Source organism: Stegostoma tigrinum, unplaced genomic scaffold (genome assembly GCF_030684315.1).
Source record: "Stegostoma tigrinum isolate sSteTig4 unplaced genomic scaffold, sSteTig4.hap1 scaffold_99, whole genome shotgun sequence".
Taxonomy (NCBI): Eukaryota; Metazoa; Chordata; class Chondrichthyes; order Orectolobiformes; family Stegostomatidae; genus Stegostoma; species Stegostoma tigrinum.
The window spans coordinates 909,523-1,053,701 of record NW_026728822.1 but is presented as its reverse complement, the minus strand read 5'-3'; the positions used below and the strand labels follow the sequence as shown (position 1 = coordinate 1,053,701).

Below are 144,179 nucleotides of genomic sequence, written 5' to 3'. Positions count from 1 at the left end.
TCTTCATTCAGAAGCAGGCAGCCATTCCCATTGTTTTAAGATCTTCATGTAGAAATATAGGACGGTATCTTGGATAAAGGCCATGCCCTTGATACACACTCCAAAACACTCTCATCCTCACGACTGCTCACCACCAACCAACCACATAAAAATATCCCGTGTGTACTGAGAGTAATGAGGCAACTCGGACCATCAGGGAGTAGCCATCAGGATGGTAGACCAATGCTTCCACTGTCTGAAAGTTTCAGAGAGAACCCTCTGGCACACACAGTATCACTAGGTCCCATAATCTCCCTCCATTCATGCAACATATAGCCTTTTGTTCTTCCTGAAAGTCTCACAGGTTCACAATTACCAACATCATATTTCATCTGCCAAATTGTCCATTGCTTATCCACTTACATTCTCTCTACCTCATCCTGATAGCTTAATTTCCTGCTAATCTTAGCATCACTGACAAATATAGTTAGAGTACATTTTGTTGTGCTTATCTAAACCATTGATACAGGACAATGCCCAAATATAATAGTTCACTTCCCGGCTGGCCCTCTCACCACCCCTGCCACTCGGATCAGGAGGCCACCGACTCACGAGGTAAGTTTTTAAATGCAGAATATTGCCTTCCTGGCTGCCCCCTGTCTCGTGCTCTCACCACTCCCTCCAAAATCGTAAATCTGGATTGTAAATTGTTGATGACCTTACACTGGTCCCTGAGGAATTCCATTAGATACAGCTTTCCAATATAAAAGTGAGTAGTTATTTCTGCTCTGTATTTAATTTTAGAACCCAGGGCTCCCTGTTCCTGTGGAGCAGCCGAGAAAGATTTCATGGCCTCCTGTGTTGTGTAGCCGTCTGTTGAGGTGTTTCTGAGCTCTGCAATACACCATTAGGGACATTTGTTGTCAGATAATGACGCTGAGGTCGTATTGTCATTGATACTGATTCTTGAGCAACTAAAAGATGAGAACAGAACATAGACTAACACTTGAGTAGAATGCTGCACTGTCAAACATTGCAGCTGCAGCAATAAATCTAGTCTGCCCCCTCAATCGGGTTCTCAATTTTCCCCAGACATGTGTTGAACAGGAAGGGAAATTTCTTGCTAGCCTGGTTGACTTTTGTCCCTTTAACAGTCCCACCAGTACAGATAATGTTAACGATTAATGATATTTTTGGCAGTGGGAGCTGTGTGGAAGAATTGCTGCAGTCCCTACACAATAAAATAAACAATTGTCATTGAGGGGTGACCTAATAGAGGTTTGTAACATTATGGTAAATCTGAGTAAAGAGTCAAGGTCTTTTCCCTAGGGTGGGGGGAATCCAAAACCAGGGGGCAAAGGGTAACATGAGAGGGGAAAGATTTAAATGCGACCTGCAGGGCAACTGGATGATGTGTGGATGGAATGAGCCGCCAGAGGAAGTGGTGGAAGGTGGTACAATTACAACATTTGAAAGGCATCAAGTTGGACATATGAATAGGAACGTTTGAGAGAGGTATGTACCAAATTGCTGGCAAAGGGGCTAGATTTATTCAGGATATCTGGACAGCATGGATGAGTTGGATCAAAGGGGCTCATTCCATTCTGTATATCTCTATGACTCTATGACTGAATATTTCTAGAAATAACAATGATTGCCTGCCTGCCACTAAATTTTATCTTGAACTTTCCCAATTCATTACAGCTAACCTGGCAATCTAGACTCATGGATTCCATGATGTTTGACAGCAACATTTAAAAATTCAATGTTAATGTCATGTAATATGCAGTATATTGTTGTCACTATTCCTCAAAAGCTCCTTCAGACCAAAGTTATTAATTAGCGTTTCTGACTGCACAACACTAAAGTCAAAATTACTTGGTCTCTGGTTTGTTTCACAACAATCTCTTCAACCTACCTCATATACACATGTGGATTTTATTTTTTCATATCGTTAGCAGTCACTTACTTCACGGAGTTTACATGCAACTTGAGATAATCCATTATTGCTTCAGATTCCACAATACTTGTGTATCTAATCTTCAAAGCATAAGTTGTACAAAATTTGTCCTTCAGTTTTGGTTCAGTTATAAAACATGTTAATGTTTGCTTCTTCTTGCTGTTTGTAAGCTCCACCCAAACTGATTCAGTGGAATCTGAGGGGGTGGCCTGTGGTGTTATTAGTGATGGACTTGGACAAGACATTCAGTGGGGGCCACCTTGATGCTGAGATGATCTGATGAAACATCCAGAAATATAGGACGAGTATCTGTAACCATTCCATTACTGCCAGTATAAGTGCCACTGTATTCTTTCTGCTCCTTCACACCCATTCTAGATCTGTTATAGCAACTAACTCCGAACAAGTTTCACACTCTATCACCAAGCGAGCCTCAAACTCTTACCACTCCCACTACTGAATGCAAAGCCTTTATTGCCTCACACTCTCTGTCACCTCAGCAACATCCCTGCAAAAAATAAAACGCATGGAGTCAACACTGTGGACTGACTCACTCTGGACACCTCATCATTTCACCCAGCCTACACTATCTCTTACACAAGTGCCATTCTTTCACCCTCACTCACAACTGTCCCCTCCCTCATTCGAGGAGAAACAGCCTGTAATAAGACAGTAAAAGCTAAGCCATATGGTACAGTGCCCGAAATCCATTCTCTTACCCCTCCCACCACCCACTCGCATTGTTGAGTGGACCCTGGCACAGGCTGGAGATGACCAGAACGATCCGTGTGGAGATTCTGAAAGATCGAAGCTCCACCAACTGAGATGTTTTGTTCAATTAACGGCAATTCTCACATTAAACCCACTGTCATTTCTGACATCAGTTGTCTCATCTCCAGTATAGATATCTCATTTCACAGAGATGCAGATACAAAAATACACAGAAACATTGGTAAACACCCCAATATACTAACACACACAATACATATACGGAGATAAACATAGACACACACACACACACACACACACACACACACACACACACACACACACACACACACAGATACAATCAAGCGCAAATAGATGTAAACACACACAGAACCACACAGGCTGATTCATAGACGGATAACCATAGGTGCAAGTACACAGACACATAAACACATGCGCAAAGAGATACATGCACAGGTACAGACAGAGGTACAGAGACACCAGTATCTTTAAGACAGAAATAGATGGTTTTTCAGTAATAAGGGGATCAAGGGTTACAAGGGAAGGCAGGAGAATAATGCTGAGAAATATGTAAGACCTTATTGAACAGCATATCAGATCCGATTGGCCAAATGGCCTCATTCTGCTCCTTTTTATGTTTCCATGGTGTTCCGCTATCTGATATTCTCTTTCCAAGAGAGCAGTGAAGGCTGAGTTTGATGCATATTTGATTGGAAAGAGTCAGTGGTAATGTGAGTCAGGTTTTGAGAGCCAAATGGTTTCTGGTTAGTCTAATTATTGTGTCCTTGTGTCTCAAAAGAGTTGGTGGTTTGATGTTAGGTGAACACATCTTTAACGTAACAGACCCCCATTGAAATAACGATGTCTCTTCCTCTTTATTGTTGTGCTATCTGTGGTACCCTCATCCACAGGAAGCAGGGAAGCCTCGGTTATTGGAGATATTCATGGCTGAACTCGGCTGATAATTGCTGGACTGGACAGTCAATGCTTATTGGGAAAAAAATAGGAAAGGGACCGTCAGACACATTCAGATGGCCAGACACAATCTGATCAGCCATGAGCAAACAACTGCTGCCCCTAACTGATGCCTTGTTCTCTCAAATCACCCCTCACGGCTGTTACAGAGTACAGGACCACTCCATTCAGCCAGCCAGGATCGTTACATACGATCCGTGTACTCCATAGAGATCAGAAGCTGGTGGGAATCGTTAACTGATTTAGAACGAAGGTATTGTGGTTGTTGCTGGGATTGCAGATAACGTAGCACTCACTGCAGGGTCACACACCAGCTGTACATTAATGTGGTGAGACTTTATTCAAAGTCTTGACACCTCTCTCTCTCTCTCCCTCTCTCTCTCTCCCTCTCTCTCTATCTCTCTCTATATATATACTTGGAGAGTGGGGGTGGGATTGGAGAAACATCCTCAGAGGCAATTAAACTATCCAAAATCATGCATCTTGAGAAAATAAAAAAAGTGAGTCATGGAATTTATCACTTTATTGGTGTCTGTTTAGAACATATAGATAGACCACAACCCTCAAGTTTCAATCTAATTATCTTTCATTTTCTCACAGTGCTACAGATTAATCTTCACTCACTCCTCATGGTACCATCATACCAGTGATTAGCCTGGTGAAGCTCCATTCTCTCTGTGGCAAGGATATAATTCCTTATAAAAGAGAGAAAATCTGTCCAAAATTCCGAAAATGCTGCCTCAGTAACACTCACAGGATTTTCATAATAGTTTGTTATCCTTACTTATCCATCTACAAAACAGACAACAACGGGAGGACACAGTACGACCTAACATACCGGCCACACTGCCCTACATCAAGAGCATATCAGAATTGACAACAAGACTCTGAAGAGCACAAGGAACCATGGTATCCCACAAACGCAAAGCCACTCTCCGACAAGGGTTAAAGACCCTATTCCCACAACATTCAGAACAAACATGGTTTACAAAATACCAGGCAATGAATGCATCAGACAGACAGGAAGGAAACCAGCCATCAGACTATATGAACATCAGTCAGCAGCAAAACGGCACGATGAACTCTCCTTAATGTCTGTATATTCCGACAATGAAGGCTATCAATTTAATTTTGGCAAGGTAACCATAGGAGCTCAAGCCAAAAGTAGACGTGCATGATTGGTCCCAGACCCAAAACACCTGAACAAAAGCAAGTCTGCTTGGCAAGCAAGCCAACAACCTCATCCACAATCCAAGCTACAGATCTTTGCAAAAACCTATCTGTTTATTTCCTGTGGCGGGTAAGGCCATTCCTTCTCTATGCATTGTAGCTGATATAGAATGTAAAAGCTCCTTGCGTACGTATGTCAGCATTAATAAAGCCAGCACCAGAGGTGCCTGTGGAGATGACCATCACTCTCAGGGAGAGACTCACTGAGAGAGAACGCACTTGAAATAGGGAATTGCCACATGCCTGAATGGAAATGAGTTGTAGGAATATGGTAAACAGGCACCGGAAGGGAGTTATTTTTACTTTTGTTCTACTTTCATGTGATGTATGCAGCCCTGGTCATGCCAGCATGTTATACCTGTCCTGAACTGAGTGGCTGGTTCAGCTGTTCCACATAACAAGAAAGAATAAAACAGTTTGCTGTGGGTGTGCAGTCACATGGAAGTCACATACCCAGGGAAGGGTGATGCATTACATTCTCCAAAGGTCATTTGCTTGGGTTTTTTTTTAAACAACAAAGATCATGGTTTCACTTAAATGTCGCCAACTTCCTTTATGAAATACCAACAGGCTTTTATTCTGTGGCTCTAGATTATGAGTCAATGACTTGAGCACAAGGCACTGTCTTCCCGTCTGATAGATTCTGTGCCAAGAACAAGTTACACATCTCAGGCGTCATTATTTTGCAACAGAAACATAGTTAGAAGGGACTTGAAGTTGTATCCGGATTTAATAAAGGCACAAATGATGGCTTTTTACAAAGTTGCACTGAGGCTGAGGAAGACACTGCGAAAACATGATGGCGGTAATGGGGAAGATCGGTGAGTGGCGAGGATATGAAGACGCAAATCTGTGCAGGGAACAAAAAAGGGTCATGGAATTTGAGAACAATCCAGTCCCTCCTCACATATTGGTGAGTAACCTTTAAATAGTAACCAGCTGGCTATAATTTGTAAAGAGTGGAACTTTTGATTGGAACGGAAAATGTTGAATTCCACCTTTCCAAAATTTATACACCATGAGCCGCAAGTCAGTTCAAACTGGTTTAAGAGACAAAGCGACTTACCGGGAACACCAACTATAGCAAGGATTGGATAGTAACCAGCTTGAATAACCATCAGTCCATCATAAATCCGCAAAGCTAATGATATCCAAGGCTGAGAAAGCCAGTAAAGACCATCGGATAAACTCCTGTCCATTGTTGGAATATTCCAGCCTATTGTTCTCAGGCTCCAGTCTCCACTCTGCCTCTCCCTGGAGCTGCTGATTCCTGTGGGTGCTGCAGGCGATGTTCCTGTGCATGCAGTGGGATAACACATTGAAAGGAGTCCCTTATTCATAGAACAGGCAAACCCTCCAGTGACACGTTTAGGATCCACAGAGACTGACAATAATCGCAAACACTGAACAAACAGCTTCAATTAACCCTTTTCTTGACTTATTCAAATTCAAAATAACATTTAACTTTTAGACATTTTACATGGGCCGTGTGAGCATAACTGAGAGGAGGAATGTTAGAGATAGTCAACCAATTGTGCTTCATCATTCAACCTGCTTTGGATATGGGATTAATGCCAAAGGATTGTTGGAACATAAACATGCTTATCTGTTCATAAATGGTTACATCCATCCTGTAAAGACTGATCAGTCATGACACTATCAGTAAAACTTTTATTGTCCATAATGTAGGGCCGAATGGCCTACTCCGGCACCTATTGTCTATTGTCTGTTAGGATACTGATTGTGGATGATCAGCCATGATCATAATGAATGGTGGTGCTGGCTCGAAGGGCCGAATGGCCTACTCCTGCACCTATTGAATATTGTCTAATCTGAGGGGAAAATGTGCATAAAATAACAGACAAATGGTGTGGATATGTTAACAGAGAACTGTACCTGACAAACACAATTCAGGTTGTTGTTCCAGAATCAGAGAGTGAAGATGAGAGTTGTGCCATTGATGTTATCGATGTCAAGGGACTGCATGTGAATTCTAATAAATGATACTTACTCAAAGTGTGATTTTTTTTCTATTTATTTGTGGGATGTGAGCCTTGCTGGCTGGCCAGCATTTCTTACCCATACCTAGTTCCCCTTGAGAAGGTGGTGGGGAGCTGCCTTCTTGAATCGTTGCATTCTTCCTGCTGTGGGTTGTCCAAAATGATTGCGAATTTGGAGAATATACAGAATACAGAGAATCGGAGGACACAGCTGTTGAGATTCGAAGAAAGGACAATGATATTTGTTCCATCCCGGTCTATCTCCCCTCATTCTGGCTTCTGATTTATTTAACTTCCACCTCTTCTAGCACCCCTTTCATTCTCATTCTGTCTGTTGCTTTCCTTTCTCTTCTCACTCAGTTTATCGCCCTTCACTTTCTTTCTCTCTGTTTATCTCTCTTTCAGTCCACCTTCACACACACTCTCTGTCTCCAAATTGTGCAGTTAAACAGCTCATGGACTGCAATGGGCTGAATGGCCTCTAACTGTGCTGTAATAATTCTGAGGTTCACTGACCTACAATAAAAACTTTAGATGGCTGGAGAGAAAAGTTGGTCGAATGGTGGACACGGTGTACAATCAGCCGTTATCTCTTCCTGTTCTTCTCTTCTGCAGCTGCCTCAAAATGTCTGTTCAAATAGATTAAATGTAATTTAAGTCGGGTGGAGGATATTCACCGGAGAACATTTCAGTCAGGACTTAATGAAGAATGGGATTACAGTATAATATAAATAATAAAACAAGAACAGAGCAGCACAAGAAATGAGAACAGAATAGAACTTATCATTGCAAGTTATTACAAGTTCAACACCTTGATGTGACAAATTGCCTGATTTGAACACAAACAGAAAAAAAAAGTGTTTCTTGTTCTGAACACTATGCAAGTAAAGATTCAATTTCTTCAGTTTAGACTTTCCTATAATTAGACAGGTTTCAAATATTGCATAATTTATTCTTGCTGAAGGCTGTGATAAATGTCACCGATGGTGTTGAATACAATGGCACTGGCACCACAGGATTGATCCTTTGAAAAAAAAGACTGGAAATGACAATCTTCGTACAGACAATGTGCTGCTGGCAAATGGGACTCACTGATGGCAGCGTGCATTCAACACATTATTGGACTGCTGGCCGACACTGAATTCCCACTATCTGTATCATAGGGCTTAGCATTGACCAGAATGTGAGATCGAATTGAAATGAATATCCAAGTGTACAAGAGCAGGTCAGAAGCTGACAATTCGACAGTGAAAAATAGATGGAATGCTCATTAAGACATGAGAGAAAGCGATATATTTCGGACAACCAGCCCATCGAATCACCTCCAACATTCAATCATTGCTGATATGTTTGTAATCCCGATTATCCTGCTTGCTCCCTTAACACGTGTTCTGCTTTTAATAAAGAACCGAATTATCTCTGCCTTAAATAATGTGGCCTGCACAACCTTCTGGGGCAAATGTTCCATACATTGACCAACGTCTAGCTGAGGAATTTCCTCCCAATCTCAGCTCTAAAGTGTCATCCCTTCAATCTGAGGGTGTGTCCTGGGACCATGGTCTATCTGACTAGTGGAAATATGTTCTACATGTTCACTGTATCCCAACCTCTTGGTATTCTACCAGTTTCAATCAGACCCCTCCCCTTATCTATCTAAATTCCACTGGGTACAAACACAGAGTCCTCAACTGTTCCTCATATGACATGCTGTAACTCCCAGGACCATTTTGGACCTCATCCAATATCAGCACATCCTTCCATAGATACAGTGCCCAAAACAGCTCACAATATTCCAGATGCAGATGACCAGAGCCTTTATAAAGTCTCAGCAGTCCGTCTCTGCTCTTGCATTCTAGCCTTGTTGAAATGAATGCAAACATTGCATTTACTTTTCCCACCACAAACTGAACCTGCAGATGAAACATATGAGAGGACGAGGACTCCAAAATACCTTTGATTTCACAAAATCTTTCAGAATGTAGTGTATGCATATAATTCTGCGTACCAAAATGCATAAATCTCACATATTCCCACGTGGTGTTCCATCTGCCATTTGTGTGCCCACTGTCCGAGCCTGTCTAAGTCTTTCTGCAGCCTCCCCACTTCCTCAACATCACCTGTCCGCCCAACTATCATTGTATCATCTGCAAACGTATCAGAAATGCCGTCAGGTCTTTCTTTCAAGTTGTTCATGTATATGGCAGCTCATAACTCCCTAAGGACTGTCCACCATCCACAAGGTACAACACTCAGGGTGCTTGGTGCCATTCAGGTTCAAGCAGTGGCTTGCTTGGAATCACATCTGCAAAATATTCACTTTCTGCATCAGCGGCACTCAGTAGGAGCACATGCTGCCCCCATTTTGTTGTGAATTTACCCCATTAAGGTGATGCAGAAATTGATGGACCGTGGCCCTGGTCTATTGATGTCTCTCTGTCTCAACACAAACTGTGTATTGCTCACACCAACCAGTATTGCCATGTGTTGATGATGACTGAGAGATGTCTCTTATGAATGACTATGTGACTGTCACTAATTGGGGGCTGATGCCTGCCCCAACAGCCCTGGATGTGCCTGTGTCCACTGTCACACTGCAGATGTCAGATCTGTCTTCTGAGAGTCAACCCAAGGAAAGCACGGGGTTCTTACTATGTCCCCAGCCGAGCACTCAGATCCTGTGCAGACTAACAGATGCAAGGTATTCACCAACATCTTCAATGTCTCCCTCCTACAAGACAAAGTCTCCACCTGCTTCAAAAAGACCACCACATGTCCCCTCTCTATTAGGGAGCGAGGGAGACTGGAGAAACTGACTCCTCACCATTACCTCATTGCCCAAACTCACAGAAACTAAAACCTGGGGGTAGTCAGAAAGTATTTGCCCTTTAATTCCAGTTGAAACCCTTCATATTCTCTAGGTTTGAAATCAGGGGACAGTGGCGACAATTGGGAAGATTTTGGAAGTCAGTCAGTAATGGGATCTCATTTGTCTCTGTTTATTTTTCTTTCAAATCATCTTAACTTTGATTCAATCGATTTCTATCTCTCTCCTTCACTCTTCATGGGGGCTTTCTGAGAGACGGAAGCTTGGACACAGGGAGAGGAAGACACCCAGTGTCTGAGAGTAGGGAGCTCATAACTCTTCTGTCCTACCTTCGAACAGAAACAATGCTGCAGATATGAGGCAATATGAGACACGTTCATATGCTCTCTTCTCTGGTTTTGATATCAGGGGCAATGCTGGTTGGGTTGAGAAGGTGTATGGGAGGTGGGGGTGAGATGGGAAGTGCAGGAGATATTGTTTGGTTTTGCAAGTAATTCTGTTTATTTGTTCACTGTGAGGGTTAAGTAAATAAATTATTACTTGCTACATATAAAGTTGATATCAGGCATTTGATTTCATTTAATCTCTGTTTTTAAAACATCATACATGGGAGGTGAGATTTTCTGTGTGACTCATGTTGAGTCATTAGAGGGGAATCTCTACTCTCTCTGTAGTGGTCTGGAGGTTCTGTTTTGGTTTAAATATCAAAGGGATGCCTTTCTTCCCTCTCTAACAGATTGGGGGCTCAAGTCTGGAATATGGCCAGTTCATGCACAGGATTTGAATTGATATGGATGCATTTGGACAGAATTAAAGAGAGTGGGAGATTTGTGTGCAAGATCATGAAATAGAACTTAGGTGAGAAAAATCTGTTTAATTTTGGTTACTTGTTGGGGGTAAAATTAAATGTGAGGGAAATGTCTCTGAACATTTCTAAAGAGAATCTGGGGTTTGGAGATGCTTCCCAAATTTGCCCAAAAAGTTTAGAAAGACAGAGGAAGTATATATAATTTCGAATTAGCATGCAGGCAAAAATTGGCTTCAAGGGAATCGGGTCAGAGGAAGGCTGAAATTGTAATGGAGTTGTCAAGCAGTTAGGTAATCAGAGAAACAGGCAAGTTCAGATGAATGAGAAGAAAATGCAAATAAGACAACTGGAGTTAGAGAATGAGAGGGAAGAGAGAGGGTTTGAATTATGGTTGAAGGCAGAAGAGAAAGAAAAGGAAAGAAGAGCCATGTTGGGATATAAAGAAAGGCAAAGGCAGCTCGAGTTGGATAAGATGAAGTTGGAACTTAAAACAAAATAATTTCAAATGGCAGAAGGAGAAGTACAAGCTAGAAGTGAGGATGAGCAAACTCATCAAACCAACAGCCGAATAAGGATATATACAAATATATCCAAACATTGTAGAAATTCGATGAAAAGAATACAGAAGCTTTTTTTTGACCATTTCCTTTCAGAAACTGGCCAGGAACTCTGTGGGTAATGTTACTTTCGACCACATTGGTAGGCAGGGTGAGTGAGGTGTTTGCAGCTCTGTCAGATGTGGTGTCAAGAGCTTATGGAGATGTCAAACAGGTTATTGTGAGTGCCTACAAATTGGGACCAGAAGCACATTGACAACAGTTGAGAAATACAAGGAAGGAACCAGGTCAGTTCTATGTCAAAACTGAAAGAATTAAACAGGATAACTTTGATTGATGGATGAGAGTATTAAAGACAGAAAAGGCTTATGAGGTTCATCAAGAGATTATTCTGTTGGAGAAGTTTAAAAACTCATTTCCAGAAGTGATAAGAACTCATGTTGAGGAACTGAAAGTTCAATCACCGAGAAGAGCTGCTGAGGTGGTGGATGAATACATATTCATGCATGAATCGAAATCTAGCATCTGTCAGCAATTTCATTCCATGAGGGATGTGAATCGAGGAAAAAAACAGGCGATTCTTCAATGAAAAAAAAATGTGGATCACACAGTGACCGGTTTACCATTGGTGAAAAAATAAACCCATGCGGGTGTAAAGGAGGCAGGAGCTACCAGGTGTTTACACTGTAATGGAGAGGGAGACATAAACATACAGTGCCAGTGTCTTTAAAAAGGCACCGACAAAAGATGTTTTCACTGTCATATGGTGGGACACACATAGCCACAGTGCTGGTAGTTGAAGAAAGGCACTGGTGAAAAAGGATGCGGTAAATGATGCTAAGCCAGTGCGATTAGTGGAGACAGCGAAGGAATTCCCAAAAGATTCCCAACAAGGTGCAGGAGAGTGCACAGCCGAGCCACAGACTGGATAGGAAGACGGTGCCTGACCTCTATAAAGGTTTCACCTCTGTGGATAAGGTTTACTCAGGAAGAAAAGGGGGAGGGGGTAAAGAAGTAAAAACATTGAGAGATATGGCAGTTTATCAGTCTCTAACAGTAAGAGATGAAAGTATTTGCACTCCTTCTGAAATGTTACCTGTGACAGTGGTAATCTGTGGAATAGATGGAGAGAGATGTCTCGTTCCACTGTCTAAGATCAGGTTGGAAAGTCCTATCAAGACTGGGGAAGTGGCAGTGGGAGCCATTGAAAGAGCATCAATTCCAGGAATACAGTTGGTTATTGGAAACGGCCGAGCAGGATCAAAGGCAGGAGGCATACCCTTGTAGTGGAGAAGCCAAAGGTATACCGGGGCCAGCGGAGGTATAAGAAAAATAGCCTGGAATTTTTCTGGAATGTATGGTAACAAGATCCCACAGCCATAAGTTACAGCAAGAAGGGAAAAAAAAGTAAAAACAAAAAAGAAAGTCAAAGTTCCAGGTAGCTGCCGTGTTTGATGAAATGGTAAAGGAAACATCTGAACAGGGAGCGGATCAGGCAGAGGTGCTTAGTTCTGATGATTCCTGGAGTTACATCAAAAAAGATGAAACAATAAAATATTTATATCATGAGACTTACTCGGAAAAGGAATTAAAACATATTCCAAATGGTTATTATCTTAAAGTTAGAATCTGAAGGCAAAAATGGAGTCCACAACAGGTTCGTGCAGAAGAGAAATTGCCGGAAATGCACCAAATATTGTTGCTGGTAGCATACAGACAGGAAGTAATGTGGCTAGCACATGATTTACTGACAGGAAGTCATTTGGGAGTGAGGGAGAGTGAGGTTAAAATACAAAAGCAATTCTGTTGTCTGATTTAAATAAAGATGTGGTTGAAATTTGTCATTCCTGTCATACATGCCAAATGGTAGGAAAGCCACAGGCAGGAATAAAATCAGCGCCTTTGGAATGGACACTGAGGAAAAGGTATTAGTCACTGACACTCAGAACGAGGCACATCAAAATACAAATTATCTGCTTCTGATGTGCCACAACTTAATCTAAATGGTAAGGAACTCCTTAGGAAATGGGATAGGACAGTGAGCTATCTGCCTGAAGAACAGGGAACTGAATCGAAAGACTCATTGCAGCAATATGAGAACATATACAGGAATAGAATGGGGAAGAGTAACTCTATCCTGCATGAAGATGCTGTGGGTAATGCTGTTTGGAAAAAAAAACTCCTACAGGCTTAGTCTTCTCGAAGCCACACAGATGCAGAAAGAATTGGAAGTGATGCTGCAAAAAGACTTCACTGAGCCAAGACAAAGCGAATGGAGTTCACTGATCCTTTTGGTTGCCATACTACATGGTACTCAACACTTCTGCATGGATTATTGGAAGGTAAATGCCAGAACCAAATTGGATTCATACCCAATTCTAAGGCTGGAGGACTGTGTGGGAAAAAAGGTGGAGAAGCCACTTACCTCACCAAGTTGGAATTACTTTGTGGTTACTGGCAATTACTTTTGTCAGAGACAACAAGAGAAGTGTGTGTGTTTGTAACCTCAATTAAATGTGATACCTTTTGTTGTGATGAATGCGCCAGGCACATTCCAAAGACTTATGAACAGCATTGTGGTAGGTTTGCCTGATTTTTCTGTTGAGAGAGGTGACTTTTTGATCTTTAGCCATTCATTGAAATATCACATGAGACTTTTGGCAAAGCTTTTTGAAAGACTTTGGGTGGAAAAACTGGTTATAAATTCAGCAAGAGATAATGGGAACTGCAGATGCTGGAGAATTCCAAGATAATAAAATGTGAGGCTGGATGAACACAGCAGGCCAAGCAGCATCTCAGGAGCACAAAAGCTGACGTTTCGGGCCTAGACCCTTCATCAGAGAGGGGGATGGGGAGAGGGAACTGGAATAAATAGGGAGAAAGGGGGAGGCGGACCGAAGATGGAGAGTAAAGAAGATAGGTGGAGAGAGTGTAGGTGGGGAGGTAGGGAGGGGATAGGTCACTCCAGGGAAGATGGACAGGTCAAGGAGGTGGGATGAGGTTAGTAGGTAGCTGGGGGTGCGGCTTGGGGTGGGAGGAAGGGATGGGTGAGAGGAAGAACCAGTCAGGGAGGCAGAGACAGGTTGGACTGGTTTTGGGATGCAGTGGGTGGGGGGGAAGAGCTGGGCTGGTTGTGTGGTGCAGTGGGGGGAGGGGACGAACTGGGCTGGTTTAGGGATGCAGTAGGGGAAGGGGAGATTTTGAAACTGGTGAAGTCCACATTGATACCACATGGCTGCAGGGTTCCCAGGCGGAATATGAGTTGCTGTTCCTGCAATCTTCGGGTGGCATCATTGTGGCAGTGCAGGAGGCCCATGATGGACATGTCATCTAGAGAATGGGAGGGGGAGTGGAAATGGTTTGCGACTGGGAGGTGCAGTTGTTTGTTGCGAACTGAGCGGAGGTGTTCTGCAAAGCGGTCCCCAAGCCTCCGCTTGGTTTCCCCAATGTAGAGGAAGCCGCACCGGGTACAGTGGATGCAGTATACCACATTGGCAGATGTGCAGGTGAACCTCTGCTTAATGTAGAATGTCATCTTGGGGCCTGGGATGGGTGTGAGGGAGGAGGTGAGGGGGCAAGTGCAGCATTTCCTGCGGTTGCAGGGGAAGGTGCCGGGTGTGGTGGGGTTGGAGGGCAGTGTGGAGCGAACAAGGGAGTCACGGAGAGAGTGGTCTCTCCGGACAGCAGACAGGGGAGGGGATGGAAAAATGTCTTGGGTGGTGGGGTCGGATTGTAAATGGCGGAAGTGTCGGAGGATAATGCGTTGTATCCGGAGGTTGGTAGGGTGGTGTGTGAGAACGAGGGGGATCCTCTTTGGGCGGTTGTGGCGGGGGCGGGGTGTGAGGGATGTGTTGGGGGAAATACGGGAGACGTGGTCAAGGTCGTTCTTGATCACTGTCGGGGGAAAGTTGCGGTCCTTAAAGAACTTGGACATCTGGGATGTGCGGGAGTGGAATGTCTTATCGTGGGAGCAGATGCGGCGGAGGCGGATGACGTTCTCACACACTACCCTACCAACCTCCGGATACAACGCATGTTGGGCTGAAGGATTTGTTCCCATACTGTACATCTTTATGGTTCATTCATCCAATTGATCAAGATCTCTTTGTAATCTTGGATAACCTTCCCTGTCTCCAGTTCAAATGACCTCAGTGTCATTCATAAACTTGTTAACCATGCCTCTATAATTTTCATCAAATCATTTTGTTTTAGATGAAAAAACAAAGGTAAATCCAGCACCGATCCCTGTGGATCACCGCTAATCACAGGCTTCCAGTCGGAAGGACAATCCTCCATGAGCACCCTGTCTCCTGCCATAAAACAAAAATACACAGAAACACACACACACACACACACACACACACACACACACACACACGCACGCACGTACGCACGCACGCGCGCACACACACACACACACACACACACACACACACACACACACACACACACACACACACACACACACACACACACACGTGTTGAAGACAGAGATTGATATGTTTTGATTAATAAGCAGATCAAGGGTTATGGTGAGAAGGCAAGAGAATTGTTTTGAGAAACGTGTCAAGCATAATCGAACAGCAGAGCAGCCTTGATGGGACAAATGGCTAATTCTGCTCCAATTTCTTATACTGTCTGGTCTGAAGGTTTTGGGAATGTTTTCCAAGAGAGCGGTGATAGCTGAGATTGATAAACACTTTGCTGAACATAATCAATCGGAATACAGAATAGGTTTGAGGCGATGAATGGCCTACATCTGCTCCTATTTGTTGTGCTCTTTAATGAGGAGGTAATTTGCTGTGAGGTTAACACAGTTTAAGGGGTCTCCCAATTAAGTTTGAGATAAGAATATATCTTTCTCTTTAATATTGTGCTGTCTGTGGTGTTCTCATCCCCAGGGAACAGTGAAGACTTGGTTATTAAAGATATTTAATGCTGACCTCAACTGAACAGATCAGCCATGATCTTTCTAAATTAAGCAGAAGGCTCGAGGGTCCGAATGGCTCACTGCACTCCTATCCTGTGTGTTGTTCTCTCACTTCACCCTTCCAGGCTGTTACAGAGGAAAAGGAAGTCCCCATTCAAACAGTCATGATTGTTACAATGAGATAGGAGATCATTTTTCTCCCGCCCGAGTTACACAGAAGTTGAATGAAGTAATCAGACAGACAGTTGTAGAGACCTACCTACCCCTCGACTCCAACTTTTGTCACACACCTATGTGCAACCATATCAAAAGTGTTCTGTAAATTTAAATACACCCCCCCCACCGTTCTCATGTGTGGATGCTTCAACTGTTATATACATATGACTCAGTCGTACATGCACTGGTCAAAGGATCACAACACACAGGAATTGCCAAAACAAATAGCAAAGTACATCTACTTCTGTCGATAATATTGTTTTCTCTATTTTTACATCTCATCATCCACGTTCTCTCTCACTTTTTCCCTCGCTCATTACAGATATTGAGTTAATAAATACTCCATTCTTTCTCCATATATTAGCTGTTAAACCTCCATCTTTCAGTTTAAATATATTGCTCACGTTTGGATGTGACACAATTATAATTGAGAACTAAAACTACAAAGACATGAGGGAGGAACTAACCAAAGTTAACAGGAATACAATCTTAGCAGGGAAGACTGTGAAGCAGCAATGGAAGATATTTCTGGGGATAATTTGGACGCAGATCCGAAATTTGTGGATACTTTAATTAACACAGGCTTACCAAACATGATTTCCTTTTTCTGAATCTAAGTTGATTCTGGCAAGTCATCTTATGATTCCCCAAGTGTCTAGTTTTCACAGCCCTCATAAAAGATTCCGATATTTTCCTAATAACTGGCATCAAGTCGTCCAAATTTTAGTTTTTTTTGTTTCCCTCCCATTCCGGATTTTATCTGGGTTACAATAGCTATTTTCCATTCTGCAGGAAACAGAAAATCCACAATCTTAAGAATTTTGAATGGTGGCCAATAATTCTTTCTTGTAGTTACAAGTTTTAAACGACATTTGGATAAGTACATGAACAGGATACAAGTGGAGAGATATGGGCCAAACCCAGGCAGGTGGGACTAGGATAGTTTGCGATTATGTTTGACATGGACTGGTTGGACTGAAGAGCTGTATGACCATGTAGCTCTTTCACTAGCTCTATTGCCACCTCCATGTATACTCTGGAACATAGCAGAGAAACGTACCAAGCTTCAGTTCAATTAGCTTTAAGTAATTCCTCTTTATTTATTTAAATCTCCCACAGTTACTCATTTTCACATTCACTCTGCCCTGTGGAATTTCTAGAAGATTTTCTGTATCTTCTTCTGTGGACACAGAGTAATGTATCCCACTCAGCAGTGGGTCAGTGGGGGTGAGGTGAAGAGAGATGCCTCTGTCACCAAGTGAATACATTGGAGCACTGCACTTAGGAGATGATGGACATGGCACCCACTCCTACTCGGAGAGTTCTAGAATCTAAACAGTCCAATGTAACTGTCATTTGATGATCATTGACAGGTTATGCTGAAACCAGTGACACAAAGCTGTGACCACCTCATTTTAGAATCAAACTGGCTTCACACTTTCCAACTGGCATAGGCCCAGGTAGAGACAAAAATAAGTACACAATCAAAATATTAGTAACTGCAAGTGTGGCCAGAAGAGAACTGCAACTGGAAAGGAGCAGATTATAGTTTATTCAGAAACAGCGCTGAGGCAGAAGTGAAAGCTGGGAATATTATGGGTGATAAAGGGAATATTATGATATAAATCAGCTCAGGACAAAATGGGCCAATTTGTTTGTTTTCCCTCCCACTCCAGCTTTTATTTGGGTCATAACAGTTATTTTCCACTGTGTAGGAAAGTAATGAACACTTATGAACACTTCCTCCTCAGATCTTTGTTAATTGAAGGTGAAACAAAGCCACGGAATAAGAATTGAGTTTGTTATTGAAAGTGAATACGAAAGTTTCTATTTTTGCCAAATACAGAACTTAGAAATTGAGATTCTGTTCACAAAGTTTTACAGAATAAATGAATGGACAGAGATAGAAAGGCTTACCAGGAACACCAACAATAGCGAGGATGGGATAGTAACCAGCCTGAATAACCATCAGTACAGCTTGTATCCATGATGTTAATGGTAACCAATTGATAGAAGGCCAGGAAAGGCCCAAGGATAAACTCCTGTCCATTGTTGGAACATTCTAATCTATTCCTCTCTGATTCTTGTACATTGTTGTAAAGTTCTCACATTCTGATCCATGGTTGGAACATCCCAATCTGCTCTTCACAGATTCTGATCTCTCCCTCTCTCTGGAGCTGCTGATCCCAATTGTGTTGAGGATGACACAGCCACGGATACTATGGGATAACGCATTGGAAGAAACCCCTTATTAACAGAAGAGGGAAATCCTCCAGCGACACAGTTGGGATCCATGGTGACTGTCATTAATTTGAGTCACAGAACAAACTGCTCCAGTTAACCCCTTTCACTCTGACACTTTTAATGTAACAACACTACCTGGTCTGGGTGGGAAGCTGACATTGCCTGCTATTGGTCTTAGTGCCCATCTCCAATTACTCTCACAGTGAGAGAAGAAAAGGAGAAAGGTGATGCTGTCTCTGTACAGGCTCGGTGATTCTGCTGTGTCATCCACATGCGATGCCATATGTAACCGTTTACCTCAGAGCCAATCGAGAGGTTGTTACTGCACTGAGCTCTCCTCCACCACAACAACTGCCAAACTAAACACTGTCTCTGGCCACAACTGCCTGGAGAATTACAGGGTTTTGCTGAACTTTCCTCTCTCTGCTCTGAGAAGGCAACATTTTATCTTTCACAAAATACTTTCAATAATTTGCTTCTAAAGTTGCAAAAGTCTTTTTTTTGCAGGTTATACAGCTTTTGTTTCCTGATTTTTTGGCCTTAGCCCCAAAGTAAACATTACATTTCCAATTGCTTTGCTTACTGGGAGTAAAGGGTCAGAGACAATATCTATGTGAGTGATTAAGGAACCCTAAGGAAGAGGAGACAGTGTGTATGCAGACTGGGCAGGACTAACGTGATATCGCCCAGTAGGCAATTTCCTCTTCATAGACGGAATAAAATAAAATGCAGAGAAAGAAACAGAACAAATTTGGCTGAAGGAATGGGGACTGACAGTGCAAACAAAACACAATAGTTTGAAATGGAATGGAGGAGAAATGATTTTATATTCACTGTTTAATCAGTGTGCGTGTGCAGATAGATAACATGCATAGATAAATGTTCACATTTGTGCAAGACATTCAGAGTTATTAATGGAGACGTGGTTAATACAATATGATGCAGATGAGATAACAAGGCGTGGAGCTGGATGAACACAGCAGGCCAAACAGCATCAGAGGAGCAGGGAAACTGATGTTTTGGGCTGAGACATTTCATCAGAAATGGAGGAGGGGAAGGTGTCTCTGAAATAAATAGGGAGAGGGGGGAGTTTGAACAAAGATGGATAGAGGAGAAGATAGGTGGAGAGGAGACAGACGAGGCGGGGATGGGTCTAGTAAAGATGAGTGTGGGTAGAGGGGTAGGGAGGGGATAGGTCAGCCCAGGTAGGACGGACAGGTCAAGGGGGCGGGATGAGGTTAGCAGGGAGGGAATGGGGGTGCGGCTTGAGGTGGGAGGAGGGGATAGGAGAGAGGAAGAACAGGTTAGGGAGGCGGGGATGAGCTGGGCTGGTTTTGTGATGCACTTGGGGGGAGGGGAGATTTTGAAGCTTGTGATGTCCACGTTGATATCATTGGGCTGCAGCGTTCCCAAGCGGAATATGAATTGCTGTTCCTGCAACCTTTGGGTGGCATCGTTGTGGCACTGTGGGAGGACCAGGATGGACATGTCATCTGTGGAATGCGAGGGGGGTGTTGAAATGGTTCACGACTGGGAGGTGCAGTTGTTTATTGCGAACCAAGTGTAGGTGTTCTACAAAGCGGTCCCCAAGCCTCCACTTGATTTCCCTGATGTCAAGGAGGCCACAACAGCTACAGGGGATGCAGTATACCACATTAGCAGATGTACAGATGAACATCTGCTTGATGCGAAAAGTCTTCTTGGGCCCTGGTGCGGGGGTGAGGGAGAAGGTTTGGGAGCAGTTGTAGCACTTCCTGCGGTTACAGGGAAAAGTGTTGGGTGTGGTTGGGCTGGAGGGGGGTATGGAGCGGGAAAGGGAGTCACAGAGAGAGTGGTCCCTACGAAAGCATACAAAGGTGGGGAGGGAAAATTGTCTTTGGTGGTGGGGTCGGATGGCAGATGACAGAAGTGTCAGAAGATGATGCATTAGATCCAGAGATTGGCGGGGTGGTATGTGAGGATGAGGGGGATTCTTTTTTGTTGCTATTGTTGGGACGGGGTGTGAGGGATGAGTTGCAGGAAATGCGGGAGGCGTGGTTGAGGGTGTTCCCGACCACTGCAGGGGGATGTTGCGGTTCTTGAAAAACGAGGGGCATCTGAGATGTGCAGGAGTGGAATGCATCATCCTGGGAGCAGATGAGGCAGAGGCGAAGGAATTGGGAAAAGGGGATGGCATTTTTGCAGAAGGTGGGTGAGAGGAGGTGTATTCTAACTAGCTGTCGGAGTCAGCGGGCTTGAGATGGATATTGGTTTCTAGGTGGTTGCTGGAGATGGAGACAGAGAGGTGCAGGAGGGTGAGCGAGGTGTTAGAAATGGTCCAGGTTAACTTAAGGTTGGGGTGGAAGGTGTTGGTGAAGTGGATGAGCTGTTCGAGCTCCTCTTAGGAGCATGAGGCAGCTCTGATACAGGCATCAATGTAACAGAGAAAGACGTGGGGTTGAGGGCCAGTGTAGGTACGTAAAAGGCATTGTTCCACATAACCTACAAAGAGACAGGCATAGCTTGGACCCGTGCGGGTACCCATGGTCACCCACTTTGTCTGTCGGAAGTGAGAGGAATTGAAAGAGAAGTTGTTTAGGGTGAGGACGAATTTGGCGAGGCGGATGAGGGTGTTGGTGGAGGGGGACTGGTCAGGCCTGTGGGACAGGATGAAGCGGAGGGCCTTTAGGCCATCTGCATGGGGAATGCAGGAGTATGGGGACTGGATATCCATGGTGAAAATGAGGTGTTGGGGGCTGGGGAATTGGAAGTTCTGGAGGAGGTGGAGGGTGTGTGTGGTATCATGGATGTTGGTGGGGAGTTCCTGGACCAAAGGAGAGAAAATGGAGTCCAGGTAGGTGGAGATACGTTTGGTGGGGCAGGGGCAATTGGAGACAATATGTCCACCAGGGCAGTCAGGTTTGTGGATGTGGGAAGGAGATAGAAGCAGGCAGCTCGGGGTTGGTGAACAATGAGGTTGGAGGCTGTGTGTGGGAGGTTGTGCATGGTTTTGGAGATGATGTTTTGGTGCTCTGGGGTGGGATCATGATCCAGGGAGCGGTAGGAGGAGGTGTCAGGGAGTCGGTGTCTGGCCTCTGTGATGTTGAGGTCAGTGAGCCATACTAAAACCGCACCTCCTTTGTCCGCGGGTTTGATGGTGAGGTTGGGGTTGAAGCGGAGGGAGCGGAGGGCTGCCTGTTCTGCAGGGAAGAGGTTGGAGTGGGTGAGAGGGGTGGAGAGGTTGAGGCAATTGATATCTTGATGGCAACTGGAGATGAAGAGGTCAAGGGAGGGGAGGAAACCTTGTAGTGGTGCCCAGGATAGGGGCTTGATGTGGAGGTGGGAGAAGGGGTCAGTAGAGGAAGGGTTAGGTTCACAGTTAAAGAAGAAAGTGTGGAGGTGGAGGCGGCGGAATATCCCCTCAATGCCCAAACGTAACCGGTATTCATTGATGTGTGGGTGGAGGGGGACATAGTTGAGCCCTGTACTGAGGATTGAACGTTCATCCTCCGTACGGGGAAGGTCTGCAGGGATGGTGAAGACTCAACAGGGCTTTGGGTTGTTGTCTCCTCTGGAGCTGCTGTCTGTCGCGGTTGTGGGCGGAGCGACGTTGGCTTCGGCTGTGGGCAAATTTGCGTCGGTGGTGGTGGGCGGAGTTGCATCGGCGTCAGCTGTGGGCGGAGTTGCCTCCACGCCACCGCCCTCACTGCCATCCCAGGCCCCGAGAGGACTTTCCACATCAAGCAGACGTTCAGCTGCACATCTGCCAATGTGGGATACTACATCCGCTGGAACCATTGTGGCTTCCTCTACATTGGGGAAACCAAGCGGAGGCTTGGGGACTGCTTTGCAGAACACCTATGCTCAGTTTGCAATAAACAACTGCACCTCCCAGTTGCAAATCATTTCAACACCCCCCCCTCCCATTCCGCAGACGACATGTCCATCCTGGGCCTCCTGCAGTGCCAGAACAATGCTACCCAAAGGCTGCAGGAACAGCATCTCATATTTCGCTTGTGAACACTGCAGCCCAATAATATCAATGTAGATTTCACAAGCTTCAAAATCGATCCCCCCCCACCACATCGCAAAACCAGCCCAGCTCATACCCGCATCTCTAAGCTGCTCCTCTCTCACCTATACCGTCCTCCCACCTCTAGCCACACCCCCATTTCCTACCTCCTAATCTCATCCCGCCTCCTTGACCTGTCCGTTGTCCCTGGACTAAACTATCTCCTCCCTGCCTCCCCACCTACACTGGCTTCTTTCCCACCTCTTTGACCTGTCTGTCTCCTCTCCACCTATCTTCTCCTCGATCCATCTTCAATCCACCTCTCCCTCTCTCCCCATCTATTTCAGAACTCCCTTCCCCTCCCCCATTTCTGATGAAGAGTCAAAGCCCGAAACATCAGCCTTCCTGCTCCTCTGATGCTGCTTGGCCTGCTGTGTTCATCCAGCTCTACACCTTGTTATCTCAGATTCTCCAGCATCTGCAGTTCCTGTTGTCTGTGATGCAGACGATGTGACTTTGTCTTGTTTGTGTCTTGTTAACATTGCACTCAATAGAGAGAACCCATCTCCCCCATTCACACCTTTATTTATTCCCATTGTACATCTGCTTCTCTTTCACCGGAATTAAAAGCCCATTTGTATATTGCACTGCTCCCCCACACCCTCTGTTTTCTATCACCCCTCCTCCACCTCTGTCAAGTTATAAAAAGTTTGTTTTCAAACCCTTTTCAGTCTGAAGAAGGGTCTCGCTGGACTTGAAACTTTAACTCTGTTTCTCCATCTCCACAGATGCTCTAGGCCTGCTGAATTTCTCCAGAAATGAATGAGAACTCACTGAATTTTCAACAAAACAAAGAACCGTGCATGCTGGAAATCTGAAACAAGCAAAATTGCTGGAGAAACTGGGAGCCTTGAAAAGACATCACTGGATCCAACAGCTTAACTTTGCTTTCACTCTGCAGATGCTGACAGACCTGCTGAGTTTCTTCAGCAATTTGTGTTTTTGAATAAATTCCAAAACATACGTCAAAGTTTCTCAAAAACCCTGCCCAACATGGATCACCGTATACTGAGAAGTGAATGACAGCACAAGGTGAACAAATTAATTGGTTCTGAAACTACATAACTCTTGCATCACTGACATTGCAGAGCTCTTAATCATGGTCAGGGACAGAAACATTCACTTTAAAAAAAAACCTTCCTATGGTTTGGTAACAAGCCCCCCAGCCTAACAAGCCCACACCGACCCTCAGGGCATCCCATCCAGACCCACCCCCCTATTACCTACCTAATTTACACATGGCTCAACACAATGGGCAATTTATCAAGGCCGATTCAACTCGTCTGCACATCTTAGGACTGTGGGTGGAAACCGGGCCACCTGGAGGAAACCCACACACAGACACTGGGAGAATATGCAAACTCCACACAGACAGACACCTGCAGGTGGAATTCAGCCTGCATCCTGGGCGCTGTGAAGCAGCAGTGCGAACCACTGAGCCACCATGCCACCCAAAGATGCCTCTACTGGTGGGTAAACGTTCAGATGAATATGTTAAAGGGTTTTGAGGAATGTGACAAATTGGTGGTGTGTTATCATGAAGAGAAGAATTAGAATATTAAAATGCAAGTGTTACCACACCAGAAAACAAAATAGGTCACTGTGTACAATGGGGACTCGGTCTGAACTGGGGAACATTACATTGCACTTATTGCAGCTCAAAACTGGGCATCCATGTGGTGATAGAAACCACAGCAGCAGCAGCAGCAGCAGAATTGTATTCCACCAGAATCTGTGACTCTTTGTCCCAGATAATCCTTCAGTCTATGATTCCCATGAAGCTGGTCAATAGCTCAGTGACGAGTGCAGGCAAACACGCCGGGGTCAGAAGCATGTGTACCTGAAACTGATGGCAACTGTTATAGATACTGCATTCAACTGCTTGCATTACAGACAGCAGAACTGACATATTACACACAGGGTGGAATGATTGCAAGATCAACAGACCAACTATCCTGCTGGAGCCAGTCATGAATGGTGATGGGGGCAGCAGGAACTGCCGATGCTGAAAGCTGAGATAACAAGCTGTGGAGTTGGATGAACACAGCAGGCCAGGCAGCATCGGAGGAGCAGGAAAGCTGACATTTTGGGTCTGGATCCTTCTTCAGAAAGGAGGGGAAGAGAGCTCTGAAATAAATAAAGAGAGGGGGAGGTGGCGACAGAATGGAATCAGTGGAGGAGATAGGTGGAGAGAGGATGGGCAGGTCAAGGAGGTGGGGATGAAGCCAGTAAAGGTGAGGGTAGGTAGGGAGGTGTGACGGGGGTTGGTCAGTGAGGAGGAGGGGGCGGGTAGGTGGGAGGGAACGTGGACAGGTCGGGGAGGCAGGGATGAGGCTAGTAGAGGTGAGGTGAGTGTAGATAGGAAGTGGGGGTCAGGGTTGGTCAATGAGGGGGAAGCGTAGGTGCTTCACAAAGCAGTCTCCAAGCATCCTTTCGGTTTTCCCGATGTAGAGGAGGCCACACCGGGAACAGCGGATACAATAGACCACATTAGCGGATGTACAGGTGAATATCTGTTTAATGTGGAAGGTTTTCTTGGGTCTGGGATGGAGGTGATGGGGGAGGTGTAAGGGCAGGTGAAGCACTTCCTGTGGCTGCAGGGAAAGTACCAGGCCTGGTGGGGCAAGTGGGGAGTGTGGAGCAGACAAGGGAATCGTGGAGAGCGCGGCCCCTCCGGAAGGCAGTAAAGGACAGGGAGGGAAATACATCCTTGGCAGTGTGGTCAGATTGTAGATGGTGGAAGTGGTGGAGAATGATGCATCGGATCTGGAATTTGATGGGGTGATACATGAGGACAAGGGGAATTCTGTCTTTGTGTTTATTGCAGGGAGGGGGTGTGAGGGCTGAGGTGTGGGAAACACAAGAGATGTGGTTGAGGTCATTTTCAACCACTGTGGGGGTGAAATTGCACTCCTTGAGAAACAAAGGCATCCGGGATGCCTGGGAGTGGAACGCCTCATCTTGGGAGCAGATGTGGTGGAAGTGAAGGAATTGGGAATAGGGGATAGCATTCTTGCAGGAAGGCAGGTGAAAAACAGAATATTATAGGGAGCTGTGGGAGTCAGTGGGCTGAAAATAGATATCATTTTCCAGGCACTTACCAGATGGAGACAGAGAGGCCCAGGAAGGAGAGAGAGGTATCAGAGATGGTTCAGGCGAGCTTAATGTTGGGTGAGAGGTGTTAGTAAAGTGGATGAACATTTCAATCTCCTTGTGGGAGCACGAGGCAGCGCTAATATAGGCATCGATGTAATGGAGGGATTGGTGGGGATGGGGCCAGTGTAGCTGTGGAAGAGGGACTGTTCCATGTATCCCACAAAGTCGCAGGCATAGCTTGGGTCCATACGGGTACCTATGGCCACCCCTTTCGCCTGTAGGAATTGTGAGGAGTTGAAGGAGAATTTGTTTAGGGTAAGGACGAGTTTGGTTAGGTAGATAAGGGTATCGGTGGTGGGGGACTGGTTGGGCCAGTGGGAGAGGATGAAGCGGAGGGCTTTTAGCCCATCTGCATGGTCAGTTACACAGCTCCCTGGAGGAGAGGGTTCCAGAAATATCCCCATCCTAAATAATGGAACAGCCCTGCACATCAGTGCAACTTCAAGGATGTAGTATCCCCACTTTCCTCAGCCAGAAGTATGGAGTTGATGATTCACCTCACCGGCACCATGACGCCCACAAAATCACAGAAGCCAGTCTTCAAACAATTAGATTCGCGGCACATGATACCAAGAGAAAAGATAATGATAAAGTAAAGATACGATAAAGATAACTGGCCCTGATGCCATTCCTACAATGGGACTGAAGGCTTGTGCTGCACAACAAGCCGTGCCCCTGGGGAAGCTGTTTCATTCCAGCCCCAACTCTGACACCTACCTGGCAATGTGGACAATTACTCAGCTGTGCCCAGTCCCCTAAGAGGAGAATAGTTACAATCTGACCAACTGCCACACCCTCAGTCTCATCAGGGTGGTCGAATTGTTGGAAGTTGTTTTTGACAGAGCTGCCAAGCAGCACAGAAATAACCTGCTCAGTGTGGTTTTTGATGGGTCCCCATGTGGAGATGGTGCTGTTGTGGAAATATCATTGGGTTTCTAATCCAGACCAGGCTAATGCTCTGGCAGCTGGGGGATGTTAAGAATAATTAATAAAACATCGAAGTCTCAAATCTGGTGTCAGTAAAAGTGACCTTGAAGCCAATATCGATTGGAAACATCAATGTGCTTCACCAACACACTTTCAGGATGCAAATCTACCGCGCTGTCCTAATCTGGCCGAAAAGCCTCTCCAGACACACAGACATGTGATGAACACTTCAATGTTCTCTGGAACAGCCAAGCAAGGGACTCAATTGTATCAAACTGCTCTGATGCCTTCAAGGATAAAATCGGATGGAACACCCAGCCGTGGTATCGGAAAAGGGACAAAGAAACACTGTTGTGTTGAACATACACAGGCCTCCTTCCTGATATCTGAGAGCTTGTGGGAACATTTAAAGAGCTTTCCCACGGGCGGTACAGAAATATCAGGAAAGGAGAAGGCCATTCAACCCATTTAGTGTCCCCCAATCTAGTTCATGGCTGAACATACACAGGCCTCCTTCCTGATATCTGAGAGCTTGTGAGAACATTTAAAGAGCTTTCCCACGGGCGGTACAGAAATATCAGGAAAGGACAAGGCCATTCAACCCATTTAGTGTCCCCCAATCTAGTTCATGGCTGAACATACACAGGCCTCCTTCCTGATATCTGAGAGCTTGTGGGAACATTGAAAGAGCTTTCCCACGGGCGGCACAGAAATATCAGGAAAGGAGAAGGCCATTCAACCCATTTAGTGTTCCCCAATCTAGTTCATGGCTGAACATACACAGGCCTCCTTCCTGATATCTGAGAGCTTGTGAGAACATTCAAAGAGCTTTCCCACGGGCGGTACAGAAATATCAGGAAAGGAGAAGGCCATTCAACCCATTTAGTGTTCCCTAATCTAGTTCATGGCTGAACATACACAGGCCTCCTTCCTGATCTCTGAGAGCTTGTGAGAACATTTAAAGAGCTTTCCCACGGGCGGCACAGAAATATCAGGAAAGGAGAAGGCCATTCAACCCATTTAGTGACCCCCAATCTAGTTCATGGCTGAACATACACAGGCCTCCTTCCTGATATCTGAGAGCTTGTGGGAACATTTAAAGAGCTTTCCCATGGGCGGTACAGAAATATCAGGAAAGGAGAAGGCCATTCAACCCATTTAGTGTCCCCCAATCTAGTTCATGGCTGAACATACACAGGCCTCCTTCCTGATATCTGAGAGCTTGTGGGAACATTGAAAGAGCTTTCCCACGGGCGGTACAGAAATATCAGGAAAGGAGAAGGCCATTCAACCCATTTAGTGTCCCCCAATCCACTTCATGGCTGAACATCTCTTCAATGCACTTCTCTCACATAGTGCACATAGCCCTTACAGTGATTAATCATTGGGGAAACAATATTAATTAGGAACTGTAGTAATTCCTTCGGTCGATTGATTTTCCTCCACCACTCAACATAATGACGCTGATACTCTTTCTCATACTTCTGTTCTCTGCCATTTAGTGTCTAGAAATCCATATTTATATTCAGTGCCTGGCTTCTACAGCCTTGTGTGGCAGAGTGTTCCCAAAGTTCACCAGTCTCTTTATGTAGACATTAATGCTTATCTTGTTGTACAGTGGCCTGCCTGTACCTAATACTGTGGCCCCTTATGTTAGACGTCCTAGCCAAGGGCATTATTCTCCCTGCTTCCAAACTGTCTCACTCTGAGAGAACTTAATGCATTACACTGAGATCTTCAGTCATTTCCCTAAACCTCATGGAATTTCGGCTGATTTGACTCGAACTCAGCTCAAACAATGAGCCTGTCATCCCATTGATCATAGAACATAGAACATAGAACAGTACAGCACAGAACAGGCCCTTCAGCCCACAATGTTGTGCCGACCATTGATCCTCATGTATGCACCCTCAAATTTCTGTGACCATATACATGTCCAGCAGTCTCTTAAATGACCCCAATGACCTTGCTTCCACAACTGCTGCTGGCAACGCATTCCATGCTCTCACAACTCTCTGCGTAAAGAACATGCCTCTAACATCCCCTCTATACTTTCCACCAACCAGCTTAAAACTATGACCCCTCGTGCTACCCATTTCTGCCCTGGGAAATAGTCTCTGGCTATCAACTCTATCTATGCCTCTCATTTTCTTGTATACCTCAATTAGGTCCCCTCTCCTCCTCCTTTTCTCCAATGAAAAGAGACCGAGCTCAGTCAACCTCTCCTCATAAGATAAGCCCTCCAGTCCAGGCAGCATCCTGGTAAACCTCCTCTGAACCCTCTCCAAAGCATCCACATCTTTCCTATAATAGGGTGCCCAGAACTGGACGCAGTATTCCAAGTGCGGTCTAACCAAAGTTTTATAGAGCTGCAACAAGATCTCACGACTCTTAAACTCAATCCCCCTGTTAATGAAAGCCAAAACACCATCAGTCTGGTCATCCTTCGCTGTGCTCCCTCAATATAAGGCTTATCCTTAATGAGGCAAGGAGACCAAAACTGCATACAATACTGCACAATGTTCAAGATATGGCTCATCAAGGACCTGGTCTCTAGTAATATAAATAGCCTTCTCACACCATCCCCTGACTCCTGCCATTAAGACAATTTTGAATGTGACTTGCCAAATTACCATTGATACCATTGCGTTTTACTTTCTTTATCAGTTTCCCATGTGGGGCTTTGTCAAAAGGCCTTGCTGAAAAACCATATAAGTGATCATCTTGAAAGAAATCAATGAAATTTGTTAGGCATGACTTCCCGCTAATAAAGTCGTCCTGACTATCCCTGATCAAACCTTGTCTCTCTAAATGCAGAACATTTTTTTTTTGCTTTCCTATTTTCTCCCACTGTTTCCCTAACACTGATCTGATACTCACTGGTCTATTATTGCCCAGTCTATCTCTGCACACCTTCCTGTAAAGAGGTACTACACTAACTGTTCTCCAATCCTCTGATGCCTCCCTGCGGCGATTCTTATAAATCTGGATCGGGGTTTCCCTCTCCTGTCTCCGACAGCTTCCTCTGTTGCAAATCAGCCAGGTTCGGGGATTTGTACAATTTTGTACCTGCCAAAACCATCAATCACTGCTTGCATCATATATCCATCTGCTAAAGGGCTTCACAGTTCATCTTCTTGAATTCTGTCCCCGAATCCTCCTTCTCCCAATTAAAACAGGCATGAAATACTCATCTATCATGGTTCTCCAGCTTCACACACACATTGTCCCTTTGTTTCTGGTGGGCCCTATTTGTTCCCTGATTATTCCATTCCACTTGATGTACATGTGGAATATTTTCGGATTCTCCCTCATCTCACCTGCTTGCTGTTCTCCATGTCCCTGTGTTAGTCAGTCCCGTCTGTGTGAATTTTCTCAGTTTCACTGTGATCACTCTCACTCTTTTAAACTTGGAGAACACAGAATGAGTTTTCTGATCAGACAATTTTGCCATCTGTGGGAGTAATCTCGAGAATACCCACTGCATTTCCTCATTGTTCAGTATATTCTTTCTCAGCAAACTGGACACAATACTTCAAGTACCGTCTCACCGACATTCTATGGAACTGCTGCAAGACATCATTATTGCTGTATTCCAATACCCTGCAAATGAAGGGAAACCTAACTTTCACTTTTCAGTTTGCATATGTTCCTCCCTACACCCTTTGCTTCAATTTCCTAACTCACTGTGCGATCTCTTGGAAAATCCTTCTGAATATCCATATGTACCACATCCACTAGTTCTCCATTACCTATGCCTATCAGAGAAATATCTTCAAACAGTTTGAAATGGAAAGCTCATCAATTGTAATTTTCATTTCATAACTGTCTAATATTGCTGCCTGCGACTTCTTAGTGCTTGCATTAAATTTACAGCTGGAATTTTTGGCTTCCCATTCAAATTAGGTTTAAATGTATTTTTAAAGAACTGATCATATTGATTTTGAAAATTTCCTATTTCCAGTTTCCCCTCTCTTACAAACTGCAAGAGTTCCCCTCCTGTGATTACATCAATTCCGGCTTTGGAACATTGACAGGCAAAAAACAGTTTGAACTGCATTGCAACTTCGAAATGCAGGCATTAAACTAGCTCTGACATACGACCGTAGGTCAATTTCCAAGGATTAACTAGTTGCATTGTACACAAAGTCACTGAGAAACTTTACATTTTCACAAGTTCGTGATTAATCCCAAAGTGCACAATCCCTTCAAGTTTAAGATGATTTGTTTTATTGTTGTGCCTTTAGCTACTTACATTGTCGATCAGAAAGTGAAACCATGGTGGTAGTGTCCTTAATTCTGAGCCTGGAGTGCTGCGTTCAAACTCCACCTGCTCCAGAACTGTGTTATGATTTCCCTGAACATTTTAGTTAGGTTTATCAAGAAGTAAGTGGATATCAATATGGTGTCGGAAAAGGACTGAGGTTTGATTCCGGCCTCAGGTGACTGTGTGAAGTTTGCACATTCTTCTCCTGTCTGTGTGGGTTTCCTCTGGGTGCTCCAGTTTCCTCCAAAGATATGCAAGTTAGGTGGTGTGGACATGGGCAATGCAGGTGGTTCAGGGATCTTCAGAATGTCGGTGTACAGTCGATGGGCCGAATAGCCTACTTCCATACTGTATTGAGTTACCTGGTTCACTTGAAGCTTTCTCTGACCAGCCAACACTACAGACCATTAACTGTTTCATTCTGCCAAATTTTCATTGCAAGACTTTACCCGTACAATATTTTAATAGTCTGATGTCAATTTTTATGAGGTGGTGCCATTCCCAAAGGGATTGAAACAGGCTGGGGTTGTTGAACTGGAAAGTTGGAGAGTTGTGGCTTTCCTAGTGGCTGTAAGTGTGATTCCATTTGTATCAGCATCAAATAGGCAGAACACTGATCTTCTTAGGACTGGCTCTGGTATATGGCATCGAAAGGTTGCATAAAACCAACACAGATTTACTTACATCTGTCACAAAGAGCCACAGTGTAGTATATCCACACAGCCATTTGAAGTTGGATTACTTTTATATTAATGCTTCTAAGTGAAGTTGAGAAGGGAATCTGAATGGGATTTGGACAGTTTATGTGACTTGGTAAGGACACGGCAATTGGAATGTAATGTGAAATTTTCCACTTTAGAATGAGGGAAAATGAAAGACAGAGCCTTTCTTAAATAGTGAAAGGTTGAGAAGTGTTGCTGTCTGTAAGGACCTGGCTATCTTGAGCCTTCCAGTGAGCAGCAGGTACAGCAAGCTGTTGGGAAGATAAACCATTGGCCCTTATCACAATGGGATTTAAGCACAGGACTTGAGGCATCTTGCTGCAACTGTTTTGGGCATTGGTGAGACTGTACTGTGCACAGTTTTGGGCTCCTTCTCCAACAAAGGATAAGTAGAGACAGTGCAATGAAGGATCAGCAGACTAATTCTCGTGATGGTGTGTGTGTCTTATGAGGATAGATTGAGGAAGCTGACCTCCCTGGGGGAGGTGAAGGCCTAGTGGGTATTATTGCTGAACTATTAACCAACAGTCCCAGGTAATGTTCTGGGGAGCCCAGTTCAAATCCTACCATGCGCATGGCAGATGGTGGAACTTGATTTCGATAAAAATCTTGAATTGAGGATCTAATGATGTCTACGAATCCATTGTTAATTGTTGGGAAAATGATTCTGGCTCACTAATGTTCTTTGGGGAAGGAAACTGCCATCCTTACCTGGTCTGGCCTTCACGTGACTCCAGACCCACAGCAATGTGGTTGACTCTTTATTGTCCTCTGGGCAATTTGGGATGGGCAATAAATGCTGGTCTCACCAGCGATGCCCTCATCCCATGAATGACTCAAAATAAATATTCTCTCGTGTTTCGATGAATGCTTGGAGATCTTATTGAAACGAATACAAATCTCATGGAGATTGTCAGCATGCATGCAGATAAAATGTTTCTTCCAGCTGGCAAGGCTAAAGGCAGAGGATATAATCTCAGAATAAGAGATGGGCCATTTAAGACCAAGGTATGAAGAATTTCTTCACTCAAAGCTTGCTGAATTTTTAGAATTCTATACCACAGTGTGTTACGGAAGCTCAGACATTAAGCACACTCAAGACAAAAATGGAAAGATGTTTGTACACTGATGGCATCAAGGGATAATGGAGCTTTATTGTAGATGATGAAACATGTTCTAATTGAATGACAGAGCAGGCTGAGGGGTCTGACTAGCTCACTCGTGTTCCTACATTCTGTTAGAAACTGAAAAGATGTATTTTCCAGTTCTCAGTCTAGTTGACAGTACCACAATTCCCACAGGACCAATTTGGGATTCTAAAGGTAAACATCAGGAGGTCATCCAGGAAACTAAACTGTTTAGAACATGCTGCAGACTCCTGGACTATTAGTCTTTTTTTCCATGCAGTATATTTCAATAGCAACTAACTGTGGACAGGACAGAGACAAACATCGAGGGCCGAAGGGCCTGTACTGTGCTGTAATGTTCCATGTTCTATGTAAACCATGTGGAGCCTGACTTAGCTGCATTGAATCCTATTTACGTTTCAAGCCTTCATCAGAAAATATGTTGTTTGCTGCTCCAACTGTTTTAGCTATCTCTGCGGAAATGTACAATATGTGCTGCTACAATGCAATCCTCTTCCAAATTACTTTTGGTTTTCAATTCTTCATTCACTACACATAATCACTGTAGGGGCCAAACCAACCCTGTGTGAAGAACTGAATATTCTGCTTGTTGTGAATTGCATATTCCAACAGAAATTTAACAGGGATGAAGAATGGCTGTTTCAATAGTTAAGGGTCTGCTGTTGAAAGACTAATGTTTTCCAACCTGTTTGATCCTACTGGGACAGTATTTTTGTTAATATGTAACAGTTAATCATGTATTTCACAGGCTAACTCAACCTAAATGAAATTAAAGCAAAATACTACAGAAGCAGGAAATCAGAATGTGGGGAAATTGGGGAAAACAGAAAGTGCTGGAAATACTCAGGCAACATCTGTGAAGCGACAAAACTAACATTTCAGCAAACATTTCAGCTAACATTTCCTTCGCCCTGCTTTGGTCCTAGATGCATTTTCCGATAAAACAGCCTCACCACCTCAGAGCTCAGTCACTGCAAAAATAAACATGCAGCTTTCCTTTTTAGAAAAGGGAAAAAGCAATGAGCATCAAACAACATTTTGATAAAAATCTTGTGAGCAAAGCATCATGACCAGGGATTTAGCTAATGCTCTAAACAGAGGTCAGTATGCAGAAGTTATAAGATGCGGAATTCCACCACTAACCTTGAAGAATAATTTCCACTTTATATAAAATATTAAAGTTCTACGGACAGGGAGCCTTGCTGAGCAATTCAGTAATGAGCAGAAACTGGTTGAGTAGCATTATCAAACATATTGTGATCATCTGATTTGATAAATACCACAATTTACGTTAATGAAACTGCCATTTGTGTTCTGAAACTATGCTGATGACTGCCAAGCGTGATGCAGCTGAGATTATATAAATACCCTCATGTTGGAACTATTGAGAAAATCCCCCATATCAGCTGCCATGGGTCACCTTCACAACGTAAGCCATTACCTGGTTTCCCTGCAGAACAGGACACATCACATTTGCCACTGCAGCCAAGTTAAATCTTTTGGTGGGGATGTCTGAGCTCAGATTTTTGCAAACATCTACATCAGGCCATGGGAAACATACATTACTGAAAGCAAGTTTGCTTTTAATATTTTCACTTCAGGATTGCACGAAAATCTACTAGTTCCAATAATGAAACGTAGTAATATAAACATTCAACTTAGAGCATTTATTAGAGTCACAGAGTTATACAGCACAGAAATAGACCCTTCAGTCCAACTTGTCCGTGCCGACCAAGTTTCCCAAACTGTACTAACCTCATTTGCCTTTATCCCCCTCTGAAGCTTTCCTCTTTGGGTAACTGTCCAAATGTCTTATAAATGTAGAAGCAGAATTCAGCTGTAGTTGTCTGTACCACTTCCTCTGGCAGTTCATTCCACATGCAATCCACCCTCTGTGTGAAAATATTGCCCCTCAGGTCCCTGCTGCTTCCCTCATGCAAGTAATATGTTTAGACTTTCAGAAAGCATCAGTAAGATTTTATAAAAAGGATTAAATAGGTTAATACTCAAAATTAGACCTCCGGATTGGGGTTAAATATTGGCACATATTGGGAATTTATTAAAGGGCTTAAATTTGACAGCAGGATTAAACAGTTTTGTTAGTGGACAATACGAGGGACTTAAGGGGAGGAAAGAGAGGAGGGGGAATGGTGATTTTGGTTTGGGATAACATTATGGCTGTACTTAGCGAGTACTTAGGGAGGATTTCTGGGAGTTTGCCCAAGGAAATTATTTGGGTTGAACTATGAAATAAGAAAGGGGTGACCATCTTGTTGGGATTGTACAAAAGTCACCCCCAGTCGTCAACGGGAAATTGAGAAGAAAATATCGAAGGAATTCTCAGATATCTGTGAGAATAATAGGTTTCTAATGGTTGGGGATTTTAACTTTCCAAACATAGACTGGGCCTGGCACAGTGTTAAGAGGTGGGATGGGAAGGAATTTATTGCATGTGTGAAAGAAAACTTTCTTATTCAGTATGTGGATGTATGTACAAGAGAAGGAGAAAAACTTGACCTATTGGGAATAAGGCAGGTGAAATGATTGAGGTCACAGTAAGGGAGTACTTTGGGAAAGTGATCATAATTCTATAGTTTTAAAATAGTTCTGGAAAAGGACAGATTGATCAAAAAATTAAATTGGAAAAAGCCCTATCTTGATGGAATTAGGCAGGAACTTTCAAAAGTTATGAAAACAGAAATCGCTGGTAAAGTTCAGCAGGTGTTGCAGCATCTGTTGAGAGAAATCAGAGTTAACGTTTCAGGTCGAGTGACCCTTCCTAGATTCTGAAGGAGTGTCACTCGATCCGAAACGCAAACACTGATTTCTCTCCACAGATTCTGTCAGACTTTTCCAGCAATTTCAGCTTTTGTTTCCAATTTAAGCATCCGCAGTTTCTTCAGGGTTTTTACTTTCAAAATTTGACTGGGAGAGATTATTTGCAGGTAAAGATTGGGAATCAGGACTCCTTTAAAAAATAGTTAAGGAGAGTCCAGAGACAGTTTGTTGACGATAATGTGAAGGGTAGGGCTGGGAGGTGCCAGGAATGCCGGATGAATAGAGAAATTGAGGGTCCGGTTAAGAAAAATGAGCCATATATTGGGTTTGGACAGCTGGGATTGAGTGACTCCCTGAACAAGTATAGGGGCAATAAGTATATATTTAGGAGGGAAACCACGAGTGCAAAAAAGGGACATGGAATGGCTTTGGCAAGTGCAGTTAAAGAGCATCCAAAGAGATTCTATAACAATAATAAGGGCAAAACAGTAACAAGGGAGATAGTAGAGCCCTTTAAAGATCAAAAAGGCCGTCTGTGTGTGAAACCGCAGGAGGTGGGTGAGATACTAAATGAATATTTCACATCAGTATTTCCCCTGGAGAAGGACGTGGAAGCTAGGGAACCTGGGGAAATAAACAGTGATGTCCTGAAAACAGTCCATATTACAGAGGAAGTGCCGGAGGTTTTAAAATGTATAAAGGTGGATAAGTCCCTGGGACCTATCAAGTGTAACCCAGAGCATTGTGGGAAGCTCGGGTAAATTACTGGGCCCTTTGCTGAGGTATTCATATCATCAAAAACCATGTGCGAGTTGCCAGCAGACTGGAGGTTGGCTAACGCAGTGCCATTATTTCAGACAGGTGGTAAGAAAAAGCCAGGGAACTATAGACCGGTGAGCCTGACTCCAGTGGTGGAAGTGGGTACAATGACAGTTAAAAGGAATGCGGATGGGTATATAAATAGGAAGGGTTTGGAGGGATATGGGCCAAATGCTGACAAATCGGACTAGATCAGTTTAGGATATTTGGTTGGCAGGGACAATTGGACCAGACGGTCTGTTTCTGTGCTATAGAGCTCAATGACTCCATGAGTACCAGAGACTCTTAAGTCTCAGAACAAATTCCTCCTCGCCTCAGTCTTAGGCTGAGGAGTAGGACCTGTCAACTCTGGCCATTTCTTTTCTGTTTTGTTTTCCCTATTTTGGCTTCTTTCTTCTCGGTGATGCCCTGAATGTCCAGCCTCAGTGTAGGCCCAGCAAGGTGATCCATTGGCTGACATGCCTTAGCATGGACTTCTGGCCTTGAGGTGATTCCAGAGCAGTCTCCCGGCCTCGAGAGGCTCAAAGTGAAGCCTGGCATGGTCAGGAGTTTAGGCTCAGACTGGAGGCTCGGTGCCAGCGTGAACTGAGTTAAAAGGACTGACATTCTGAACTTCTTACTGATATTTTAAAATTTATTCCTGTGAACTATCACGGTGAATTTCTTGCTTATTGTTCTCCCTTATTACTCTGATCAATAATCCTGAAACTTTTCTTTCTTTATTTTTCTAATTGTCAATCTGACCAAGAATTTGTACTTAAGAATCTTAACCTGGGTACCTCTGTACCTGAAATGGCCCGATCTGTGACATTTGAGTATATGTGACAATAAAGCTACTTCTCAGATTCAATTCTAACGTGGCACCTTTTATTTGGGGACTATACCTTCTGGACATATAGTCTCCCATGAAGGAAACATCCTTTCCACATTTACCCTGTCAGGCCTCTTAAGAATCCTGTACGATTCACTGAAATCACATCCTCATTTTTTAAAAAGTTCCGGACAGTAGAGTCCCAATCTGATTAGCCTTTGCTCATAAGGTCATCCCAACACATTGGAGATCATCTAGTGAACCTTCTTTGAGCTGCCTCCAGTAAAATGATATCTTTTAAATAAGGGAGGAAAAACTGCTGACATAGTCCAAATGTATCCCACCAGCACAACTCCCTCATTTTAAGTGGTTGGAATGTAAGACAAGGGCCAATATTCGATTCGTCTTCGTGTTTATCTGCTGCATCTGTGTGCCAACTTCCTGTGTTTTGTGCACAAGGACCTCAACTGCCTTTATTGCAGATTTCTGCTTTTTTTTCTCCATTTGAATAAAACAACTCTTTTGTTCTTCCTTCCAAAATTAACAACTTTGCATTTTCCCACATTATACTGCATTTGCTTTTTGTCTATTCAGATATCAATATTTCAATGTGAAATGTGTGTACATCTCTCACAACCCACTTTTCTACTTTTTTTTTACATTTTCTGCAAATTCGGCCCAGGTACTTACACTTCATTACCCCAAGTTATTTATATTTGTTGTAAACAGTTGCCGTCCCAGTACTGATCCCTGTGAAACTCCACTGGTCGCAGGTCACCAAGTTGGAAAAGAACCTCTAATCCCTGCTCACTGCTTCCTGGCTGTTAGCCAATTCTCCATCCATGTCAACTTATCACCTCCAACACCATGGTTTTTACTGTAAGGCTTAACCTTTTGTGAGGTACCTTGATGAACGCCTGCTCGAATTCCAAATATAACACATGTACTGGTTCCCCCCTAACTGCTCTGGTTCAGCATTCTTCAAAAAACTAATAGTCAGACATGATTTCTCTTTCATGGAGTCATGATGACTCTGTTTAATTAGATTATTGCTTTCCAAATGCACTGTTATTATTTCCTTAATGATTGATCCCAACACCTTTTCAACATTAAATGTTTGGCCTAAAGTTACCTGCCTTTTGCCTCCCTCTCTTTTTGAATAGGGGTGTCACATTGGCAGTTTTCCAGATACTTCCCCAGAATCCAAAGATGAGGAAAACTACAACAGTACAGCCACTATTCCTGGAGCTAACTCTTTTATCTGTCCCACCAATGCTTGTGCCAGCACGAGTTGCCCCACAGCGCTGATGTGACAGTCACTGCAAACACCATTATTCAACAGTCTTGCACAGAAATTCTTTGAAAGTGCATCAAGACCAATGTGGCCTTTGCACTGAGGCTTGCATTTTACAAATGGCATGGGGTCAGTGATGCAAGTGAGTAGACGGATGTCAGAGGCCATTTTTAATGGAGGCACCTTTCCCACGTATTGCAAACAAACTGTTCCAATCCTGGCAGAGCCATTATTTGTTCAACCAGTTTGTCCATCAGCTGCCCCCCCAATAGAGATTTCCTGTGTGATGCCAAGGTACCTGCCTTGCTCTCTAGGATTATGACTATCAATTGCCCCAGATACATGGTTCGTGGAGGTGAGCTCTCAACACAAATTGCTGATAGGAGGTTATATTTAGTGAAGCAGCACTAATTAGAGATGAAGTATACTCCCTCAGCCTAGAATTTGTCTTCTACTTCAAAAGAATGAAACAAAAAATTGCAATTTAAGTTTTTTAATTTAAAACAAATGTAAGAACATTGAAAACATTTACTGAACACTATTTTTAGAAACAAACTTAGACAAAGAACTCAGATGATTTTCTCTTCTACCTGTGGCTGGTATTGTTGGCATAGCCTCGACGGTGAACCATTTTAATTTTAAAGTGGTTATGTGTAAATGTCTAATTAGTGAATCCTATGTCGAGCACCAAGCGATTTACAGGAGGAGAAGGAAATAAAATACATATGACCTCTCAAAAATCAGGGCAGTGAGCTCTCTAAAGCCCTTCCTCACCAGAGCTCATTGATTCACATTGGGAAGGAGGCTCGAACATTGCCTGTGGAAGAAAGGAATGCCAGAAATGTTAAAGTGCTTGTTGTTCCTGGTGTTAATTTATACATCGTGCAAATGTGAATTTGACAGAGACTCAAATACTGTTAAAAATTCCTGATATTTTGCTACTTTGAATGGATTTTTGTTTTGGATCCATTTGAAAAGTGAATATACATAACCAACGCTGTCCTGCACGTGAGATGTGATTGCATGAAGATGAAAAGGTCAATGAATGAGTTTCAAATTGGCTGTTAACCAATGAGACCCACTTGAAACAATGACAGGTCTGAGTAATGGAACATGAGCAGATAAACTAGGAACAACAAGTGTCTTACAGTATTCATGTCTGAGGTGATCTGGTCCCCTGTACATCTTTTAAATACCTTTTATCCCCAAAATGGTTTGCACTTTACAAATATATATTCTCTTACACACGCACGCACATCTCACAATATAACCATTCAAAATAAATTCATTATAAAGCTGAGCATTAATTAAAGTCTCAAACAAGTGCAATACCACTGGCAATAATAAACAGTGCTGTTATTTCTTGCAGTTGCAGTGAGTTAAAAAACATCAATGGGTTTTTAATGCAGAATTAGTTAAAGCCTCTGGAAACAAAAGGTTGGCTGGAGACTTTAAAGGCCGAGCCAAACAAACCAGCTGAAGTACTCATCATCCCACCTAATGGTCTGGATAAATGGTTAGTTTGTTAGTTTTTTTTTCCCCTGAGATGGCTTGCACTTTACTCTCATATATCCTCTCATACACACACTCCCTCACTCTTACACTCTGACAGTTTCATTCGCAGTCTCACACTTACACACACAATTTCTCACTCAGCCTGTTATAGTCGCTCACACACACACTCAGTCAGTCTGACTCACACTTCACGCAGCCTCACTCACACTCAGTTTCACTCACAAGTATGGACTCATTCACACACATGGACTGACTCCCTTCCCTCACACTCTCAAACAGTCTCATTCACACTCAGTCTCACACAGTATCACAAGCACAATCTCAAGGGTGGCATGGTGTCTCAGTGTTTAGCACTGCAGCCTCACAGCGCCAGGGACCCGGGTTCGATTCCAGCCTCCGGTGAGTGTCTGTGTGGAGTTTGTACATTCTTCCCGTGTCTGCGTGGGTTTCCTCTGGGTGCTCCGGTTTCCTCCCACAGTCCAAAGATGTGCAGGTGAGGTGGATCGGCCACGCTAAATTGCCCGTAGTGTTTGGGAGTGTGTGGGTTGTAGGGGGATGGGTCTGGGTGGGATGCTTCAAGGGGCAGTGTGGACTTGTGGGGTCAAAGGTCCTGTTTCCACACTGTAGGGAATCCAATCTAATCTCACACGCTCTCACTCATACAGTATCACGCTGACTTTGCAGCTTCAGTCACACGCATACACAGTCTCACTCTGACTTTTTCACTCACACACATGGTCTCAGTCTCACACATACAGTCTCATTCTCACTTCACACAGTCTCACACATGTAATTTGACTCCCTCCCACACAGACACTCACATTGTGTCACATGCACAAACTCAGGCTCAATAACACACATGCCCAATTTTGACTCTCACGCACCAACTCAGTCTCACTCACACAGGCTGTCTCTGACACTCTTAGCCAGTCTCATTTGAGTGCACAGTCTCACCCACACAGAGACTCACTCACACAGAGTCTCACCTGCGCACAGTCTCACTCGCACGCAGTCTCACCCGTACATAGTCTCACACACACAGTCTCACTCATAACGCTGTCTCACTCGCATGCAGTCTCACCCGTACATAGACTCACTCGCACACAGTCTCACCCTCACACGGTCTTACTTGGAGGTTCAAACACACAGTATCACTCTGACTTCCCACGATTTCACTCTCACACACCTTGCCTCTCACACTCACACAGTCTCACTCATACACAATCTCACTCTGAGTTCACAGTCTCAATCACACATGGTCTTGTTCAAACTCACTCAATTACACATGCTCTCTCACTCATACATTCTCACACAATCTTATTCAGTCTGACTAATATTCAGTCTCACACTCAATCATACATTCTCAATTAATCTCACTGTGTCACTCAAACTCTCACTCACAGTCACACTCACATCGGATCACTCGCAGTCTCACTAACACAGTCTCACTCACACACAGTCTCTCTCAGACTCTCTCACACACACATTCTTATTCACACACATGGCCTCACTCTCACAAATGCACGGTCTCATTCACATACAAATTCCTACTCTTTCTCTCTCAGTCTCACTCTGACTCACTCACACACGGGCCCACTCACACACGGGCCCACTCACACACGGGCCCACTCAGACTCTTTCACTCACACACATGTTCTTAGTCACACACATGTTTTCACTCTCACAAATGCATGGTCTCATTCACATACAAATTCCTACTCTCTCTCTCTCAGTCTCACTCTGACTCACTGACACACAGACTCACTCACTCACCCACAGACCCACTCACACACAGTCCCACTCAGACTCTCTCACTCACACATGTTCTTAGTCACACATATGGTCTCACTCTCACAAATGCACGGTTTCATTCACATACAAATCCCTAGTCTCTCTCTCTCTCTCTCAATCTAACTCTGACTCTCTCTCTCACAGTCTCACTCGCACACATGCTCTCACTCACAGTCTCACTCTGACTTCATACAGTCCCACTCTCTCACACCCACTCACACAGAAACTCTCAGTATCACTCACACAGTCTCACACTGACTGTCATTCAGTCTCACTCACACGTACAGTCTTACTCTAACTTCACAGTCTCACTCTTACACACACTCACAGTCTCACTCACACATCGCTTACTCTGACTCTCACTCACACAGTCTCACTCATATGTCCCACTATGACACAATAATTTTATGTTAAATTGTTGTAAAATTGAACATTAAGTAAAAACAGTTAAGGTCTCAAACAAGTGCAATATGACTGGCAGTAATAAACAACTCTATTATTTCTGGTAGTTACCCTTTGTTGAAGGCATGTCAATGGCATTCTGTCCAAATTAGTTTAAACCACTGGAGAAATAAAAATATTGAAGGCAGGAATGGAGTGCTGAAGAGTTTAAAGGCCAAACCAAACACTTCAGTTGAAGTATTCATCATCCTGCCATTGGCTGAACAAATGGCTGGTTTGCTTTTTAACCAAACAACCATTGAGGAACCCAAGCAAATTCAATCACAATTGGTCAACAAGATTGATACGTAAACGATTCTTTTTCTCATCCAACCAATTGATACATGACTGTGATGTTCATAGAAGACCGGTGGCAGGGTTCAATTCTCCAGCATTCCAGAAAAAATAGCTGATGTGCAAGATGTTTGAAAAGGACAAACAAGCACTGGACTCAAAAGTTAATGTTAAGCAATTGTCTGAAGTCAAGTCACTCTCTCCAAATTGTCCAATAATTTAAAGTAGAACACTGCCAAAGTAATTTATTCATATATTGCAGGGTTTTTGGTACTGAGCAGAGATTTTAGATCCAACAGAGTCCCATGAAACATTATGTTCCTTACAGCTAAAACTTGCATAGACATGAAGATCTTCTTTCAGTGAATCTCAGGATGAAGTCATGATTCACTTTCTTGTTCATTGCATAATACAGGATGGCATCGGCCGGAAGTATGAGCACTGAAAAAGCAGAGGGAAAGCACATTATTATTCACACGTGTTTTCATCATATTAATTGTGCACAGGTCCAACTGCTTCCTGGATACGGAAATATCAATGGCTGGGAGGAACAGAACAAATGTACTGCAAGGATTCAGAACGTATTACAAAACACAAGAGAAAATCTTGGAGTTATACCAAATTAGGTAAACTCAATAACTGAAAACCATTATATCTGAGACCCATTCTCAGGATGAGCATTGTTGGTCAAGACTAAAATCCATTTCAAACCTCTCACTGTCCGATGGCACATGCCTTCTTCATGACAGTTTGTACAATTGAGTGGCTTTATTAGGCCACATATGAGGCTGTGAAGAGTCAGCATACAGTAGCCCAGGTAAAGATGTCAGATTTTCCTTACTACAGAACAACGCAAAACCCCAATTGATTCACGAATGACCCAGCAGCTACATGGTCACTTCTGCTGATACCAGCATCAAACACAAAAAGGTGCAGTGTGATCAATGCGAAAACACTGAGAAAAGCTATCCTCTCCTTCAGCATTGTGTTGGAATCATGAAACTAACACCACTGAGGGCACCTAAATCAAACACGAGTTAGTGATCCAGTGAATGGCCATTTTCTGAGGGCTATGATGGATGCAGAATAAATTCCAGCTTTGTCAGTGAGACTTACGTCCAGGGAACTGATTTTTCTTTTCTGTGAAATCTGACAGGGATAGCATGCTGCAAAGGCATTGGGACCTTTCATTTTCATAAGGCATTCTGCTTAACACAGCCTGGATGGCAAGTTTTACACCACAGCAGAATTAAACCCATGAGACCTCGTTTCTACTTTTCACCAGGAAATGGTTGGGGGAGGGTTGCGACAGATTAGCAACTTGACAGCAGTGACCCCAACCATGTTTCTGGTCTCTCAGCCACGGGCCAAAAAGAGGGGAAGAACAGATTAATTTCAGCAACAGGAAACATTTATTTTGGAATAACCAGTTAAAATAAGAATGAACAAAGCAGAACAATGTGCTAACAATGCGAATAATTCAGGATTTAATGCCACACCCAAATCCCGATGTACATCCTTCACTCAATATGGCTTTAGGTAGTTTTACAAAAGGGCTACTGGACTCTAAACACTACCCCTGACTTCTCTCTACATGTGCTGCTACTGCTGCTGTTCTTTTCCAGCAGTTTCTGATTTCCAGCATTTGTGGTTCTTTGTTCTGATTTGGCTTTAGGGCAATCTGATGAAATAATTTGCTTTTATTAGGTGCAGGTATTAGTTGTTTATTGGCTTTACATTCCTCAGAGTTGAATCCTGCTGAACATGCTTGGGTATGTTCAATGATACAAATTTAGATATCTGCAGCTTTTTGGTGAAATCAAAAGAAAATATCAATTCCCTTGCAGTGGTTATGCTGTTCAGAAATAGATTTAACTTAAATTGAAGCAATTTCCACTGCTCACCTTTATTTGATTCAATGATCTGTGCTAGATCAAATTCCTGAGGACGCTCGGGTTCAAATTTGAGCGCGGTCATGGCTTTGTTGACAACTTCAGATACACGATCTTGATTAGTCACCTAATTAAAACAACATTCACTTTTCATTAATGCATTAGACACACACACCAAATGAAATATATAATGCCTCAATTTCCAAAGGGCTTATAAATATTGCTGCTTTCACCCAGAAAACTAATTGGGACATTACACTGTAAGCTGTAAAAGTTACATTAATGAAATAATATCTGGTAGGACAGTTATTGTAAAATCTGCATTCGATGCTCCATAACACAGTTACTGTGAACAGTAAAGGTTGGAATTTGAATGGAAACAGAGCCCAGTGATCAAGTTTACCTATACACACAGTTTGAAACAAGTAACTAATGACGAAATTCATAATTTAAATAATCCACTTCCATCCCCTCCCACCCAAAACCCCCATACCATTTGACATAATGGGAACTGCAGATGCTGGAGAGTCCAAGATAACAAAATGTGGAGCTGGATGAACACAGCAGGCCAAGCAGCATCTCAGGAGCACAAAAGCTGATGTTTCGGGCACAGATCCTTCAACAGAAAAGCTTTGTTTCAAGGCTGAAGAGATTAGAAGAGAGTTGCAGTGGGAGAAAGATCCACTGAGGTTTTTCCGGAGAGAGGAGGGTAACTTCTTCAGGTTAGGTATCCCTGGAAGAGGCTTCACAATGAGGTTAAAATTGTATCAGAGATAATGGGAACTGCAGATGCTGGAGAATCCAAGATAACAAAGTGTGGAGCTGGATGAACACAGCAGGTCAAGAAGCATCTTTGGAGCACAAAAGCTGATGTTTCAGGCCTAGACCCTTCATCAGAAAAGGGTCTAGGCCTGAAAGGCCAGACTGTGTGCTCCTGAGATGCTCTGCTGCTTGGCCTGCTGTGTTCATCCAGCTTCCCACTTTGTTACCCCCATACAATTTGCCTGCTTTTAACATTTATTGTCATTACAGCAAATGGCTCAATGTTGTTTGTGAAGTCTGACATTTCCTAATGTTATGCTTATTCATATAAATTATTCATAAAATTGCTTTAACAGTTTGAAACAGTTAGCAATTTGTGATTTGAAGACAGTGCAAATATTTAATCATAATGTGACTGTACAGGAATAATATTTGATAGGCAGGATATTGAGAAGACCAGTTTTTTGGGCAATTGTCTGCTTTTGTTTAATTCTCTGTTATATTTGGAGAATGCTTTTCTCAGCTCAAGTTTGAGCAATGACCTGGAAGATGAAATGCACCAGTAAATTTTCTGTTTCTTCTGGAGAACTGCAATGTTTTCTGGTTGAGTAAACTCACACTTAATTCTACTTTAATTTTGCTATAGTTCATGGCTAAAAAAACTACTTTTGCCACCCAGTCAAAAGCAAAGATCATATTAAATATATTAATGGATAGCAAATCTGAAAAATCCAAAAAATGTAGTGGAATTAAATTCCTGAGCAAGTGGCAGATGTAGACACAATTACAATGTTTAAAAGACATTTGAATAAGTACATAAATAGGAAAGGTTTGGGGGGATATTTTGTTCGGTACGTCTCGACAATTCTATAAGTGGTAGAGTCAAATATTACACAACTAGAGATTAGATGAACTACATTATCTTTCTAAGGAAGGGTCTAGGCCCGAAACGTCAGCCTTCCTGCTCCTCTGATGCTGCTTGGCTTGCTCTGTTCATCCAGCTCGACACCTTGTTATTTTACATTAACTAACATCCCCAAAAGTGATCTTTTTTGAATAACCAATACCTTTTCCACTCTGTATGCTCAGACTTTAAATGATTAATCACTAATTTTAGTGATTCATTGGTGATAAATTGGATTTTCTAAATTATGTTCGAAGAAGTGCCACACAAGTGTGCAAGCAAAATTGAAGCCTGTGGAATGAAATGGGCAGTGGCGGTATAGACTCAAAATTGGGTAAGGATTAGAACATAGAATCATGAAGAACAGTCATTTGCTCAGGCTAACTAAAGTAAATGAGGGAAACTGTTTACTGGTCCTTCTGACACTATGTACCAAGGTCAAAATCTAAGGTCATTGGTGGGGAGAAAAAGCAAAAACAAAAAAGAATCCTGCTTTTTCCAAACCGCAATGTACGAATAGGTGGTTAAAGCAGATTAAATAACTTTCTAAAGACAACTGAATAATTGCATGGAGCAAAATTTGCAGGGCAGGGCTAAAAAGGGCAATGGTGGTTGTGGTGGGGGAGGTGGGTGGCGAATTAGGCTACTTCTCACTGAGATTTAACACAGACACAATAAGTCAAGTTTTTGTTTTGCTTTGTGATAACATTCCACGATTTTCTAGTTGGCCTCTCATGACTGTATTAGTTGGCAACAATTTGTTGCACATTCAGCAGGAGACATTTTCGTCATTTTGGTTGAGAATTTTGTTTTCTGTGTTTCATAGATGTTCAATTTAAACAAGCTGTTTGCCATTTGCTTATCCAAATTCTGCCTCAGATCTTAGGCTGGTTCTGCCCCATCTCCAACTCACTGACAAGCTAACAAATGTTCTCTTCACCAGAGTAAAGAGGCGCTGTTTGTTAACAATATTTAAACACTAGAAGCAATTTCCACACATCACACTGACCTCTGTGGAGGCACAATCAGAGTACGACTGATCCTGTCAAGGAAAATGCATGATCAAACAAAACAACCTATGTGCCTTCTAATTTGGCCAATATTCCTTCGACTTCCCTGAACTAGCCAATAGGCAATTATTCTGTTTTGGATTGCACTCTTGCTATTGGAACGCTTTGCCTGCAACGGTAGTAGATTCACCAACTTTAGGTACATTTAAGTCGTCATTGGACAAGCATATGGACGTACATGGAATAGTGTAGGTTAGATTGGCTTCAGATTGGTATGACAGGTCGGCACAACATCGAAGGCCGAAGGGCCTGTACTGTGCTGTAATGTTCTATGTTCTTCTCCAACCCATTTTTGATGTGCTTTCTTCCATGCACCAGCCTTTTAAATTTCACATGAGCCAAAGCCAGGAAAGAAATATTCAATATCTCTGTTAGTATTACTCGATTGGCTTACAGATGGACCAAAGTGCCTGTGGTCAGCTAACTGAAGATCTGGTACCTCCTTGCTGATTTATTGTACAGTTAATGGTGCGTGTTAATTTGTGATATTTCCTCTTCAATAGTTATCAGCCAGTCCCCAAAATGGGGCAACAGAGCGCTGCACCTTGCCATGTACACTTAAAGGAGAAATGCAAGGAAAATGTGTTCAGGCCTAAAACCTAAACATTGCTACTGCATTACAAAACAGGATCAAAATGATGGTCAAAGCACTCTCATAGAGCAAAAAAGGCTTCAGCAATGTGGAAAATACACACTGAATATGACTGCATCGCAACAAATAATTGGGATAAAAATTCCTCTTGCGATACTGGCAGGGAGCAATGGCAATTATTTGGACCGAGCATGACGAGAGCAACCAGTCCAGGGACTTACCAAAATAGTTTTGAATTCTTGTGCTCTGTCCTCCTCTAATCGGACTCGGATGAGGCAGCTTTTCTCATTCTGGTGGTTGTCCCTCCGACGTGTTGCACACCAGCAGCTGCCCAAACCCGCACGCCTACCAGACTTGGCTTTGTCATAATTTGGTTTTGCTGGTGCACCACTGTTGGATAAACCTCCACAGGAGGCAGTATCCACGGATTTTAATGACTGTGGAATAATTATTTTATTTAAGAAAACGTTTGTCAATTGTTGCATATTAGATACTTCCCCCTTTCCAGTTATATTTATTATGACACAAAATATGCTCTCCTGCTGCCCATAAAGGTGAAGGCATTCTGTGCAGGACAGCTTAATTGTAAGAACATGAAGTTGCACATGAATTCTTGGTTGTTGCTGTCTTGTGAAATATTTAACTTGCAGTTCTTTCCTCTACCAGTAAAGATCACTTCTGAGGAATTATACTCCCGCTTGTGTTTACTAGCTGTTCAGTCAACATCAACAATTCAGTACTTAGCATGCCCATAAATTACTAATTAGTTTCCCTCAGCACAATAACATTGTGGTCATTTCACTTGACCATGTAAACTGGTGCTTCAATTCTAAGTTTGTCAGATAAACCCTTTGGGGTTTCAGTTTGCACTCAGTATGTGAACATGCTTACATAAATATTTATTTGCCCACTTCACCCTGCTACGCACCAAAATCTTGAATACAACTACACTGTTTGAAGTTAAAACACACATTTATGAAGTGCGGGTGACTGCGAATGGGCCAACCAGTGCATTGTGCAGGTCAGAATGTGTGCGGCACAGCACCACTGGCAGAAAGAAAGACAGACAGCAACAGCAAACCATACAGCAGAGAACTAAAGAAACCAGAAGTGAAATCATCCAAGTCACTGCAGCTCTCAGTTTATGATTAACATACAGGGAGTCACAACACTAAACAGGAGAATCCATAAAAAGGAAGAGGGTATTTTGAAACAAAGAAATACCACTCCAAAACACCTAAATGGGACCTAATAATACTTAGCCCAATTCTTAGGGGAATACATTATGAAAATATCCCTGGGACAAGTCCTAGACATATTCTGTAAACAATAACCATAACACAACTTTGATAATCTCCCAAGATACAATGGTCTTCAGCAGAGAATGCACTAATCATCAGCTCAAAGCCCAAATATTGAAGAAAAACAAAACGTGCAGTCACGAGGACTCCATGCAGAGAGCTACATTACTTTGTTGCAATTGCTGGATCAAGACCTATCCAACATACTCCAAATACTGTTTTTGTGGGCAGTGCGCTTCAAGCTGCGACAGATGTACCCCATGCACTAAAATTTACTGTGTAGAAATTAAACATGCTGTGAATAATTAAAGACGAAATATTTTGGCTATTAGTATAAAATCATATAAAATATCTAAGCAAAACAAAGCCAACAGCACAACTCAAAAAAAAACCAAATAAAATCAGCTCTCACTTCGTGAGCGAATAATACCTTTTCTGGAATCAAATGCTTCAGTAACCAGCACAAAGGTTGAATTTTGCTGGGAATTGCACAGCTGTCTTGCCTTCGTTCTGAAAGCAAGTAACCCAACTTTGGCAAGTGGGACCTGGGATGGAAAATTGCTGGCTGCAGCCAGTTATGAAGATGCTTGGTGGAACGGCATTCACATTAAGGATTTCAGTCTGGCTGAAACATCAAAATGGCTATTCGGCTAATAGCTCTTAAAAGAAAGGCGAAGGAGATTGGCTAGGCAGCCATCTAGCTCCAGTGGCTGGGACGGTATCACTGAGTACCCTTGTATCCTCTTGACTGCCAAAGTGTAGTCAGGATAATAGACGGCAGGAAGGCAGAAGAAAGGAAGGAAAGAAAGAAGAAAAAAAGGGTCTCGACATTATTAGACAAACCAGAGTCTCCAAGAACAACATATTTTACGTGATGAGTGCCTCACTGTCTCACCTTTTCCGGCGCTTTTTGCGAAGTGCTCGGCTCTTCCATTTCCAAGTGGCTGGAATCGGATAAAATGCTGGCTGCGGTAATGCTGTCGTCTGAATCCTCATTCTGAAGGGATGCTCGCTGCTCAGAGCTTTTAGTTTGAGTGTTGTGTATTTTAACACCTCTCTTTGAAAACAGGCTGCACAAGGGAAAGGGGACACAACAAACATGAAAATGTCATTGCATTCTAGAGAAACTGTTTAAAAAAATTAAACTAGAATGAAGGTATATTGATGATGTGAGTACCAGGAGTTTGATGTTCGCCACATTTGACCTGTGAGAAGTTAATAGTGGCACACTCATACCAAGAGCTCGCATTACTAGTATTGAACACCGTTACATTGTCTAATAGTTAGGGAGTATATGAATAGGTTACAATGTTTGCATATTCCAATGGCACAAGAATCTGGGCTTTTTGCAGTGTTTGTTCAACCTACTACCAACCTCAATCTCATGAAAGGCAAAATGTGGATTTGAATACCCACAGGGTGGAAAATTTCCCCCAACCTGGCCACATGCTAATGTGTATGTAATTTCATCCTGAAAGCCGCAGTTTATTAAAAATAAAACGTAAAACAAAGTAACACCATTGATAATTGATAGAAAACTGTATACAACACTTAGTAAGGTAGGACAGTGTACTCTGAATTTGGCCTTCAGTATATTGGTACTGCAAACGTTAGGATTTCTATTCAGCAATTTGCATTTATATTGCATGATTAACATCGAAAATTTTCCAAAACTCCCAAAAGAAGTACAGCAGATGGCATGATAAAAAAATTCCCACACAGAAAATCCCGATTGTTGGTATATTAGGCATTAAATAGTACAGGGAGCAAGAGCAGATGGCTGCTGAAATGTGAGATTGCACAATAATGCCGCAATGTTGATTGCCTGCACTTCGAGAATCACAATTAAGCCACGGAAGCCTAAATCACATCCATGTAACATCCACACTCATGTAAAGAGAAGATATCCTAGGAAGTGAATAAGTGTTTCCCTTCTCTTTCTTGGTTTCTATATAACAATAGTCACATGTCACAGTCCAGATCACTGCAAGGCACAACACAGCAACAAGGCATGTTTTTGCTTCTCTGAAACTCGACATGGGGAGGTGGTGGAAAATCTGACTTTGCTGAGTTCTGGTCAGTCCTTACCTATTGAACAGAAATATAAGATAATATCCCCAACTCAGGAAAATTATCAAAAACAATAACTTTGAAGTCTTTACACATGTATGCACAACAACACAAACACATACTTTCATGTCACCTACATGGAAAGAGATTTGAGTTTTATAGACAATAGACAATAGGTGCTGGAGTAGGCCATTCAGCCCTTCGAGCCAGCACCACCATTCATTATGATCATGGCTGATCATCCACAATCAGTATCCTGTTCCTGCCTTATCCCCATAACCCTTGATTCCACTATCTTTAAGAGCTCTGTTTATCTCTTTCTTGAAAGCATCCAGAGAGTTGGCCTCCACTGCCTTCTGGGGCAGAGCATTCCATATATCCACCACTCTCTGGGTGAAGAAGTTTTTCCTCAACTCTGTTCTAAAGGGCCTTCCCCTCATTTTTAAACTGTGTCCTCTGGTCCTGGACTCACCCATCAGCGGAAACATGCTCCCTGCCTCCAGAGTGTCCAATCCCTTAATAATCTTTTACGTCTCAATCAGATCCCCTCTCATCCTTCTAAACTCAAGTCTCCAAGTCCAGTCGCTCCAATCTTTCAACATATGATGGTCCCGCCATTCTGGGAATTGACCTTGTGAACCTATGCTGCACTCCCTCAATAGCAAGAATGTCCTTCGTCAAATTGGGAGACCAAAACTGCACACAATACTCCAGGTGCGGTCTCACCAGGACCCTCTACAGCTGCAGAAGGACCTCTTTGCTCCTACACTCAATTCCTCTTGTTATGAAGGCCAGCATGCTATTAGCTTTCTTCACTACCTGCTGTACCTGCATGCTTGCTTTCATTGACTGATGTACAAGAACGCCTAGATCTCATGTGCTTTTCCTTTACCTAACTTGACTCCATTGAGATAGTAATTTTGAGGTGGAGCTTCAAATGTGAGAAGCATGGCTGATAATTTTTCAACAGAAGATATTTCTGCTGCCTGCTGACCCACAAAGTAGAACACAAATCTGATTTTTCACTCAAAATTGTTAAACATTGCTAGTTTTCATTATACAGGCCCACAAATATGCCAATTTAATTCACTGTAAGACCTTTTTTGCTTACTTGTCTCTCATAAACAAATTTATTCCGGTGAAATTTAGCCATGGTGCAGAAACTTCTCTGAATAAATGAGAATCGCTAGGCAATACCAAGCTCATCACAGGTCCACATTCTACACTCATGGTCATAGCAAAGAATCTCTATCAATCAGTCTACACTAGACACATGCACGAGGTGAGAATAACAGCACCACTCCTTGCATCATCTCAAATTACTCGAACAGTTATTAAAAAATCTCACTCCAATGAAGCAATAATGACCACACATCAAATGTCTCTATGTGTCAAGGAACAGATGTAATTACCTTTCTGTCCATTCATCCCAATAATAAAGGAAATAATGAGATATTTGCGGTGCTTAACATGGGATACTTACCAGCTGAGGTGTTTAAACACACTCTTTTTGGGCTTTGGCGGTTTCTCGAGTTCAGAGGAGCTGCAGGGTGGCAAATAAACATTTTCAGACAAGATTCATTCAAAAAGAATCAGATGCTTTTGTTCAATATTCTTATTTTTTGTGGCAAAATCAATCATTTACATAGATTTGAAATTGCAGAATGATAATTTTGTTTGCAAAAGGCACGTGTTTTCAGGCAGGAGGACACTGAACATTACTTAGAGTAATGAGCGACAAAAGTTTTCACTGTAGGCACATCGATCTTTTCTGCTTTATGAACAGCAGATCAAGACAATAAGAGTTCTGAAGAAATGTCATCAGACCCGCAAGATAACTCTGCTTTCTTTCCACAGATGCTGCCAGACCTGCTGATTGTTTACAGCAATTTCTCTTTGTGTTTTTGATTCCCAGCATCTGCAGTTCCTTTGCGTAATTTTTTACCAAGACGATAACCCCCTCAGTCTTTTTGCAGAACACGTGGAATTGAACAAAATACTTGAACTTCTACAGCAGGTACAGAAAAAATTAACGAGGACTGGGCTTGAAAAAAGTTAACTGGAAAACATGAGAATCAAACTTCCAGTGCCGAAGGTGATACAATAGGTTGTAAAGTTATACAGGAGTTTCTCTGGGCCTCATCCACACTGTCATGTGAATGTACAGACAATGTCAAGCAATGAAAGTTAGTCATGAATCAGTCACTTCCGGTGACTAAAACACCACATGCCACATCTTGGAGGTAGTAAAATTACGAGTATATCTCTTGACCAGACTTTCTGTTGCTGATATTTTCAGACAAACTGTCCGAAAATCAACCAAACTATCCGAGAGATCCAAAAGAACTTTAAATATAACTTATGATCCATGCAAAGTGAATTTCGGTAACATTTTGTAATTACTGTTATAAATAAATACCAGGTTTGAAGTTGGCCCAATACTGACTGTGCCACTGATGGAATTGACGATAATGCCAGGTGCTTGCTGCACATGGTCATCCATAGCCTGAGGATGGGCTTAATAGTGAGCTTTGATTTTCAAAGCAGGAATGTAAATTGCTACATCAGGTACATTTTAAATAATAACTTCTGCCCACCAATTTATGAAGAAGCAAACTGTTTTCAAACAATGTAATTATTACAAAGCCTGCTCTGTCAAAACTAAAAAATAGTTTCAGTGATATATAATCTGGTTCTTTAATCAACTCTGGTCCAGGAATGGCAAAGTGTTTTGTTTTTCAGTTGGAGATTATTTTTGGTTGCATTATTAAAAATATACTGTGGCTATTTCGAGATGAGGGAATGATGTTTTTAGGCAGCCATTGAAAGATACTTTAAAATGCTGACCAATTGTGTAGGGTTATTGTTTATTTTATGTTAGTAATAGGATTATGTATTTGAAAAGAAATTGGAAGGAAAAGAAACATTTCTCAAAACTGGTACAATTTACATCTGGATTTGTAGGTGCACCCAGAACAGGAGCTCTTGGACATGTTGCTAAAATTGGTCACTCATCAAGTTTTTTGCATTTTCCTGCAATCATTGGCTTAGTGGTAGTATATTCTGCACTATTATATACCTTTGAAACGCATTTTGATGCACTACAACAGAATTGATTCATTGAGCAACTGGCTTTATCCTCATAGGTCAGAATTCATTGTCAAAACTTTGAAACCAAGGAAAAGGAAGACAGTAAGTAAACTGGCAGCTCACTAGCATTAAACAGCAATTATAACTAGAGAAGATTTCACACACAACCCTTAACTGTTTTACCTGCACACTCCTACAATACCAGTTACGTACTCGCTATCCTCACTTAAGTATTGTTGCATAAAGAACAAGTCTAGAAAATTCTCGTTTGGACGAAGGGTGTAAGATGAGCAAGCAAACTGCAGGGATTTGATACTCAAAATTATTTCATATTCCTGAAAGAACACAAATAAATAATGAGCTGTTAAGGCAAGTTTAAACTGCTATAATTGCTCCTGCTAAATCCGAGTCCGTGGTATTTTGAACAGCATCGATAACTTTATTCAAAGTGCACAGTACATCATGTCACAAAAATATTTCTGCTTTGGAAATAAATGACACAAATGTGACTTTTCAAGGATAAATTTCTGTACAGATTATCCAGGATGGTTTCAGGACACTAATTCCCAAAACAGCGCTTCAAAGATGGATTATTTTTAAAAAATGATTCACTTAAGAACCATAAGCTGATTTAGGGTGAAGACAAGAAATGTTATGAAAGATCGTTCATCCAAGCAAAAGGAAGTCTGCCAAGTACAAAATAAGTGGCTGATCTATAGTAACTGATACCAAGACAGACGGTGAAAATGTTCAGTTAATTTTTCAAATTTGCACCACCATGAAATTGAATGGACCATGAGCAGCTCGAAGTTACTGGACTATTTTCTTTCAACCACAGTGGCTTCTTGGTTGAATCTTGTCACAATTTCACATGTAAAAAGGGGCAGACCTTTCTAAGTCAAACTCTGACAACATGTTACTGCCAACTTGTAAAGTGCGTGCCAGTTGTCAACAGGTCAGTGAAAAGAAACACTTCACTACATCCACATCAGCTACTACAAATGGCGGGCCATTTGACAGATTACATTCCGAGCTGGTGAATTGGAGTCACACAGCGTTGGATGCCTATTTTAACACCCAGCTGATTTTACATCACATGGCCCAGTTTGGCAAATTCAGCATCAGCTGCTTCTGATCGGAACTTATTCTATTCATAGGGACCTCAAGTTACAGCTCTGGAAGCAAAATTTCATTGTTTGCCATAAGGTCAAATTCCACTCAAATTAATATTCTCAGGTTGCCTGCTGAATGTTGCAGTACAAGGTGAAAATACAATCTGAGTGGGTTTCCTTGGGGTGCTCTGGTTTCCTCCCAAGGTCCAAAGATGTGCAAGATAGGTGGATTGCCCATGCTAAATTGCCCGTAGTGCCCAGGGATATTTTGGGGTTCAGTGATTTAGACATGGGGAATGGGTCTGGGTGGGACCCTCTTCAGAGTGGCCCTATGAACTTGTTGGGCCGCAGGGCCTGTTTCCACACTATAGGGATTTGATGACACCCTCAACAGTAGCCGTGACAACAGGGATGTTTGAGAATTTGGTATTACCAAATTCAGAAATATGGAGTAAAAAATAGTGCCCAGTCAGTGAGAATCCAAACAGTTGTACTCCCTCAATTTCTGGCATCCCATGACGAAATGATGCCTCTCATCTAAAGGAAAATACTGACTAATATGGAGAGATTGTTTACCCAGTGTCTTCAATAATGAAATAGCTTCCATGGCACTGAGATTAATTGAACAACATCCTCATTCACATAACACCTGGCATATCCTGTACGTGGCTGTGACTGCTCAAAGGCAAATTGCAGCACATTAGCAGGGCAAAAACAGGCCATTTGGCTGAACTGCTCCATGCTGATCTTTACACCTCTCCCACCTTGCTTCAAACTCTAAATATGCCGTTGTGTCCTTTCTGACATCTAACTTTCTCTCAAATACATCTGTGCTCATCCTCTCAACGAGTCCTGGTAGCAGCAGCTTCTGCAATCTGGCTGCTCTGAGCCACAAAGCATCTCCTGAATTCTTTATTGGATTTATTAGTGACCATATACATTTAGGATGCAGTTGTAGACCCCCGCTACACCCGCATCAAGCAAATAAAGCAGCACAAGATTGAAAGGCATGCTTCTCCCCTTTCATACAATTCCAAACATTTTGCACAGTGCAATTTTCAGTACTAACTTTTTGTCTCTTGTCAAAGTTGATCAAGCCATTCTGTAAGAGATAGACAAGGACAAAGAAAATTAGTTCAAATGTACAAAGGTCAAACAGTCCTACAAGATCATGAAATTTAAAAGATCAGAAGTGAAATACAAGCTCTGTAAACTTGGTTCCATTTTAGTAAATCGTCAAAGGCCAATCACAAATGATCTATCATACCACCAGGTCATATCTTGGACACTACATAGAGCCCTTTGCTCCAGTCAAGTAGATCAGTACCAAGCTGAAGACATTCTCAGCTGTTCAACTGCTCAATAGGCAGTGACATCCAGGTAACCAATTTACCTGTACAGAATAAAAATGATGTGCAATTTATCCAACCTTTTGGAAAACTAAACCCATATTCAATTAACTGCAAAGTGATTTGCATGTTCCATTGTTTACAAATTGTTTGATTCACAGTACAAAGGATCAAATTATTCTGGTTGGGATTATTAATCAAACTCATTTGTTTTTTTATTGCTTTGGTTCTCATCTACAAGCAGCTTGCAATGAAACCATAATAATAGCACTCATCAGCAAATAAGGAATCCAAATCTTGTAAGAGAGACTTACTGAATGGCAATTCGGGAAAGCCGAATCCAGCGCTGAAAATTCTGTTAAGAAAGTTCCCAGGGACGGCACAATTCCCTGAACGATATCCTAGAAAAAGAGAGTGAATTTGTTTAATCCATTGTGAACTCATTGTCCTATTTCTCAAAATTACTACTCCATGTCTTATTTATTCCCTTGATCATACAACTAAATCTATTTAGAATCAAAATTTAGGACTCAAAATTTTAGACAGTTACACAGTGGAATGCATAGTTAGATCTATAAAGGCCAGGCAAGTTCAACGTTTGATCCCTGATCTGTGAACTGGAAACCAAACTTGTGTAACCTCATCATTTGGAGATTGGAAATTTTCTACGTAATGTGCAATTTCGCTTGAAGATAAAAACAATTTACCTCACCAGATCTCCAAAACTTTGTCTCAACAAGTTTAAACGTCATTTTTTTCTAAACTCAAGAATATAATTCTTCTCAATGTCTTTTCATAGACACCTCTCTTACCCAAAGAAAAAATTTAATGGTCTCAGACGGTGGGTTGGTTAAGAACCTAACAGCCTAGGAGATCTATCGGAATTGGCAAATTGGAACCAATATTGGGTTTGTGGCAGGAAGTAAATGCGATTTTTGAGGGGCTTTTCGGCAACTTGATGCTTTCATCCAGCAGCATGCCAGAGGGTACAGTAATATTTCTTACTGTGCGTACATTAATGTTGAAGACACGAAAGCTCCAAGTATGAACAGCCGGTTCACAGATGACACAAGAATTGGACGGTTGTAAACAGCAAAAAGCCTTAGTCTCTCGGGTTACACATATGGGCTGGTTAGTAGGCTTGAACAGAGGCAAATAGAATTCAATCCAGAAAAGTGTGAGGTGAAGCATTTTGGGAGTCTAATAAGTCAGGACAATATATGTTCAATGAGATAATAAGATGTGGAGCTGGATGAACACAGCAGGCCAGGCAGCATCAGAGGAGCAGGGAAGTTGATGTTTTGGGTCTGGATGACAGAGGATCAGAAGGACCTTGGTGTGTGCATAAACATATTCTTGAAAGCAGGAGGACCTGTGGATAAGTTGATAAAACATTGGATACTTGCCTGAATATGAGAGCAAAGAAGTAATGACGGAACTGTAAATAACATTAGTTGAGCCACAGCTGGAACAATGTGTGCAGAGAAACTAAGGCATTTTGCTACTGACTACCGCTCCAATTCTTGTGTCATCTGTGAACCTGCTGTTCATAGTTGGAGCTTTTGTGTCTTGAACATTAATGTACTCACAGCAAGAACTATTGCGGTGCCCTGCACCATTGCCAAAGCACATTTGTGTAAGATGCTGCAAGATTAGCAAACCATGCACTGTCATTCACCGCATAATCTGGGAGAAAGCTTTATGGAAGTTATACAACTGTCCAATCATGAACTCACATTTTCCCCTGTATACTTACAGAATTTTGCACCACAAAAACAATCATCATGCAGAGCACACATTTTTGATTACAAAAGCAAACCTACTTTTAGATTCAATCTAGATCAGAAAAATATGTTGAAATTCTGCACAGTGCACCAATCACAACACACAATAAACAAAGTGTGACAGCAGGGCAGTAGAAATTCTGGGGCAAACATCTGGAAAGCAATGTAAAAAGATAGTTCACTGCAACTGGAACATTGAGCAGTTTGAAACATGGAGTGTCTGTCAAACTGACAACATGCGAGCATGATTACTGCATTTCTCCCTCTTCAAATACCAGCTTAAAAATGCTTCAATTCCATCTAAGAATGATTTAGAGAATAAGAAAACTTTGAATATTTTCTGAGCTGGACAACTAGTTTGGTATAGTGGCACCAAAATATTTATATCTGACCAATTATTTTGTTCTTTTATCAAATTCAGGAGCAAAATGAGTGGACAAAGAGCATGATAAAAGGAGTGAGGAGGAATGGCTAGAAACTTGTCAGTTTTCGTCCACGCTAGTAAAACTAGATAGTTGATGTCTGAAATACTGAACGAACAAAGAGATATGAATATCTCTCCATTCCTACGCAGCAAATAGTTCTTACTGCGGAGAACAATAAAAGGAAGACATGGTAATTGAGTAAAAACACTTATGAGAACCAGTTAAATCTCTTAATGTTTTGCCTTGGCTTTTATTAATTACAAGGCCCTTGAAGTGTACAAAGCAAATGAAAAAGAAATTGGCAGATATCGCACTTTAGACATTGCTTCAGTTCAAATTTCCAAGATAATGAACACAGAGAAAGATAATCTATGAAGGCTGCATCACTGCAGCATAACCACATTAGATGTTGATTAAAACGTTAACTGCAATATCATCAGCAATTGTAAGAATCATGGCAAAACAATCTTGGAAGACTTGAGCCAAGCCAGACCACCTGGACTGCAATACACATATTCCTGTTGCAGTATTGATTGACAGAATCTGTAAGCATTCAGTCACCAACTGAGTTCATTGCAGATATTTTACTGGAAACTATTGATCATGCCCTGAATATAGTCACACTGCGCCAAGTGCAACACCTTACCTCCATTAGCAGCTCTCTACTTGCTATAAAGTTATCTTCTTCATTATTTGAAAGGTCTTCAAATGTTGTCTTACTGCTCCTAGTCAAGGGAATGAGACACATTACTCTTGACAGAATAGAGTCAAGATAACAAACAGCTGATAAGGAACCTGACAAATAAGCAAGTAATACAGACAGTGAATGGCAGTGAAGCATTTTTACAATAAGTATAGTTATTTTAGCCAAATTGTTCAGAAATGTTTTGGCAATCTCTGGGGCAGGTAGAACTTGAACCCTGATTGTTTAAACCCAGGGATGGGGATACTGCCATTGTGCCGCAAAAGCTCTTGAGTGCAGTCGTTTTGGTGAATCTCATTGCAGCAAGAGAGATTTCATTCCCAAGCTGCCTACAAAAAACAACCATGATCAAATGGTCTGAGGCACACGAACATAAACTACAGGTGTGCACTTCAAAGTGTTATAGAGTGCTTTCTTGGGAGATTAAAATAATTGTTGTCTTTGTATTTTCGTATCCCACACAAACCTCCGGCTTATATCACCCCATCACAGCATATCCACAGGAAACTGTGTTACGTTCCATCCAACAGCAGATCAGTTTTTGAACACGATAGTTAAATATTTCGAGTTGCCAAACAGTTTTCTTTTTCCACTTAAACAAATTAACTCTTCGCTCCTTCGTGAAAGAATGAAAGATTCTGCCAATTAGCCAATTGTTACGATTGCACTGTAGCGCCTCTGGTAATCCTGTTAATGCACCGAGCGTGTGAAGATCACTTGGGCAAGTAAACCTGGAGGTCAAACCTGCAATTTCCTACCTCATATTTGTTAAATAAAAATTACATGGCTCTTTCTGAACAATGACTTACTTTGACACGGCTGCCCAAGTCTTCTTCAAATTGAACACACTATTCAATTGCAATGCCGTAGTAATTGCATGCACTGACGAGAAATTCTGCAAAATCCTACATTCCTGTCAGAGAAAAAAAGCCGTGAGTTCTGTGGAAAAATCAGTGACTCCCCATTACCCAACACCTCAGACTTTTTAAAAAGGTTCTATCAGAAAAATGTTAGCTGAGAAAATAACAGCATTAACAAACAAACTTTTTGAGGGAAAGAATTCCATGATTCTTGGCAACTCAAACCTTGATATTCGTTTTGTATCCCTCTGAGACAACCTCTTCAGTTGCCTTGCTGCCAGCCTGTGACTGGTTAGATATGATTACTGACAGCAAAGGAGAGCTTAAAATGAGTAGGATTGAGACAGGGACATCTGAGTGGTAGAAGTCGCGAAGGTAGGGGGGTGGAGGCGGGGTAATCATCTTTGTTATATCCATCACATTTCGCTCATAAATGAATGATAGGTTGTATTATCTGACAGAATAGGAGGGCAGGACCAGTCACGTGAGATACTCATTCGAGGGAAAACAGACAAATCAGGAAATTGGGTCTACTTTTATGAGTCACTACGTTATTGATACTGAGTTAACTAATCTTACATAGATTAGCAGCTGAATGTCCTTCATCTGTTTGCCACCACCCCCCCAACCTGTTGGAGGCAGGGAGAAAACTGGATCAAATCAAACCTCCCAAATGTGTACTTTGGGGTGTGGTGGAGACGAGGAGGAAGCCTGCAAGTGTTTGTTATCAGGTCTCAAAGCCACTTCTGCTTGGGGAGGAAGGCCAGGGAGGGGCAGGGTGATCACACCATTTGGGATTTCTTTGGAGGTGCGTCAATTGGCATAATCATAAGTGCCTTATCTGATTAAGGCCAGCAGGTAGGTTCTCAAGCCCAGAGTCTTCCGGCTTCAGGGAAATAAAGCTGCTGCAGTAAAATGGAAGTAACGGAGGGCACTTCAACATGGAAGCCACTCCTTGTCAACTATTGTAAAAACTCAAAATCAGAACTAGAAAAGTCAGCCAAGTGATCAAGTGATTCCTCTTCAGAATAGCCTTTCATCCATGTCTACGACTGGGTGTCAGCCTACATTCGGTTGAACTGCTCCATATTGTAAAACTGGAGACAGACTTTCAAATCCCCATCAAGGTCCCATTAATGCCTCAAGACTCTTAACGAGTCAAAACTGATGCAGGCAGTGTTGCCAAGACCCAAACCAGACTTCTCTAAATTAGCTGGCAACAGAATTATTGTGAACTTTCATTCCAAACCTTAGTAATCAATGAATATTTTGTTGTCACGTGTATACGGGAAAATACATTGAAAGTACAGTTTTGTTGCAAAATCCAGTGCAATTTAGGATTACAAAATCAGTAAGAATCAATTACTTCCTTTACTTAATTAGTTAATTACTCGGTTCCTATCCTGATCCTTTCCAAATGTACGAGTGGGAATGCCACATGTTGGCGACAAGTACAAACCTGGTATCAGATCTGACAGCCCATCCTCACTCTTTTACCGATTGCTGACTAACATGCTGAGACAAATTCCTTTGGCAAACACATAAGAAACAGACAACCAGGCAAGTTACTGAAGTGCCGTCATGTAGGCATACAGAATGCAGAACATTGGGAATAAAATGTACACTGTTTCGTAGACTGATTACAGCTTGGAAGGGAGGCAAATAACACTATGTAATGCCCAATAACTAACTTCATTTTTGAAGGGCCAGTAAAAATCTGAAATAAGTTTGCCTTTTTTATCCACATAAATATTTTTGATGAGAAAAAAATACATTAATACTTCAATGCAACTGTAAACTGAGGCAAGAACTATTAGCAGCCAGCACTACAGAAATTATGAATGCTAGGATTTTCCATGAAGCATTCAACTCTTATTCAGAAAAGTATTCTGCTTGCCAGTTCAAGAGGCTTTCAAACCTTGGACATATCAACACATAGTGTTAATGGCTTGCTCTCTTCCACCATGGTTGTTTCATGCACTGTGGACTTTAACATGTCACAAAGGCTAAAAACCAATAAAGAATAGTGTACCTGGGCAACATCAATCCATTTCTCAATGATTTTAGCCCTCTGCCGTGGTTTCAGCTGTTGAGGTCTTAATATGGTGCTGGTGACACATTTTGTAACATTATTGAACTGTGTAATGGTGGCCTGGACGGTTGATACCAGATGCTGTTTTTCTTCCTTCCCTCGTTGAGACCAGATGGACCCTAAACATTGGCTGGGCACAAGTTTCCGAAAAAGATCCTGATCAAAAATAAAAAGGAAACAAAGGGTAAAGGTATCAGTCGTGCCATGTTTTTAGCAATGAACGACAAACAAGATTTGTCCGTCCATGGGTACATTCGTCCTGCTAGTTTGCAATTGTACATTAAAACTGCGTGCTATATTGTCAACGACTGGCTACATAAAACTCACATTGATACACAAGCGCACATTGGCTATTCAGACAGATCAAAACCCTCGAATTTTCAGTCATCTGCTTCCTATTTGTAGGTTAGATTTAAAATCACTGGTTATCTCCACCCAACTCTGACTGGGCTCCACGCACACCATCATGCATGGCTCTGCTGGCAATAGTCACTGCTACAGATGCTCAGCCCTGGTGGCCCACAGGCTAGACAGGCTGGGCATCAGTATAGCAGCCCTGCATCATGTCTACTTCTCGCACCAAGGCAGGTTGACAGAACACAATGGCAGCCTGGCCCTCTGTTGGTTCAACAGATCTCAATGTCAACACTTCCCCACTGTTGGTTTCATGCTGAACACGAATATTGCCAAACGTCCAAGCTTGTCAACTGGCCATTCAGATTGCATAATGTCCTTCTGTCTCCCTCTTCAAGATGAGCAACTCCCATCAACAATTATGCCCCAACAGTGAAAGTTAACACAGCTGGCAAATAGTTCCTTCAGATCCCCGTAAACTCATTCAGAATGGAGAAATTTGTCAGTCTCGTCACTTTCAAAGCCAGAGTTGGCTGTGACAGGTTGGAATAGAATGGAATGCTCAGAAACCATCGAGTGGGAAACTGTTGCATGTTTATGCAAGCATGGTGGGCTCTCACTTTTAACAGTCTGATCACGTCACAATGATGTCATCGATCATTTCTGGCAAGGAATAGCTTAGGGTAACCCTGCTGCCTCGACAGCAAACTACATAATAAAACTCCTGCTGTTTAATGCTTCAGCCCCCTGGACCTGTGCGGTAAAGGAAAAAAAAAAGAACTGGCAATGAGGATCAAAAAAAACCGCTTTGAGATTCATCAGGTCAAACCACTGATTTGAAAAAAGACTCTCAGCCCTCACTGCAGATCTCTATGATTCAACAAAAGAAAAGCAGCTACATTCCTCGACAGACACCCAACGAGGTTGCTGCCCACCAAAAATGGCTGCTGTCATCATTATGTCACATGATTAGACTCTAAATGCCAGTCGGTATATACATACACATATGCAACAGAAACTGCAGTGAAAACAGACTGTTACCTTTGGAACTCTGTGCAGAAAAGCAGCTGCCCCTTAACAAACTGAGATAACAAAGTGTGGAGTTGGAGGAACACAGCAGGCCAAGCAGCATCTTAGGAGCAACTGTGCTCACCCAGCTCTGCACTTTGTTATCTCGGGTTCTTCAGCATCTGCAGTTCCCATTATCTCTTATCCCATAACCAAAACCAACTTTTGACAAAGTGGTCACTTCCAGATGAGATCGCTGCACCCCTGTTCTGAACACTAACATATGCTTGGGATTTTTGAGACCTAGAGGACTACTTACATTCTAGAGTCACACCCAATGCTGACACACAGACCACTGAACTTCCACTTCAAGCCTAAGCCTATGACCAGACTTTGACATAACTCAAATTTTGATTCAGCAACTACGAGTCTCATTTTTTAGAGGTAGACATCAAGCCACCTTGCAGACGAGACTGGAATACCCTGTGGCTGATTCCACTCCAGAAGATTCTGGGAAAACAACAAAATTGCCATCCTGGATACTTCAAACAAAATCACTGGACTCTTGAAGAAACAGTGACTGTTATGATGAAACAATTAAACTTTTACCCTGAAATACTATTCATTTTGTAAAGGTTCAACACTAAGTTACAAAGGATTTTCAGTGCTCTCTCAGGTCACTTATTTCACATGACGTTCATTCAAAACAAATGACAAGTGCTGAAGTATTAGTTGGCAGGTATTTCAAGCGAGATACTGAAGTTACACGTCAAACAACACATTTTAACATCTTGGAAGACTGCATTTTGAAGGGAATTCAGTTATAACGACTGGTGGAGCAGTAATAGCATTAAACAACACAGAGAGATTCAGATGCCTACTGCTGACTGAAATATCTTATTCAGAATGACTGGGCCCCAGATTCCTGTTTACTCACAGCATCCATAAAAGTCAGCTGCTCTGCAATGAAGCGTGATGGGTAGGACAGGAGCTTTTCGTCAACTTGTTCGATGGTTTGGTCGTGTTCTTCTCCAATATAGAATCTAACTCTTCTACGGTAGCCTTCTGTGCAAGTGAAGATAGACATTTATTTTGTGCCCAAAGTTCACACTGCTCTAAAATATCTCACAAACTTGTGAATAGAAGTCATGCATTGGTTTACAATAGTTATCTAATATTCATACTTCGAAATCTAGATTTGGTGAAATTAATATGATATTGCACTGAAATCCTCTTGTTGGGAGCATCTCAATTGCAAAAGAAATTGTATTTAATGACAGATTCCCATCCCAATTTCTAGCTTTAGGAAATCTTCCGAATCACAATCTATTGTTTCACAATAACTTGCAAACTTATTACATCAGATTATAAAATAAAATGTCATTGACGGCAACAGTTCAAAAGGAAATTGTCCAGAAAGTCGTATTACATGCTGCTGGGTCTTAGCGGACCATATTAGAGTATCAAATCTATGCAGAATTTGGTCTTGTACATCATGTAGTACAGGGGTAATCATTCAGCAATAATTTTAATTAACTTCGTTTACCCAAAAATTTGGAAGTAATTTTGAAGCTTGTCAAAGGAAACCAAAATGAACTAAATCCTGAGACAGAGGGGCAAGCCGCACACAAACTTGTAGGGAGGCACCCTGAATTAAAACCACATTTTTGCAACATAATTATAAATCTTACTGAACATCTCTTTCTCCGCTGTTTCCTCCGCCAAAAACCGACTCAGGAGTTTCTGGGCCCGATGTTCAGCATCTGACCCCGGCACTGTCTGGTTCAAGTAGCAAAGTACCTTCCGGAGACAAGAGTAAGTTGGAACTTGACGAAAGTCTTCGGCAGACTCCTCCAGCCAGATTTCAAGAATTTCAGGTATAGCACTGGAAATAAAGTCAGAGTTTATATCTGTTTATCGGGGAAGCAAAACGTGTGGGAAAAAAGCTTCTAATTCTACAAATGTAAATGCAATAGATTAAAGTTGGAATATGGGGTCATCGTGCTCACACAGGAGATATGAGCTGCCATCTTGAGCTGCTGCAGTGCACATGGCAATGGTGATCCTGCTGTGCCATCAGAGGGGGGCTGTGTGGCACTTTGACCCAATGATGAAGAAATAACTGTCCAAGTTCGAATTACGCTGGCCATGGATGGAAACTGCAAGTTGGCCATGTTTCCAAGTTTTCTTCTAGGTAGATTGCACAAGTAAGCTTAAGGCTCACGTATAAAGTGATTTCACATGTGTCTGAGGTTACTTATTACACCAGCAGGACCTCTTGGTGTTTAGAGTTTGCTAGTAAAGAGAAAGTGAGCTTTAACAAAAAATCTTCTTTATAAAAGTCAAATGGGACAAATCAGATGAACAAAGAAAAACACAAGGATAATGATGATTTGTTTGGCTTTGTTCTGGGAGTTGCATTGCCAGCAGTTGGATACCTCGGTAACATGGATAAATTGGGTCCAGCTGAGGATGAATAATGAAATACTCCAACATAGTCAGCTTTCAATTCACTTATTTTAACTGCCTGCCTGGCTAATACTGAGAGGCCACGTAGCATTATTTCACAGGTAAATCAATGGTTACTTTTTTGCAACAAGACGTCAGCGGCACAGAGAAGTCATCACACCACTGAAATCGAACCCTTTGCACAGAAAAACTCCCCAGGGCACTTCACAGCAGATTAACCATTCAAAAACTGACAAAGGAGGAGATATTCAAACAGGTGTCCAAACATTTGGTCATAGTGACTCTTCATGAGTTTCTTAAAGGCGAGAGATGGTGATGTCTAGAGGAAGAAACTATACATCTGCAGGAAGAAGCACTAACGGTGGTGGGCTGATGAAAAAAATAAGAAGTACACAGCACACTGGACGTGGCAGAACAGAAATGTACCAAGCAAAGTTTGGGACTTAAAATAATTCCAGACAAAAGCAAAATAAGAACGTGAAAGGATGTGAACACAAGAATTGAAAGTTTTTTTCGAAAAAAAATCTAAAGTTCAGACATTGGTCAACCGAGAGACAACGTGGGCCAGCATGGACTGAGTTGCAGCTATGGTCTATGATGCAATAGGCAGAAGAAACCTTTGATGTTCCAAAGACTCCAAAAAGTAAACATTTGTTTGATTGGCATCCCCAATTTACATGGAATATTTTACACTGAAAGTGCTGTTCTAGTTTTTAATTTGGAATTTCCTTATCTGCAGCCCTACACTGAAACAGATGATCACTTATTTGAGTCCGTTCATAATAGATCATTACAGCACAGAAATTATATGATGTGAAACATTACACACAGACATTGGGGCTTCACTCAGACTTTAACAGCTCCACTCCTGTTAAACAGTGGTTGGTGTAGGAAGTGCTAGGCAGCCATAGTGCCATATGCAGCAATAGCCTCTTGTTGTTTGAGAAAGATATACGACTTAGAAATAGTTTACACTGGAGGGACTATTTTGACTTCATCTGCTTTCAGGTCAGTTGGCATAGGTCGTACTCTTTTGCAATGATTCAAAAACACAGCTGGCCCACACTGCTAAGATGCTGAATGATATTAACTAGTGAACATGGCAAATTATGAAATGAAGTGACTCATTTTTGGAAATGTCAAGAGATTGTTTTTCAGTGAGGTCAGAAGAATTATGAAAAGCTTGATAAAAGGTGAAGTTTTTAATCAGCTTTTTAAAAAATGGAGAAAAGCATACTGTGCATTTCAGATTTTAGAGTCTAAACAGCTGAAGCCATGGCTGGTAACAACAGGACAAACATAATCTGGGATAGGCAAAAAAGTGAAACTGGACAGGAAAAAAGAGAAACGTCTGAAGTAGACACAAGGAAATTGCAGAGATGGAGGGACAAGGCTGTGGAAATGTTATTTGTTATGTTACCTCTCGGAAACAGTGACTAACTGAAACACACTGGAAATGTGACTTAAGGAAGTTGCCTGGGCTCATTTGGTCCTGAATCTTTCAGAAATGCTTCGATCACATTACAAACACTCGAACAGTAACCCTCCAAAAATATATAGAAAGAAAAATCAATTCAAAAGATCACAAAACCAAAAAATTCCATATCCTACTGAAAGCCTTCGTGGCTGGGAAATAGGTTGCTGAGCTAAAGAGCCCTTACCCTGCTGACAATATGGTAGAACTTAATTAGTACTGTGCAGAGTCCAAAATTTGACCCAAAACACTTTTCTGTCGTCCCACTAGAATTAAAGTCTCTGTTTCCAATAGATTCATTAACAAGTTACTACATCCCTCCTGAGTAATCTGAAGCCTCTAATCAGCTGCAGTGTACAACATCATTTCATTTAATTACTCATTATCATCCTTCCACCACCTAAAAGGATCATTTCCTAAAGCGAGCACAACATAAACTTAGATTGCAATGGCACTGGAGAGAAGTGTATTCTTAAAGTATTAGAGTCTTCCAGAATTGAAATAATTATGTACAGGTGCACTTTTGTCTTTCTTTTCAATTCTGGCCACTTGCGCATCTGAGATTAATTGTTTCATCGATGACAACTTCACTGGATATGTTCCTGCCACTTCTGCTCTCACTCAAGATGTTCCTTTAAAACCATGTTTTGACCATGCTTTTACTCAACCCCCAAAATATCTGTGTTTTCTTCAATGTCAAACTGACAGGTTGTAAGCTACTATTCTGTAGAAAACAAAAATGATATTTTTCTACATTACTCAACCCAAAAAACTTGAATTCAAAAGGAGATTAACATACCAAATAACATGCCAAACCAGCACATTACTTTCATGAGGATTACACTGTCCTCAATCGGGGATCAGGATAATTTAGGTTCCTTCATACACTTCATCCCTATATGTCTCTTGAGACATTAGTACAGGAATATTGTGAAATTAATCAGGACCAATTTGGTATCCACAATTAGCTGTGTTCATCCAGACATGAATAGCTAGGTGTTGGAGAAAAATGTCCAGATAACCACCAAGCCCTGTGGCTTAGATTTCTAAAACTTTGTTTCATTTACCCAAAAAGCCAACTGGGTGGGTTAGAGTGAATAGCAATGCACAAGGCATCCCAACTGTGTTCTGAGTTAGTAGGTACTGCTGATGCTGGAGTCTGAGATAACAAGGTGTGGAACTGGATGAACACAGCAGGCTAGCAGGCTAGGGGCTCAGGAAAGCTGGCATTTCAGGTCTGGACCATTCTTCAGAAAATTTCTGGTGGAGGGCCCAGACCCGAAACATCAGTTTTCCTGCTCCTCTGATGCTGCCTGGCCAACTGTGTCCTATTTGTTTGATTAACAAGAGGGATTTTTCCTTTGCTGCATTTTTCATAAATTGTTTGAGCTTTCTTTCAAACTTCAGTGCAGCCCAGTTGTGAACGCTTGCTATTGCATCTGAAGTAAAAATATTCCCTGAAAATCCTCACTCCCTCAAATTGACCATTTTTCTCAATGCAATACTGCAAAAATTTGCCTTTGTATTTGCTCACAAGTAATTTATCTGTGCTGGGCCCTTCAGGCATTGGCTTTCTTGATTATAAAAATGACAAACAATATCAACTCAAGAAAACAAAATAAATGAATAAACAAACCATGCACAAAAGAAAATAAATCACTGTATATATAAAGATAAGAATTTCAAACTTTAAAGTCCCCAAGTCCAGTCCAGCACTCAAATCTATTGGATAAGTGTTCTTTTGTCTTAATCAAAAAACACAGAGTTTAATCGAACGGCCAGACAAACCAGAATAATCCCATCTTTAATCCCATGCTGCCAAAGTGTCATGCAGGGCAGCATGGTGGCTCAGTGGTTAGCACTGCCACCTCACAGCTCCAGGGTCCCGGGTTTGATTCCAGCCTTGGGCGACTGTCTGTGAGGAGTTTGCACATTCTCCCCATGTCTGAGTGAGTTTCCTCCAAGTGATCCAGTTTCCTCCCACAGTCCAAAGATGTGCAGGCTGGGTGGATCAGCCGTGTGCTAAATTGCCCTTCGTGTTCGGGGAATGGGTCTGAGTGGGATGCTTCAAGGGACAGTGTGGACCTGTTGGGCCGAAGGGCCTGTTTACACACTGTAGGTAATCTAATCTTATTCAGAGCAGTAAAACAACCTCAGCAATCTGGTATAGCTCAAAAACAACTAGAATTCCAGCTAGAGATGCATTTGTGCGATGCTTTCTACAGTCAAATATCTTTGAAAGCACTTCGTTGACAAACTTCAAACATGAAAAATGATTTCACGAGATTATTTGGATTTCATAGATTCAGGAAGTATTAATTCAAGATCGATTATGTGCAAAACGTACAACAGCAGCATGGAGTCGGAGGGCTACCAAAGTCAGGACACCACAAACAAACCACTTGCCAAGTATCTGACTGCTCTAGATAGCGGTATCATTTGGTTTCAACTATTCACAGGAAGTTTGCAGGATAACTTCTAATAAAGTGGTGTGAAGAGGAAAACCATTCCTGCAATAATGCATCATTATCACAAACTAGACTAATGACAATCTGAGATAAACAACCCCAAAAGCGTGATAATGTACGACAAACAATTCCAAAAGACAAAGAATTTTGGATGATTTACACTGAAAAATATTAACAAGCCAATCTCTAGGAATAATGCAATCATTGGACATGCAAGGCAAGCAGCTTCTTTAATGCAAAAACAGAGTTAATATTTTGGGTCCAGCGACCCTCCCTCTGAACTGGAAGGGTCACACAGACCTGAAACATTAACTCCGTTCTTACCTTCACAGATGTTGCCAGAAATGCTGAGCTTTTCCAACAACTTTGTTTTTGTCCCTGAGTTGCAGTGTCCGTGATTCTTTCAGTTATTATTTAGCTTCTTGAATGTGATTGTTATGGGTTGGAGTGCCGTTTGCCATCCTGTTCTGGGTGCCTTATATCTTCATGACAAAGGCTCTACATTATTTTACAGGTCTTTCTGGCTCTCCAGCAATTCTTCTCACATTCTTAAATTTCACATTGAAAATACAATTTCACTACATGTCAAATCAAACTTACATTTTCATTAGTGTTTCCTTTTCTGCAGGACTGAAATTATATTCTTCCAGAAAGCTTGATCTGTTGAAGTCTATGCTTCTGCAATTGATCATAAACCACAAAAGAAAAAGCAAATTGAAATGGTGTTTAGGTCTACAATTGGTTGCCAGACGTAAAATAAAAAAATGAAGTCTCAAAATTCAGCATCCCAAACTGTGATCAGCTAACTTTATGAAACAAGGTCACACTCTAAATGTAAAACTGCATAAAATAGTGAATACGTTCTTTAAATTTCCTCAGGAAGTTTACCAGAAATGCCCTTGAGGGCCAAAGCAGCTCACCAGCAGTGGTGGCGGCTGGTGGTAACAGGGGAAAGGAGCAGGTGCAAGGAGTGAAGCCACTTCTTCAATAGCTTACATTTGCTACTAGTCCAGAAATTTCAGTCTGAGATAAACTCAACACCTTCACACGCAACTGCTGCTTGTGCTTTGTATTGCTTGTTCCTCAGAATTAGGGAGAGAATAGGCAAAGAACTCAGAAGCTGTTTCTTCATCAATGTGCCATGATCTGGAATGATATCCGTGTTTTTGTTTCTGTGGTATGTGTTACAGAGTCATACAGCATGGAAACATCTCTGCCTTCATGAAGAGATTTCTGATTATCCAACCTATGGCCACCAGCTCTCCAGCCATTCCCTTTATACACTACTGTATTGCAAATGAAGCATAACATGGTCACATTTTGGATCAAACTCACTTCTTGACTGTCGCTCCCTTTTCTGGTGAACTTAAATTCTGAATTTCATCAGAATTCGGACAGTGTTCAGACTCAATGCTTTCACAGCTGCAAATGAACATGAAGAACAATTTAAAACACCTCAAGCAAACCCTTTCATCTTCAGTTAAATCCAGTAAAATACCCATGAAAATTGAAGATTCAGAATTACAAGCCTCCATCAGATGGTTTTATTAAACAGGTTACACACCAGATGGTGAAGATTTCTGAGTCAGCATAAAATGTTAGCCCATATGCTCCCCAAGTATTCTTGCTTGAGACTGGGATTACAGTTCCTGTGATGCTGTCCCACCAATAAGATGAATCTAGTTGCTGGATTTATCCACACACTTTTGAACATAAACATAGTACATGTTGTAATCCTCCAGTCCTCTGATACCACCCCTGCATTCAAACAGCATTAGGTTGTTGTGCAAAGTGCCACTGCAGCCTCAAGCTATTTTTTTCTTTCTCAGTATCCTCAGTTGTCTACAATTCACTTCCTTCTGAGTTACCAACACCAGGGACAACCAGCCGTTCTAATCAAAGCAGAAATTGCTGTAAAAGCTCAGTGGTTCAAATTACTCAAAAATGTTAACTCTGCTTTCTCGCCACAGATGCTGCCAGACCTGCTTAGCTTTTCCAGCAATTTCCATTTTCGTTTCAGTTTTCCAGCATCTGCAGTTGTTTTATTTTCACATTTCTAAAATGCTGTCCAACCTCAGCTCATCCTTGTCTCAACTATTTACTTTTCATCGTGAATTGGACATCAACTTCTTCTGAATAGTATCTCAGCCAGGCCCTTACCTCTGTGAAGATTAAACAGTGGATTTATGACCATTAGCCCCACTTTTGCGACCCTTTCACTGCTCACAATGGAGGACGACATTCGGATTCCCTGTTAACATTAGCTGCCAGCATCATTTAGTTCAACACTTCCCTTCTGAACTACTTATAATTAACTCGGTACACATTGGGGTCATCAATAACCCTCATCATTTGTACCATTTGACACTATTTCCTGCTTGTGGAAACATTCTGACACTGTCACTAAACAACCTCCTTCTGTAAGACAGACTGCTGTTTCATTGCAGTTTACCCTGAACTTGTGTTCAACCTTACTTGCTGCAAACGCCTTCTTGCTCCTTTTGAAGTTGGACCTCCTCCAAATCAAAATTATTCTGGATTGTTCCTTCCTCTTTTCTGTAGCCAAAATAAATATCTTATGATATGGTGCTTCCTGAAATGATCCATGTCTGATATTTGATCGATAGTGTGTGTGTGTGTGTGTGCACAATAATTATAGAAGTGGTAGTGCAGGTTGAAGATATCATCAGGATTCTGAACTTTAAAAATTGGAGCATTGTATGAAAAACAAATATGTTCTGACTAATCATGATTAAACAAAAACCTCCTGATTTCCCCTCAACTCTGGTATTTACCAACCACACTTCAGGAAGGGATTTGAGAGAGTGCACAAAACATTCACAAAAAATATTACCAGAGATGACAAACTAGACAGCCCTGTGGAGAGGCTGAAGGAGCTTGGGCTGCTCTTGGACAAGACTAAGAAGTGATTTTAAAAGTGTTCAAAATTATAAGGGATTTGGTTGGAATGGATAAGAACAATCGGTTCCTTGTGACAGAAGGCTTAAGAAGAAAAGGACACTGATTTAAGATGATCAGCAAAAAGAACCAATGGTGACAAGGATTTTTTTTAAAAATAGCATCATTAGAAACTGGAAAGCTCTGCCTAATAGTGTGGTGGATGCAGCTTCAATTGAGGTCTTCAAAAGTGAGCTACAATTTTCGAAAGGAGAGGTTTCGCAGTATTACACAGTAAAAGGACTTAGGAGTGAACGTAGGCAAGTCCCTCTTTGAGAGCTGGTACAAACATTATCAAATCATTGTCTCTGGGCTATTACCATTTGATGGCTGTACAACATTGCACAAACTGCTAGCTCCCCAGCTATTTCCTACCGCTTTGTCATATTCTGAATAATGACTCACTTTGTCATGCATGCAGTTAAACTTACTTAGCAATTATTTCGCTGGATCCTGAAGAACCACAACTTCCATTTTCCTCACCATTTGCACTGTCAACATTTCCAAAACTGCAATTGATCAAAGAGGACAAATTAAGTCATTTAGAATAGGCAAACTCATCCAGAATTAAATCCAACTCAATTCAACACAAAAAAATCACAGTCTTGAGAGCAGGTTCTTTTGACTTCCACAGGATGCCCACAGGTCTTCATATTGAGGCAGTGCTGTGGTGGGGGTTGGAAGAGACAGAGCAGGGCAATAAGGAGAGAAAACCATTTCTTCAGTATTTCACCCTTGTTGAAAGCCGTTCCTGCGCTGTGCAAGAACTTGATACTGAAAGACAAGGAAAATTCAATCTACCATTGAAAAGCTTTGAAAGCTTTATGCTAATTCAACATTATCCCATCTCTCAAAGTAAGCCAAACATTGCAGAAGCAGTCAAGCAGTTGCTTCATGTGATTGCTATTGTCTGGATTGGTGCTCACTGCACTGCCAATTGGGGTATCTTCCTGAGGCAACCCTGACATAATCTTACAGCAAATCCCAACAGTTTCCTTTCACAGTATTAGATCCCAAATACCATACAACAGGATTAATCTGACGTCACATCAAATTTACTTGTCAATTACTCCTTCAGTTTCTGACAAACTTAGGTTTCTACCCACCACACAGTGTGACATGTCAACATTTTCACAGCTGCAACTGGTCACAAAACACCAAATAAATCATTTTACTTGTGCATATTATCATAATGTTAATTTCTGGCACTCTTATCAACACTGGGATTTTTGGCTGAGAGGGGGAATGAGTCAGTAGATGAGGTGTAAAGATGTCAAATAAAGAACCTCTGCACTGGGACAGACAATAAACATCCCAAAAGAGAGGATTTAAGTTTAACTTCCTCATCTCTGAAAAAGAAACACAAGCTCTTTACAGACTATTGACAATTCAACTCTCACAAGCACAGCTTGTAACTCAAAGTTTGATTCGGAGCACTGATGTAGGAATTTGTCATTGCTCAAATTCACTGAAGCTTAAGGTCAGATTAGTCACCAGTGGCTGTTTTGCTGAAAAAAAAATCATTTTTCTACCCTGCTCCTTTAACAGTTCTGAGTTTAGTTAAAGATCTGGACAGAATAAGCTCAGGATTAATTCCAGGTCTCTGACTTGGGAAAGTGCCTGACTCCATGAATACACATGGCAAATGGCCAAATTAGATAATTAAAAATGCAAACTATTCAATGGCAATATTGTATGGGAGAAATATCAAGGCTCGGACACGGGGAGCAGGTCACATTCTTAATCGACGACATATTTCTTCAAATGTTACGGACATTTGGAGGACACTTCAATGAACTTGGAGGAAGTTTGTGGGGAGGGTGCAGCTGAAGCAGGAAGGAGGAACACAGAGAAGTGCTGAGGTGGGGTAGAGGAGATTAACTCATTTCTTGAGCAATTTTACCAGAGCCACATTGTCCAGAAATATAACCTCAATATTGATCTGAAAACAATTTCCCATCTAAGTGTTTTGGATGCTTCAATGGTGATGCTATTATTTTAGACAACTGTCTCTGTTATAAATTTTCCAGGGAGGCAGCCCAGCAGACACTTTATTGTGAGAGAGATAATGGGAACTGCAGATGCTGGAGATTCCAAGACAACAAAATGTGAGGCTGGATGAACACAGCAGGCCAAGCAGCATCTCAGGTGCACAAAAGCTGACGTTTCGGGCCTAGACCCTTCATCAGAGAGGGGGATGGGGGGAGGGAACTGGAATAAATAGGGAGAGAGGGGGAGGCGGACCGAAGATGGAGAGTAAAGAAGATAGGTGGAGAGGGTGTAGGTGGGGAGGTAGGGAGGGGATAGGTCAGTCCAGGGAAGACGGACAGGTCAAGGAGGTGGGATGAGGTTAGTAGGTAGCTGGGGGTGCGGCTTGGGGTGGGAGGAAGGGATGGGTGAGAGGAAGAACCGGTTAGGGAGGCAGAGACAGGTTGGACTGGTTTTGGGATGCAGTGGGTGGGGGGGAAGAGCTGGGCTGGTTGTGTGGTGCAGTGGGGGGAGGGGATGAACTGGGCTGGTTTAGGGATGCAGTAGGGGAAGGGGAGATTTTGAAACTGGTGAAGTCCACATTGATACCATATGGCTGCAGGGTTCCCAGGCGGAATATGAGTTGCTGTTCCTGCAACCTTCGGGTGGCATCATTGTGGCAGTGCAGGAGGCCCATGATGGACATGTCATCAAGAGAATGGGAGGGGGAGTGGAAATGGTTTGCGACTGGGAGGTGCAGTTGTTTGTTGCGAACCTAGCGGAGGTGTTCTGCAAAGCGGTCCCCAAGCCTCCGCTTGGTTTCCCCAATGTAGAGGAAGCCGCACCGGGTACAGTGGATGCAGTATACCACATTGGCAGATGTGCAGGTGAACCTCTGCTTAATGTGGAATGTCATCTTGGGGCCTGTGATAGGGGTGAGGGAGGAGGTGTGGGGACAAGTGTAGCATTTCCTGCGGTTGCAGGGGAAGGTGCCGGGTGTGGTGGGGTTGGAGGGCAGTGTGGAGCGAACAAGGGAGTCACGGAGAGAGTGGTCTCTCCGGAAAGCAGACAGGGGAGGGGATGGAAAAATGTCTTGGGTGGTGGGGTCGGATTGTAATTTGTGACTGCTCTCGTCTGGAGTGGCACTCATCACATTGCACTAAAAATTTTGAAGAAATCAATGGTTCCCCATCATTCTCTTTTCACACTGCTGCATTCCAAATGAAGCAGAATTAAAACACATCAAAATTATTTCCGATCAACCTTGCTTCCTCATGGTTACACAGATGCCTGGCAAACTTTGATTCCCACCCACCCGACAATCTATACGGCCAAAATATCTGCAGCTGCAAGTGCTCATGAAGCACAAATTAAGAAAAGGATTTGCATCTACAACTGATTTATAAACACTGAAAATAAATTTTGAAGCCCAAAATGCTCAGTATTTCAAGTCCTCATTCGGTTAAAGTCCAGATGAATGACTACACTGGATGGTTTGCTTTCCAAATTTTCAGAGAAACTATGTCGGTCACTCCAGTTACATAGGCTGGTGCATTTGAGGGGAGGTGGGAGGTTTCGCAGTTTAGCATTGTTGCAAGTTAGACCACCAAGGTCTGGATGTTGAGGGCCAATCAAATTTTCACTGAACATTTTTGAATGTTTTCTATAGATCAAAGGCTGAAATGTGTCATTGATTTAATTACTGGCAATGGCCTCGGAGGGAATAAAGCTGTTTCTTTAATGTGATTTTTATCGTCTCGAATGGCGACATAATCTTTCAAGAGCTACTATATTCACAGCAATTTCTTTTCATGGTATGTATTACGAATGAAGCACAGAAGGAAGAAACTTACTTTGAATTTTCTGCAGTCGCTTTCGGTGAACTTGGTTCTTCAACTTTATCAGAGTTTGGGCTGTCAAAGGTTTTGGACCTGCAATTCATTAAGACCATAAGACCATCAGACATTGGAGCAGAAATTAGGCCATTCGGCCCATTGAGTCAGTTCTGCCATTCAGTCATGTGTGATAAGTTCCTCAACACCATTCTCCTGCTTTCTCCCCATAACCCTTAATCCCCTCGATAATCTGTCTCAGTTTATATGTACTCAATGACCTGGCCCCCACAGCCTTCTGTGGCAGTGACTTTCACAAATTCAACACTCTCTGGCTGAAAAAGTTTCTCCAAATCTCCATTTGAAAAGATCTCCTCTTTATTCTAAATGTGGGCCCTTGGGTCCTAGTCTCTCCTACCAATGAAAGCATCTTCCCAACATCCACTCTGTCCAGGCCATTCAGTATTCTGAAAGTTTCAATTAGATACCCCTCATCCATCTAATCTCCAATGAGTGTAGTCTCACAGTCCTCAAATGTTCCTCATATTTTAAGCTTTCCATTCCCTGGACCTTTCTCATGAACCTCCTCTGAACCCGTTCCAGGTACAGTGCATACTTCCTGAGATACGGGGCCCAAGTCTGTACACAGTACTCCAAGTATGGCCTGACCAGAGCCTCATAAAGCCTCAGAGGTACAGCCCTGCTGTTACATTCAAGTCCTTTCAAAATAAATGCCAACATTACATTTGCCTTCCTGACTATATAAGGCAAAAATTAAAGACATTGTAAACAAGCACTTGCACCCAGAAATGGCTTCCTTACAAAACGAACATTGAAAAATTTCATGTGGAATCCATAAGGCCATAAGTTTTGGGGGCAGGAATAGCTCATTCGGCCTACTGAGTCTGTTTTGCCATTTGATTCTGGCTGAGATCTTTCTCAAGCCCAATTTCCAGCCTTCTTCTCGAAACCTTGATCCTCTTATTAATCAAGAATGCTTCTCTCTCTCTATCTTAAATAGACCTAATGACTTGGCCTCCATGGCTTCCTGCAATGTTTTCCTCAGATTAGCCACTCCTTGACTGAAGAAATTCTTTCTGACCTGAGTTCTAATGGTTGGTCTCTTCACTCCACGACTGTGCCCGCATGTCCTAATCTCTCCTACTCGTGGAAGCATCTTCTCCGTTCCACGTGCAATCCTTCCAGGCCTCTCAGTATGCTGTAAGTTTCAACGAAATTCCAACCCATCCTTCTAAACTCCATCCTGTACAGAACCAAAACCCTCAACCACTCTTCAAATGAGAAGCCCTCTCAAGTTTTCAAGTACTTATCAACTGGATTTGTTAAACAGGCAACATTTCTGATGTGTATAACTACAATAGATCGTGATTTGTTTTCCCCCTCCAAGTTTTAACTGGTGGTATACAAGTGATTGTGACTGAGTCTGGAAGAGTAGCTGGGGGGAAGCTGCAAGGAAGAAGGAATTTCACCTTTCACACAAGTTTTCAGAACACCACGGTCTGTTTATTTTTGGGCAATGGGGGGAGGTGGGGCATGTAATAACACTGGAAAGCAGAGAGTTAGAGAGTCAAGTTTTTCAATACGTTTACCTGCATGGCATAGTCCAATGTTTGGAAAAGAAACATTCCATTAAAGATCGTGTGTAATGCATGCCCAATTATTCACTGGCAATTAAATTGGAAGTGAGAGGATTAGGATAATGGCAGGGAGGGGGTTTGCCACCAACACATTGCAAAGCTATATTGACATGGGCCCGTTCTCTTTGACACCTGGACTCTCCTTGACTTCTAAGGACTGCCTCCCTCATTTCCCTGATGGCGCCCACCTACACAACCTCAGTGACAATCAGCATTAACAGTTGGGCTGAGAAAGATGCTGATCTGCCATCCCTTTCTCTGGACCAGCAGCTGTCAAAACTGAGCCAAACCGTCAACTGGTGAGTAACGCCGGCAGCAATCTCTGTATTGGTTACCGTTGGAATCGGCCAAGGCCTCCAGGTTTCAGATCCAGCAGAAGGCCTGCAGCATGAACCACAAGCTTCCATCTAAAATTTCTTTTTACAACACTAGGAACAGAGCAAATATTAGAACAACAGCCAACTGTTTCTTTAATGTAAAAGAACAAACTACGGACGCAGACAATCTGAAAGAAAGGCAGACGTTGCTGGAGAAACTCTACAGGTTTTGCAGCATCTGCAGACAGAAAACAGAGTTCAAGTTGAGCCAAGCGACACTTCTTCAGAGATGCAAAGTTCTGAACAGGGGAACCTCAACTCAAAGCGCCCACTCTGCTTTCTCTCCACAGATGCTGCTCAGTTTCGGGAGATAGCCTCTACGTAATGTTCCTGAAAATGCCAGACCTCCAGCAGTTGCCCTTCACATAGTTGTATTCTGATTAAAGCATCATTTCCTCACACATTGGATCAATACTTACTTTCTGATCTCAGCAACTGTCTCTGGAGGAATTGGATTTTCAACCTCCTCACAGCTCGGAATGTTAGCATTGTTCCCGCTGCTGAAATTAGTTGTGAAGAATGTCATTTTAAATAAATCCTTGTACCCAGTAATTCTCAGCTCATCGGCAGTTTCCTTTGTATTCCTTGTACTCTGAATAAAGCAAAACCTTAACCACTTTTTGTATTCAAATTTACTCTTTCATGACAGATTTTAGAGTGCACGGTCTCCCATCTACCTTGTAGTTTGCACTGTCAGGTGATCTGCAAATGGTCCTAAAAGTGTTATCAAGTAAATTTGAGCAAACATCCACATCAACAAGAAAATTATCTTCATACACCTGAAAGACATTGAGTCGGCATTTCGTGCCATTGACAGCTAATTTTCTAACAACGGGTCAAGACGCAACTACAGAATATGGTGATTGGTCTCCCCAAAACCCTCAACGATAGTTTGCAGGATAAGACCGTGAGACTGGAGTGTGGAAGTAAAGGGAGAGAGAGAGAGAGAAGGATGCAACAAATCCATTTCTTCAACATTTTATATTTGTTGCAAAGTCTACAAATATCTCAAACAAAGAGCTCCAGGCCCAAATATAGAAAGGCAACCAACTTTCCAGTGAAGAACTTCAGACAGCGTCTCTACATACAGGGCTTAATGTCCCAAGTCAACTGGCCTTGGCCTGAGACATGACATTCTTGGCAAAGTGGAGGGGAATTCAGGAGGAAAACTGAACTCTCTTTTGCACCATTATACTGTATTGTCAGCGGTGGGCAAAGTAGCTGGTTTAATGACTCACTGGGCATGAATCACGTCACCAGCTGACAGCCACTTGTGTCTGTCTGTCTCTCTGGTAAATATTAGAGTTCCTCAGCTCCTGCAGTGGACATTGGCCTGCAAATCTCTTTTGTATAAGCTCGGCAATGCCAACTGTAATGACAGCAAAGAAAAGATTGCAGCTCTGCCTCTATTTCATCCTTTTGTCAACTGTTTTTATGAAAAAGATCACCCTCCAGGTTTAGTGTGTTCATGGACAGCAGTAGGTTTTTCTTCAAAACCTTCACAGGAGATTTGAAAGACAGCACAGGCAGACTGAGGGGAGGGGAGGAGGTCGGAACCTCAATTCTTCGACGTGTTGTATCCTTAATTTAGAGTTCAGCTATCTAAATGTTTGGCGACAAATGGAGATCTGAATAGTGAATGGATAAGCAATTTTTCACTGAACACTTCTGGATCTTTTCTGTTGATACAACTTTTCTTTTTAAACAAACAAAATCTGTGTAGATTTTTGATACAATCAAACAACTTTGTTCATGTGACTGCTGCTGTCTAGTGTTTGCTGCATTGCTGTGGGAGGAAGGCCCTCCACAGATCTTACAGGAAGTGCCAGCAGGTTTTTTAACATTGTTGTATTTTGGATGAAACTTAATTAAGTCACACATTAGACTAAAGCTTACTTTGTGCTCACTGAATCGATTACTGGAATCTCTTCTGCCTCTGAGGTGTCAAAGCTTCCATATCTGCAATTGGTCAGACAGCACAAACTAAGTGATTTTAAACAAGCTTGAATCTGCAATTTGCATTCAGCCACTGAAAAACATCTGAACGTTCAGGGTTTCGGCATTTGAAGCCTTGATTACCAAGTTTGTTAAAACTTTGCATTGAAACTCCAATTTGGCATTTTACAGCATACCTGCCTCATCCCCTGCCACAGAGAAGAGTAAAACATTCAATGTGGTTTTGTCTCATCTGATCGTAATTTCAAATCTACATTCCTGCCTCTCCTAATGACCTTTCACCCCTTCTCTCTCAACAAGTATCTGTTTATCTTTGCATTTACAATATTCCAGTGCTCTGCTTTTACCATCATTACAGGAAGAAAACTTAAAAGAATATCCACATTTTGAGATTTTTTAAAAATCACTGTTTTAATTTGACAACCACTGAATTTTAGACACTCACCCTTCATTCTAGGCTCTTCTGTAAAAGGAAACATTGTCTCCATATCTACCCTGTACAAATGCTCAGGTTTTTTTCTTTCAATCACATTGTACCTTCCTCCCTAAACATCGACTGATGCAAGACTTGCCTATGCAAATTTTCCTTGTGAGGCAAGTCACTTAGTCTCTTTATTATTCTGATAAACCTGCTCTGAACTGCCTCTCATATATTTACGTCCGTCCTTAAAAAAGACTGACCAATACAAAGAATATCATTCACGATATGGGCTCACCAGTGATCCCTACTTTAGTGCTTAAATTCCTTCATGATAACATGAAAACATTTATTTGCTTTCCTGATTACTTAATGTATCTGTACATAAGCAATTTGTGATTCATGCATGAGGATACCCAGAATCCACTCTAAATCAGAGCTATGCAATCTCCTTCAATAATAAAAACTGCTATTCTTCCTACCAAAATGGACTTCAAATTTACCCATGTACTATTGTCTTTTGTCAGATCTTTGACTACTTGCTCAACCTCTCTTTCTCTGCAGTATTCCAACCTTCTCTGAGGTTATTTTTTTAATGCATCTTTGTCTCTTCAGCAAATCTGTCAGTCATAAATTCATTCCTTCGTAAGTCATCGACTGTTCGTCAATACTTGGAAAACTTGGGCAGAAACAGATTATTAAAATTATATTGAAATTATGTGATCCAAACAATTTTGAGCTCCAGTTAATTCGCTGTCTCAAATAAACACCTCAGTAAATGAGAACACTCATGCAAAAAGGGATGAATTCCTTGGATCGAATTACAGAAAACCAAAATAACTGTAGCATTGAGTCAGCCTGTTTCTCCCTTTCACTACGGATATAGGAAAATCCTGAAATGTGGGATGTGTGTAAGGTGAATGGATACTATTAGCATCCATTGAATTATGATGATCTTTTAGCCGAATTAAAATGGTTGACTCAAACACTAATCTTAAACACAACATCTGTCCAATTGGTAAAATGGATTTGAACTTTCGAATGGCATGGAAGCCATTTTGTTCTCGACTTTTTAAAAACTCCAAGAATCTCCCTGCAGATGGAGACTTTCACCAAAAGACAATGGACAAGTTAGAGATCTAAGCAGCCAAAGTAATAAACAGCTACACTGTGAAAGGAGGAGTTAGTAAATATAACAGATGATTGTCTTAACCAGAGCTATCTCACAGTTTAATGAGAACCAACCTCCTCAAATTTCAACAAACCACATTTTGCTGAGATTCCTTGGTTTTACAAATTTTTCACTTGACCTTTAAAAGAATACCATCATCAAAGATGACTACAGGCATAGCACAAAAGCAAATAAGAAAGTAATAACCTGCAAAGAATCTTTATGCACTATTGAACCTCTGAGAGATAATGTGAGACACATGAGTGAGCTGTCATGTTTAAAATTCGAGGGCAAGTATGGGTCATCTTTTTCTTTAAAACTCAAAAGCTTATTGGTGGAATTATTCTGCTGGAACATTTATTTACTTGGGCAAAGAAAGAGAATATTTTGGCCACAGGCAAAAAGAGAAACCCAAATTCCCTTTTGAAAGGTCCAGCTGGATCGATTTCTGCAATCCACTGGGTTCATGAAAGCCAGCTCATTAGCTTACTGCTTTGAAGAAAAATCTAATCACCGCTGGTTATTTGCTGATCTTCTCAAATTTTATAAGCATAGCGCATTTGTGAAACTTTTCATCCCTGGAGTGTCCCTGTAATGTCAGAGGCACATCAATAGAAGGTCAGCAGTGGTGAGAATCGCTTTGTCCCCGAACTAAGTTTTGATCAGTTACCCCAAAAAAAATTTGTGAATTGCATAAACTGTTAAATACTCACCAACATTTAGAAAAATAATGTATTAAAAAAAACTGAGGTGACAAGAGGTGACATCACTAATGCCATTTGAAAAACATTTCACCCACTATTACAGAATTGCGGTACTCCTGCATATTTCAGTTGTAAACAGACATTCATTTGACCAACATTTCAGTTTTGCAAAAAGGCTCCTCATACTGCATTCAGCTTCCAAACTTTGATTGTTATGCCCAACACAGACTGACAGAAATTGACAGACTTTTTTCAATGACAATAACAATTTTCCATTCACTGCATGCAGTAACTTATACATCCCAAACATTGTTTCAGGAAGCTCCAAACTACATAAAAAGTATGGAAGGAAGTCAACATCACTGTTTATCTTTAATACCAAAGTCTAGTCGTCATCCTAACTCATTCACCGCATTTTTTAAACTTTGTGTTGTACTGGATCAAAATCACTTCATTATTGCGAAAAATTAATCAGAAATACGTGGCCACCGGCTTCTGCATGATGTTTTGTGAGTCTGTTTTATTCACTTCTGTCCCAAACCACTAGCGGGGTGCTTAATCATGATTTGTGCCACCATTTGGGATCAGGGATATTGGAAGGGGATAGGGGCACAAAACAGGAGAACCGAAGGATTGCTTTGCCTTGTCGTAAACAAACAAGTTCATCACAGGATGTTGTCAAGGATTCCTGCAGGAAATGGGGGGGCTCAAAATAGTTAGAAGTTCATCTTCGAGAAAATAAAATCTAATGTAAATGTCGGGGAAGCAGAATGAATGTCACACACTGGGATTTCCACAACTCTTTTTTTCATTTTGAAAATTAGAACAGTTGTGTATTGCCCGTGAAATCATTCTGACTGCATTAATATGGCACATTTTTTTGTGGGAACTTTAAATCTCTTACACATGCAAATCCACATTTAGCAAGAGATTACTGAATGCTGCAAGGCACCTGAAAATGTTTGCCAGTCTCCTTTCCTTCTACACTTCCCTTCTGAAGTACCTATATTTCACTCTGTACATATTGGGGTCATCAATAATCCTCATCATTTGTACCATTTGCTACTCTCTCCTGCTTGTGGGAACATTCTGAGACTGTCACTAAACAACCTCCTGCTGTAAGACAGACTGCTGTTTCATGTCAGTAAATGCCTGAACTTGTGTTCAAATTTACTTGCAGCAAACACCTTCTTGCTCCTTTTGAAGTTGGACCTCCTCCAAATCAAAATTATTCTGGATTGTTCCTTCCTCTCTTCTGGAGCCAAAATAAATATCTTATGATATGGTGCTTCCTGAAATGATCCATGTCTGATATTTGATCGATAGTGTGTGTATGTGTGCGCACAATAATTATAGAAGTGGTAGTGCAGGTTGAAGATATCATCAGGATTCTGAACTTTAAAAATTGGAGCATTGTATGAAAAACAAATATGTTCTGACAAATGTTTATTTAAAAATACTCCTGATTTGCCTTCAACTCTGGTATTTACCAACCACACCTCAGGAAGGGATTTGAGAGGGTGCACAAAACATTCACAAAAAATATTACCAGAGATGAAAACTAGACAGCCCTGTGGAGAGGCTGAAGAAGCTCCGGCTGCTCTTGGAGAAGACTAAAAAGTGGTTTTAAAAGTGTCCAAAATCATGACGGATTTGGTTAGAATGGATAAGAACAATCGGTTCCTTGTGACAGAAGGCTTAAGAAGAAAAGGACACTGATTTAAGATGATCAGCAAGAAGAACCAATGGTGACAAGGATTTTTTATTAAATAGCCTATTTAGGAACTGAAAAGCTCGACCTAATAGTGTGGTGGATGCAGCTTCAAATGGGGTCTTCAAAAGTGAGCTACAATTTTCGAAAGGAGATGTTTCGCAGTGTTACACAGTAAAGGGATTTAGGACTGAACATCGGCAAGTCCCTCTTTGAGAGCTGGTACAAACATTATCAAATCATTGTCTCTGGGCTATTACCATTTGATGGCTGTACAACATTGCACAAACTGCTAGCTCCCCAGCCATTTCCTACCGCTTGGTCATATTCTGAATAATGATTCACTTTGTCATGCATGCAGTTAAACTTACTTAGCAATTATTTCGCTGGATCCTAAAGAACCACAACTTCCATTTTCCTCACCATTTGCACTGTCAACATTTCCAAAACTGCAATTGATCAAAGAGGACAAATTAAGTCATTTAGAACAGGCAAACTCGTCCAGAATTAAATCCAACCCAATTCAACACAAAAAAATCACAGTCTTGAGAGATGGATTGTTTTGACTTCCACAGGATGCCCACAGGTCTTCATATTGAGGCAGTCCTGGGGTGGGGCTTGGAAGAGACAGAGCAGGGCAAAAAGGAGAGAAAGCCATTTCTTCAGTATTTCACCCTTGTTGAAAGTTGTTTCTGGGCTATGCAAGAACTAAATACTGAAAGACAAGCAAAATTCAATCTACCACTGAAAAGCTTTGAAAGCCTTATGCTAATTCAACATTATCTCACCTCCCAAAATAAGCCAAACATTGCAGAAGCAGTCAAGCAGTTGCTTCATGTGATTGCTATTGTCTGGACTGGTGCTCACTGCACTGCCAATTGGGGTATCTTCCTGAAGCAACCCTGACATAATCTTACAGCAAATCCCAACAGTTTCCTTTCACAGTATTAGATCCCAAATACTGTACAACAGGTTTAATCTGACGTCACATCAAATTTACTTGTCAATTACTCTTTCAGTTTCTGACAAACTTAGGATTCCACCCACTACACAGTGTGACATGTCAACATTTTCACAGCTGCAACTGGTCACAAAACACCAAATAAATCATTTTAATTGTGCATGTGATCACAATTTTAATTTTTGGCACTCTTATCAACATTGGGATTTTTGGCTGTGAGGGGGAGCCAGTGGGTAGATGAGATGTAAAGATGTCAAATAAAGAACCTCTGCACTGGGACAGACAATAAATATCCCAAAAGAGACGATTTAAGTTTAACTTCCTCATCTCTGACAAAGAAACTCAAGCTCTTTACAGACTATTGACAATTCAACCCTCACAAGCACAGCTTGTAACTCAAAGTTTGATTCGGAGCCCTGATGTAGGAATTTGTCATTGCTCAAATTCACTGAAGCTTAATGTCAGATTAGTCACCAGTGGCTGTTTTGCTGAAAAATTAATTTTATTCATTTTTCTTTCCTGCTCCTTTAATAGTTCTGAGTTTAGTTAAAGATTTGGACAAAATAAGGTCAGGATTATTTCCAGGTCTCTGACTTGGGAAAGTGCCTGACTTCATGGATGCACATGGCAGATGGCCAGATTAGATAATTAAAAACGCAAACTATTCAATGGCAATATTGTATGGGAGAAATACCAAGGCTCGGACACGGGGAGCAGGTCACTTCTTAATTGTAGGAATATTTATTCAAATGTCACGGAAGTTTGGAGGACACTTCAATGAACTTGGAGGAAGTTTGTAGGGAGGGTGCAGCTGAAGCAGGAAAGAGGAACAAAGAGAAGTGCTGAGGTGGGGTAGAGGAGATTAACCCATTTCTTTCATATTTTTTACCAGAGCCACATTGTCCAGAAATATAACCTCAATATTGATCTGAAAACAATTTCCCATCTCAGTGTTTTGGATGCTTCAATGGTGATGCTATCATTTAAGGCAAATGTCTCTGTTATAAATTTTCCAGGGAGGCAGTCCAGCAGCCACTTTAATGTGATTGCTATAGTCTGGAGTGGCATTCATTACATTGCAACAAAAAATTTGAAATCAATGATTCTCCATCATTCCTTTTTCACACTGCTGCATTCCAAATGAAGCAGAATTAAAACACATCAAAATTATTTCCGATCAACCTTGCTTCCTCATGGTTACACAGATGCCTGGCAAACTTTGGTTCCCACCCACCCGACAATCTATACGGCCAAAATATCTGCAGCTGCAAGTGCTCATGAAGCACAAATTAAGGAAAGGATCTGCATCTACAACTGACTTATAAACATTGAAAATAAATACTGAATCCCAAAATGCTCTGTATTTCAAGTCCCCAATTGGTCAAAGTCCAGACGAATGACTACACTAGATGGTTTGCTTTCCAAATTTTCAGAGAAAATATGTAGGTCACTCCAGTTACGTAGGCTGGTGCATTTGAGGGGAGGTGGGAGGTTTCGCAGTTTAGCATTGTTGCAAGTTAGACCACCAAGGTCTGGATGTTGAGGGCCAATCAAATTTTCACTGAACATTTTTGAATGTTTTCTATAGATCAAAGGCTGAAATGTGTCATTGATTTAATTACTGGCAATGGCCTCGGAGGGAGTAAAGCTGTTTCTTTAATGTGATTTTTATCATCTCGAATGGTGACATAATCTTTCAGGAGCTACTATATTCACAGCAATTTCTTTTCATATTATGTATTATGAATGAAGCACAGAAGGATGAAACTTACTTTGAGATTTCTGCAGTCGCTTTTGGTGAACTTGGTTCTTCATCTTTCTCAGAGTTTGGGCTGTCAAAGGTTTTGGACCTGCAATTCATTAAGACCATAAGACCATCAGACATAGGAGCAGAAATTAGGCCATTCAGCCCATTGAATCTGTTCTGCCATTCAGTCATGGGTGATAAGTTCCTCAACATCATTCTCCTGCTTTCTCCCCATAGCCCTTGATCCCCTTGATAAACAGGAACCTATCTGTCTCAGTTTTAAATGTCCTGGCCTCCACAGCCTTCTGTGGCAGTGAATTTCATAGATTCAACACTCTCTGGCTGAAGATGTTTCTCCAAATCTTCAATTGAAAAGGTCTCCTCTTTATTCTAAGACCGTCCCCTCGGGTCCTCGTCTCTCCTATCAATGGACGCATCTTCCCAACATCCACTCTGTCCAGGCCATTCAGTATTCTGAAAGTTTCAATTAGATCACCCCTCATCCTTCTAAACTCCAATGAATATAGTTCTGGATTCCTCAAACGTTCCCTATATGTTTCGCTTTCCATTCCTGGGATAACTGTCGTGAATCTCCTCTGAACCCATTCCAGGGACAGTACATCCTTCCTGAGATATAGGACACAAATCTGCACGCAGCTCTCCAAGTACGACCTGACCAGAGCCTTACAAAGCCTCAGAGATACAGCCCTGTTTTTACATTCAAAATAAATGCCAACATTGCATTTGCCTTCCTGAATATATAAGGCAAAAATTAAAGACATTGTAAATAAGCACTTGCACCCAGAAATGGCTTACTCACAAAACGAACATTGAAGTATTTAGTGTGGATCCATAAGACTATGAGATATAGGGGCAGAATTAGCTCATTCGACCTGCTGAGTCTGCGTTGCCATTCAATTCTGACTGTGATGTTTCTCAAGCCCAATTGCCAGCCTTCTTCTGGTACCCTTGATCCTCTTATTAATCAAGAACCCTTCTCTCTATATATCTTAAATAGACCGAATGACTTGGCCTCGATGGCTTTCTGCAATGTTTTCCACAGATGAGCAACTCCCTGACTGAAGAAATTCTTTCTTACCTTAGTTCTAAAGGTTGGTCTCTTCACTGTGCGACTGCGCCGGCATGTCCTAATCTCTCCTACTAGTGGAAACATCTTCTCCATTCCATGTGCAATCCTTCCAGGTCTCTCAGTATTCTGAAAGTTTCAATGACATTCCCTCCCATCCTTCTAAACTGCATCCTGAACAGAACCAAAACCCTCAACCACTCGTCAGATGACAAGCTCCCCCAAGTTTTCAAGTGCTTATCAACCGGGTTTGTTAAACAGGCAACATTTCTGATGTATGTAACTACAATAGATCGAGATTTGTTTTTCACCTCCAAGCATTAAAAGGTGGTTTGCAAGTGACAGGAGTTGAGTCTGGAAGAGAAGCTGGGGAAGTTGCAAGAAAGAAGGAATTTCAACTTTCACACGTTTTCAAAACACCACGGTCTTCTTTTTTGGGCAACGGGGGGAGGTGGGGCATGTAATAACATTGGAAATAGAGTTAGAGAGTCAAATTTTTCAATGTATTTACCAGCAGTGCACAGTCCAATGTTTGGAAAAGAAACATTCCATTAAAGATCGTGTGTAATGCATGCCCAATCATTCACTGGCAATTAAATGGGAGGCGGGAGGATTAGGAAAATGGCAGGGAGGGGGTTTGCCACCTATACATTGCAAAGCTATGTGACATGGGCCAGTTCTCTTTGACACCTGGACTCTCCTTGACTTCTAAGGACTGCCTCCCTCATTTCCCTGATGGCGCCCACCTACACAACCTCAGTGACAATCAGCATTAACAGTTGGGCTGAGAAAGATGCTGATCTGCCATCCCTTTCTCTGGACCAGCAGCTGTCAAAACTGAGCCAAACCGTCAACTGGTGAGTAACGCCGACAGCAATCTCTGTATTGGTTACCGCTGGAATCGGCCAAGGCCTCCAGGTTTCAGATCCAGCAGAAGGCCTGCAGCATGAACCACAAGCTTCCATCTAAAATTTCTTTTTACAACACTAAGAACAGAGCAAATATTAGAACAACAGCCAACTGTTTCTTTAATCTAAAAAAAAACTACGGACGCAGACAATCTGAAAGAAAAGCAGATGTTTCTGGAGAAACTCTACAGGTTTTGCAGCATCTGCAGACAGAAAACAGAGTTCAAGTTGAGCCAAGCGACACTTCTTCAGAGATGCAAAGTTCTGAACAGGGGAACCTCAACTCAAAGCGCCCACTCTGCTTTCTCTCCACAGATGCTGCTCAGTTTCAGGAGAAAGTCTCAAAATAATGTTCCTGAAAATGGTGGCCCTCCAGCAGCTGCCCTTCACATAGTTGTATTCTGATTAAAGCATTATTTCCTCACACATTGGATCAATACTTACTTTCTGATCTCTGTAACTGTCTCTGCAGGCACTGGATTTGCAAGCTCCTCACAGCTCGGAATGTTATCACTGTTTCCGCTGCTGAAATTAGTTGTGAAGAATGTCATTTTAAACAAACACTTGCAGCCAGTAATTGTTCGCACATCGGCAGTTTCCTTTGTATTCCTTGTACTCTGAATAAAGCAAAACCTTAACCGCTTGTTGTATTCAAACTTATTCCTTCATGGTAGATTTTAGAGTGCATGGTTTCCCATCTACCTTGTTGTTTGCACTGTCAGGTATTCTGCAAATGGTCATAAAAGCGCTATCAAGTAAATTTAAGCGAACATCTACATCCACAATAAAATTATCGTCATACACCTGAAAGACATTGAGTCCGTAATTTGAGCCATTGACAGCTAATTTTGTAACAACAGGTCTAGACGCAACTACAGAATATGGTGATTTGTCTCCACAAAGCCCTTGACTGCAGTTTGCAGGATAGGACCGTGAGACTGGGGTGTGGCAGTAAAGAAAGAGAGAGAGAGAGAGAGAGAGAGGGAAGGAGAGAGAGAGAGAGACGGATGTATCAGATCCATTTCTTCATCATTTTATATTTGTTGCAAAGTCGAATAATATCTTAAACAAAGAGCTCCAGGCCCAAATATAGAAAGGCAACCAACTGTCCGATGAAATACTTCAGATAGTGTCTCGACATACAGGGCTGAATGTCCCAAGTCAACTGGCCTTGGCCTGAGACATGACATTCTTGGTAAAGTGAAGGGGAGTTCATGAGGAAAGCTGAATTCTCTTCTGCACCATTATACTGTATTGTCAGCGGTGGGCAAAGTAGCTGGTTTCATGACTCACTGGGCATGAAGTAAGTCACCAGCTGAAAGCCACTTGTGCCTGTCTGTCTTGCAAATATGAGAGTTCCACAACTCCCACAGTGGACATTGGCCTGCAAATCTCTTTTGTGTAAGCTCAGCAATACCAACCTTCATAACAGCAAAGAAAAGATTGCAGCTCTGCCTCTATTTCATTCTTTGGTCAACAGTTTTTATAAAATAGATCACCCTCCAGATGTACTGGGAGTAGGTTTTTCTTCAAAACCTTCACAGGAGATTTGAAAGACAGCACAGGCAGACTGCGGGGAGGGGAGGAGGTAGGAACCTCAATTCTTCAACATGTTGTATCCTTAATTCAGAGTTCAGCTATCTAAATGTTTGGCGACAAATGGAGATCTGAATAGTGAATAGATGAGCAATTTTTCACTGAACACTTTTGGATCTTTTCTGTTGATACAACTTTTCTTTTTAAACAAACAAAATCTGTGTAGATTTTTGATACAATCAAACAACTTTGTTCATGTGACTGCTGCTGTCTAGTGTTTGCTGCATTGCTGTGGGAGGAAGGCCCTCCACAGATCTTACAGGAAGTGCCAGCAGGTTTTTTAACATTGTTGTATTTTGGATGAAATTTAATTAAGTCACACATTAGACTAAAGCTTACTTTGTGCTCACTGAATCGATTACTGGAATCTCTTCTGCCTCTGAGGTGCCAAAGCTTCCATATCTGCAATTGGTCAGACAGCACAAACTAAGTGATTTTAAACAAGCTTGAATCTACAATTTGCATTCAGCCACTGAAAAACATCTGAAGGTTCAGGATTTTGGCATTTGAAGCCTTGATTACCAAGTTTGTTAATACTTTGCATTGAAACTCCAATTTGGCACTTTACAGCATACCTGCCTCATCCCCTGCCACAGAGAAGAGTAAAGCATTCAATGTGGTTCAATGTTTTTTTAAAAAATCACTGTTTTAAATTGACAACCACTGCCCTTTAGACACTCGCCCTTCATTCTAGTCTCTTCTACAGGAGGAAACATTGTCTCCATGTCTACCCTGTCCAAATCGTCAGGTTTTTTTTGTTTCAAACACGTTGCCTCTTCCTTCCCTAAACACCAACTGATGCAAGCCTTGCCTGTGCAAATTTTCCTTGTAAGACAAGTCACTTAGTCTTGGTGTTATTCTGGTAAACCTGCTCTGAACTGCGTCTAATATATTTACTTCCATCCTTGAAATACACTGACAAATACAAAGAAAATCATTCAAGATATTGGATAACCCTAATTTTGTGCTTAAATTCCCTCATGATAAAATGAAAACATTTAATTGCTTTCCAAATTACTTAATGTGTCTGTACATGATCATTTTGTGATTCATGCACGAGGATACCCAGATTCCACTCTATCTCAGAGCAATGCAATCTCCCTCAATAAAAACAAAACTGCTATTCTTTCTGCCAAAATGGACTTCAAATTTACCCATGTACAACTCTATTTGTCATATCGTTGACTACTTGCTAAACCTATATTTCTCTGCAGTATTCCGAAGTCCTCTAAGGTTAATTTTTTAGCGCATCTTTGTCACATCACCAAATCTGTCAGTCATAAATTCATTCCTTCAGAAGTCATGGACTGGTCGTCAACACTTGGAAAACTTGGGCAGGAACAGATTTTTTAAATTATACTCATACTATACGATCCTAACCATTTTGAACTCAAGTTAATTCTCACGTATAAAAGCACACGTAAAAAGGGATGAATTCCCTGGATCTAATTACAGAACACCAAAATAACTGTAGCAACTCGTCAGACTGTTTCTCCCTTTCACCATGGATAAAGGAAAATTTTGAAATGTAGGGTGCCTGTAAGGTGAACGGATGCTATAAACATCCGTTGAATTATGATGATCTTTTAGCCGAATTAAAATGGTTGGCTCAAACACTAATCTGAAACACAAAATCTGACCAATTGGTAAAATGGGTTTGAACTTTTGAATGGCATGGAAGCCACTTTGTTGTTGACTTTTTAAAAACTCCAAGAATCTCCCTGCAGATGGAGACTTTCACCAAAAGACAATGGACAAGTTAGAGATCTAAGCAGCCAAAGTCATAAACAGTTACACTGTGAAAGGAGGAGACAGTAAATATAACAGATGATTGTCTTAACCACAGCTACCTTAGAGTTTAATGAGAACCAAACTCCTCAAATTTCAACAAACCACAGTTTGCTGAGATTCCTTGGTTTTACGAAATTTTCGCTTTACCTTTAAAAGAATATCATCATCTAAGATGACCACCGGCCTAACACAAAAGCAAATAAGAAAGTAATAACCTGCGAAGAATCGTTGTCCACTATCTCACCTCTGAGAGATAACGTGAGACACATGCGTGAGCTGTGATGTTTCAAATTCTACGGCAAGTATGGGTCATCTTTTTTTAAAAACTCAGAAGCTTCTGGTTGGAATTATTCTGCTGGAACATTTATTTACTTGGGCAAAGAAAGAGAATATTTTGGCAACAGGCAAAAAGAGAAACCCAAATTCCCTTTTGAAAGGTCCAGCTGGATCGATTTCTGCAACCTATTGGGTTCATGAAAGCCTGCTCATTAGCTTAGTGCTTTGAAGAAAAATCTAATAATCTCTGGTTATTTGCTGATTTTCTCCAATTTTTTAACCATAGCACATTTGGGAGACTTTTCCTACCCAGGGATATCCCTCTAATGTCAGAGGTACATCAATTGAAGGTCAGCAGTGGTGAGAATCGCTTTGTCCCCGAACTGAGTTTTTATAAGTTACCCCAAAGCACCATTTGTGAAGTACATAAACTGTTCAATGCTCACCCAATATGCAAAAAAACTAATGTATGAAAACTGAGGTGACAAGAGAAACCATCACTGATGTCATTTGAAAAACATTTCACCCATTATTACAGAACTGCGGTATTCCTGCATATTTCAGTTGGAAGCAGACATTCATTTGACCAACATTTCAGTTTTGCAATGAAGGTTCCTCACCCTGAACTCAGCTTCCAAACTTTGATTGTTATGCCCAACACAGACTTACAGACAATTGATCAGAGATAATGGGAACTGCAGATGCTGGAGAATCCGAGATTACAAAGTGTGGAGCTGGATGAACACAGCAGGCCAAGCAACAAGTTCGGAGCACAAAAGCTGGGTCTAGGCCTGACATGTCAGCGTGTGTGCTCCTAAGATGCTGCTTAGCCTGCTGTGTTCATCCAGCTCCACACTTTGTTATTACAGACAATTGATAGGCTTCTTTCAATTAAAATAACATTTTTCCATTCACTACATGCAGAAACTTAAACATTCCAAACATAGTTGTAGGAAGCTCCAAACTACATAAAAAGCATTGAAGGAAGTCAACGTCACTGTTTATCTTTAATACCAAGGTCCAGACATTGTCCTAATACATTCACCACACTTTTTAATCGTTGTATTGTACTGGTTCTCGATCGCTTCATTATTGCGAAAAAATAATCAAAAATACATTGGCAGCTGTCTCAGCATTATGTTTTGTGAGTATGTTTTATTCACTTCTGTCCCAAATCACTAGCCGGGTGCTTAAACATGATTTGTGCCACCATTTGGGATCAGGGATATTGGAAGGCGATGGGGGCACAAAACAGGAGAACTGAAGGACTGCTTTGCCTTGTTGTAAACAAACAAGCTCATCAGTCCCACTGCAGTCTCTCTTTATGAAGGACTTCAAGTCTAATTACTTTTAATCAAGTTATTCAAACTTATTATGACACATGACATAGGAGATAGAAGTTGAATCCGGACCTTTTAGGCAGAAGGTGGAAGATAAAACCATCTGTGTGGAGGATAAAATCCTCCAGAATACTTTAAAAAATGTGGACTTTTCTGATGAAACTGGATGAAAGTTAAAGCCCAAATTTGCAGAGCTTAATGTCCAAGGGATTGGGGTGCAGGTAAGTTTGTGTCTTCAATGAACAAAAAATAGTCTCCCTAACTGAGGGTTGGATGGAGATTCTCAGTTTACTGAGAGTTGTTTCCATATGGCTAGTTTCAGCGATTCATTGCCAGAAGGATTAATAACAAAAATTACTCGACAGAACATACTTTTCTATCATTACCATTAAACAAAGGAGATGCTCATCAGATTTATGCTCACTTGTCCAGGAGGATGTACAACACACTTTCAGCAGTGGTATATGCTTTGTATGTCGAAAAGAATGTGCGGATGTAGAAACGCTCCTTGTTCATGAGAGCGATTACAAAATTTTCGACAAGTCTTTTTGAGGTCTCAGAGTGAAGAATTTGAACGTTGGAGGTATCGACAGTGAGATGGGATGGAAGCTCATCTCCTGATGCCTACAGAGAATACAAATTTAAAAAGTAAATGTGATGCAGGAACAATGTTTATTTGTATAGATCTCTGACATGGTAGAAATATTTCAAAATGCTTCACATTTACATAATCATTTAAAAATCGCTCCAAGATTCATGAAGCTAAAACTAGGGCAGGTCACCAAAAGCTTGGTCAGAAAGATTGGTTTTGAGGACAAAGAGGAGATGTTTTGGAACAGTGTCCCAGAACTGGGTAGCTGAACACACCAATGACAAGTTAAAGAAGATCAAGCATGCAGGCAAGATCAAAGTGGCCGGAATTAGAAGTGCAAAGATATGAGCATTGAAGGGTTGGAGGGGAATACCATTGATGAGGAGATACAATATGTTCAATCCAATGATAAAGCAGCTGGTCACTTCATGTATTGCTTGAACCATTAAAAAAAACACAAAGTTAAAGTCAAAACATCACAGAAACATGGCCAGCTAGATTCATACAAAACAGAAATTTGAGCCTTAGAGTTATTTTGTATCGATCTCAAGAATATTAAACCATCATTTTAAGTAAATAAACATTTAATATTAAATCCCTTCAGCTGACTACCCACTATTTCTCAATTTCTACTTTAATCCAGTCATCAGACGGGCCAGAAATTTTCCACAACAGAGAAAATGTGGAATTATGTGCAGCAACTTCTGTCTACAGCTCGAGGCCACAGCCAGCAACAGGAAACATGACAGTCTGGCTTCAATCCTGTTTGAATTCTCTGCTAACAATATCACTGACTTCACATTTCTGAACAATATTGTTTTGAGGAATCTGATTACTCTTGAAAGCAAGCTTACATAACTGGAAGGAAAGCAGAGAGGTGTAAAATGTTTGCTGACTTGGCGGAAAATAGAAGGAGGGAGAAACTGAAGAAAAAGGAAACCTCTGTTTTTTTTTTGTTCCACAACTCGTGCCATGCAAGGTCTCTTCCAATGTGCTGCCGAAGGGTTATCATACTTGATACTGTGGAGTGTGCAAAAGAAATTAAGAACTCTCACAAAGAACTTCATAGTTCAAATCACATCAAGCACCCCTATATCAAATTCAGTTTCCTTCATGTCAGCAGATGAATATACCTTTGGGATTGGGCAGGGGTCAGGGTGGAGCATGTCAGCAAAGGAGGGAATTGGAGCACTCTTGAAGAAGCCTGATTTGAAATTTGAAATCCAATGCGAACCTCTCAACTTTGCCAGAGTAGCTGACCGGTTCTGTCAGAATTATGAATCGTCTGTATTCACAGGAAATGTATTTCCAAGACTTGTTCCAAGTAATAGAAAATTGTACAAAATGTGTTTCAATTAAATGAAGTTGCCGTTTTAAGAACTTTACCCCACACAAGTATAAAAAAGCATGACTGCAGAAAAGCATAACCTCCAAACAAAGATAACAAAGTGTGGAGCTGGATGAACACAGCAGGCCAGGCAGCATCTTTGGAGCACAAAAGCTGACGTTTCGGGCCTAGACCCTCCATCAGAAAAGGGGGAGGGGGAGAGGGTTCTGAAATAAATGGGGAGAGAGGGGGAGGCGGACCGAAGATGGGTAGAGGAGAATATAGGTGGAGAGGAGACAGACAAATTTCGAGGCAGGAATGGAGCCAGTAGAGGTGATTGTAGGTAGGGAGGTAGGGAGGGGATAGGTCAGGCTGGGGAGGTCGAATAGGTCAAGTGGGTGGGATGAGGTTAGACAGAAGGAAATGGGTGTGTTGCTTGGGGTGGGAGGAGGGGATAGGTGAGAGGAAGAACAGGTTAGGGAGGCGGGGACGAGGTGGGCTGGTATTGGGATGCGGTAGGGGAAGGGGAGATTTTGAAGCTCAATTTGTTTATGTGTCATCATATTTTGATCCAGTAAGACAAATAACATTAAAAATAAATTGATGTTTTATGACGATGATGACAATCTCAGTGAGAGAAATTATGTAATGTCCATCTTTAAACATTAAAAGAGCAAAACTATTGAATGTTTGCAATACATTACTAAAATAAAGGCTACCAGCTGCCAATACATTGCCTTCAACATTTTTAATGGTGAAATCTCTGTTCCTTTCTCTCTCACCCTACTACTCATTCCTTCCATCTGTTCTGCTGTTGTGGTAAAAGGTTATCAGCTCCCCTACTCAAATTTACTTCATAATCATTCTTCCCGCTCCTTTCCTTCCCATTCATTGCACGGTGTAACAGAAGAAAGGGCAGGATATCCATGGAAGGATGTGCCCTCCAGTGTTCTAAGTTTTCACAATTCCAGCAAAAAGGATAAAAAAATACTATCGAGCGCAGTAAATCACGGTCCCTCAACGCACAGTTTTTGCGGCGATAAATCAAAACTGGTGTGTTTTCTCAGTATATTGTTCACATGCAGTCAGTAAGCAATCAACAGGCATGGAGGAAATCTCTCAAGCAGATATTAATATGTCAATAAAAGCAGGATGGAAGAGTTGAAGTCAATTATGCAGCGGAGAGAATCAACTGAAGTGTGCACATTCAGGTTTCAAATATTAAGTAGAGTTCCGCATGAACATTGTTTTATTTCCCTCTCGTCGTCAAAATGCCACAACACACTAGCTTGCCTGACAGATGACATGTTCTTTTCTTGTTTCGAATTCAGGAACTGGTTTGCAAATCCGGTTCAAATTTGGACTTTGTTCACTGAAGGTTGCCAGGCACAGCATGTGGCAGAGCAGTGGAAAGTGGCCAGTGATTGAAACACCATCTAATGCCCACTCTTAACCCCTATTAACACACTCCAGTTTGTGGCTATAAGTTAGTTCTAGTCATGATGATTGTCAAAAATTTATGAAAAACATGAGTTATTTTCACCACCCCCACTACACGACATCAAGGGACACAATTCCTCTTCATGATTATATCGTTGCTCTATGTTCATCATGAATGTAAATTGGGTGACTCTTCTATCTCAGTCTTAAATTGAAAAGAAGAATTTGCACATGTCGCTTACTTAATTAATAACAATTAGAAAAGTTTGAACAGATCTCTATCCTAGTACACAGCATACTTTTGTTACTCCATTTGTCTTACAGTTTGCTTGCTGAATATCTCAGAACTTAAACTATATTTTTTGAATTCATAGGAATAAGGTCTCTTGAGCTTGCTCCATTGTATCACATCATGATGCATTTCTCTCTTAACTCCATTTATCCATTTACTGTGAATACACTAGCATAACATAAATGGCAGTCTTGAAGTTCTGAATGAACCCAACAGACTTCAACTTCAGAACCTCCAATGGACGACATTTTTTGGAAAAACGTCTGTCGCCAGATTTCACACCCATCGGACGTAGCTTGGATTTGAAAAGTGCAGCAATAGATATTTCCTGACATAAACAGTCAGTGATTATCACAAAAAAACCTAGCTTGTCTGTTCCAAAGTGACCCACCTTCGAAAAAAAAGTCACCATTACCACACCACATCATAGGGCTGTGCTCACATGAGTGAGAGAGAGAGAGACAGCTGGTGATTGTTTAACCAGCATGTCAGGCACGGGGAGAAGTCGATAAGGACAAACCCTCATGGTCAACACAAATGTTTATTTACTCTTTCAATATCACCTTGCTCTTCCTTAGAACAATTGAAACTTTAAAAGGCCAAGTGAGCAGATGAGAGCATCAGCCTTCAAACATTTCAGCTCCCTCAAAATGAAACGGGACAAACCTGTGACCAAATATATAAAACATCTTGCACATCGTGGAAGAATGTGCGAGTGAGAGAGTGTTGGATGGTGTATAGGAATATGAAGAATAAGTAATCAGGGGATTGGAATTTGTTGTGTGTGAAAAAGCAAGGATAGTACATACCATTTTTATTCTGAGTAGTATGACGGAAATCTGACTGCTTCGGCAAGCTGACTGACCGGAAACAACAGTCAAATCTATAAGATAAGTGAAAACATCATGAGAGACAAAGCCAAATTCAACATGTAAAGAGAAAGACTGCCATAAAAAAATTAAATACTGGACCAAAAAAGATAAAATGCTGACTTCAGTGTAGTTACATGTGTCCATGATCTGTTTGCTCTTCTGATATCATGTTGCTCTTGTTCAGAAAACACAACTTTAAAATCCTAACTGAGCCAACACGGACGTCAGGATTCAGACTTTTTAGGCCACTCAAAATAAAAATCAACAAAGCTTTCACATCAATATATGAATAAAAATCACTCTACACACCCTGGAAGCACTGTCTCAGAATCTAAAGGGAGTAACCCAGAGTCAAAGCAAGGGAGGCTGCCTTCATGCAGGATAGGTTCACCAAGAGCAGTCTCTGGCATTAATACAGGGTAATGGGCTCTGCCAGATGGACACCTGAGGCAGTCAGCTTCTCAGAATCCACACCTCTGCAGTCCAGTGAGTGGGACACAGTCAGCCCAGTGGGAGACCGAACCCGGTGTGGGGAGTGGGGAGAAAACAGCTGGGAAACTGTAGAGACATCAGTTAGATGTCGGGTCACCTATTGCTCAGTCTGTCAAGGTCGCAAAAGGGGGCTGCCACATCAGTCCTCATTGTGCTCAAAGATATTACACTGAGAACTGTCTGACTCCAGGGTCAGGCTGCTGTCATTGATGCAAGGCTGACAACTACTACTTTTCACAGGTGTCATGGACCGCTGCTGTTTTAATCTCGTCGGATACGGGAGGCACGGTGGCTCAGTGATTAGCACTGCAGCCTCACAGTGCCAGGAACCCGGGCTCGATTCCAGGCTCAGGCTGACTGTGTGGAGTTTGCATATTCTCCCCGTGTCTGCATGGGTTTCCCCTGGGTGCTCCCACAGTCCAAAGATGTGTCGGCTAGGTGGATTGGCCATGCTAATTTGCCCGTAGTGTTGAGGGGTGTGTGGGTGAAAGGAAGGTGGGTCTGGGTGGGATGCTTCAAGGGGCGGTTTGGACTTGTTGGGCTGAAGGGCCTGTTTCCACACCGTAGGGAATCTAATCTAATTTAATATGTCACAGATGAGTATGAGCAAATGGAACAAAGGAGCAGGAATATTTCCAAGATAACAAAGTGTGGGGCTGGATGAACACAGCAGGCCAAGCAGCTGCAGTTCCCTGCTGTGTTCATCCAGCTCCACACTTTGTTATCTTGGATTCTCCAGCATCTGCAGTTCCCATTGTCTCTAAAGGCAAATTTCCATGTGAGGTCTGGAATAAGTGAGTCGATGCCTGACTGAACACAGGGAGACAAGGAACTGGATTGAAGCTTGTGCTTTGTGAAAAATTAATGATAACTCATACCTTTCAGAATCAAAGTGGGTTGGAGTCTGAGGAATGAGAAAGGTGAAGTATCGTCAAACCTAAAAGACAAATGAAAACACCATAAAAGTAAAAGCCAAATTCAACATGAAAAGAGAAAGAGTACGATCACACTTACTTACTAGACCAAAAAATATGCTGACTTCAGCCTCATTACATATGTCAAATATTCATTTGCGCCTTCACTTGGTCTTCCTTCAACAATTTAACATTTTAACTTGTCAACTGAGCAGCCAGGACATCACCCTTCAGATACTTCAGTTCAAAATGAAACTCAACAAAGCTTTGCTCTAATCCAACACCTTGAACATCTGGAATGATTTCCCAAGGGGCCTTTTCCATCTAAATACTATTTTTTGGCTGCTGTAATGTAGGAAAGGCACTGGTTAATGTGCAGAAAGCACGTTTTCATGAATAACAATTGGTAATGATTAGCTTTTCCATTGAAATAACATTCACTGAGGGATAAATAGTAGATGATTTATACGGGAGAATTCCATTCTTGTTTTTTTTGCGAATTGTTGTGATAATGGGATCTTGTGGTCATCCGAGATGAACATTTTTCCTGCTAATATCACCTTCAGCAAAGACCAGAAGAAACATTTTGCTCCATCAAAGAGTGGACACAAAAATGTGGCCAGTATAATTTTGGTTTTGGCAAGTACTGGAACCATTGCGACCCACAACATACACGCATTAATTCAATCGGGTTACCCCAAATTCACATCATTTTTCCAGTTTTCCCGTCTTTGAAATTCGTACTAAAATCCAATTTCTTTACAAATAGTGTCCAGTATATATTGAATTCAAATTACCTCAAAACTCTTCTCACAACCAAGAGTGATACCACGAAGGTATTGCTCCTTTCCCTCCGCTTCAATTCGTGTTAGTTCTAATTACACTGATGAGGGAGAGAAAAGAAATAAGCGATTCGCACTTGAAACTGCAGAGCTACAAGTCTGCAATGTTCACCTCACGTTGTCTCAACATGAAGTGAAGACACACAGCAGTTATTGTTTATTCTTGTTTGTGTTTATGACATCACAGGCAAACCATTGTGACGTCACTGGGCTTATTCTTTTTTGAAAGAAAACCTTCCTGAGAAAGAACACAAAACCTGTTCGAGCAGTTACCTGCTGTTTTCCACTTCATCTCCGTGTACGCGGTTGTCATGTGGGGAGGGCTTGTTTGTAAACGTGGGCATCATGTCATGGATGCAGTTTCCCATCTTCACCATCTTCCCTGAACAGCCTTCCTGGTATATTGCCCATGGAGGTGAAGGCACCAGGAGGCCTGCCCACATGTGACCAATACATCTATTAATTTATTTGGTGGCCAGACTGGCTGGTCAGCTGTCAAGAGGATGGATGGTCTCATCTGTCCTGAAAGTCCATTAAAAACATCCCTGAGGTTAATTTAACCTTTATATTCACCTTCGAATCCTTTGCACTCCTCTCATCACAGTCACAACAACACTTCCTGTTATGTCCTGCATGTTCACCAACTCTCTATTCATGCTCATACATTACCTTCAGTTCCAGAGCCCTTCTCTTATCTATTAGCCACCAGTGTGACACCCTACAAAATGCCTCTTGGGAATCCAGGTGTTATGCAGCTGTTGGTTTCCTCTTTGCGACCTCACTTGTTTGACTATCAAAAAGGAATGAAATTGTCAAACATGCCTGGCCCCAGGGTGACCTTGAACTTACCTGCAACTGCCCTGTCTCCATCATGGAATGTCTTCTTCTGGATTGACCACGTTGATTTAATCAGATGATACGATTTTTGTTTTAAGTGCATTGCTGAAACATACTTAATGAAGAGACATTATTAAGCACTTTCCCAACTGATTGAAATCATGTTAACTGGCTTTATTCCTTATTTTTGCTCCTCCTTCTTTCTTACATAGCAGTTTTACAACTGCTAATTTCTACTGAACTCAGATTTTTCCAGAATCCAGGATGTTTTGGTAAATCAGAAACCAAAATATCTACAATGTCTGAAGCTGGGCTCCAGGCATATTCAGTTTCTTGGAAGGACTGACAAGAAGGAGGAGGTAGGTTAGCATTACTGGCTACGGAATAAAATTAATATGGTAATGACAATGGATATTAGTTCTGGTGAAATGGAGTCTGGGTACAGTTTAGAAACATCAAGGGACAGAAATTGACAGTGGTCGATGTATATACACCCCAGTTAACTCGTGTGGGAATTTTAGCAGAAGGCACTAAAAAGGAAATTGAAGACACCAGCAGAAAGGGAGAGCTCTAATTATGATAAAAGGTCACTGACTTCAAGAGTCCAGTGACTTCAGTCTGCATAAAGATTGGGCAAAGCAAATCAGTTATCATTGCATACAGGAGGAATTCCTGACGTACTTTTTAAATTCATTCACGGGATGAGGGCATCACTGGCTAGGGTAACATTTATTACACATTCCTAAATGTCCAGAGAGCAGTTAAGAGTCAACCACATTGCTGTGGGTCAGGAGTTACATGTAAGCAAGAATGCCAATTTACTTCCCTTAAAGGACAACAGATTCATGCTCATCATTAGACGCTTAATTCCAGGTTTGTATTGAATTCAAATTCCGCCGTCTGCTGCAACTGGATTCAAACACAAGTCCCCAAAGTACTATCTGGGTCTCTGGATTAACTGTCCAGTGATAACAACCTCAGGCCATTGTCTCCCCAATGAAGTGTGTGCTGTGCGGGTTTCTGGGTCAACACTTTGAGGAATCAACAAGCAAAACTGAAGTTTGAGGTGTGAAGACTGTGCTCATGCCCCCTCGGGGAAGTGAACCTCATTTTCACCCACAGAAGGAAACTAACAAGGACACCTTCCACCGAGAGTGCCAGAGGCTTTCGGAGAGAGCAACCCCCAGAAAGCAGAACTTCACTCACTTGGCTCTATTGTCCCACTCCAGACTCCAAAACTAGAACCTATTTACAGCAACAAATGGAAGTATTTGATGGATGCCCTGGGTTTGTGCTCCTCCCCCATTGCTCACCTACAGTTTTCCTGCTTCACCTTGTACTTCCAGCCAAACATCACTGATGCCAGCTGCTTCCTGCCATTCCAAATGCTCCTCCTCAAGTGGAAGGACAAACAGCAATGTGGAAATTCACACATATTTCTGGTCTGTGGAGGAAATGATACTGTTATAATTTCAGATAATTTTTAAAGGGCTCTTTTTGCCCTTTGAAGCAGGGGATGCACAAACACTATCACAGGCTCGAACTCACAACCACTTGTTTCTGAGAACAGTGCTCTGACCACTGAGCTGTGCAGCCAGGCACAAGACATGGAAAGAGGGTCTCATGTATTGGAAATAACAAAAGAATAGATAACTGGAGACTATTATATATCAAGACGTAACAAAACCGCAACAGAGCAGAGGGGCATCATGTGCAGAAGGTTGGGAGAATGCAAGGCCGAATCAGACAGTGTCCTGAGTGCCATAAACTGATCTTTCCTGCTGGTCCAGAGATTACGATTCAGTGCCTTCACTGTCGTAGCCTGTTCATGGTTATCATTTAAAGTAATAAATCTGAAATATTGACTGATCTTGAGAAGCAGAATTATGTCATTGATCAGTCAAAATCAATTCACTCCATGTTACAGTTCCACAGCAGCAATGCCAGCTGAAACTGCCTGAAGTGCAATCAGTTTAAAACAAGAATAGAGGGGAGGTCAGGAAAAGTGAAGGGCAATGGTAGTTTGTGAGAGGTGACTGGAGGCCAAGTGGAGCCAGGTTCAATGTGGGTGTTGAAGACCAGTCTTCACTGTTACCCTGGCATACAGATCACATTGGATCAATCACACAAGGATCCTCCTTTGTGTGTTGTCCTTTGCACATCACAACTCGGGTCAGTGCCTTGAGGGGCTCGGATATTTTTAATTTGGCAACTAACTCAGGTCAGTGGAACACAAACTAAGCTGTGTTGGGACACTATTTAAATGGGTCACCACTCATTGCAATGACCCAGAACTATGCAGAAAGAGGAAGAACACCAATACAAAATCTTCGCTTTGAATGGCTATCCCTGCAATTTCATCCACAGGTACTGACTAAACAGCAACACGAAGAGGACACATTATGCCCGAACACACTGGACACACTGCCACACATCAAGAACATATCAGAACTGACAACTCCTATGACCACTAGGAATTACGGTAGCACACAAGCCCAAAGCCATGCTACGACAAACATTCTCAAGGATTAAAGACACCATACCCACGACATGCAGAACTGACAGTGTTTACAAAATACTGTGCAACGATTGCCACAAACATTATATCAGACAGACAGGAAGGAAACTAGCCGTCAGTGTACATGAACATCAGCCGGCAGCAAAATGACATGACAAACTTTCCCTAATATCAGTACACCCGGATAATGAAGGCCATCAGTTTAACTGGGACAACATAACCGTAGTAGTGCAATCCAAACATAGCCACACATGGGAATTCCTAGAGGCATGGTTCTCAATCCATAATGCAGTCGGCAAACATAAAGAATTGGACCCCATATACAACCCATACAGAACAGAATGCGAAATGACAGAAGTTGCCAGAACAGACCGGGCAGGATAAATTTCAAGTGGAGGAGAACAACATCGCTTCTTCGGAAGTCTCACTCATGACGTTACCTTGCGTGGTGACGAAAAGTCTGAACGAAAACAAGCCAGCTGGGCGAGCAAGTTTCCAACTTTACTTGTTATCTTTACCGTTTAATGTGTGGCTCAGTGTCAGTCTTATACACACAGTGTTCTACCCGCTTCTCCTGCTGTACACAAGGTTTCCCAGCAAAAGGCAGCTTTGTGTGGAACACATGCAGTTTCTCCTGACAATGGGTACTGTTGCCATGAGCTGGGATATGAAATATACAATGAGCTGAAGTAGCCCCACACTCAAGTTACTCATTTACCTTTTAATTTCAATTTTCAATTTCCAAAACCCAGCAATCCATTCACTTAAGCTGCTGGGAACCTGACAAAAACAGCGTTGGCCAGACATTCCTCTTCGGGAGTGTCTGTCAATTTGCAAGGGTAGAAAAGCTGTCAACTTCACTCGAGTGAGAGAGGATACAATATTCCAAACTTCCAATTCAAAATCAGATGCCGTATCAATTACACCACTGGCTCCACACGTCTTGCTGCAGCTTTCATCCTGTCGATTGCGATGTAATCAGGGATACTGGCGGAAAAACCATTTGCAAGGTGAATATCCTGCAAAATAATCACCGTCGCTGCTGTACTTCAACGTTCTCCACTTTGTGAAGCGGTGAATGTCACTTGCAAACGAAACACATTAGCCCTCACATGCCTGGCTGTCACCTGTTTCTTTGCCACCTGTTTCTCTGCTGGAACTTGCCATTGCTTTGTTCACAGTCACTGCAAAGTTCTGCCTTGCATTTTTTTTAATTAAATTATCTCCTCCCAACTTAAAAACATTCCCTAGTCTTGAAATCTCCCATCCTTGGGAAATGACGACCACAATTCATACTATCTACATGTCTCATTATTTTATGAACTTCTAACAGGCCGCCTCTCAACCTCCTAAGCACCAGCAAGAAAAGTCAAAGTCTATCCAACCTTTCTTTATAAATCAAAGCTTCCATACCAGGCAACATCCTGGTAAACCTCTTCTTAACGCTCGCCAGCTTCATGATATGCCTCCTGTAATTGTGTGACAGAAACCGCACATTGTATTCCAGAAGAGGTCTCATCAACATCCTGTGCAACCTCAATATGACTTCCCAACTCCGAAACTGAAACAATTGAGCAATGAAGGCTGCCGTGCCAAAAGACTGTTTAACCACTGTTTAAATGGGATGGAAACTTCAAATAATCATGTACCTGGATCCCCTAAGTCCATGAGTAGGCACCTTAACAGTGAGAGAAAGTCTGTGGGAGGATGAGGAATAGTTTTGAATTTCTTTGACCTCACATCTGAAGAAATTTATTGGACACATGCAGCTGAATAAGTTCAACAATTCATACTCCGTGAAGAACTATAAATGAACCTGAAGATTTTTCAATTAAAAAGTAAAGTTAGACCCTCTCGAGTCAGAAGGAAGCCATCGCTGTTCTGTTTCTGAACTTCTCCTACCCAACAGGTTCTGCAACATGTCCATATGAAGATGGATAAGGGAGAACCAGTGGATGTAGTGTACCTGGACTTTCAGAAAGCCTTTGATAAAGTCCCACATAGGAGATTGGTGAATAAAATTAGGGCACATGGTACTGGGGGCAAAATGCTGAGTTGGATTGAAAATTGGCTGGCTGACAGGAAGCAAAATGTAGTGATAAACGGGTCCCTTTCAGAATGGCAGGCAGTGGCCAGTGGGGTACCACAAGGTTCAGTGCTGGGACCGCAGCTGTTTACGATATATATTAATGATATAGACGAAGGCATTAGAAGTAATATTAGCAAATTTGCTGATGACACAAAATTGGGTGGCAGTGTGAAATGTGAGGAGGATGTTATGAGAATACAGGGTGAGTTGGACAAGCTAGGTGAGTGGACGGATACGTGGCAGATGCAGTTTAATGTGGATAAATGTGTGGTTATACACTTTGGTGGCAAGAACAGGAAGGCAGATTACTATCTCAATGCAGTCAAGTTCGGTAAAAGGGAAGTACAACGAGATCTAGGTGTTCTTGTACATCAGTCAATGAAAGCAAGCATGCACGTACAGCAAGCAGTGAAGAAAGCTAATAGCATGCTGGCCTCATAACAAGAGGAATTGAGTACAGGAGCAAAGAGGACCTTCTGCAGCTGTACAGGGCCCTGGTGAGACCGCACCTGGAGTATTGTGTGCTGCTTTGGTCTCCAAATTTGAGGAAGGACATTCTGGCTATTCAGGGAGTGCAGCGTAGGTTCACGAGCTCAATTCCTGGAATGGCGTCCGGGACTATCATATGTTGAAAGATTGGAGCGACTGGGCTTGTATACACTTGAGTTTACAAGGATGAGAGGGGATCTGATTGAGGCGTATAAGATTATTAAGGGATTGGACACTCTGGAGGCAGGAAGCATGTTTCCGCTGATGGGTGAGTCCAGAACAGAAGACACAGTTTAAAAATAAGGGGTAGGCCATTTAGAGCAGAGTCGAGGAAAAACTTCTTCACCCAGAGAGCGATGGATATATGGAATGCACTGCCCCAGAAGGCAGTGGAGGCCAACTCTCTGGATACTTTCAAGAAAGAGATAGATAGAGCACTTAAAGATAGTGGAATCAAGGGTTATGAGAATAAGGCAGGAACAGGATACTGATTGTGGATGATCAGCCATGATCGTAATGAATGGTGGTGCTGGCTCGAAGGGTCGAACGGCCTACTCCAGCACCTATTGTCTATTCATTCACCATATCCAGATACATGAACGTTGGATCACTCTCCAAAGGTATCAGTAACTATTGCCAATCCTCAGTTACATCTGGAGAACTTGATGTTTGACCTTTCTGAACCAGTGCAGGTCATGTGGTGAAGTCGCACTTGCAATGATATTAGGTAACGAGTTCCCAAATGATCGTGAAGGATTAGTGATGTTTTCCAAAAGAACAATTTAAATGTTTTCACATTTTTGATTCAATCCAATGATCTGACATATTACACAAGGTTGTCACAAAACAATATTTGATACCAGGTACTTATTAGGACAAGTGACCCAAAACTGGCCAAAGAAGTAGGTTTCAAGGAATATCCTGAACAAACAAGGGGACTTTGAAAACCACGGATGTTTAGGGAGTAAATTCAAGAGCTTATGGCCTTAGGAACTGAAAACATGAAAAAGGTGGGAGTTAAAACCAGAAATCCACAGGAGGTTGGAAGTCAGGGAGAACAAATGTCTTGAAGGAAAAAGCAAAATGACAGTAGATGCTTGAAAGTTGTAACACAAGCAGAAATTGATGTAAAACTCAGCTTATCTGGCAGTGCTTGTGGAGAGAGAGAGCAGCATTACTGTTTTGTGTCCAGTGACCCTTCTTCAGATAAATCTCAGAGGGGTTTGCAGCTGGAGGGACTATCAAACGAAAGTGGTGTGATGCCAAAATTTCAAAATAAGGATATGAATTTCAAAACCTTGGTGCTTTGCCACTGAGAAAATGTTTATGTTAGTGAGCACAGAATGACAAAACTTGAAGATGTTAAAATCGGTGAGAATAAACACATGGGCAGCAGATTTTTGGATCAGTTCAAGATTTCAGGGAAGTAGTATTAAGAAGCCGGCCGGGAGTGTGTTTGGGGAGTTAAGTCGAGAGGTAGCAAAGGAATGGATGAGAGTTTCAGCAGCAGATGACCTGAGATGCTGTTGAGGTTGAAATTGTATGTGGTCTTTGTGATAATGAGTGTGGGGGTGAGTAATGTGGTTAGAAGCTCATCTTGGGGTGAAATATTGCACCCTGACTGTGACCAGTGTGTTACCTGCCAGTTACCTGGGGCAGGGATGGAGTCAGTGGCGAGGGAGTAGAATTTTGCTCCCAGCCTGGATTGACATTTTTCATTGTCTATTTAAATGTGATCTATACCCCTTTTCAAACAAGAACGGACTTGGCAGCAGAACTAATTGGTGAACCAACTGTCAGCTTTATTGAGACAAAGTGTGGAGTTTATCTGTTATGAAGTAAACTACAGTGACAAACTCAGACAGCTACTTAGAGTTGAATGTGGATTATACTGCTTAAGTCAATAACTAGGCAGTAGAGCAGTGAAACAACTTATTGGAGTTTCTGCAGCCACGGTCTTCAAACTTTTTCTTGTGTTGGGCTTTTATCTTCTGATTCTCGTTGCTTTCCATTGCACAGACCTTTCTTGAGAATCTCTTTTCTGCTTGTTCTTTTTTGATTAACCTCCCTCTCTGCCCAATCACAGTTCATATGAACAACACTCACCTCACTTCACCACGTGATGTTCTTCATATTCATAATTATTCCCTTTACATCTTACCTGAGGACTGCTAGACCTGTATTTATTACCCTTATTTCACCGCTATTTCTCTATTGGCTGACAGAGCGGTATCAAGAGTACCTTTAGCTTTGAGCTGCAGGAAGCCTTTTCAATCGCGACTTATTAAAAAATAACAAAAGAACTGGGATGTTGTCAATCAGGAACAAAAACAAAGTTGCTGGAAAAGCTCAGCAGGTCTGGCAGCATCTGTGAAGGTAAAAAGACAGATCCGGTTTTCAGTCTCATTCGTCTCAAAATGCAACATTGCGACGACGTTCATTTGCTTCCAACAATAACACAAAGCACTGCGCATGCTCCAGCTCACGGTGAAGTCTGGCTGATTGATGTCAGTGCGCGACCAATAGGAGCACAGGTGTGCCGTGCATGACCGGACGGATATCGCCCAATCGGAATGAAGGGAGGGCGGGATCAGTGAAAACCACGTGATCATCCACGAGTGCGGTGCAGAGTCGCTGAGATAACCGGAACTGCAGATGCTGGAGAATCCGAGATAACACGGTGTGCAGCTGGATGTGCACAGCAGGTCAAGCAGCATCAGAGGAGCAGGAAAGCTGACGTTTCGGGCCTAGATCCTTCGCTGAGACCAAGATTTGTGCAATTGAGGTAAGAGCAGGCCACAGTAAAGAAAGCAAAACGGTAGAAAGCTGGAGGGAAGTGATATTCGTATGGGTTTGGAAGTTTTACAAACAGTTAGTGCACGTCGGAAAACACACCCATTTGAAACTCCCAGACTCACGTTTGCAGAAAACAAATCAACGCCTCAGATGGCGATCGGCCCGTGTGACCGTCACCATCTTTATTGGGGGCAGTGATCCGCGGGGCGCATGCGCGACAGCTTTGAAACTTTAAAAGGGCCGGGGGTGAAGCTGGAGGAACACAACAGGACAGGCAGCATCAGAGAAACAGGAAAACTGACGTATTCGGGCCCACACCCTTCAGAAATGGGGGAGGGGAAGGGGATGCTGAAACAAACAGGGAGAGAGTGGGAGACAAGTGGAGAGGAGACAGACAAGTTAAAGAGGTGGGGATGGAGCAGGTAAAGGTGAGTGTAGGTGGGGAGGGGATGGGTCAGTCTATGGAGGACCAACAAGTCAAAGGGGTGGGATGAGGTTAGCAAGTAGGAAATGGGGGTGTGGCTTGAGATGGGAGGAGGGGATAGGTGAGAGGAAGAGTAGGTTAGGGAGGTGGGGATGAGCAATTGTTTATTGCGAACTGAGTGTAGGTGTTCTGTAAAGTGGTCCCCAAGCCTCTGCTTGGTTTCCCTGATATAGAGGAGGCCAGAACGGGTGCAGCGGTGCAGTATACCACATTAGCACCTGCATACCCCATACAGATGGCCTCAAAGCCCTACGCTATTTCCTGTCCTGCAGGTCTGACCAGTTCCCCTCCACTGACCCCATTATGTGCTTCGGTGAACTCGTCCCACTGCCTACAGACAAAGGGGGTGGCCATGGGTACCTGCATGGGCCCAAGCTTTGCCTGTCTCTTTGTTGGAACAATCCCTCTTCCGTACCTCTTCCTCCAGTACATGGATGACTGTATCGGCGCTGCCTCGTGCTCCTATGAGGAGCTCGAACAGTTTGCCCACTTCACCAACACCTTCCACCCCAACCTTAAGTTCACCTGGACCATCTCTAACCACCTCTCTCACCTTCCTGGTCCTCTATTTCCATCTTGGGGAACATTCTCAAAACCGATATATATTTCAAGCTCACTGACTCCCACAGCTACCTAGAATACACCTCCTCCCACCTGTCAAGTTTGTTTTCGGAGACCCTCACGGACGTGCTGCAATAACAAGACACTGACCTGTTTAGAAAAACACAAATCATTTTCTTACCAAGCAAGTACAAGCTGTGAAGAATCACTGTACTCAACCCGGCACACAGTGCAAAGTCTCACAAGGAGTTCTCCCCGGACAGTCCCTGCTTTTTATACTTTACAAAAGACATGATACAGAAAACGATTTCACAACCTCCAATGACATGATACATAAAACAATTACTACAACAGACAAAAACAGGATACCAAGCAATTATTACATGGACAACATAAAAGACCAGGATATAGTATCGATTGCTTGTGAAGTCGCTGCTCATGGCAGGAGGTGATTTTGAGTTGTTGTCCGGGACAGATTGTGATTTCAAGTTGCCAGTGTGTCTGGCTAGGACAAAGTCAGTGCCCTGGCCCCTTAGTCAGCGACAGAAGTTACATGCTTTAGAGGTTTCACACCTTTACAAAATTTCCCCACCTAACCCTATTTGATACAGATTGATTCTAATTTCAGTTCAGTCAGGAAACGTAAGACAGTGTCTGCATGCCGATGTGTGAGAAGATGAGTTACAAAAGCTTTACACTGAATTCCTAGCTGGGCAGGAAGCTTCAGGGCAGTGTCTGCATACCGATGTGAGTAGATAAAAGACTTTACTTCTATAAGTCAAAGTCTCTGTATAGGAATCAAATGCAGATGAAAGACTCTGATTTCTATACTTCTTTAAATTAATGGGATGTTATCACATTAACATCTCACACCCACCCACCGTCCTGCAAAAGTGCCATCTCCTATTCCCAATTGCTTCACCTCTGCCGCATCTGCTCCCAGGATTCCACTCCCGTACATCTATGATGTCCTTGTTTTTCAAGGACCGCAACTCCACTCCCCACCTCCCCACCGGAGTGGTCAAGAACACCCTTGACCGTGTCTCCTGCATTTTTCTACAACTCCTCCCTCGCACCCTATCCCTGCAATAACAACTGAAAAAGAATCCCCCTCATCCTCACATACCACTCCACCAATCTCCGGATCGAACACGTCATCCTCTGACACTTCCGCCATCAGCAATCCGACCTCACCATCAAAGACATTTTTCCCTCCCCACCCTTGCTTGCCTGCCGGAGAGACCAGTCTCTCCGTGACTCCCTTGTCCGCTCCACGCTGCCCTCCAACCCCACTACTCCCAGCACCTTCCCCTGCAACCAAAGGAAGTGCTACACTTGCCTCCACACCTCCTCCCTCTTCTCTTTTTCCCCCCCCCCATCCCAGGCCCCAAGAAGACTTTCTACATCGAGCAGATGTTCACCTGCACATCTGCCAATGTGGTATACTGCATCCCCTGTACCCGTTGTGGCCTCCTCTACATTGCGGAAACCAAGCGGAGGCTTGGGGACTGCTTTGCAGAACACCTACGCTCAGTTCGCAAGAAACAACTGCACCTCCCAGTTGCGAACCATTTCAACTCCCCATCCCATTCCTCAGATGACATGTCCATCCTGGGCCACCTGCAGTGCCACAATGATGCCACCCAAGGGTTGCAGGAATAGCAACACATATTCTGCCTGGGAACCCTGCAGCCCAATGGTGTCCATGTGGATTTCAGAAGCCTCAAAATCTCCCCTCCCCCAACTGCCTCCCAAAACTAGCCCAGCTTGTCCCTGCCTCCCTAACCTGTTCTTCCTCTCTCCTATCGCCTCCTCCCACCTCAAGCTGCACCCCTATTTCCTGCTTACTAACTTCATCCCACCCCCTTGACCTGTCTGTCCTCCCTGGACTGACCTATCACCTCCCTACCTCCCCACCTCTCCTCATCTTTACCTGCTCCATGCCCGCCTCTTTAACTTGTCTGTCTCCTCTCCAAATATCTTTTCTCTCCATCTTTGATCTGTCTCCCCCCTCTCCCTATTTCGTTCAGAATCCTCTTCCCCTCCCCCATTTCTGAAGTGGTGTCCAGGCCCAAAACGTCAGCTTTCCTGCTCCGAAGATGCTCCTTGGCCTGCTGTGTTCATCCAGCTCCACACCTTGTTATCTTGGATTCTCCAGCATCTGCAGTTCCTATTATCTCTTATCCAAGAGAAATGTTTGTTTCTTATGGATTTTTTTTCCCAGACTGTTGGATCATAGCAGCTCACACTGCTCTTGCTCACTTCTGTGCTCCCTGATCACCTTTGTCGGTGTCTAATCTCTTCAGTCTCTAATGATGGATAGATTTGATCTCTGTAGTATTTTACTGTAATTTCCTTGTACCTTTTTTGTAAATAAATTTTCCACTGCTGCCCACCCCCTGACCATGTGCTGCTCTCTTACCAGATTAATTTTTGAATGGTATCTTTCACAGTCAGGAAATATTTTCCCAGAAAGAGAGTGTATTTTTCTTCCATTTCAGACCACCAAATTCTACAGCGTTTTTATCTGTCATTCATTTTGCACTTCTGCAACATTTACTGTGTGTTTCTCCTTCCACAGATACCAGCGATCGTTGCCAAAGCCCTGTTCCCTGTGGAGAAGGTGATGTTTAACTTTCGTGTGCTGCTTCAGTTTGTATGATAAAGGTGCTCTCACAATGCTCCATTTGAGAAGTTACAGATCATTCATCTAGCGATACTGAAGAGCTAATGGTGTATGTCCAAATCAACAAACTATTTGTATTTTTATCATGTTTTATAATTTCACAAAAATATTATCAACAAACTTTTGACGTAAGGCCATATTAGGTCAGGTGACCAAAAAGTTACCATATCTACAGGTTTTCCTGACTCTCTCAAGGAAAGCAAACCTAAGAGGTTTATCAGGGGAATTCCAGATCACGTTTTCTGGCAACTGTAGAAACAGCCTCCAATAGTGAAGGGATGATTAAACACATTGTTGGAGTCTGGAACTAAATGAGTTATCGAACTCTTGAAGGTTGTGTGTGCAGGGAGATAGGGCTCGTCACAGCCAGGAATTAAATCACGGGTGAGAATTTTAAATTAGTATCAGAGATAATGGGAACTGCAGATGCTGGAGATTCCAAGATAATAAAATGTGAGGCTGGATGAACACAGCAGGCCAAGCAGCATCTCAGGAGCACAAAAGCTCACAGCAGGCCAAGCAGCATCTCAGGAGCACAAAAGCTCACAGCAGGCCAAGCAGCATCTCAGGAGCACAAAAGCTCACAGCAGGCCAAGCAGCATCTCAGGAGCACAAAAGCTCACAGCAGGCCAAGCAGCATCTCAGGAGCACAAAAGCTCACAGCAGGCCAAGCAGCATCTCAGGAGCACAAAAGCTCACAGCAGGCCAAGCAGCATCTCAGGAGCACAAAAGCTCACAGCAGGCCAAGCAGCATCTCAGGAGCACAAAAGCTCACAGCAGGCCAAGCAGCATCTCAGGAGCACAAAAGCTCACAGCAGGCCAAGCAGCATCTCAGGAGCACAAAAGCTCACAGCAGGCCAAGCAGCATCTCAGGAGCACAAAAGCTCACAGCAGGCCAAGCAGCATCTCAGGAGCACAAAAGCTCACAGCAGGCCAAGCAGCATCTCAGGAGCACAAAAGCTCACAGCAGGCCAAGCAGCATCTCAGGAGCACAAAAGCTCACAGCAGGCCAAGCAGCATCTCAGGAGCACAAAAGCTTCACAGCAGGCCAATGTGCTCCTGAGATGCTGCTTGGCCTGCTGTGTTCATCCAGCCTCACATTTTATTATCTGAGAATTTTAAATTGTTGCTTATAAACAGGAGCCTTTGTGGGTCAGGGAGCACAGCAGTGATGGGTGAACAGGTCTTGGTACAAATGTACTTGTGTGCAGCAGAACTTTAGGTATTCTTGAGGTTACAGGGACATTGAATGTGGGAGGCCGACTGGCAGTGAGTTTGGATAGTTAAGCCTAGAGGTAACACAGGAATAGATGAGAGGTTCAGCAGATGAGCTGAAACTAAGGTGTCACTGTCAGTCATTGTCACTGAAGTGGAAGTACGTGGTTTTTGTGCAGGGCTCTGCTGTTTACCCTCACCTCACCTCAGGAATTCAGCTGTTTGTGAATTTGCGGATCAAGTCTGTAATAAGATCAGGAACTGAGTGCCCACCATGGCCCATGCTGGGTGTCACTGAGCAGGTTACTGCTGAGTAAGTGCTGTTTAATACTGCTGTTGACAACACCTTCCAGTACTTTACTGATGATAGAGAGTAGATTGCTTGAGGGGAAATTGGTCGGGTTGGATTTTCAATGTTTTTGTGCTGAACAGACCTGGGCAGTTTTCCAAATTGTTAGGAGATGCCAGCGCCGTAGCAGGACTGAAATAGTTTGGCTTGGATGCTAGCAAGCTCTAGAGCACTAGTCATCGCTACTATTGTCAGAGTGTTGCCAGGGCCCATAACCTTTGCACTGTTCATTCATTTCTTTAATATTATGTGAAATGAATCAAATTGGATGAAAACTCACATCTCTGATGTTGGGGACCTCTGGAGAAGGCTGAGATGGATCATCCAGTTGGCACTTCTGGCTGAAGATTGCTGCAGACTTGTCTTTTGCAAGGAGAGGTTGGGCTCCTGTGTCGGGTAAAGATGGGGATTTTTGGCATTCTTCCTCCAGTGAGTTGTTTAATTGTCCATCACTGTTCACGACTGGGTGTGGTAGAACTGCAGAGCTTGCATCTGATCTATTGGTTATGGGGTGGCTTAGCTCTAACTCTTGCTGCTTATGCTATTTTGCATGCAGATAGTCCTGTTTGGTGGTTTTACCAGGTTGGCACCTTATTTTTAGGTATGCCTGGTGCTGCCCTTGGCATGCCCTCCAATACTCTCCGTTCAAGCAGTGTTGGTCCCCTGGATCAATGGCAATGGGTGTCTCTAGGATATGCTGGGCCATGAGGTTACAGATTGTGCTGGAGAAGGTCTGCTACTGTTGCAGTCTCTCTCAAAGCCTCATAGATATCTGGTTTTGAGCTCCTGTGTCTGTTCCAAGTCTGTCCCTTTTAGCCGAAGTTAGTGCCACCCAATGCAATGGGGGGTATTCTCAAGTTTAAGATGAGGCTTTGTCTCCACAGGACTGTGCGGTGGTTGCTGTTAACAATCCTGTCATGGACAGATGCCTCTGCAGCTGGGAAATTGGTGATGATGAGATCAGCTATATTTTCCCCCTTTGGTGCGTCAGCACCTGCTGCAGTCCCAGCCAAGCAGCTTTGTCCTTCAGGACCCGACCAGCCTGATTGGTAATCCTCCTGCAAACTACTCCTGATGTGGACATTGAGTACATTTAGTGCTATTCACACTCGCAGTGCTTCCTCCAAGTGCTGTTCAACATGATGGAGTTTTTTGTTTCTTAAAATTCACTCTTGGGATGTGGAAATCGCTGGCTGGACCAGCGTTTATTACCTGGAAGGCAGTTAAGAGTCAAGCACATCACTATGGGTTTGGAGTCACATGTCATCCAGACCAGGTAAGGATGGCACATTTCCGGAAAGGGCATAAGTGAACCAGATGGGTCTTTCCTGATAATTGGCAATGGTTTCATGGTCATCATGAGAATCTTAGTTCCAGATCATTATTTAATTCATGTTTCACCATCTGCCATGGCAGGATGCGAACCCAGGTCCCCAGAATGTTATCTGGGTCTCTGGATTAATAATCTAGCGATAATACTACTGCTGATTTATCAACCAAGGGAGGATGGTACATGGTAATCAGCAGGAGCCATGAGACTTCCAGGCGTCAGAGTCAATGTTGAGTACTCCCAGGTCAAATAATCTGGTCAGAATAGCACTGTGCTGTCACGTCTGCTGGGACAGGGCTTCACTAAGGACAATGATAGTGGTGTGTGTCATTGTTTGCCAGGTATGTTTCCATGAGTCTGACACTGTTCCTTGACTCGTCTTTGAAGCGGCTCTCCAAATTTTGCCACTAGCCCCCAGATATTATTAAGCAGGAGTTTGGGGGGCCGATAGGGCTGATTCTGCAGTTGTCTTTCCTAGTTCCCTGGTGGATGCCAAATGGGCCACCCAGCTTCATTCCTTTGTTGAAACTTTGCAGTGATTTGCAACTGAGTGGCTTGCTGAGGTTGGCAAATTTCTTTCCCCGAAGGACATTAGATTTTTTTTTCACTCTGTCATCAGCAATTGTTGCCATGGCAACCAGTTGATTCCTCCAGTTTTTTTTTATTGAATTCAAATTCCACCATCTGCTGAGATAGGATTTGAACCTGGACTTCTGTTGTACATTTTAACATTCTGGATAAAAGTTAGTCATCAGGTTTGTTCACTCATTTTTAAATATCACTAACACAGGCATTGTTTCTTTGCAAAACACTGTCCATCATCCTGTCTCCTCCATCCTCCGCTCCAACAGCAAGTGAAGGAGACACATGCAGTTTCTATGTCACTAAGATTGAGACAATCCAATCAGCTGCCTCTGCTGCTTCCCTCTCTTCCACAAGCCCACCAAACCAAATTGCTTAGCATGTTGCTCCTCGTTTTAGGCTTAAACTTGCATCTTTGTCCAGTTTCATGTCAAGCCTTATCAGAGCTCATCTTAACACTTTGCCCTATTCTCACTAAACTACAAATATTCCAACTCTTATTTCTCCTCCTCCTCCTCCTCCCTGCCTCTTCCCCCATGCCAATTCACAGATATTGTTACTTGTTCTGTCTGTTTCTCTTTTCCGGTTATGTCCTTCTCACCCATTCTGTTTAAAACCAATGTTCGACCTCACCGTCATTGGAAAATCCCACTCCATCTCTCTTTCCTGTCTGAAATCCATGTCGTAAATGTCCCTCCAGGATCTATCCTTGGCCCATGCTGTTTCTCACCAACATACTTCCAGGAGGTGAGATCTTCCACAAGCACTGTGTTAACTTTCACATGTATTCTACAATGTTCAGATCGAACTCGTCTCCATCACTTTGCTCCACTGTTACTCAGTTATAAAACTGCTTATCATGCTTCCACTACTTGATTAGTTGAAATTTCCTCCAATAACACTTTGTGATAGTAAAACACATTGCCTTCAGTTATTATTACAAATTATTTTTCCTTACTATTGTACTGAATCCATCCCTCTCATTGGGAACTGTCTGAGGCTGAACTGCACCCTTCTCAATAATGCTGTCATATCTGGTCTCAAGATGAACATCTTACCGTACATTTCAATCACAAATGCCAGAAATTTCAATCTCTAAAATGCTCCTTCTCTCCACCTCACTCCAGCTCATTCGCGACTGAAACCCCTTACCCATGTCTGTGTTGCCTTAAGCTTGACAATTCCAAAAGAGAACCCTCTCTTCTCTGCCTTATCGAGAATCTGCTCCCACGATGAGAAATATTTCCTCAGCATTTATCCTGTCAACTCCCTTGAGAATCCTCTATTTTTAATTAGAACATCTCTCATTCTTCAAAAAAATCTAGTTAGTATATTCCAGACCTGTTTCGTCTTAGCTTAAAACATAATCCCTCCAAACCAATGATCATCTTAGTTCATCTTCTTTGAAATGCCTCCAGTGAAGTTATATACTTGCTCAAATAAGTGGACCAAAAAAGCTGCTCACATTCTTCCAGATGTGGTCTTGCCAGCAAGTTGTACATTTGTCCTAAGACATGTATTCCAAACTCTTCTACTGCAAACACCTTGACATAAGGATAACATCCCATGACCCTTCCCGATTACCTGTTGCAACTGTATGCTCGCTTCATGCTTCCTGCACAATTATTCCTGAATCCCTTTTGTGTTGCAGTTTTCCACAGTTTTTACATTTTTAAATAACACTGTTCTTTGGTCATCTCCTCAAAAATTAGCAACTTCACGTTTTCCCAAATTATACTCCATTTGCCGACTTGTCGCCCATTTATCAATATCTCTCCATAAACTCTAACCCTCATGGAACTTGACTGTTATCCCTTTTTATGAGATCCTTCCTCATTCTTCTCATCTTTTTGTTGGGAGCACTGGGCAACATGACACATACGTAATTGCTGCCTTTTTAAGGGGTGTTTTTTCAAATGACTGGGAGAAGCTTACTGCCCATTTCTCAGAATCGAGACAACTTGTTCATCAAGTTGCATTGGGCCGGAAAAGCTGATGTCTCATTGTGGCAGTGCAGCAGCACAGAAGGAAAGAAAAGGAAGCAAATCCTGCTGCCTGCATCTCACTAAATCTTGGCCATTCTTTGCCTTGTGTCAAACACCTGTTGTTCTGTTCAGTGACATGAAGCCCCAATGTGGAAATTCCTAGAAACCCAAATAGAAATCCCTCGAATCAGCTGCTGACTCCCACAAGGAATAATGTGCAGCAGGAACAATGCACAGTTACCCTCGGCCAGGAGGAGGGGATGTTGTGGATTCCTACTCTGACAGTGATGGATTTTATGAATTTGTGTTACAGGATATTACAAGTGGACTTTCAGGTAGGAAGCTCAATAATTGTAACACCAAACTCTGACAGAATTACTCAATTCAATCAGGACCTGGATATTCGCATTGTGTGTGAGTATTGTGTTCCTGCTCATTCCCATTTGCCATGTAAAATTTCTTTCTTATTACCCCATTCTCTCAATAGATCTTTCCTACGACTTTTAATATATGTCCTGTAGCCCTTTTTTATGGCCAGTTGAGTGTACATTTTGCCGTCCTAATGTTTATCTTTTGTAAACACCTCCTATCAAAGGTCCCCTCAAAATCCTTTGTTACAAGGAGATCAATCTTAGTTTCCCCAAGCACCTGATTACCCAATGACAGTTTGTTTCCTGTGTGTAAGGCACTCATCCGGATTGTGTTGGAACATTTTCCACTTCCCTGCATGAGTACAGCCCCAACAATATTAAAGAAAGGTAACATCCTCCAGATGAAGCAGTGTCAGAGTGGTGTCCCATCCACCACATGCAACATTCCCCTCTACACCACCGAGGCACAGTGGCATCACTATGCCTAAGGTAAAGTCACCATTGTCCTACCTGACCATAGGGCTGGTTTAACCTGAAGATTACTGCACCCCAGGCGAGGAGAGAGATTGAGAGGAAGTCCATCTATTGTAGATGGATATTCTCAATATGTACCAGAAATGTCTAAGTCACACAAAATTATAATAAAAACAGCCCTAACCATGCAACTAAAAACCCTCTCCCTACAAACCATTCTGTTAAATCTCCTCTGCCTCCGATCAGGCACCCTCCCGTCTTTCACAGTGTGTGGGGGATCTTTGGTTTGCACAGACTCAGCTCGTCTCTTTTCCTGTCTGTAATGTCATCATGCTGTGACAATGGCACTGAACCTCACTGTCTGTGAGGGTGGTAGGCACAGAGATCCTCATAGCGTTTAAGATATATATAGATGCACACTTGTGATGCCAATGCAGAGTCTATGGGCCAAGTTCTGGAAAATTAGATTAGAATAGTTAGGTGGTGGTTTTTAACTGGCACAGGCTGGATGGGCCACAAAGACTTTTTCTGTGCTGTAGACCTCCGAGACTCTTCACATAGGAGGATACCCAGCAATATGTCAAGTCATTTCAGAATATGAGATATTAGAACAAATGACTCATGATTGGTCAGTATTTTCGGGAGAAAAGTGAGGTATAGACGTAATGCGGTTTACCTCGAAATTCAGGGGCCTGAAGCCCAGGAAATTGAAAGTACCGCCATCAAGTGGATGTATAAAAATAAGGATTGTATTAGAGGAAAGAAATATCATTCTTGTATCATCCATTTGTGAGGCTGGACGATATTAGAGACAGGAAGGGTTCTGAGACCGGAGAAGATTCCAAAAATAGGGAAAAGTGAGCTTGGATGAGATTACAGAAATGGGGAAGATTGTGAGGCTGGAGGAGACCTCAGACAAAGGGAGGTTTGTGAGGCTGAAGACAATTATAGAGCTAAAGAAGTTTGTGGGCTGGAGGAGATTAGAGATGAGGTGGTTTGTGAGACTGGAGGAATCTGAATAGATGGTGTGAGTTATGTGGCTAGTGGGGGATTCCAACGATAGGCAGGTAGTGAGGCTGGAGAGGGATTCCAGAGATGTGAAGCGTGTTGAGGCTCGATGGTAATGCCTGCAGTAATGCAGGTAGTGAGGCTCGAGGGCATGATCAGGTGGGTAGTGAAGTTTGAGGTATGATTCCTGCAATCGGGAGGGTAGTGAGGCTCCAGGGTGGATTATCATCATAACAACACAGTGGTGTACTTACAGCACATGGAGTGCAGCAGTCATAGAAAGTACCACTTTCTCCAAATCCAATAAAAATGGGCAATCAATATTAGTTTGTGCAGGAAAGACCACATCCCATAAGTCAATTAAAATTATGGTGGGTCTCTGGCTTGGAGAGAGCTAACAGAAGCCGAGATAATTCTCCATTGTAGCAATGTTTGGTAACCGTAGAATACAACATTCAGCTAATTGGCAAATAATGCAGGGTGAAAATGTGAAGATTGTTTGTTTGACTCAGCAAGTTCCCAGGATCTGGAACAGTCTGAATGGTAGCTGGATGCAGATTTAGCAGTTATTCTCAGAAGAGAGTTGGGATTTAACTTTTCAAGGAATGATGGACAAATAGCGGGGGAATTGGGTCAGATTTGCAGCACCTCCCAGAGTGAGAGTGAAGCCTTTGACCGGGTTCCACGTGGTAGACTAATGAGTAAAGTTAGATCACACGTGATTCAGGAAGAGCTCGCTTATTGGAAGCGGAATTGGCTTAGTTGTCGGAGAGAATGTGGTGTTGGGGATTTTTCAGAGTGGAGTTCTGTGACCAGTGTGTTCCACAGCAATCTGTGCAGGGGCCACTTTTGTTTCTCATTTATATTAATGATTTGGATGCGAATTTAAGGGACAAGATTAGTAAGTTTGCAGACGATACGAGAATTAGTGGTTAGTGAAGGTTATCTAAGATGACAGTGAGATCTTGATCAATTATGTCAATGGGTTGAGAAGTGGAGGATGAAGTTCAATTTGAATAAATGTGAGATATTGTATTTTGGTAAAATGAACAGGGTAGGACCAACAATTGATGGTTGCACCCAGGGTAGAGTTGTGAAACAGAGAAATGCTGAGATTCAGGTACATAATTCTTTGAAGTTTATGTAGACAAGTAGTCAGGGTGGTTAATATGTTGTTTAGCACACTTGCTTTCATTGCTCAGACCTCTGAGTCTCAGAGTTGGGATGTTATGTTGAGGTTGTATAGGACATTGAGGCTTCATTTGAGGTATTGTGTGCAGCTCTGGTTGCCCTGTTACAGGAAGGACATTATTATTGAACTGGAGACAGTTCAGAACAGACTTGCTGGGATGTTGCCAGGATTGGAGAGCTTGATTATCAAATAGACAGACAAAGCTAGGACTTTTCTCACTGGAGTATAATGGGTTAAGGAGTGACCTTAGAGGTTGATAAAATCATGAGGGCACAGATTATGCGAATAGCAAGGGTTTATTCCCAAGGTTGGGTGATTTCAAGACAAGGGGACATGTATGTAAGGTGAGAGGAGAAATACATATTTAAAAAGACATGGATTTTTTTATTTTTACGAACTTGTCCACGTGTGGAACAAACTCAGAGGAAGTGGCAGATACAGGTACAGTCACATTGTTTAAAAGACACTTGAATAGGGACATAGATAAGAGAGCTTTAGAGGAGTATATGCCAGATGCAGGCAGATGTGATCAGTTTACATATAAAACTTATACATTTCAAAATTCTAAATATGCATTAAATTGAAGTAAGGCCAACTTTGACATTATTGGGCAAGAACTTCCAAAAGATGATCGGGAGAGGTAATATGTAGGTCAAGGAATGCTTGGAAAGTGGGAGGCCCTCAAAACTAAAATAAGGAGAGCCAGGCACATGTTCCTGTTCACGTGAAGGGCAAGGCTGGTAAATGTAGGGGATACTGGCTGACTGGAGAAATTGAGGCTCTGGTCAAGAAAAAGAAGGCAGCACATGTTGGGTACTGACATCAGGATTTGGGTCAATCCTTCAAAGTATAGGGGCAGTAGGAGTATACTTGAGGGAAATCAGGACGGCAAAAAGGAGACATGAGCTATCTTTGGCAAATTGAGTTAAGGGGAATCCCAAGAGATTCTGAAACTTCATTTGGGACATAAAAACAACAAGGGAAAAAATAGGGGCCCCTTTAAAGATCAACAAGGCTGTCTGTGTGGAACTGCAGGCTGAGATAGTGAATGAGTATTCGCATTAGTATTTACTGCAGAGAAGGATATGGCAGTGAGAGAGCTTGGAATCATAAATAATGAGTCGTGAGAAGTGTCTATATTACAGAGATCTAGGTGCTGGATGTCTTAAAATGCATAAAGGTGGATAGGTTCCTGGCACCTGATCAGGTGTTACCCACAAACTCTGGGAGAAGCTGGGGAAGTAATTGCTGGCCCCTTGCTGAGGTATTTGTATCACTGACACTAGTGAAGTGCCAGAAGGCCGGGTGGCTAATGTGGTGCCATTCTTTAAGGAAAAGCCAGAGGACCATCGACCGTTGAGCCTGATGTCAGTGGTGGGTAAATTGCTGGAGGGGATTCTGAGGGACAGGATTTGCATGTGGTTAGAGAAGCAAAGACTGATTAGGGATGGTAGACATGGCTTTGTGAGTAGGAAATCTTGTCTCACTAACTTGATTGAGTTTTTTGAAGAAGTGACAAAGAAGATTGAAGAAGGCAAAGCAGTGGACACTGTCTATTATGGACTTCAGCAAGGCATTCACCAAAGCTCCACATGACAGACTGGTTAGCAAGATTAGATCAAATGGAACCCAGGGAGAGTTAGCTATTTGAAACAAAATTGGCTTGAAGGTAGGAAACAGGATCATGGTGGGGGGCGGGGAGCGGGTTCAGTCTGGAAGACTATGAACAGCAGTGTGCTGCAAGGATTGGTGCTGGGTCCACTGCTTTTTTTATCATTGATGCAAATCATGTGGAATGAATATTGGAGGAATGGTTAGTAAGTTTGCAGATGACACTAAAATTATTGTTGTTGTAGTAGACAGCAAAGGAGTTTACTTCCCAAGTACAATGGGAACGTAATCAATGGGTTGATGGGCCAAGGAGTGATAGAAATACACTTAGTTCAGATAAATGTGAGCGATTTGCATTATGGCAATGACAAATCAGGGCAGGACTTAAACAGTTACTGATGAGGCCCTCGGGGCTGTTATGCAACAGAGACTCCTTGGGGTGCAGGTGCACAGTTCCTTGAAGGTGGATTGCAGGTACAGAAGGTAGTGAAGATGATATTTGCTGTGCTGGCATTTATTGGTCAGTGCATTGAGTGTAGGAGTTGGGAGGTCATGTTATAGGCTGAACAAGACATTGATTATGCTGCTTTTGGAATATTGTGTTCAGTTCTGGTCTCCCTGCTATAGGAATGATGCTGTTAAACTTGGCAGGGTGCAGAAAAGATTTATAAGGATGTTGCAGGAGGTGGAAGTTTTGAGATGTAGGGAGAGGTTGAATATGCTGGGGCTATTTTACCTGGAGCATTGAAGGCTGAGGGGTGACCTTATAGAGGTTAATAAAATTATGGTGGGTGTAGGGTGAATGGCCAAGATTGTTTTCCCAGGTTAGGGAAGAACTAACCTGAATTAGAGACTAGAACTAATAACATTGGCTTAAGCTGAGAGGGAAAGTCTTTAAAAGGGAGCCAAAAGAACTGCAGATGCTGTAAATCTGAAAAGAAAACAAAGTTGCTGGAAAAGCTCAGCAGGTTTGGCAGCATCTGTGGAGGAGAGAAGAGTTTCGGGTTCTGAGGAAGGGTCACCGGTCCCGAAATGTTAACTTTTTTCCCCCTCCTCCACAGATGCCACCAGGCCTGCTGAGCTTTTCCAGCAAATTTCCTTTTTTTTAAAGGGAAAGTGGGTGGTGCCTGTGCAGAATGAGGTGCCAGAGGAAGCTGGTACAGTTACAACATTTAAAAGGTATGTGAATAGGAAGCGTGTAGCAGAATATAGGTCAAATGCTTGCAAATGGGATTAGATTAATTTGGGATATCTGGTCAGCGTGGACAACTGGGACCAAAGGGATTGTTTTGTGCTGTACAACGCTGATGAAGCATTTTTTTTGTTTTCATTTCAGATTTCCACAATTTTACTTCTGCACTGCTCTTACTCTTTCAGAGGGATTGAAAGGTGGAGTTACAGATCTATACAATGACTGTCCTTCCTCGCTGGCTCTCCCAATTCTCTCTTTTGGTAGTTTGATGCAAACACTGACTGGATCCCTTACCTGGAGGATATTTATGAATGAATTTGTTCTAATGGTGATCCAGCATATTCCCCAAGTGTTGCTGTACACATGTCCAGAGAATTTCTCAGTTTCACAATCTGTGTCCTTCTGGTTTCTTACTTACTTTCTCTTTGAAAGTATAGTCTGCAGTTGGAGAATTTAAACAGGCCCACATCCAGGTCTGACGGTCACTTTGTTTATCACAACCCAATTTTCTCAGGATTTTGAACATTGAAGGAAAAAGCAGCACTCACATTGGGGAGAAATGCACATGGTGTGTGTGTTGAAGAGTCTGTGAAGATTCATCTGAAATGTCCAAACACCAGTGCAGTGACACTGGGAGACAGTGTGGAAATGTGCAGATTGCAGGAAGGAATTTCTTCATCCATCCCAGCTAGAAACTGACCACCAGAGTCACACTGGAGAGAGACCATTGACCTGTTCTGCGTGAGGGAAAGGCTTTGCTGACTCGAATTCCCCGCTGATACACCAGCGAGTTCACTCTGGGGAGAGACCTTTCATGAGCTCTGTGTGGGAAGGGATTCATTGTCATCCAAACTGTTAACACACCAGCGAGTTCGCAGACAACCACAGTTGAAGAACATTGCTGTCACTCTCACTATCAAATAAACCATGGTGTTGGGCTGTTTGTACAGATGTTACCGATACCTGCTCAATTAAAGGTGCTGGTATTGTGAATAAAATGTCACACTAACAGTTGTGTAAGGTAGAGCTTGGAAATAGTCACGTTGTCACAACACATCGACACATTCACACTGACTAAAGCCTATCCACCTGCATGATATGTGAAAAGGGATTTCCTGGTACATTCCTGGTTCCTGGTTAACGACCAGCAAATTTCTGAATAAGTTGATTGGTTTGAATATAGCTAACAGTAGAATCAAAAATAGTATCAGTGATAATGGGAACTGCAGATGCTGGAGAATCCAAGATAACAAAAAGTGTGGAGCTGGATGAACATAGCAGGCCAAGCAGCATCTCAGGAGCACAAAAGCTGACTTTTCGGGCCTAGAGAAGGGTCAAGGCCTGAAACGTCAGCTTTTGTGCTCCTGAGATGCTGCTTGGCCTGCTGTGTTCATCCAGCTCCACACTTTGTTATAGTCGATTCAAAAACCATGTGTTTTGGGCTTGTTTCTGGAGATCATAGAATCCCTCCACTGTGGGAGCAGACCACTTAGCCCATCAAGTCCGCACTGACCTGACGAAGATTGTCTTACCCAGACACTGTCTGCGTGAGTTTCCTCCAGATGCTCTGGTTTCCTCCCACAGTCCAAAAATGTGCAAATTATGTAGATTCACTATGCTAAATTGCCCATAGTATCTTGTGTGCAAAATGCAGGGATAGGGTAGGGTGTGAGACTGGTTGGGATGCTCTTTGCAGGGTTGATATTGACTGAATGGCCATCTTCCACACTGTAGGAATTCTGTGATGATCTCGATGGCCCTTTATTTGTTAGATAGGTCTGCACACCTTTACAATGACAGATTCTGTTGCTCTCCCACAGACATTTGTTTATTGGAAACAATGTAATCTTTCAGTTTGTGGATAAAAATCAAAGGAATGTTTTAAATCCAAACATAGGATTGGGTTGAGTCATGTCCTATAATCCCTGATTTGCATTTTCCCCGTCGGCTATGAAACCTGGTGACCGCTGTGACTCTGCCTGGGAGCATTGCAGTCTCGTCAGCTCTTTACCTGGTGTCCATAGCAGTGATGGATCTCATGACGGAAACATAAACCAAAACATTGTGTGATTTCTAGTACATATTTTCTATTTAGTCTTCTGTCCATCACTTCCCTAGAGGCTGAGATACTGGTCTGGGGACCTAGGTGTGAATCCATCTGGAAATAAGAATGTGATGATGACTGTCAATCCATTGCCTTTGTTGGAAAAACCCATCTGTTCACCGATGGCCTACAGGGAAGGAAACTGCCATTCTTATCCAGTGATGTGATCATCCCATGAATGAATTTTTTTAAAAAATTAAAAACTCCTGCAAATACGTTAAACTGTCTTAATTTATTTGACAGCTGACAGTTCAAACTGCTTGATGGTCACTTTCTCTTTTGATCAAGTTGTGGCCATTTCATAGTTGAAACCATAGTTATTCTCGTACAAACAGTGCATGCTCTGACATGCCACTTATGAACCAGACATCCACGTTGACCATATCCTGATGCTGTGTACCACGAAAGCAAAATTCTTCACCATCTTATCTACTTGTGTTGCAATTTCAGAGAGCTATGGACTTGAACCTCCCAAACTCCCGAACACTTTTTGAGAATTTCATCAAACTGACCTCCAATGGCAGGAATGGACAGGGTCAGCTTGGATTGATGATCATAATTCAGGCTCAACAAATCTACTGGAGCATTTTGAAGATGTAACTGGTGACCATCTGCTGACTCGCCCTTGACTGACTGCTGGTAATAACAGTGATAAGCTGCATGGCTTATGCCTGCAGTAAACAGCCAGGCAAGACAGGAGCACTGTGAGACATTAGGTTCTAGTTGAGACATCAAAGTGCTAAAATGCCAGGGAAAGGCAGAGATATTGTGGCAGGCCCTAAGCAGAACATGCCTCAGGTGCTGAAAAGCATGTAGAGTTCTGACAGCAAGAATGTACTTTGTGGACAGGCAATTCTGCATCTTGATGTAACATTTTTATTTCACTCTGGCTCATTTTGCTAGATCTGCAAATATCTATTGGTCTGGCTAATTTGAGAATTGGCTTTCGGTGTAATGTGCTGATTCATTTCTGGAGAAACTCAGCAGGTCTAGATGCATCTTTGGAGACAGAGAAACAGAGTTAAGGCTTTAAGTCCAGCGAGGCCCTTCTTCAGAACTGAACAGGTTCAGAAAATGGCCTTTTTAATACCTTACCAGAGGTGGAGGAGGGCTAACAGAAAACAGAGGGTGTTGGGATGCGGTGCAAAATACAAATGGGCTTTTAATTGTGTTGAAAGAGAAGCAGATGTACAATGAGAGTAAATAAAGTTGTGAATGGGGGAGATGGGTTCCCTCCACTGAATGCAATGTTAACAAGACACAAACAAGACAAGGTCACATCGTCTGTGCCATATTGTGTTCATCATATCTCCAATAATAACCCTGAATGTGTTGAGCATATGTGAACAATCTTATATGTCTACACACATACGCTGATTAAACAGTGTATATAAAATCATTTCTCCTCCGTTCCGTTGCAACCTATCGTGTTTTTTTCACCTGTCAGTCGCCATTCCTTCAGCCAAATTTATTCTGTCTCTTTCTCTGCATTTTATTTTATTCCATCTATGAAGAAGAAATTGCCTAATGGGCGATATCATGTTAGTCCTGTCCAGTCTGCACAGCCACTGTCCCCTCTTCCTTACTGTTCCTTAATCACTCACATAGATATTGTCTCTGACCCTTTACTCCCAATAAGCAAAGCAATTGGAAATGTAATGTTTAGTTTTGGGCTCAGGCTAAAAAATTGGTCAGGAAAGGCTGTATAAACTGCAAAAAATTTGTTTGCAACTTTAGAAGCAAATTATTGAAAATATTGTGTTAAGGATAAAATGTTCATTTATTAGTGCAGTGAGAGGAAAGTTCAGCAAAACCCACATTTCCTGCCTTTCTCCAGGCAGTTGTGGCCAGAGATGTGTTTGGATTGGCAGTTGTTGTGGTGGAGGAGACTTCGGTGAAATAACAACCTCTCATTTGGCTCTGAGGAAAATGGTTACATACGTCATCACATGTGGATAACACAGCAGAATCATCGAGCCTGTGCAGAGAAAGTATCAACTTTCTCCTCTGTCTCTATCATTGTGAGATGAATTGGAGATGGGCATTGAGACCAATAGCAGGCAATGTCACCCAAACCAGGTATTGTTGTTACATTAAAAGTGTCAGAGTGAAAGGGGTTAACGGGAGCTGTTTGTTCAGTGACTCGAATTAATGTCAGTCTCCATGGATACTAACTGTGTCACTGGAGGGTTTCCCTCTTCTATTAATAAGGGGTTTCTCCCAATGCGTTATCCCACAGTATCTGTGGCTGTGGCATATTCAACACAATTGGGATCAGCAGCTCCAGAGATGTGGAGAGATCAGAATCTGTGACCAGCAGATTGGGATGTTCCAAATGATGGATCAGAATCTCAGAACCACAGCCGGGAATGTGACAACAATGTATAAGAAACTGAGAGGAATAGATTGGAATGTTCCAACAATGGACAGGGGTTTATCCTCTGGCCTTTACTATCTTTCTATCAATTGGTTACCATTAACATTGTGGATACAAGCTGTACTGATGGTTATTCAGGCGGGTTACTATCCCATCCTCGCTATTGTTGGTGTTCCCGGTAAGTCTCTCTATCTCTGCCCATTCATTTATTCTGTGACCAGCGACTCAATTTCTAAGCTCTGTATTTGGCAACGAAGGAAACTATTGTATTCACTTTCAGTGACAAACTCAACTCTTATTCCAGGGTTTTTTTCACCTTCACTTACAAACACCCGAGGAGGAAGAAAAGTGTTCATAACCACCATTGGCCCATTTTGTCCTGATCTGATTTATATCACAATATTCCCTTTATCACTAATAATATCCTCAGTTTTCACTTCCGCTTCAGTGCTGTTTCTGATTAAATCATAATCTGCTCCTTTCCAGTTGCAGCTCTCTTCTGGCCACACTTGCAGTTACTAATATTTTGATTGTATTCTTATTTTTATCTCTACCTCGACCTATGCCAGTTGCAAAGTGTGAAGCCAGTTTGATTCTAAAATGAGGAGGTTACAGCTTTGTGTCAGTGGTTTCAGCATAACCCGTCGATGGCCATCAAATGACAGTTCATTGAACTGTTTAGATTCTAGAACTTTCCAAGTAGCAGTGGTGCCATGTCCATTATCTCCTAAGTGCAGTGTTCCGATGTGTTCACTTGTTGACAGAGGCCGTGTCTCTTCACCCCAACCCCCACTGACCCACTGCTGAGTGGGATACATTACTCTGTCTCCACAGAATAAGATATAGGAAATCTTCCAGAAATTCTACAGGACTGTGACTGTGAAAATGAGAAACTGTGGGAGATTAGAATTAATAAAGCGGAACTGCTCAAAACTAATTGAACTGAAGTTTGGTACTTTGCTCTGGTATGTCCCAGAGATTACATGGAGGTGGGAATAGAGCTTGTGAAAGAGTTACAGGGTCAGACAGCTCTTCAGTCCAACCAGTCCATGTCAAACATAATCCCAAACTATCCCAGTCCCACCTGCCTGGGCTTGGCCCATATCTCTCCAACTGTTTCCTGTTCATGAACTTGTCCAAATGTCATTTAAAACTTGTAACTACGAGAAAGAATTATTGATTACCATTCAGAATTCTTCAGATTCAGGAATTGCCAGTTCCTGCAGAATGGAAGTAGCTGTTGTAACGCACATTAAAAAAAAACTGGAGTGAGAGGGAAATCAAAATAAAAATAAATTTTGGACAACTTGATATCTGTTATGAGAAAAATATGGAACCTTTTTTGAGGGCTGTAAAAACTAGACACTTGGGAAATCATGATATGACTTGGCAGAGTCAACTTCGATTCAGGAAAGGGAAGTTATCTTTGGTAAACCTGTGCAGTTTATGTTAATTGAAACATCCAAAAATTTCAGATGTGTGTCCAAATTATCCCCAGAAATGTCTTCCATTGCTACTCCACCATCTTCCCTAAGATTCTATTCCTAATAACTCCAGCCCGTTCCTTCCTCATGATGTTTTTTTAGTTTCATCACTCAGTTGTAATTGTGTCACATCCAAATGCAAACAATACATTTAAACTGAAAGAGGGAGCTTTGAGAGATAAAACATGGAGAAAGATTGGAGTATTCATTAACTTGATTTATGTCATGTATGTATGAGATAGAGAGAGAGAGAATATGGGTGATGAGATGTGAAAATAGAGAAAACTGCATTATCGACTGAAGTTGATGTACTTTCCAACTTGTTTTGGCAATTCCTGTGTGTTGTGATCCTTTGCCCAGTGCATGTACGACTGAATAATATGTATATAATAGTTGAAGTATCCACACATGAGAACCAGTGAGAGCGGTGTATTTGAATTTACAGAGTACTTTTGATATGGTTGCACACAGGTGAGTGAATAAAATTAGAGTTGAGAGGTAAGGTGGAATATACTACATGGATTGAGAATTGTTTAGTTGACGCAATACAGAGAGTGGAGCCCTTTTCCAGGCTGAATGCTGCTCGTTATGGGGTATCACATGAATCAGTGTTTGGACCACAGTAATTTAAAAGGCATACAAACTATTTGGATGTGGCCAGCAACAGCATACATCTCATTTTGTAATGATTAAATGATGTGAGGTTGGGAAGTGTTGTGGTCACAAAAGGGCCTGCATGTCCTTGATCATAGGTCACCAAAATTAGTACATGCAGCGCTATCAGTCATGTGGGAAGTAAATGGTATGTTGTCCTTCATTGTAAGATGATTCATGTACATGAATAAAACCATATGTCTGCACATGTACAGCCTTGATGAAAGACTATTTATGGGCACTGTGCATAGGCTTGATCCCTTTTGTAATGAAAGAACTCCTTGCCACAGACACGGTACAAATGGTCATCACCAGTCTAATCCCTGAGATGATGGTACCATGAGGAGCGAGTGAAGAAAGTGAGTGTTTAATATGTTGTGCTGTGAGAGAATCAGAGATTACTGCATTAAAATTACAAAGTTGGTGATGAACTCTTTTATCCACAAAAGAAATTGATAGGGTGAGAAATCCCATACGTGACCCATGTAAATACATGTGGATTTTACATATAAAATGACATAGAGCCCCACAGTGATTCAGAGAGAAGCACAGGCTCTGAATGAACTCTCCCCACATTAATCTGTGACCTTACACTGAACCCGATGTTGTTCACAATCCTGACAGCAGCCCAAATACCCTCTTTGTGACATTAGCCAGACCAACCAGATTCTGATCTCCATAGAGAACGGAAGCATGTATTTTCAGAGGATGCCACTTGTGATTTTGCACAAAACATTAGTCTTCCCACCACACTACTGTAAAACTGCATTAAAGTACTGCATGTGTACCATGAACAATGGAGGCATGTTGACCAGCGTGAAGCAGACTATCTGTACAGCCTAGCTCCATTTGCTTGTCATGTTACCTAAGTCTGTTTACATGTAAGTGACTGTAGGGTCTCAATGGCCTTCTCCTTTTCATATGTAGGGACGCAAGGGGCTGTACAGCAGGGCCAAATGCTGAATTGATCCACCCTGGGCTCCTGAGGAACAGTTCGATGTGTTCATGTGACATTGCTGTAACTGTAAGATATTATTTTATTTTGGTTTCTTTTAAGAGAAGGATTGAACGAGAGGCACAAAGCTGTCTAGTTAAGACCATTGAGTAAACAGTCTTGAGAGGGTTCGGGTTTTTTTTAAATGCAGCCTGAATGAGTGCGACGAGCTCTCACAGATCAGAATTTCTGAGTTTTGCTTTTCTGTTGCATCAGAAGCTATTGGTGTCTCAATGGAGTTGGAAGCTTCAGTGAATGTCTCCTGACTGCAGAATTTTCTTTGGATGATTATTTTCTCCTCCTGAATTGGAGAACCGCATGTGAGAACCTTCTCTGAATTTTATTTCTGACCAAAGTGTCTGTTTATGGGCTGCTACTATGCTGGAACAGTTAATTAGTAATATTTGCTATAGCTATTATACTATAAGTTTATCCACCAGAGCGAGGTTATTCTAAATTCCTTTTTTTTGGTTCTACTTTGACTACAGTGTTTAAATAAATTGTGTTTTGTTTAACATCTGTCAACTATTTCATTAATGTATCTCTGAATAAATGTCAACACAAAGGCAGCACAGACCTCTAGGGAAGAGAATTCCCACTCCAAATGCCCTTTTCAAATTTCTTCTCATCTACCTGATGGAATCAGAAAGTCACACAACGCAGAAACAGATTATTTGCCCCCACTGACTTGATATGTAATCTGATCTATTCCCATTTGCCAATATTTGGTCCATATCCCCCTCAACTTTTCCTATTCTTGTACCAATCCAGATACTTTTTTAGCTGTGTAATTGCACACACCTTCACCACTTCTGACAGCACTTTCTGATCACACACCTCTCTCTGCGTGAAAATGTTGCCCGAAGTTTCCTTCTAAGTCGCTCCCCTCTCACCTTCAACATCAGCACTTTACTTTTGGCCTCCCCTCTCCTGGGAAACCGACCTTGGCTATTCAGGCTATTCATGCCCCTCATGATCTTATAAACATCTGTCATGTCACCCCTCAGCCTCCACACTCCGGGGAAAACACTTCAAATTGTTCAGCCTCTCCCTACAGTTCAGACCCTCCTGTCCTTGAACATCCTTGTAAATCTGTTTTTTTCTGCACCTCTCAAGGTTAACAACATCTTTCCTTTAGCAGAGCCAACCGATGTGTGCGCAGTATTCTTAAAGTGGCCTCATCAATGTCCTGTACAGAAGCAACATGCCATCCCAACCCCTATACCCAATGCTCTGACTGATTAGGGCAACCATGACAAATGTGAGACATTTTTCCATCCCCATCCCTGTCTGCTTTCCGGAGAGACCACTCTCTCTGTGACTCCCTTGTTTGCTCCACACTGCCCTCCAACCCCACAACACCCAGCACCTTCCCCTTAAACAGCAGGAAATGCTACACTTGCCCCCACACCTCCTCCCTCACCCCTATCCGAGGCCCCAGGATGACTTTCCATACTAAGCAGAGGTTCACCTGCACATGTGCCAATGTGGTATACTGCATCCACTGTACCCGGTGTGGCTTCCTCTACATTGGGGAAACCAAGCGGAGGCTTGGGGACCGCTTTGCAGAACACCTCCAATCGGTTTGCAACAAACAACTGCACCTCCCACTCGCGAACCATTTCCACTCCCCCTCCCATTCTTTAGATGACATGTCCATCATGGGCCTCCTGCAGTGCCACAATGATGCCACCCGAAGATTGCAGGAACAGCAACGCATATTCCGCTTGGGAACCCTGCAGCGCAATGGTATCAATGTGGACTTGACCAGCTTCAAAATCTCCTCTTCCCCCACCGCATCCCAAAACCAGCCCAGTTCGTCCCCTCCCCACACTGCACCACACAACCAGCCCAGCTCTTCCCCTCCACCCACTGCATCCCAAAACCAGTCCAACCTGTCTCTGCCTCCCTAACCTGTTCTTCCTCTCACCCATCCCTTCCTCCCACCCCAAGCCGCACCCCCATCTCCTACCTACTAACCTCATCCCACCTCCTTGACCTGTCCGTCTTCCCTGGACTGACCTATCCCCTCCCTACCTCCACACCTATACTCTCCTCTCCACCTATCTTCTTTACTCTCCATCTTTGGTCCGCCTCCCCCCTCTCCCTATTTATTCCAGAACCCTCACCCCATCCCCCTCTCTGATGAAGGGTCTAGGCCCGAAACGTCAGCTATTGTGCTCCTGAGATGCTGCTGGGCCTGCTGTGGTCGTCCAGCCTCACATTTTATTATCTTGGATTCTCCAGCATCTGCAGTTCCCACTATCACTGTCCTTCCCTACCCTGTCTCACATGCTACTCCACCTTCAAGGAACTATGTGTGTGCACTAAAGGTCTCTTTATTCAGTAACAGTCCCCAGGGCTGTCTAAGTCCTGCCCAGCATCACCTTACCAAATGCAAAGCCTCTCATTTATCTAAATTAAACTCCATCCGCCATTCCTTGGCCCATTGGCCCATTTGATCAATGTCCCATTGCACTCTGAGATAATCTTCACCACTGTCCACTGCATCACATTTTAATATCATCTGTAAACTTACTAACCATGCCTCTGATATTCACACCCAAACCCTTTATATTAATGATGGACAGCAGTGAACTCAGCACTGATACTTGCAGCACGCCGCTGGTCACTGGTCTCCAGTCTGTAAAACAATCCTCTGCCTTCAAGCCAATTTTGAATTCAATTGGCTATCTCCCCCCGGATCCCATGTGATTACCCATTACTAATCTGTCTACCATTCGGAACGTTACCGAACACCTTCCTGAAGCCCATATAGAAAATGTCTGCCACACTGCCTTCATCAAACTTCTTTATCACCTCTTCAAAATAATCAAGTTAGTGAGACACGATTTTCACTGCGCAAAGCAATGTTTACTATCCCGAATCAATACTTGCCTTTCCAAATGCATGTAAATCCTATCCCTCAGAATCCCCTCCAACAACTTACCCAGCTCTCATGTCAGCCTCACTGGTCTATGGTTCACTGGCTTGGCTGATCATTGTTTCCTTTTCGAGTCCCACTCCTCCACTGGTCACAGCAAATTTTAAATGCAACCAGGTTGGTGATGTGGCCGATGATATAGGGCTCAGACTGTGTCAGCATCAGTGTAAGGAGCAAGTCAGGCAGTTTACTTTGATCTGCGAAAACAACATGTTTATGATCAAAACAAATTTACTCAAACTATGATGGAATGAAGAATGACACATGCAGTTCACAAACACACACACACGCACACACACACACACACACAAAGAAATGTGATCAATTCTCACAAATGTTATTCTGGTGCAAAATTTATTCTGTTCGCACAAGTTGTTGGCAATGGGATTACTTCCTGCAGCCCTTAGATTTGGCTGAATTCCCTTTGCTACAGCTGGTGGGAGATTACAATTAATCCTCATCATGAATCCTCCATGAGTGGTAAAGATGATTGGTGCATTTTCAGCTCTCATACATTGATGTGATGAGGAACAAGGAAATAGAGACGGAGCAACAGGCTGTTGCTTTCGAGGCAGGTTACTTTTTTTTCCTCTGAGTTGAATCGCACAATAACACTATCCAACCCACAAACTGGAACATGTGAGGTCTCCTTGAACATTGTCTCCATTATATGCGTACATCACATTCCCTGCTCCACGTAGATGTATCATTGCTGCTGTAATACACAGAGCCACATATGACCGCACTCGTTATAAAGGTATGTTTATATGTGCCTGCATAATATAAAAATAACATGTTTAATATATGTTTAATACATATATAATCTGTGTTAACAAGAATGTGTCTTATTCCTAAAGAAATACAAAAATTACTGGAAAAGCTCAGCAGCCTGGCGGCATCCATGAAGAGAAATGAGAATTAATGTTTCAGGTTCAGTGATCCTTCCTCAGAAACTGTTTTATTTTTAAAATTATTTCCCCAGTTTTATTCTCCCATACAAGAGGAAATATCAGTCAGGTCTTCACCATTAACACTCACCTCAAGCTCTTACATAGTCAAGAACATTTCTCGTTCTCAGGCCTAAACTGTTAATCCTCCAGGAACTGAATGCCTTCATCACAGGACGGTATATACAAGTTAGCAAGGAAGGAGCTGAAGGAAGGGCTTAGGAGAGCTATAAAGGGGCATGAGAAACCCTTGGTGGATAGCATCAAGGAAAACCCCAAGGCTTTTTGCACGTATGTGCAGAACAAGAGAATGAACAGAGGAATGGTAGGGCCGATCAAGAATTGTAAAGGGAATTTGTGCACAGAGCCGAAAGAGATAGGAGGGGTCCTTAATGAATACTTTTCTTCAGTATTCACAACTGAGAGGGACCTCATTGTAGAGGAGGACATTGTGAAACAGGTAGGCTAGAGGACGTGGATGTTCGTAAAGAAGATGTACTATGAATTCTGAGGAAGTTGAAGGTAGATATGTCATGCAGCCCTGATGGGATTTATCCAAGGATTCTGTGGGAAGTGAAGGACAAGATCACAGGGCCTGTGGCAATGATCTTTTCATCCTCACTGTCCATGGTTATATTGCTGGAAGATTGGAAAGAGGCAAACATCATTCCCTTGTTCATAAAAGGGAACAGGGATAACCCCAGAAATTACAGAACACTTAGTCTTACTTCAGTGCTGGGCAAGTTATTGGAAAGGGCTCTGAGAGATAGAGTTTATGATCACTTGGACAGGCACAGTTTGATTCGTGATATGCAGCATGGACTTGTAAGGGTTAGATCATGCCTCACAAACCTTACTGAATTCTTTGAAGTGGTGACCAAACACATGGATGAAGGTGGAGCAGTGGATGTGGTATCTGCGGATTTGACCCAGGCCTTTGATAAGGTTCCCCAGGGTAGGCTTATGCAGAAGGTAAGGAGACATGGGATATGGGGAAATGTGGCAGATTGGCTGACCCTTATAGGACAAAGGGTGGTAATGGATGGGAAATATTCAACATGGTGCTCTGTCACAAGTGGTGTACTACAAGGATCTGTTCTGGGTGTTCTTCTGTTTGTGACGTTTGTAAATGATTTGGATGAAGGGGTGGAATGATGGATTAGTAAGTTTGTGGATGATATAAAGGTGGGTAACTGTGGACAGTGTGGACGGCTGCTGTAGGTTACAAAGCGACATTGATAGGATGCAGAGCTGGGCTGAGAAGTGGCAAATGGATTATAACCCTGAAAAGTGTGACGTGATTCATTTCTGAAGGACAAATTTGAAAGCAGAATACAGGGTTAACGGAAAGATTCTTGGCAGTGTGGAGGAGTAGGGGGATCTTGGGCTTCATGTCCACAGTTCCCTGAAAGATGCCACCCAGGTGGATAGAGTTGTTAAGAAGGCACATGGTGTGTTAGCTTTCATTAATAGAGGGATTATGTTCAAGTGCCATGAAGTTTATGCTCCAGCTGTACAAAAGCTTGGTTCTGCCACATCTGGAGTAATGTGTTCAGTTCTGATCACCTCATTACAGGGAAGATCTGGAAGCATTGTAAAAAGGTGCAGAGGAGATTTTCCAGGATGTCGCCTGGAATGGAGGGAAGGTCTTCTGAGGAACGGTTGAGAGAGCTAGGGCTTTCCTCCCTAGAATGACAAAGGATGAGAGGTGACTTGATAGAAGTGTACAAAATGATCGGAGGTGTAGATAGAGTGGAGAGCCAGAGACTTTTCCTAGGGTGGAGGTAGCTTTTATGAGGGGACATAGTTTTAATGTGAGTGGAAGTAGATATAGTGGAGACGTCAGAGGTAGGTTCTTTACTCAGAGAGTGGTAGGGGCTTGGAATGCATTGCCAGAGAGGGTAGTGGAGTCAGCCTCATTAGGGGCATTTAAGTGGCTATTAGACATGTAAAAATGTGATAGTATAAGGTGGGGGTGGAGGTTAGATAGACCTTAGGTTTAGGGTAAAGGTCTGGCACAACATTGTGGGCCGAAAACCCTACACTGTGCTGCACTGTTCTGTTCTATATAGAGACCCTTCTTTGAAAAGTTTCAAAGGCCATCATTTTTTATTAGTTTAGGGCATGATACCTACAGACAGTGCATTGGGTAGAATCTCAGCAATGTCCTGTAGAAATGCAGGGAAATATGCCTAAGATCATACCCAGCACCCTTTGCAGGAAACAGCACCATTCCATTTCCTTTCCAAATCACTTGTGACATCTTCAGATTAACTTTATCTGATTTATGTACCAGGACCCACAACTCCCTCTTTCGCACGCAAACTCTGTGTTCTCCCTCCAGTTAAATAATTTACTGCCGTTTTACCCTTTCCCCAAAACACAAACTTCCCATAACCCACACTGTACTGTTTTATTTGCAATGCTGAAAGTTCGCTCATTATCATCCCCTGTCTACAGCCCGTTATAGATGCTCCGCCTCCACTTGACATCTTATTGAATGACTGTACTGGTGTACTAGCAAATTGAGCTCCAATCTTGTCAGACCTTCGTCCAAATCGTTAATCTAGATTGTGAACTGTTGATGACCTCGCACTCATCCCCAAGGAATTCCAGTCGCTGCAGCTTTTCAAACTGAAAATAAATAATTATCTCTACTCTGCATTTCCTGTTAGCGAACCAGGGCTTGCTGTGTAGCAGCCAAGAAAGGTTGCAGGGCCTCTACTGCAGTGTGTAACTCGTAGACGAGGTGTATTTGAGCTCAGCAACACACCATTAGGGCTATTTGTTGTCAGATCATCAGGTAGAGGTTGTATTGTCAATGATTCCGATCCTTGAGCATTTAAAAAATCAAGCATAGAATATAGACTGACATTTGAGTAGAATGCTGTACGGTCAAAAATGCTGTCTTTTAGATGCAGCAATAAATCTAGTCTACCCTCTCAATCAGGTGCTCAATTTTCCCTGGACACATATTGAGGAGGAGCGGAGATTTCCTATCAGCCTGGTTAACATTCGCCCCTTTACAAACACCACAAATACAGATAATCTTCTTAATTAATTTCATTTCTGGCTGTAGGTGCTGTGTGGAAAATTTCCCATAACAAAATAGAACAAAGTCTTTGACGAGTGACCTTGCAGACGTTTGCAAAGTCATAAGGGGCACAGATGTGCAAAGAGCCAAGGTCTTTTCCCTGGGGTGGGGGAGTACAAACCGAGAGGGCACAGCTTTAAGGAGAGAGGGGAAAGGTTTAAAAGGGACTTAAGGGACAACATTTTCATGCAGAGGGTGATGTGTTTATGGAATGAGCTGCCAGAGGAAGTGGTGGAGGCTGGTCCAATTACAACATTTAAAATTATCAGGATGAGTATATGTTTCGGAACAGTTTAAAGATGTATGAACCAAGTGCTGCCAAATGGGCCTAGATTTATTTGGGATATCTGTATGGCATGGACGAGTTGGACCGAAGGGTCTGTTTGGATGCTGTCTATCTCGATGTCTCTCTGAATCCATGTTTGACTGCTCCATTTGTGTAACTCCTGAGAGGGGAAGAATGATCCCCTATCTCATTATAACTTCCTTTCCCTTTGTAACAGCTTTGAGGGGTGGAGTGAGAGAACAACACACAGGATAGGAACTGCAGTTGGCCATTCAGACCCTCGAGCCTGCTGCTCAACTTAGAAAGATCATGGCTGATCTGTTTGTGGCTGAACACCCGTTTCCTGTTTATTCCCAATAATGGACTCTCTTGTCCATTAAAGGTCAGTTGATCTCTGCATTGAATATCTTCACTAACCCAGTCTTCACTGTTCCCTGCGGATGAAAACACCACAGACAGCACAATATTAAAGAGAAAGATAAATTCTTATCTCAATCTTAATTGGGCAACTCCTTAAAGTGGGTTACCCTCACAGCAAGTTACCTCCTCTTTAAAGAGCACAACAAATAGGAGCAGATGTAGGCCATTCATTCCCTCAAACCTATTCCATATTCCGATTGGCTCTGTTCAGTAAAGTATTTATCAATCTCAGCCATCACTGCTCTCTTGGGAAAACATTCCCGATACCTTCAGACCAGACAGCAGAAGAAGTTCGAGCAGAATTAGCCATTTGGCCCGTCAGGTCTGCTCTACTGTTCGATCCTGCTTGCCAAGTTTCTCAAAATAATTCTCTTGCCTTCTCACCATAACCCTCAATCTGCTCATTGATCAAAACGTATCTATCTTTATCTTAAAGACGCGAGTGTGTCTGTGTCTCTGTGTGTGTGTGTGTGTGTGTGTGTGTGTGTGTGTGTGTGTGTCTGTCTGTGTGTCTGTGTATTTCTGCTTTATGGCAGGAAATATCATGGTCATGTGGGATTGTCCATCAGACTGGAAGCCTGTGATTCGCTGTGATCCACAGGGATTGGTGCTGGATTTATTTTTGGTTGTCATTTCAATAAATGATTTAGATGAAAATGATAGAAGGCATGGGTAGCAAGTTTACATATAACACTGAGATTATTTCAACTGTCAACAGGGAAGGCTTTCCAAGATTACAAAGTGAACTTGATTAATTGAATGAATGAATCATAAAGATGTACAGTATGGGAACAAATCCTTTGGCCCAACATGTCCATGCTGACCAGGTATCTGAAATTAATCTAGTCCCATTTTCCAGTGTTTGGCCTATATTCCTCTGAACCATTCCAATTCATATACCTATCCAGATACCTTTAAAATGGTGTTTCAACAAGCCTCTAGCATGTCATCTGGCAGTTCAATCAAATGTTTTTAAAATCTTTCCCCTCGCACCTTAAACCTGTGCCTTCTAATGTTTGACTCCCCATACTCTGGGAAAAAGACCCTGACTATTCACCCTATCCATGCCCTTCATGATTTTATAAACATATATAAGGTGCACATTTTACTCCAGTCCACACGAATGGCTGTGCTTTCTGTTATCCCGGGCCTGAATTCTGTAATTCAACACTGATCCTTCTCAATCAAGTCACAATTCTGGAAAAAAGTTGAACCAATTTGTTCAGACATTTTATGAAACACTGCTGTGGGAATTGAACCCAGACCTTTGGGCCCAAAGGTGGAGACACTGCCACCACACTGCAAAGGCCCCTGAATCTGCAACATTACTCTCCTGTAAATTTGCTCATCAGCCTGTTCTGACAGGCTGTGACACACCTCTGTGACTGGCAGCACTTGAATCCAGAACTTTTGCTCCGGGGCTAGTGACATTGCCACAGGTTCAAGGACGGAAATCGAATCCAGAGCTGTAGCACAGAGGCATTGGCACTACCCATTACACAAGGCCTAAGTCATGTTCAGATTTTGAGTCACATTTTGCCTGCCAGCTGTCAACTGAGTTTTGGTTTATCAAATCCTGGTTAACTTTTCTGAAGTACACAGGGAAGATTTTTCAGTGTTGACCAAATGCAAGGTACTTGCCTCAACTATTAGCATGTTGAGTGCATTTCTGTGCCATTGAGATCAACTAATAACATCTTGAATTGCTTGGCTATGATTTCCAACTTTCATGGTTATTATCTGAAACCCTCCCTCCACTGACCCCTTCTCTCTCTCCTCCTGGACACCACCCCAAGGCCTCTTACTCTCCCTTGACCTCTTCATTTCCAACTGCCATTGAGACATCAAACACCTCAACCTCTCCAGCCTCTCACCCACTCCAACGTCTCCCCCACAGAGCATTCAGCCCTTTGCACCCTCCGCTCCAATCCTAACCTCAGTATAAAACCCACGGACAAGGGAGGTGCCGTTGTAATATGGCGCACTGACCTCTCCATCACCGAGGCCAGGACCAGCTCTCTGAAATCTCCTCCTACCGCCCCCTGGATCATGACGCCACCCCCGACCACCAAAACATCATCCCCCAGACCATCCACAACCTCATCGCTTCAGGTGGCCTCCCACCCACAGCCTCCAACTTCATGGTTCCCCAACCCCGCACCACCCGCTTCTATCTCCTTCCCAAAATCCACAAACCGGACTGACCTAGTCGACCAATTGTCTCTGCCTGCTCCAGCCCCACCGACGTTGTCTCCACCCTTGTAGACTCAACTTTCTCCCCCTTGGTCTGGGAACTCCCTACCAACGTCTGTGACACCACCCACGCCTTCCACTGCCTCCAAAACTTCCAACTCCCTGGTCCCCAACACCTCATCTTCAGAATGGACGCCCGATTCCTACATACTTGCAGTCCCCATGCAGACGGCCTGCAGACCCTCTGCTCCTTCATGTCCCGCAGGCCCGACCAGTCCCCCTCCACTGACAGCCTTGTCTGTTTAGCTGAACTCATCCTCAACCTTAACAACTTCTCTTTCAATTTCTCCCACTTCCTACAGACAAAGGGGGTGGCCATGGGTAGCCGCATGGGCCCCAGCTATGCCTGCCTCTGTGTAGGGTACGTGGAACAGTCCCTCTTCTGAAGCTACACCGGCCCTATCCCCCACCTCTTCCTCCGGTACATTGATGACTGTATCGGTGCCGCCTCATGCTCCCACGAGGAACTCGAACAGTTCATCCACTTCAACAACTCCTTCCACTCCAACCTTAAAATTATCTGGACCACCTCTGACACCTCTCTCTCCATCCAGGACCTCTCTGTTTCCATCTCTGGCAACCACCTGGAAACCAATATCCATTTCAAGCCTACTGACTCCCACAGCTACCTAGAATACACCTCCTCCCACCCACCTTCCTTGCAAAAATGCCATCCCCTATTCCCAATTCCTTCGCCTCCGCCGCATCTGCTCCCGAGATGAGGCATTCCACTCCCGTACATCTCAGATGTCCTCGTTTTTCAAGGGCTGCAACTTCCCCTCCAAGTGGTCAAAAACCCTGTCGACCGGACCTCCTGTGTTTCCCACAACTCATCCCTCACACCCCCTCCACGCAATAACAACAAAAACAGAATCCCCCTTCTCCTCACGTACCACACCACGAACATCCGGACCCATTGCATCATCCTCCGGCACTTCCGCCACCTGCAATCGGACCCCACTACCAAATCTGCTTTCCAGAGGGACCACTCTTCCCCCTGACTCCCTTGTCCGCTCCACACTCCCCACCAGCCCCACCATCCCCGGCACTTTTCCCTGCAACCGCAAGAAGTGCAACAGCTGCCCCCACACCTCCTCCCTCACCCCCATCCCAGGCCTCATGGAAACCTTCCACATCAAATAGATGATCACCTGCACATCTGCTAATGTGGTATATTGTATCCCCTGTTCCTGATGGGGCATCCTCTACGTTGGGAAACCAAGCGGAGGCTTGGAGACCACTTTGTGGATCACCTACGCTTGGTCTGCAACAAACAATTACACCTCCCAGTTGCAAACCACTTCAACTTACCCTCCCACTCTTTGGACGACATGTCCATCATGGGCCTCCTCCAGTGCCACACGATGCCATCTGAAGG

General features: G+C 42.5%; 1 protein-coding gene and 1 long non-coding RNA gene across 4 annotated transcripts; one reads left to right on the top strand and one right to left on the bottom strand.

Moving 5' to 3' along the window:
• Positions 1-49,994: 49,994 nt before the first annotated feature.
• On the bottom strand, positions 49,995-110,402 carry LOC132209481 (ral guanine nucleotide dissociation stimulator-like 1). The gene is made up of 23 exons (XM_059644526.1): positions 109,651-110,402; positions 101,749-102,427; positions 101,431-101,516; positions 100,598-100,656; positions 99,165-99,238; positions 95,129-95,328; positions 91,637-91,699; positions 90,146-90,226; positions 87,732-87,809; positions 77,025-77,102; positions 73,635-73,712; positions 72,721-72,801; positions 71,581-71,667; positions 70,846-70,923; positions 65,526-65,719; positions 64,772-64,899; positions 62,413-62,628; positions 60,330-60,433; positions 59,464-59,542; positions 56,923-57,009; positions 56,329-56,361; positions 52,541-52,600; positions 49,995-50,057 (listed from the first exon to the last, which is right to left on the bottom strand). Exons 5-22 carry the CDS (start codon positions 99,165-99,167, stop codon positions 52,592-52,594), a joined length of 1,677 nt encoding a protein of 558 aa, XP_059500509.1. The 5' UTR covers positions 99,168-99,238; positions 100,598-100,656; positions 101,431-101,516; positions 101,749-102,427; positions 109,651-110,402; the 3' UTR covers positions 49,995-50,057; positions 52,541-52,591.
• On the top strand, positions 109,990-133,340 carry LOC132209482 (uncharacterized). 3 transcript variants are annotated; one of them, XR_009445558.1, is made up of 5 exons: positions 109,990-110,193; positions 113,831-113,872; positions 119,710-119,810; positions 125,389-129,903; positions 133,074-133,340. It is a non-coding gene; the product is annotated as an uncharacterized LOC132209482 (long non-coding RNA). The 3 variants fall into 3 exon arrangements; XR_009445560.1 differs by having other exon boundaries at positions 113,831-113,916; XR_009445559.1 differs by lacking the exon at positions 109,990-110,193 and having other exon boundaries at positions 113,869-113,984.
• The last annotated feature ends 10,839 nt before the right edge of the window (positions 133,341-144,179 follow it).

Coding starts and splice junctions, on each gene's coding strand:
- LOC132209481 (XM_059644526.1), bottom strand. Junction 91,700..95,128: donor TTGTACATCCTCCTGGACAA/GTGAGCATAAAT, acceptor GACCAATTGCAG/ATATGGAAGCTTTGGCACCT. Junction 70,924..71,580: donor AAGGGAGCGACAGTCAAGAA/GTGAGTTTGATC, acceptor GATCAATTGCAG/AAGCATAGACTTCAACAGAT.